Source organism: Brienomyrus brachyistius, chromosome 21 (assembly GCF_023856365.1).
Source record: "Brienomyrus brachyistius isolate T26 chromosome 21, BBRACH_0.4, whole genome shotgun sequence".
NCBI classification, from domain to species: domain Eukaryota; kingdom Metazoa; phylum Chordata; class Actinopteri; order Osteoglossiformes; family Mormyridae; genus Brienomyrus; species Brienomyrus brachyistius.
This window is the reverse complement of record NC_064553.1, coordinates 15,199,829-15,303,912: the sequence shown is the minus strand read 5'-3', so window position 1 is coordinate 15,303,912 and position 104,084 is coordinate 15,199,829. Positions and strand designations below refer to the sequence as shown.

Sequence of the window (104,084 nt, the reverse complement as noted above, 5' to 3'; positions counted from 1 at the left end):
TATGTGCGTTAGTTTGGTTTCCATCCAGCAGGGGTCCTCACAGCACACTGCATCACGTGCTGTTTGAGCCAACTGATATCTTTGTGGAGGGTGTCACGGTAAGGGGACACACCCCCCATACAGCTCGGATTATGGTGGGGGTGCCAGGGGCCTACTTAGCAAGAAAGCAAGAAAACACAACCCTCTCCCCCACACACAGTGTAATTGTGTTCCTGCATCAAACACAGGTTGGCCCCCCCAGCTCATGTGGGGCAGGGGGTCGTTCAGACGCATGGTCATCGTGGCTCCTTTGGGACCCCTCCGGCCAGCTGTGATCCGTCAGACACGCCTCATCTTCCAACGGGGTCAAGTGCTTCCTCTGACCTGCCCCAGTACCAGCTGAAATCTCCCGCCCTCCCCCACACATACAGCCATGACCTGGCAACCCTGAGGTTACAGAAATAGGGCAGATTCGCCCCCCTGAACCCGCATGATTCCCACCTGAGTTGTAGAGCAATGTCTGCAATGACGTCACGTGTGCATCAACCATCACGTGTGTATGTGCACAAGCAATATTTTTATTTATTTACAGAATTAACACTTTTCAAGTGTTACTATTAACATACAGGAGCATATTGGTTTAAACTCAGAAAGACCAGGCTGGCTTGCTGTGTGCTGATTGGACAGTGGGTGGCTGATGTCACAGACAGGAGCTCCACTCACGTTCCTGCTGAACTGAGCCAGTACTTCACAGGCACACTGATACCAGTTCAGTAGGCACACGAGGTCACAGCCCCAAGCAGCACGTCACCCCCATTCCATACGAGCATCCAGGCAAGGGATGAGGAGGCAGGAGGGTTGCAGATTCGCTGAAGTACTGAACTTAGCCACTGTGAACACCATGTGTATGGGAACAGTGCTCGCCAATTAGCTAAGCTCTGTGCCTCCGGCGACCAGCAGGTGGCGCTACCCTGAGAGGGACCTATGGGGTGCCGCAGACCTGACACTGAATTGGAAGCATAGGCTGGGGGGGTCAGTGATGTCAGGTACATGGCGATGACTGACCTTCGTTCTGAAGATTCTACCTCCCGCGCGGCTTTTAGTCACATCCGCCATTTCATTAAACCACAGGAAATGGGACCAACCCAATTCAGAGAGCGTTCACTTCGTGAAGATCTGCGTGGTATTTAAAGTAAATCTGATTCTACAAAGCAGGAACAGAGAAACACAAAGTTTATGTGTCTTTGTCCCCTCCCCACAGGCTGTGGGAGCGTCAAAGTCAGAGATCGGCCGCGTCCTTTTCCAAGGGAGCCCCGAGGTCTGCTGAGGGGGCTGTGAGGGGCGGCGGCTGTGAGGGGCGGCGGCCAAGCGGAAATCCCTGGCAATGTGATTTTTGTTAGTCTTCGTATCAAATCACCGTGCCAGGAACCCTCCTCGCCGCAGCCAGCCTGGTAGCTCCCCCCCTCCACCTTCCAGATGTTCTCCAGCTGCGACCTCCAACCCTGTGAGAGAGGAGAGAGAGAGAGACACTGACTCAGACTGCTAGTGACAGGCGTTTCACACACGCTAATTACTGGCAACGCGTCTGGGTCGACGCCTCCCTCCTGTGAGCCCGGCGTCCGCAGGACACCCTGACACACCCAGCTGCTCTGTACAGCTTTATCTCTGCTAACAAACACATTCTCACCCGCATTCAGCAGTACAAACAGCTTCAGGCCTTAACTATTTAGATCTTTCTATCTAAAGTAAGTCTTTTCATGCAGGTGCCTGAGTGATCATATGTGGCCACACCCACTGATCCAGGAGGTGGACGGAGCACCTGTGGGGGCGTGAGGTACCCAGAACTCAGTGCCAATGTCGTTTAGGTTTTCAGCTTCACATCACTACATCGCACGTCACTCCTGTGGCCAAGAGTGACATCTACACGCTCATCAAAGTTACTTACGTAAGACTCTGACACTGCTGGATGCAGATATATAGATACATTTATACTGTTTTTTGTATTTTTGCCACCGTCTACCTCACATTTTATTTATTGATTTTATATTACACTATTGGAAGGTGCTCCTGTGTCTCACTGCCTTACACCAGTGATTCCCAATCCAGTGCTTGGGGATTGGCACACGGGAGGGAGCAAAAGTGCGGACCGTCTGTAGGTCCCCGAGGACCAGATTGGCAAAAATTCTTGATTCTTGACTGTAGACTTGGCTACTCACTCATAAAACGGCATGAAAATAGGGGCAGGAGTGCGAGAGTGGTGGTGGGTGCGAGGGAGTGCCCCAGGCCCGACAGAGGACAGGTTTGGAGCAGGTTTATGACCCTAGGAAGCTGGCTGCCCTGCACCCCCCACCTGCCAAAGCAAAATTTCCCCCACACTCCAATAAGCCTTCATATAAAAGATCCACCAGTTAAAAAACTGGGGGAGTCAACCCAAACCTCCCAGCCACCCTACCAGCCCCAGCGCACGAGCCCCTTTCCTCTACCCAATACCTGAAAGACTTTCCTTATGTGGGGGGGGCTTTTGAGTTTGAGAGCCCCCATCGAGGACTGATTGCAGTAAAAACAGCTGAGAAATCACTCTGCCATTAACCCACGGCTGGTACATGGTGTTCACTCACCATCATACCCACTGACAAACACCCCAATCTAGTCACCTTTACGTCAAACAAAACTGTACATAAAATATACATCAGCCTATATTATCTGGATTCCCAAATATTATTTATTGTTCTCATGTTAACTGCCTGGTATAACATTAATTTCCGAAGCATAACTCAATTACTGTTAATAGAAAAAAGGACTAGATATCACTAACACCGCGTATCTTGCGAGGGCTGAGCGTCCTCTGCGTAAAAGCGGATGAAGCAGCCCACAGTCTGTACACATCTGTTGTAAAACTTCACTTACTCGCTACCAAATCTCATTACGTCATTTTCTCCCCACCCTCTCAGAGACAAGTGGAAACAGCTGCGGGCTTTAAGATGCCGTCCTTCTTCGGAGGAGCGCGGCGCGTCCCGGTCTGCTCCCCCCGCCAGGCCACACGAAGCTGACGAGAGAGCCACACATCTTGCTGGCAAAATGCACCGACGCCATGTACAGTATAAATCCTGGCTGTTTGATTTCTTTCAACACTGTCCCGTCTGCGCTTCAGGCACCCTCAATTAAAGCCGATCATATTTAAAAATCATATTGTTAAAAACTAAAACGTATTCATACAGTTTTTGGTCTGTAAAAAAAGAGACTGCCCTGTCCCATTGTATTGCTATTCAAAAATAGGTGATTAACTCCCACCAGTTTCTAATAGTTAGTTACTCATATACACATGATGGTCACATAACGTAGGTTACATACGGTCCAATCGGAAGTAAACTGGCAGTGCAAGCATGACACGTGGGATAGTTTAATCGCCTTAATCAAAGCGCCTCCTAGCGGTCAACCTGCCCGCAACAACCTTGCGTGACTGCGCCTGGATGTTCTTCCAACGCTGCAGCAGACTGTAAAGCATTTTACTACTTAGGTCAATCGTGAACAACAAGACTGAGCTAATTGCTTCCCTTCAGTAATATTTTACTTCTCTACAGCCTAGCCTAGAGTGGTTACGGCCTGGGGGGCGGGGGCAAGCTCGCAGCCCTCCAGCCATCCGGTAAGACCCACCTGCTGTCTTTCTAGTCCGGCCGCAAACGGAGGCGCTCTTGTGTGTAGAGCCAAAGCGCACTGACGACCCCACCCAGGTTCGGTAACCCCGCTTCATGTTCCAAATACACCCAATAATAACTAATTATTATTATAACAATAATAATAATAATAATAATAATAATAATAACAGCCCCACCATTAAAGTCTTTTAAAAGCTATGATTATAATGAGCTGTAACCAGCGTCACATCTCAGAAGATTTATACTTGCAAGGGTAGGGGGGAGCGGGGGGTCACCTGTTTTTCACCATAAAAACATCTTTAAACAACAACAGACAAGGGTGAAATTCTTCAGCTGCCCCCTCCCTCCGGATCCTCTGGGGCATTTCCATGGGATCGTGGGTCGCAGGAGCTCCATCTGGAAAGGAGCCACCCTCCGGCATGGTGGAACATTAGAGTACCAGGTGCAGACATTGTGCCAGAACCATGGAGTACTTTTTTATAAAAATGTGTCTAAGGAGCTTTGTGTGCCCGGCATGTTTTCATGTTTGCAGTAGTCCTGCTATCCGCGACTGTCGGCGCGCACGCTTCTGAGAAGGTGCCGGCGCAGATCCATTTACAGCCGAAGCCTCACGGGACGGGTGGATGCCCAGGAGACTTTTTCGTCCGTTTCGCCTGCTTGTAGCCACCAACCAGCCTGGCAGTAAACGGACTCATTCTTTCATCCGTTATTTCGCGTAACGCAAGTTGGAGAGTTGGAACATTTCAATAAATGCCGCTATGCAGTAACTATCTAAAAGTGTCAGAGAAACGAGACTGGGAATTGAAAGACGAGAGATTGGGTTAAAAAGAAGCAGCGGCTGTAGCCCTACTTACCCGATTCTGAATTGGGACCGGATGAGGGTTTACGAGCCAGGCCAGGGAGTTTCAAACAAGCGCCGGCGGTGCGCCCGGGTACCGCAGCCGTGCGCTCCTGGAGTTTACCTCCTCAGCAGGGCGAGTCAGCCCCGCAGTGCGCCCCGGCGATCCGTAAACACAGGGAGAGGGGGAGGGAGGGAAAGAAAGAAAGAGAGAGGGAGGAGATGGAGGAGGGGGAGAGGAGACTTTTAGCTGGTAGTCCCAGGGGAATCACTGTCCATAGGAAGTACTGCGATTACTGGACGCGGCGCTGCTTTCTCTCTCATTTACTCTCTCTGTTTTTTTCTGTCTCATATACTCCGCTGAGACTTTTTTCAGCATAGCAATTGCATTAGCTCTCAGTCAGAGAGCAATGGCTCTAATGCATACCCCCCGCCCCCATGCACGCAACCATACAGGATATTATTTATTTACCTGCTTAAAACACTTGTATCTAAAACAGCACATGCTGGCAGGTTTATGCATTCATAAAAACGTGTCTTAATTTGTCTAAGTAAGTAATGCGTGAGTAATTGCACCGGATCCCCGAAAAGAAGTGATGTCAGTGCCCTGCAGGTTAAATGGCACGTGTTTAACAAATTCCCCTCTGGCCCGATAGCCTAATAAGGAAAGGGACGGATCTGCCAATGCCGAACACTAAGTGGAGAGTAATGTAAAGCTGCGCGCATTTGTAGGGCGCCCAAAGTTAAAAGACCCGGACTGTCTCAGAAATCTAGTGTAAATTCATTACATTATCCACTGTTTCAATGTCTTTCTTGGGTTTTAATCCAAGCAAAGAGTTTGTTGGATGTTTGCTTATCGTTGTGACCATGTTTTTTTTTCACGTGTGGCATCGCTTTGAAATTGTAGATAACACGCTGGCCATATAAGTAAATCACAGTTCCGCTTACAACCATTTAAATGTCATAATAATTGCATTATTACTCATTTGAAGTGTCCGCTATTCACTGTTGTCTCACTATGGTTTATCCAGGAGTACGCTCACGTGATTTGATGGATTATTTTATAAACGTAATATAAATCATCTGCATTTTCGTTCATGGTCACGCTGCAACACAGAAGGAGAAATTGACACATTTTCCCAGCAGTCCCTGGGCAGGCGTCCTCTCCTGTATGCAGGCAATGCGTCTCTTCTCCTTAATGAAGGAAATGACATTATCTCTGTTGTTGATTTGGTAACTGCGCAGGCGCCCCTCCCATTGGAGCACTGGAAGATCAAAACCAGGTCTGGTAGGAGCCAGATCAGTGCGGAGTGAAAATGGCCCAGTTGTCATCTCCCTGCTTCACCCCGAGATTTCAGAGCACAATCGAATTCCTTGTGGTGTTTTCCGTTCCCCTTTCACTCAGTGGTCCAGTTTGCACTCTGTATTTAAGTGAATATAATCTCCTGGGGTCAGTGAGTGCACCTGACTCACTCAGGGGCAGCCAGAGCACCCAGAGACTCCAGCTCCTCAATGACTCCTGCGGATTATGTCAGTTTACAGGTACTGGATACAGTTCAGTACAAGCTGTTTTTAGGGGCTCCTGAAAGGGCTGGGATTCACATTTGAGGAGGTGGGGGTGGTGTTGGATAAGCACCAGCTGCTCCCGACATCTTCTGCTGATGAATCCGTTGAATATCCTCACATGTTGAAGATAAAGAATGCAAGGTTCTCATTGTAGTCATACACATTCCTCCAAATATGGGGCAGTGGTTGTTCTTCGGTTCCCCGGGGGTTTGGGTCTCCCACCCACACTAATGGTGACGTGGCAGCTCCCAGCTGCTGTCTGTGCTGTGGGGTCTGGGGGTAGGGGTGGGGGATTGAACCAAACCACATCAGAGAAGAGAAGAGGCAGACCAGTTAAGGGATCTTGCTTCTTCTGGTTGCGACATGTTGCCATGGCCGTAGATGGCGACAAAGCTTAGGATGACCCGGATCAAGCACTCAAGACCACAACACTGTATGATCAAGATCACATGACTGACACTGTATGACCCAGTCCGTATGACCGAGACTGTGTAATGCAAACCATGTGAGTGACACTGTACAATCAAGAATTTATGACCAAGACTGTACGACCATGACTGTATAACTGAGACTGTACAATCAAGACCTTATGATCAAGACTCTATGATCAAGAGTGTATGACAGAAACTATATGATAAGGAACATATGACTGAAACTGACTGTATTATCATGATTGTATGAGACCGTACAATCAAGGCCCCGTTTAACTAAAGCCAGTCAGGCAGCTTCATCCTGTTTTGTGTTGTTTAAGTTTGGATAGACCATCCTGCTGCGGCCCTGTGCTTTTCCAGGCTGAAGCTCAGCATACCTCGGAGAACATCTCGGCAAACGGGTCTCTAAATGAACTCAGACAATGGACATTAATGCGCTCACTCAGCCACCCCAGACCGCAGCATCAGCCTAATGCATCTGCCTGGCTGGAGACACGCAGCAGAGAGACGCCGGGACTCCCAGGACAACGGCCGTCCTCACCGAGATGGTGGTGGGGGAGGGGGGGGGCTCTATGGCGGTGCACTGAGCCTGTAACGTTCAGTCCTAGTGCAAGTTAGCCCATGGATTCTGTTGCCAGTAAACTCGTTTGCGCTGTCATTTGATCGGAGGGGTTTGTACTCGGCGTCAGGAAATGCGATTACCATAGATACACAAGACGGGAACATCGAGACGCAGGGGCCGCAAAGTGGCGTTCAGGGTAACCGTGGTCCCTATGCCCCTCCACCTCCAGCAGGTGTCTACATGATGCCCCCTAGTGGCCCAGCGCTGAAATGGGAAAGGATATGATGAGGGGCATGCTGGCCTCCCAGACGCATTAACTCAGCATTAATGGGACATCGGCTCTGCATGCCCCCACCCTCCCATTAAGGCCCATCAACATCCACACATCCGCCGTACCACCCCTAGCCAATCACAGGCTGAAACACACCACCTGTATTTCCGGCATGTGACTCCTGTCCAGTCTTGAATGTTTACCCCTGAAAACCTGCAGCCCGTCACTTCATAGCTGTGCTTGCTGGCTGGGACTGAAGATGAAACAAACAGCATGTCTGGTCTGTTAAGGCAGGCTAGTCTCTGACTGTTCCGGAGGCGATTAGGGCTGCACTTTGACGAACCCCAGGGCTACGTCATAATGACATTAAAATGCATAACCCCCTCCATCCGCTGTCATTAGGGTCTCTTTATCTCTTTACTGGTCAGATTATGGACATTTACCTAAATGCATGAGGTTGTATATCCATGACAGAGTGTTGTAAGAACCACAAGGTACCTTATTATGACCGTACTCACTCATCTGTTGTAGGGATTACTTCCGATTACTGTCATCTTAACTGAATAAGCCAACAAGCCTCCATGGGTAATTAATAAAATCTGCAATAACGTCATTATAGCATTATTGTAATTGTGTGGCAATTGTGTAACATTTGTGCCCCCTTCAGGTTCAAAATGGAACTGCAGCATATGGCCACTTGTATGGTGGGGCTGTTATTTGCTGTAGTGCTATGAGCTTGTTAACATTTGTACTGAATTCCTGACAGGCTTGGCCACGAGTCTGTGGACATCATAGTGTGTTACAGTTTTCTACACAATGGAAATAACTACACAACACACTCGGTGCATGTTAAAATCGTTTTATTACAAAAAAATATTTTAGTACCTGGTAATTTTCACCAAACTAGGAGGGTAGAAAGGTTGAGGGTAGATGAGCCAGCTCCCTGAAGGAAAACAGCCTACTATTGTATTCAGATCTGCTCTCCCAGTGCATTATGGGGGAATATGGGTTTTGGCACAAGCCTGATACTGATATATAACACTGTTAGAAAATACGATTTACCCTTCGATAGACGACCCTGAAATGTGGGGTTTCTGAGCTCGGTACAGTGACCCCATATGGATGTCCGGTCAGAAACTCCACGACCAACAAAAGCAGAGAACACAAGTCAATGTTCAACTGACACCTAAGCCAAACTACATGTGAACAAACATGAAACACAAACCAACCGCGATGCGGACATGATGCCATGCTCTAGGTTAGATGGTCTGGAGAGGACATCCAAGAGGATGGGAGCTGGGCAGGAGACCTGGCTTTCTTTGCTTCTAACACTGATTTCTGATTTCACCATGACACACATCAGACCCCCCCCTCCATTAAACCTATGTGCCCCTGGTCAGAGATTTGGTGATCCTTACAATAATGACAAATATAATCCTCACACCTACAATGTCACTGAACGGAGTTAGAAGATTCTTGCACATAACAGTAAAACACATTTATAAAACCTCAGTATGTATAAATTTATCTAAGCGCTTATGGTTACCCCTGATTCTCCACAATCTTCAGTAACGCTATTAAAACAAGCAAATCCGCAGCTGTACCTAAGACTGTCATCGTGTCTTTAGTCACTCGTGGATCAGTCCTTATTACCAACATCTACTTCCCATTAACAAACCTGTTAAATGACATTTAAATTAAAATGAAATACAAATAACTACATAACAAACTACTTCAGTCTGACATGCATCCAGTCCTGCCCAAACAGGTGTGTTGATGTGACATAATTTCCTGTCTATGTGCGCCCTTCGTCAAATAAGATCAGACAGAGGGTGTTTCTCAAAATGTGTACTTAACCATACTTGTGTTCTCGTGTAACGCTTATGCATCATCTTCCACTGCCGAAGACCAGTTCCAATACTAAGAACAAAAGTATAGAGGACGGTAAAAATCTCAGGACAAGACCAATCCCATGATTCATTGCACACCAAGTTCATTCTTGGAAGGCAAGTAAGTAAGATCGCTCTTGCCGAGACCAAGACCAAATACGACGTTTGCATTCTTGGTATTGAGAAGGGTGTCTGGTGAGCGACGTGGCCGAACGACGGCGTGCCATGGGAGAGGGCGGGGCTAGCTGGCAAGTCTCTTTCACAGGGGGCACAACTGTTATTTGATTCGCTCCGAGGGTACGTCCATCTGCCAGTTACCTGTCGCGCCGTGGTGAATGGTATGCTGACCTTATGCTTCCTTTAACAGAAGCTATGGTGTTATGTTTCTCTTGGCCGCTGCTCGGCGGAGGCCTGACAGCCTGTCTGTGCTTCTCTCCGACGGACATTACGACCGTCTCACTGTTGCCGACTGTCAGTCCAAGGCTCAGAATCGCTCTATGGCCACATAACTTCCTTGAGATAAAAAGCCATCTGAAATACCACACAGCACTTAATACTCCCCTTAACGACCGATTCAGGATCAAGTTATGGTCGTCCCCATGACAGTTACTATCAAAGCTGTACAGCTCAGGTCCAGAAAGTAAAAATGCAGACCAAGACTTTGTTCTAACCCACCAGCTGAGTTCTCTGTTACTGTGACTCTTTATGCTCAACTGGTTAGTTGAAACAAAATCTCAGTCCGGATTTTTACTTTCTGCACTTGAACTATCCACCCTTATCAGTCCATATGGGCATCATTTACTTAAAACCACATTCACAGTGCTAGTAAATACAATTAAATAAAACAATTATGCAAATGTTTCATAGCCTAACGTTTTTTTTTTGCAAATCCAGCTACTAATAGTGCCTGTTACAAAAGATCTCCGGCAAGCTGCCATCTTGCAGTTACAGCCAAGTGCAACAGGAGGCGATAGCGATGCTCTCAGAGATTCTTGTCCTTCACCACACCGTTCTGCATATACTTCCTGTAAAACATGTATGGAAACAAGTCAGCCAACAAGCTGTAAGAGAAGCAATCGAAGAAACAGCTCGATGTTTTGGGTCAGGCTGTACCCTTCGTGTGTAATTACCCACAATGCAGCACTCACCCATTTGCGTCCGGCCCACTGACAAACGGCACCTTCCTCGGCTCGCCCTCCTCCTCGTACTCCCTCACATCGCTGAGCTCCTTCATCCTTCCTGTGAGCACCTTCGCCACAAACAGCAGGATGAACTGCGGAGGGGTGAAGACGGGTGTGAGGAGGGCTGGGGGAAGTTACAGGGCGTCCTAACGTACAACACAGCAACTGCTTGGGGAGAGGAGCCTCTATGAGGGGTTCTGAAGCGGTGTCTCATGTTTCAGTCTCAGTGCCCTGATGCCCATCTGCCCACCACCCAGCCATGAGCTATGGAGTTGCAGACTAACTCACCAGGAACCAGTAGATGTTCATTAGAAGCAGCAAGAACAGGAGGAAGTTGAAGAAGAAGTACAAAGGAATGTTGGGGACGGCTTCCAAGCTGGTGATGCAGGTGGCGTAGAGCACTTTGAGTGGGAACCAGTAAAGACGAAACCAGAACCTGTTGGGAGACGTGTCGGGGGGGGGGGGGGTGAGTCTTGGCGGCGACACCAGGGGGTGCCAACCATGCCGGGGGAACTGGGCCCTCACCAACTGAAGCTGAAGCTCACGCATCCCAGGTTGGAGACAACCTCATTGATGAGGTGGCGCCCCCCACCACGGCTCTTGAAGTAGACGTTGAGCTTGGTGAGCTCCAGCTGCACGTCGCTGATGTCATGGAGGAAGAGGACCAGGACACCCACGTTGTGGTACCTGTGGGGCAGGGGGGCCGAAGGTCCTTAAATCACCCTAACAAGAGCTTGGAGCTACACGGGTAACCTGGGATCTGGAAGATCAGTGAGATAAATTGGATCGGCATGAGTAGATAGCTGAGGTCCACAAAGTTAAGATCCAGATCAATTTTGTTTCAACCACCCAGTTCTCTGTGATTTACTGTGATGTTCTCTGTCCCTTTACTTTAATATGTAAAATTTTATATTTAAATGATTGATTGAAACAAAATGTTTATTTTCTGGACCTGAACTATCCACCTCTGTGGATGAGAATATTTTCTGGCCATTTAACTGGGTTAGAGCGCCCCCACCTGAAGGCGTAGGAGAATGCGATGAGTGCCAGCGTGATGAGGTGATGGGCCAGCATGACGATGGAGTCCCGCCTCCAGGCATCCATGTACAGGGTGGCGTATATCGAGTGGCCATAGAAGCTGCCCTGGATCAGGTAGGCGATGGCAATGTCACAGGGCACCCGCATGCCGCTCTGCCAGCCTAGCCAGAACAAGCAAGCCACCAGGGGGAGCAGTCAACAAGGACCTCAACTGTATTCCACCCACAGTAACAGGAATACTCTTATGTAGGTGCTTGACATGAACTTTGTCATTGGATACTTGGAGGCCTCTTTCATACCATGGAAGGCAGATCCGGGGTCCTGGAAGAAGGAGTATCCAGCGAAGAACAGCAGGTAGGCGCTGTAGGACCAGGCCAGTGTGTAGAAGGTCAGCTTCCAGGCACTCTCTGGCATCTTGGCCGCATCTTTGGGCTGCAGGCGAGACCAGCGAGCGAGAGGCTGAATGGGGAAGAAAGAGGGCAATGATGGTCAGAGACACAGTCAGAGAGACAGTCGGACAGACAGGCATTCAGACAGACAGAGATATGGTCAGATAGACGGTCAGGAACTCAGTCAGACAGGCAGTCAGACAATCAAAGACTGTCAGACAGACAGTCAGTCAAGGATATAGTCAGTCAGACATACAGTTAGACAGCCAGTCAGACAGACAGTCAGACAAGCAGTCAGTCAGATGGTCAGCAGCATTTACAGACAGTCAGACAGGCAGTCAGTCAGATGGTCAGGGACACTGACTGACAGTCAGACAGGCAGTCAGTCAGATGGTCAGGGACACTGACTGACAGTCAGACAGGCAGTCAGTCAGATGGTCAGGGACACTGACAGACAGTCAGACAAGCAGTCAGTCAGATGGTCAGCGGCACTGACAGGCAGTCAGACAGATGGTCAGGGACACTGATAGACAGTCAGACAGGCAGTCAGTCAGATGGTCAGGGACACTGACAGACAGTCAGACAAGCAGTCAGTCAGATGGTCAGCGGCACTGACAGTCAGTCAGTCAGATGGTCAGCGGCACTGACAGGCAGTTAGACAGGCAGTCAGTGAGATGGTCACTGGCACTGACAGACAGTCATACAGGCAGTCAGTCAGATGGTCAGGGACACTGACAGACAGTCAGACAAGCAGTCAGTCAGATGGTCAGTGGCACTGACAGGCAGTCAGACAGGCAGTCAGTCAGATGGTCAGCGGCACTGACAGTCAGTCAGTCAGATGGTCAGCGGCAGTGACAGACAGTCAGTCAGTCAGATGGTCAGGGACACTGACTGACAGTCAGACAGGCAGTCAGTCAGATGGTCAGGGACACTGACAGACAGTCAGACAAGCAGTCAGTCAGATGGTCAGCGGCACTGGCAGGCAGTCAGACAGATGGTCAGGGACACTGATAGACAGTCAGACAGGCAGTCAGTCAGATGGTCAGGGACACTGACAAACAGTCAGACAGGCAGTCAGTCAGATGGTCAGGGACACTGACAGACAGTCAGACAAGCAGTCAGTCAGATGGTCAGCGGCACTGACAGGCAGTCAGACAGATGGTCAGGGACACTGATAGACAGTCAGACAGGCAGTCAGTCAGATGGTCAGGGACACTGACAGAGAGTCAGACAAGCAGTCAGTCAGATGGTCAGCGGCACTGACAGTCAGTCAGTCAGATGGTCAGCGGCACTGACAGGCAGTTAGACAGGCAGTCAGTGAGATGGTCACCGGCACTGACAGACAGTCATACAGGCAGTCAGTCAGATGGTCAGGGACACTGACAGACAGTCAGACAAGCAGTCAGTCAGATGGTCAGTGGCACTGACAGGCAGTCAGACAGGCAGTCAGTCAGATGGTAGATGGTCAGCGGCACTGACAGTCAGTCAGTCAGATGGTCAGCCGCAGTGACAGACAGTCAGTCAGTTAGATGGTCAGGAACACTGACAAACAGTCAGACAGGCAGTCAGTCAGATGGTCAGGGACACTGACAGTCAGTCAGTCAGATGGTCAGCGGCACTGACAGGCAGTTAGACAGGCAGTCAGTGAGATGGTCACCGGCACTGACAGACAGTCATACAGGCAGTCAGTCAGATGGTCAGGGACACTGACAGACAGTCAGACAAGCAGTCAGTCAGATGGTCAGTGGCACTGACAGGCAGTCAGACAGGCAGTCAGTCAGATGGTCAGCGGCACTGACAGACAGTCAGTCAGTCAGATGGTCAGGGACACTGACAGACAGTCAAACAAGCAGTCAGTCAGATGGTCAGCGGCACTGACAGACAGTCAGTCAGTCAGATGGTCAGGGACACTGACAGATAGTCAGACAGGCAGTCAGTCAGATGGTCAGCGGCACTGATAGACAGTCAGACAGGCAGTCAGACACACACACACACAGCTGTCCAGGAGCTTGGTGTTTCCCAGTATGACCCAGACAGGCACAACAGATAGAGGAAATTGTGTCCACTCCCCAACACATCCTCATATTACTCAAGAGCAGTCGCTCATTGTGGGCCAGCCGATCAGAGATGGCCACGCCTGCCCCGTGTATCACTCTCACCCTAAACAAATGATCCGGAAATTCGTGGCTGACGGCCCAGCAGGCACAACGGACTCCTCATAAATTTTTATTTTTTCAAAGGTCTCCATGGTAACAGCAGCCTGCGTTGCCATGGTGAGTGTGAGGCATTCTTTCCATGTTTGCTGACTGCACTCAGTCGCTCCTCAGCTTCAGATCATATTCTGTCCCCCCATCCCACCCCCGTGTCTCGCGCAATTTTATAAGGAGGCAGAGTGTTGATTAAAAAAAATACACACAGAGACAACAGACCAAATAAATGCAAAATAAAGCCAATGTGGTGATTTAAATTAAAGTCCAGTGCAGGGTCACTGTATTAATACAGGTTAAATATATCTGTCTGCACAGGTACAGACAAGGCCACCCAACCCCACCCCTGAGTACCACCCCCCAGGTGTGTCAAACAGGAACCATGGCAGAGGATGTCTTGATTGTGGGACTAGGGTTCCTCGCCCAGTCTGAGCCTATTCCTGCTCAGTAGTTTTCCCCACAATAGCCAAGATATTCTGGGATTCTACCTTGTATCTTTTCAGCCATTCACTGGAACATAGGAAGAATTTCAGCTCAACCTTCCATCCAGCTCGTCATGTTTTCTGCACCAGTGGAGGATCTCTGGGTGGGGGAGATCTCAGTGGGATAGAAGGGAGGAAGCAGGCAAGGCCAGCCTGTCAGACCTGACCTCGGATGCCTGAGAGGACAGCGGCAAAGGGCAAGGCTGAATCCCAGCTCACAGCGTGGTCACACAGGCACCAGTGTCCGAAGGAAGAGGGACACAAATCCAGCAGCCGGGAATCATGGGAAACATCAACTGGGACAGATGGCAGCTTGTGACTGATGGTGTATCCTGCGGCGATGTTGTTAACCTTCCCCCCAGGTTTCATACAATGGTCTGCTTGTCCTCTGGGCTGAGCCATGGATTGGGGGGGGGGGGGAGGGGTCCACCCAAGTGGAGATGGGGCTAACTAAGCCCCCAGAATTATTATTACCTGCACCACCATTGTCGTTCTGGTCCTCTGCCCCTTTTGGCTGCCCGGAAATTTGACCCGCAAGCACAGCCCTTTCACAAAGGTACAACAGCCAGTCTCCCTGGCAACCTGGGCCAGCAGCCCAAATTACACTAAATGTAACATAACATGCATTCGTCTACCTAAAAATGTTCATCAGAAATGTGGGTGGACGGGTATAGCTGACCATTTTGTTTCGTGCAGTTATTTTGTGTATGTTCCCCAGCTCCCCCGTAGTGCTGAATACCTGCCACCAAGGGTCCTGGGACATAGAAGAGGAGGAAATCGGTCTGGATTAAACTGCATTTTGGTCCGGACATGAAAATACAGGACAAATCAAATCTCGTATTGGTTTAAAATGGGACACAGCATTTTATTTTTCAACACTGAAAGATCCTGTAAAATATAGGTGGCAACTCTAGGTTTAAATTTTTATTAAACAAGGTTAGCTGAATCCCCTGGGTTTCAGCCTGAGTAAGCAGATGCATTAAAGTGCCCCAGGACAGCCATAAACCACGGAGCCCTGCTCTGGACAAAACAGCAAAATGCCCTTTCTCCAACCAGATGGATCTGTGAAAGGAGTAATGTAGGTCAGGGGCTCTCGTTGGGACGTCCTGCTTCCTTTGCCCCTGAGCTGGCAGTATGGAGTCCATTACATAACCAGGCAGGTCCAAAAAGAAGTGTATTCAAAAGCCAGCCACAGTCAACAACCCCCAGAGAAAATGCCGGAAAACTCAAGCCCACAGGGGCGTTTGTGTAGCAGACACGCTGCTGTACTCTGACGAGGATCCGTAGCTTGCTGTCCATCACCATCACTCTGGTATTGAGACGTGTGACCCCTGGAGTGTAGCGAATGGGGGGGGGGGGGGGGGGGGGGGGAGGAGGAGAGACCCTGATAATAGGAAGGCTGAGGCAGAAGAGATTCCCACACAGGGGGCAGCATGAGGCTAAGTGGGCTAAGGCTGTATGCCTGTAATCAGAAGGTCACTAGTTCAAACCCAGCCTCAGCACGTCTGCAGGTCCTTGAGCAAGGCCCCTAACACCGCCCCCCCCCCATCACCTACCTGGGCGCCACAACAGGTGGCTACCCTTCACAGCCAGCTTATTCTACAAAGAGCAAGTTAGGGGAGGAATAAAGACAATTGCCCCACAGGTATCAATAAAGCATCTATTATTGTTATGATATTCTCCCACCGGACTTGTCACTGGACTCATTTTCCCATGATCCTCTAAGCTATGGAAGGCCTGTGACTGGCGCTAAGACTGTATACAGAGTGCAAACCTATGGCTGCTAGGGAGGGAGAACCAGATAAAAAAAAAATCAAGACTGTCCTCATACGTAGTGACAAACACTGACGACCTGGAGGACTGAGAGAAGAGAACAGATTTAATGGCAATGAGAATGCAGTCAGACACACGGTAACATGACATCTGACTGAGCAGCCTAACCCATCCGGGACGTCTGCCAGTGAGTGCAACCATGTGTCCCGTCCGCAGAATCATTTCGGGTTACCAGAGACCTGGTTGGAAGCCAGAATTATTGATTGGAATAACGATCGCTAGGAGGGGTAACGGTCCCACCCTAAAAACTAGGACTGGGGATGGTGACATTGCTGGCAAAGACTGCTGATTATAGTCACAGAAAATCTAGAACAATAAAAAAAGAAATATAATCAGAAAGAAAAAACAATCAGTAAACGAGTCGATCTGGATTTTGAAAAAGTTAAAAGTTAGACTTTAAAAAGGACATAAGAAGCTGGGTCATAGTCAGCCCCGAATCTCTCAGCAATAAAAACGCCCGCCCGCGCACGCACGCACGCACACACACACACACACACAGAGATGTACCTGGAAGACGTAAGCTGTCATCCCCCCGCGCATCGCCGTCCAGAACACGGTGCACAGAAGAAAGAGAGCCAGCTCAACCCAGGTGATGTGAGCATTGGTCATGAGCGTACTCCGGGACAACTCCCACCCGCAGTCTGTGCAGCCCTTCAGGGCGGCCAGCATGACGGCGTATCCGCGGCTGATGAGCTCCGCATATCCCGGCATGGGCTCCCCCTCACTTAGGAGGATGCGGCCGTCCTCATTATGGCGCTCCATCATGGCTCCAACGCGTTTTCTCAAACGTCCAGTTTACCGCTGTCCTTATTATTATTACAGTGATTATAACGCTGACTAGTATTCGCTCCCTCCAAATCAGAGCCGCCTTTCAGTCTCTTTAAACCTTCAATCTTTGTCCAAGAGATACCAGTTTGTCATCCACGCGCTCCAGCAGCGTCCGCAGGAAAGATGCAGCATCAAACGCGTTTCCGGATAAAATGCACGCAAGGAAAATCCGCACGAGTCATGACGAGAGGCGAAAGCAATTGACTGGGAGACGGTCAGCTCGGATTCACCCGCGGCCAGATGCGTCGCTTCTCATCTCGCATTTTGCGCTCCCCGTAGCCACACACACGTCTCCGGGTTTGCGCCTTAAAATGCGCACCGCCTGCTCTCCCCTCCGGGCCCGATCAGCACCCCCCTGATGTTATATAATACCCACGACAAGGATCCATAGGGGGTAACGCGCTTGGATCTGGGGGCGGGGGATCTGAAATGAAAAACCCGGCGGACGCGTGTTTCTGAGCGTCACGTATGCTCGGTCAGCAGCCGGAGAGCGCAAGCATGGCGACGCATCGCCTGTGGGGTTTATGAAAAGGGTTTTCGCGAAAAAAGAACCGCTTATCGGGGTCCTGGAGTCGCCTGATCGCCTATCGGGGTGAAGCTCAGACAATCTCATCGGGGTGACGTCCGCATGGTCTTATTTTTGAGCCGCTTCCATTTAAAGGGCCAGTCCCGCACTATTGGCGCTTCACTATATAGCGTCTTTCCTGCCCTAGCGGCTTAATCTCAATTTTCTTCCATCAACTCCCATGTCACCCAGCCTGCTATCGCATTAATACGCGTAGAGGATGCGTGTTTGACTGACAGCCCTAAACAGGGTAAAAAAGAAAAGAAACGTCACAGGTTCAAATCGACACCTTTTACAAAGAAACGAGAGAGCAGCGCCATCTGCAGGAGATGAGGTTTTATTTATGTCAAACTGGAATGCTTTACATTATCTACATGACATATAGGGGACTGGAAGGAAAGACGTGAAGTGAAAATAGATCTAAGTTATAAACTATAGCATGTCGCGGTTGCCGGGGATGAAGACCTTTTCCAGGCTGATCCAGCATCCTAAACGCCGGGGGCATACTGCATGGCCAGACGATCGAACTCATTCTCCTGAAAGAGAGAGAGATGGAGCATTTAACTGAGGACATGGTGAGAAACGCAGGAGGCCTGGAAAGAGGATACGGAATATCGCACCTTGATGAAATAGTCCTTAATGAAAGGGTGCATCCTGTGTGCATCCTTCATCTGAGACAAGTAGCGGTTTGTTACCTGCACAAAGAAATCCATCATCATCATCTTCAGCACACAGTAAGAACATTTTTTTGGAAACAAAAATGTTTTTTTTTTTTTTTTTTTTTTTAAAATATAACAACTTTGGACATTTTGAAATGTTAACCCTATAAACAAATTATTTATAGGAAGATTAAAATGGGGGGGGGGGGGGGGGGGGGACTGTAGCTGGCCTCACCTCTGGAACTTTTCCCAGGTGCTGCGTCAAAACGATGAGGTTGATCAGCGTCTCAGGGTGGCTGCTGTCCTGTTACAGCACAGAGGCGACACACAAAGACAGTCAGGACCATCAGATCTGGGGGGGGGGGGGGGGGGGGTAACGTCACCAATTATTTTCTGCCCTAATAGGTTTCACTCAGTGGCAATCAAATGTCAGGGTGTGCTGCATAATGCAAAGGGCATTTATTACCACCTACAGGCTGGCCAGAGGCAGGGTTAGTCCCCAGTGGCCTCACCTTGTCCAGTGCCTCCTGCAGCACCCCCTCGGCCTCCTCCCACTTGTTCTGTGCCATGTGACAAGCTGCCTGACCATTCAACAGGAGCAGCGTCGCCGAGTATTTGTCTGACATTTCTTGGAAGATGTAGTAGGCGTCCTGCAGTTTCTCGCCACCCTATTCCACAGGGAACACAATTTTTTTAAAATCATGTGTTTCCCGCCAAATGAGTGGACCTCCCGTACCCAGGAGGATGCTGGGAGTGTGAGCGACGCTCACCGTGGCCAGGTTGACCCAGGCGGTGGCCAGCTGGGTCAGTGTGGCATCCTCATCCCGTTCCTGCATCTTCTTCAGCTCTTTCCTGCGCAAGAACCCGGCGAAAAGAAAAATAATCAGGGACCGCTGCTGTACCCCCTGAGGACCAGCAGGGGTCTCCAGATGTCAAAATCACAGTTGACATCACTCCCAGAGAAGCAGGGGCTTAAACACTTGACTCTTAATTGCCTCGTTCCTCTAGTTGCAACGTTTAGATAGGAATCATACCTGGCCAGATCCAGCCGATCCAGCTTCAGCAGGACCTGAATAGTCATGCCCATGCTGGGGAGGAGGAAAGAAAGGGTTAAGTACCTGGGTGCTATAGCACAAGGCTAGATTATTGGGTTAGCAAGATAATTTGTCAGATTTAAGGTAGTAAGAGCTAAATGTAAGTGAACGAAGATAATGTCCATTGTAAATCTGACAAGTTAACTTGCTTTGTAATACCTGCACCTGATCTCAAGTAAAGGCCACAGACTGTGGATAAAACAGCCTCTTCTATGACCTGGGGGGGTGTTCCACAAAGCAGGATTTCTTTCTTAGCTGGATAACTTGTTGGATTTAAGGTAGTTAGGGCTAAATGAACTACAAGTGTGTTCACATACGTTTAGCCCAAAAGTTATCCGGCAAAGCAAGAAATCCTGCTTTATGGAACACCCCAAGTAACCTCACCCTCTACAGCCTGGCCCCGCCCCCCACAGTCTGGCCCCGCCCCCACAGTCTGGCCCCGCCCCCAGCTCCTACCACTCCAAGCTGTCGCCCTGGTGCAGAGTGCGTAGTGCCATGTCAGTGTTCATCTCCTGGAAGTATATGGAAGCGGCCATGAGTAGGAAGGTTGTGTTTGCCGCATCCACGCTCTTGGCCATCTTCTTGTCGAGATCGACCACGATGGCATCCCTTTAGAAAGACACGGACATGGTTTTGTTACCAAGGCACTGCACTGTGAGCTGCTCCCTCCACCACTACGACACCTGCTACTCAGTCTGAACTTTCAACACTAAGAGCTCATGATCCACAATAACCTGCCCGCACACATTACATTAAATACGCATCATCCATCCCGCTGACCTCTTGCCCTCGGCAGACAAGTATTCAGCATACATCCGGATAGCCTGCAGCTCGACGGGGGAGCTCGGCTTCACGTCTTCCAGAACGACGCCATACTTCCTCTGAAAAAGAATGAGCGGGATCACAGGGACCTGGAGAAATCTTGACATTTATAAAACATACTGACCCGTTCAACTACCCAATTACTGTTTTATTTTTTGCACACCCCCCATACACGGGTCCTTTCACAGCTAATGATGAACGAGCCAGCCGTTAGCAACACTGATACTCAGACAAACGTTAGAAAAAGGAGATTTATGTAAGCGGTTAACTTGCCTGGGCTATATAAGCTCGATACAGAAACGTGTCTCTTTCGATCTCCTTCTCTGGGCTCGACGGCTGAAAAGAGGTAAGATACGGTACTGTTTACATATTCACATGGCGACTACTGACGCCGGATCGACAGTCAACATCAGTCACAGCGGAGAGAAACCGTGATCTAAAGCGTAAATCAGATGTAAAGCGTATAAAATACGAAACATTAAAGAAAAAATATTATATGTGATAAGCATGACTGAGATTACAGCATGCACATAAAGAGTATCTCGAAATCAGATCGCTGTTATTATTGTATTATACCTTAACTTTCTGTGCTTCATTGATGCATTGCTGATAGCTTCCGATATAATAAGCATTTTTCACGTCGAATAACTCGTCTACTTCTCCCTGCTGCGACGCCATGTTGACAGAATTCGCCGTCTTCCTGACCACGTAGCGTATGTGTCGTAATTTCCGAGCATGCGCATTTACGCTACGGCATCTGCGCACATGCAGCGTGAGGCTGAGGTTTTGTTGCGGGAAAGTGCAGTGTTATATTAATTGAATTTGTTTCAAGTCTAATTAATTATAATCTGCGGACGTGATATGCGTAAGTCGTAATGAAAACGTTTGCACTTATATTAATAAAACACACGGGAGCGTAGTTACTATAAAGATGAAAAATTCTGAATCACACCTCTGTCAATCATTTTCGTCGTTTATTGGTATATCTGTTTGTAGTAAAATTGAAAGATAATATAAACAGTTCCCCTATTATACAATTTCTAGTATGGTGTGCAGCACTCCTCGTGTTTGGCGTTTGAATCGTCGTCCATACGCTGCGAGAAAATGGAAGATAAATAAATGCCCCAAGTTCACAGCTCCACTTGCTGTGGAAACACCCAACCTTCTAAACTTACATTTCTCATCCAATCACTCCAAGTAACACAAATCTACTCTGCCAGTAACCGTTTAATCATCAATAGTGGTTGGCAGGGTTTCAGTGAACAAGACTGCATTTCCTCCCAAACCCAGCACCCCCCCCCCCCCCCAATGCATATTAGCAGCTACAGTCCTAGGAAATCTGCAGCACGTTCCCTCCAACCACAATAATTCTGGTCATTTCAAGTTACACTTGTCCCACGTGATCAGAGCTCGTCGTGTTGTGTTCGGGCGATGATGATCAGTTTGGAGAGCTCAGCGCGAAACTTCCCATCCTTTTGGGTCACTGGAGGGGTATGAGAAGAATATTATATTTATGCAACTCTGCAAATATGTGGATTGGCATACAGTCAATTAGTAAACAGGAGAACAATGTCCACAATATGAATCATGCTTTGGCTTGTATGTGATTTAATCCTGGACCTGTTTACGTTTTGCATTGCAGAATAACATCATAATGCATTGATCCACATAGGCATGCACTTAATGTTCAGTGAGCTAAGTTAGCCCGTAGTCTTTGTCACGCACTAGACTCCCGTCTGTAGAAATTGGAAAGAAGCATCTCATCTGGTATTACAAGCAATGCTGCCGTACCTGCTGACTCTCCAGTAACATACTCCTCTCCTTTCAAAGGTACATCCTTTTGTCCTCCAACACCTGCCTGAGACTTTGAAGAGAGATAATGTTTACAAATGTGCCATAAAAGAGGATCGGAAGCAGGACATAAGCGAAGTGACTTAATTGCAGAGAATTAGCCTCTTAGCCGGCTTGCTGCCAGGGCATAAAAAGCTTAATGAGACCAAAACACAATACTCACAAATGCACTGGCGTACTCGATCTTGGCTCCTTTAACCTCAGCCTTAAACTGGGTGAAAAACAGGTAGGACTTCCCCTGGGGTCTATCAAGACAAGTAAGAGAAACAACTGACAGAATCTTAAAGAAACTGCTGTTTCAATTATTTTTGTTATTATTACTACTCTTAATAACACTTTTATTGATCCCTGCAGGCAAATTATCTTTTTATCTACCCTATCTTGCTCTCCATGACACACATGCAGCTGAGAGCAGGCTTCACAGCGAAGGCCAGCCACCTACAGCAGCACACATGCAGCGTGGGTGTTAAGGGTCTCGCTAAAGGGCCTACGGACATGTGACTATATTGCTGAAGCAAGCTTGAACCTGCAACCTTCTGATCACAGGCACAGAATCTTAGCCCACTGAGCTTCATGCTACAGTCACACTGTTATTTTTTTCACAGTTTACGCACAAATCATAAAGTGAGATTACATACATTTATAACAAATTAAGAGCTGAGTGTGTCCACAACTGGGTCCAAGATGCAGGAGACAAAACACACCAGCACATACCTCCACACAGAGCAGGAAAACAGTTTGTCATCATCACTGAGTCCCACGCTCATTTGCCATTGCTGTAAATAAAATTTAAACAAATTCATTCAAGCGAGGCGTTAACGTCATAGCGGAACGACGCGTCCAATGGCTGCCCTCATCAAGCCGTCCACTGAGCGTTGACAGCGCGTTAGCTTCTGATTGGTTGAAGTCAGAAACGCACTCACCTCATTGGTTCCACCCTGTGATGCGTAGGTGAAAGAACACTCATAGTCTCTCTGCGAAAAAAAGATGCACAAAGCAGGGTTATGGGGCACAGCTTACAAAATCTTCATTCATAAAAGTGCTGACGTGTCAGTTATATAGGTTAAAACCGATAAATAGATAGTTCGCTACGCATTGAATGCTACACCTTTACGAATTTTACTTTACAGCTCTACCTTCCTTACACAACTGGGCTTTTTAAACACAGTTCATAGCTGGTTAGAGAGTTAGGAACATATAGCTACACTACACTGATCGCCCAATTCCGCATGCAAGATCTACCTAAGCTTTTAGCGCTTCTGTGCACGTCACATTGTACACAGGTACAAGCAAGCCTGGTTAAATACATCGATTTAGAATTTGTAATACTTATTATATGCATTTGCTAATTTCTCGTCTCGCCTCCACCGTTACTCACTATTTTTTCCGAGAACGTGTGCACGACTCCTCCCGGTTTTACGTTGAAATCCACTGTTTTAGTTCTTTCCTTGGAAGAAGAGACCAGCACCGCCGTGGACAAGCATATCAGCAAAACTTTAATAGTCGGAAAGCAGGACAGAGAACCAAAGCCGTGGCTGTTGGAAGTAGCCATATTGGAAAGGCGGAACCGCTTGCAAGGGGCGGTCCGTATTTGCCATAATACAAGCTCCCAAAATTATCGGTTCTGACCAAAGACAATTTCTGGCCATCGCCAGAGTTTACGGTTTTCACGATTGCTCTTTTTTATCGGCAACAGAATGCAAAAAAATATACAATCCACCTCCGGAATAACTGACTTTGACCGAAAGATACATTTTGTTGGGGAAAATAATAGAAAACATGGCACATAAAAATATTAAAACTTCCAAAATACTATAATTTAGATTTTTTACTTTTTTTTTTTTTAGATTTTTTTCATTTAGATTTTTTACATTTTGCATATTTAGCACACGCTATTATCCAACAAGTGAGGCAAATAGCACATTACAAAGATACGGCTGGCAAGGAGCCGACTATAGGTATAAGTGCAGCTATAGGCTGATCTTCCAGTGAAATCCTAGGAACAAGTGTAACCAACAACTTCCAACAAAGCAGGAACTTTAAGCTTCCCTTAAATAAAAAAAAAATACAATTTAAGAATCCATTCAAGTTCGTTGTTCCTACGACAGAGAGTGCAAATAAACAGTAAGCAAATTTTTACCACCCAGAAATATCCGAATATATGAACTGAAATTTCTGAATTGTTCATAATCGTGTGCTGTGATGCACTGGAATCCCACCCAGGGAGCCCTTGCTCTGTGTCTGTTTCTTGGGGTAGTTTTACTGTGACTCTGTATTGCATGGATAACTGGTTATAAATGGAGTGCATGCATGGACCAAATATAGACAAGTTTTCAGAAAATGTTACGTACGCACTGTTGAATTTATGTTCACTAAAATAAAACATGCGCGGAAAGCGCGGTACGTAGATAATTATTCATAACGAGGCGCGCTGGGGTTTCCGGTGATTTTCTAGGATGAATTGGACAGCCACCTTAAGTTAAATAAAAATATATGTACGATTAAATCATTAGTTTGCATTCCCTGGCACACTCACACGAAGCATTTTTCTGAAGAGGGCAGAATAGTTTAATTTGGCAGGACTGGAACAGTGTCGATAAGAATGCCTTCGGTCTTTTCAGCCAAACTATCTCGTTCTTAATAATTTCAGCGTCTTTTAAGACCACATATCGATTATTTATTCTAACACAAATTATTAGAATAAAATTGGAACTGTTTTTTTTAACATTTGCGTGAGATGGGGGGGGGGGCATGGACGTCCTGGGGTTAGGTGCGGTCAAGCGAGGGATCCTTAATACACCTGTCGTCCATTAGTAAGGCTCCTTCGCCAACAGCAGTTTTGTTTCGTGTCCCTGTATTGTTGTACTGAACAGTTACCGCTTATCCCAGTTTCTCCGACTTTCTTTCGTATCCAAGGGCATAACTTTGGTTTGAGCATGAGGGGCTGAGGTCTCCAGTCATTGAAGGGGGTCCAGGGGATTATATTGTCTGGTTTAATTGTTTACACTCACCCCCCCCCCCCCCCCCCCCAAAAAAAAAAAAAAAAACGAGATACCCCTCCATCCTCCCATCTGGGTAACGGGCATCTGCTCTGGTCCAGACCGATGCAAGCCTTACAATAAAGAATAATAGCATTTTTTAAATTATTATTATTGCTTTTAAACGTATTTCAATGTCAGAAAGCCGTGTTTTGCCAAGTATGTCTCGGGAGAGCTGTCTTTATTTAATGTAACATTCTCTGGACCTGGCGGGAGGTTGTCTGTCTCTGTTTGTTTGAGACTTGTCTGACATTTTTATCACTTCAGCCATACAGACCCTCTTGTTATCACACATATACACCATTGTGTGACTCTCCCGTGGGTTCAGTCTCTCGCCATTCCTCAATATGGTCCAAACTGTGCTTATCGGCCCGGTGTCCAGGTTCATCTGTAGTTTTGCTATAGGCTTAGGGATTTTTTTCCACGAAAAAATGTGAAATCCTCAAGAAAAACGGGAACTTATATTTCTTAATGGCATGGATTTGGAATGAGCCATTGTGCCGACATGCGTACATCAGCGTATCCGACACAGAAAGGAGGCTGGTTAATGCTTCCGCAGGTTCCAAAAGCAACAAGCTCTAGCGAGTGTCTTTTTCTAATCGCACCCAAAACAGTAAAATAACAGGATCCGACTTGACTATTAAAGTATCCAGGGACTTAAGAGACACCGGGCGGCGCGGTGATCGCCGTTAAGCGGACAGCGCTGCACCGCGTTTAGGAACACAAGGCTACTCTTTCAAACCAGGATTTCCGAGCGCAAACAGGCTAAGCACCACTTTTGTTATGCCCGAGTAAATATTTCTCTCTTTTCTATAAAAAAAATGGGCGACGACAGCAAAATACTGAAAAAGATAACAGGAAAGAAAGAGTAGTGTTTACAAGAAGTTGCCTAATTAATCTTATTTTTGGTTGACGACATTTGGAGTTACCGGGGAAAAGTCCGTATTGCGTAGCCATAAGCGGTAATAATTCAGTATGAAACAGTGCGATTCTTTCACCACAGTTTTTGCTATGTACCTGTAAAGTAATGAGTCACAAATGGTTTTCCCCCCAAAGCGACCAACACAAACAGCTGATGGAGATGAGGATGTTTGTAATCTGAAGTAACCTATTTTACGCACTTCACAGAGTGCAACTATTAAATGTCAGATGAACACCAATTTCACAGTTGACTGGAAAGTAAATGAACCCCATAAAAGTTCTATATTTGCCCTATATAATTTACCATATTAATTGACAGAAGAGAACTGTAAGCCTTCTTTTATAGAGGCAAGGATGATTTAAGTTAATATAAATACGACATTTCCATAGCGCTGGTGTTTATTCAAAGTGAGACACCCCCGGTGTCTGGAGGAGGCCCTTGGGTGTATATACATGCCCCTGGGGTGCTGTGTGTTAAGCCGGGGGCCCATGTGCTGAGGTCAGCTCTCTTTCACTTCCCTGACTAACAGGCGAGCTGTGGAATTTCGCTGCTCTCTGTCATCGCACTGGGGCCACTGTGTCGCGCGTTCAGCCCCCAGAGCAAACACCTAGGGCCGAGCCCAAGGTTGACGGCTTTGCTGCAGGTCCGTCTTACACGGGGGAGATGCGGGGAGGGGTCGTTGTGGCTCTTAGACAAGGCGTGTTATCATTTACCAAGCTGACAGCTGAAACCTTGGATTAACACAGCTGGTATCCAAACGGTTATGGAGGATGAGCCGTTACCAGCTCACCCAGGGGCTCCCTGCGACCCAAGCTGCCCCCTCCCTCCCACTCCCTCTCATTACTTTGTCCTAAAAGTCAGCAGCTAAATTGCACCCATTTTGAATAATTTGTACCGGCAACAGAAGCTCTATTATGTTTAAATGAAAAGGCATTAAACTTCTGCATAGTGAGTCTTGTGGTGAAACGAGCTGATCGTTAGCTTGAGGAGCCGGAGTCAGGCAGGTTTGGGATACCATCGGGATGGGGGGGGCTGAACCTGATTTTAGGTCAGGGTTCCGTTGCTGGGATCCACTGATGATGGCATCCCACCCATCGGGGAGAGACGGGAACGGCCAGTCTTCAGCACAGCTGAGCAAACAGCTGGTCTGACCCATCTGCCATGACGTAGTAGAAATAGCCGGAATAGCCAAAGTTCATCAAGTGTGCAGGGGCAGCGGGGGGGGATCGGGGGTGACCATTCTTATGGCGCGTCTCCCCGGCCAGTGGGCCCGTGGAATTAGTCAGTCGCTAGACTAGATTCCAAATAAACACCTGTAAGTCTTAACTTTGCTTTAGCAGGTAAACAAGGGCTGAGGTTCCTAGACAGACCGGAATAGGGGTGCCCAGGAGCAGGGAGGTGGGGGCTTTTTCCAGACGGCTTCAATAACACGACTGAAGTTAATCTGGCAAACTAGAACCTTCATAGGGTCCAGAGTAAACCTCTGGAAATAAAGAATCCGTTGGTTACAGAAATGCCAGCCCCCGGTATTTGTACGGAGGGTGTGGGCTCTCGATGTTGTGATAACAGTTACAGTCAAGAACCTCCTTGCTGGACTTTATCCCGCAGGTCATGGACTTAAAGCGTATATTTAAAGACAGAATAGGCTCGATGACTTACATAAATCCTATTGGTTGTAATTAAAAAGAATTGTCCATTTGTTCGCGATTTAAAGAGTGGCAGCAGCTGGAGCGTCGCGACACGGTAGCCAAAGACACACTTGCGTCAAGAGACGCGGGGCTGCCCCCCTCGTTAGCGACCGGTGTTTACAGGCGACCGAGAAAGTAGACATTCATGTGTGCTGGGGTTTACGGGGCCTGGGCAAACACAGCAAACCTTCTTAATGTCCTGAAGCTCCAGATTCACAGGATATGTCCGTACAGCTAACAAAGAAGGGAAGTGGAAGGCAAGAATGAACTGGCAACTAACACTAAGTGGTTATTCAGACTAAAAAGTGCCTAAAATCCATGTTATGCTGGTATCTAGTTATGGTTTTTCTAATATGGTCTTAGATGGTCATGTCCCAGCACTTGCTCCTTTTTGATGGTTTAGCTGGCTGGGTAATCAGTTGATCATGCAGGTATGACTAACTACACCAGCTATAATGACAATCATAGGCTGGCATAACTAGCTAAACTGTCATGCAAAAGCATAACTTAAAAGGCAAGGAGGAGCATGCGCTAATTACAGCGCATTGCCACACCCACCACATGACAAAACACCTCAGGGATGAGAACCTGAGCACAGCCATGTGGCGGGTGATACCTCAGCACCACACTAGTCCGAATGGACCAGTGTGAGTTTCTTCTGGTGACTGGAGGGTCAATCCTGCCACCAACAATTTTTTCCTTGTAAGTTGGAGGACCACCTTATAGGGCTGGATGTAGATTAACATCATATGGCATAATGTCTTACCCAGCAGGTTAAGGGCCTTGCTCAAGGGCCCGATAGAGTAAGATTACTCTTGGCATTTATAGGATTCAAACCAGCAACCTTCTGATTGCTGGCACAGCATCACCTTAAGCTGATCAACTATTATAAAGTGGTCAACCAGCTTAACCAGCTTAAGCTAGTCAACTACACTAAATTCACTGGAAGACTATTCTATACTCTAACTACATGCTGTGTAAAGAAGTGCTTTTTCAAATTCATTTTAAAATGTTCTTCAGCTAATTTTCACCTATGGCCACGAGTTCTAGTATTTAAATGAATATTGAAGTAAATATTTGACTGAACAGCATCCAGACCTGTTAGAATCTTATATACTTGGATCATGTCCCCCCTTAGTTTCCTTTGCGCGAGGCTGAACAGATTCAGCTAACGCTAAGTGGAAGCTGACATACATTGGTAGATGGCTAAGTAGAAGCTAAAGCTGAATGGAAGCTAACATTTCATAAAGGCTAAATTAGCCTAGGCACTGTCACTGAGTGGGAGATTCATAATGGAGGCTACGGTAGCAGCTGGGCTAACAGCTACTTTAGGCATTTAAGACAGACAATCTCCCGCTACATCCGGAGACAAATATAGAGCAGATGAAGGCGGCTGATCAGCAGCCCATGGGTGTTCAGGCTGGGTGCTTGTTAACGGGTCCCAATGTTTGGCTAATAGCTTCAGTTTAGCTCACTGTTCATGGGCCAGGAACAGCTTAGCTGCTTAAATGGGGACCACATTCCCAAAGGCTTCCGGCTTGTTTAAGATCATCTTTGGAGCAACACCAGTCCATGAGCCGTGATAAGCAGCTCTGGGTGAAGTCTGTCCCCCATTAAACTAGCATCCCTGTCTCACTGAGCTCTCATTCTATTTTACCAGCCGTTGAGCTGAACAATTCAGATCGGGGGTGTTTACAAAAACGAAAACACATAACATAAGATATGAGTTCACTTTTATATGAAATATAAGAAGAATTATTTTTAATATTTACGTAAAGAAATAAAATGGTGACATAAAACAGATACAGGCTAAATCCCACATCAGGCTGGGACAGGGATCCTTCTGACAGTGTGATTTCAAGTTCTTAAAGGGTAGAGTGTGATAACCCATAAATAAAGACAAACAGTCATGCATACTGAACAGGCAGATCAAAAACACAGAGGAATGCTTCACTGTAATGTCTCACGGTCATAGAGTGGTTTATTCATAGCGAGCAAAAAAAACACATATAACCTACATACTTTCAGGTCCAAAATGCCATGCACAGAAACCACAATAAATAAGCCATATAATCATAAACATAGACAGCTAACAGCTCTGTCGTTCTTCCTCTGTGTCCTTAATGTGAAATCCTGTGGCCGACTGTGACCCGGCTGCCCCAATCCTCAAAGGCTGGCAACAACTCTCATGCCGGGCTCTTAGAACGCTGGAAAGGTTTCTTATACAGTACTAAAGTATAAAATAACATTTAAAAACTGCTGTATTTATCCATGAGGAGCTTCGTTCAGCCATCTTTCTTGATGCCCATCCTTGCGAAAATATGATTGGAAAATCAAAACAGTCCTTTTAACTCCTGTTGGAAAACATGAAAGATTAATGAAAAGAAAATGATGAATATTGAATGGTCAGGAATAACACCCCCGCTCCTCCGCTGAGTGGTTCCTACCCTGTTATCCTGCAGTTGTGGGTCTGGACGTAGGAGCCCGTATAGATGATGTCACACCTCACCACGTTGTTGGAGAAATCTGACTCCAGGACTTGGAAGGTGGGGTTGACGGTTACCTAGCAGGAGACGGCCAGTAGGTCAGTGAGGGGGGAGGCAAGCAGAGAATAAACTCCTCTCTCTGCCCTGAACGGACACGCCGCTGGGTTACCTTCAGGATGTAGCTCCCAGGGGGGACGTCCGTGATGTCTATCCACTGGCAGTCGATGTTGGCATTGTAGGTGTCATAACAACCGGGACTTAGTCCCTGTGCCGATAAAGATGTAGGTGGGTAAAGCTCAACTACATCAAAATGACCACCTGTCTCCTCTTTTAACCAACTGTGAACATTTTTCAGAGGTAATGGACAGGGTGGGTGTAGCTGTTCTGGTCCCCCTACCTGTGTGAGAGGGGCAGGTGTAGCTGCTCTGGTGCCCCTACTTACATCTGAGGGGTGGGCGTAGCTGTTCTGGGCCCCCTACCTGTGTGACAGGGGTAAGTGTAGCTGTTCTGGTCCCCCTACTTACATCTGAGGGGTGGGCGTAGCTGTTTTGATCCCCCTATTTACATCTGAGGGGTGGGTGTAGCTGTTCTGGTCCCCCTACTTACATCTGAGGGGTGGGTGTAGCTGTTCTGGTCCCCCTATTTACATCTGAGGGGTGGGCGTAGCTGTTCTGGTCACCCTACTTACATCTGAGGGGTGGGTGTAGCTGTTCTGGTCCCCCTACTTACATCTGAGGGGTGGGCATAGCTGCTCTGATCCCCCTATTTACATCTGAGGGGTGGGTGTAGCTGTTCTGGTCCCCCTACTTACATCTGAGGGGTGGGTGTAGCTGTTCTGGTCCCCCTATTTACATCTGAGGGGTGGGCGTAGCTGTTCTGACCCCCCTATTTACATCTGAGGGGTGGGTGTAGCTGTTCTGGTCCCCCTATTTACATCTGAGGGGTGGGTGCAGCTGTTCTGGTCCCCCTACTTACATCTGAGAGGTGGGCGTAGCTGTTCTGGTCCCCCTATTTACATGTGAGGGGTGGGTGTAGCTGTTCTGATCCCCCTATTTACATCTGAGGGGTAGGTGTAGCTGTTCTGGTCCCCCTATTTACATCTGAGGGGTGGGTGCAGCTGTTCTGGTCCCCCTACTTACATCTGAGAGGTGGGCGTAGCTGTTCTGGTCCCCCTATTTACATCTGAGGGGTGGGTGCAGCTGTTCTGGTCCCCCTACTTACATCTGAGAGGTGGGCGTAGCTGTTCTGGTCCCCCTATTTACATCTGAGGGGTGGGTGTAGCTGCTCTGATCCCCCTACTTACATCTGAGAGGTGGGCGTAGCTGTTCTGGTCCCCCTATTTACATCTGAGGGGTGGGTGCAGCTGTTCTGGTCCCCCTACTTACATCTGAGAGGTGGGCGTAGCTGTTCTGGTCCCCCTATTTACATCTGAGGGGTGGGTGCAGCTGTTCTGGTCCCCCTACTTACATCTGAGAGGTGGGCGTAGCTGTTCTGGTCCCCCTATTTACATCTGAGGGGTGGGTGCAGCTGTTCTGGTCCCCCTACTTACATCTGAGAGGTGGGCGTAGCTGTTCTGGTCCCCCTACCTACATCTGAGGGGTGGGTGTAGCTGCTCTGATCCCCCTACCTGCGTGTGGGCTGTGCAGGCGTAGCGACGTCGGGTGCCGAGGTCACAAGATGTGTCCTCTAGGCAAAAGCTGGCTTTGTGTCCCTCTGCCACCTTACGGCCAGTGGAGACTTCCAGCAAGTCGTAGTTACTGAAGGCATCCATGCTGTGGTAGTGCCTGGGGTGGGAGGGTCACAGAATTGGAGACAAATGGGGGTGTGTGTCTTACAGTACCCCCCCCCCCCCCCCACTACATCATGCTACCAAGGTGCAGTGGAATCATGGCGATCCGCACCTTACCGAGACGTGTAAAAGAGAGTAGTGTGAGGTCACACACAATGCATACTCACTGGTGGCAGCTGTGCCACTCCCACTGGTGCCTGGGTTTGAACGGCAGGAAGTCAGCCGTGCCCTGATTCTTCACCCTCTGGGGGAACCGCAGCAGCACCCTGTTGCTGATGTCACTCACGCCAGGTCTGTAAGCCGACCTTGGAGGAGGAAAAAATGGAAAAGCACCCATTTGTTTCGCCGAACATGCAGCTTCATTTAAAGCTATTAAAGATTCAGAGAAGGCTGTATGAGAGAGTATGGACCAGAGAGGCTTTGTATAAAAATAAACATATGAAGCGCTCCTTCCCCAGCTAGTATAGGAGCCTGGTGCTCAGAAGCACAAGCGCCTTGAAACTTTTAAGTCATTAATGCAGCGGTTCTTCGTTACCTGGCCAGGCAGTTCTCCTCCGCGGCGCAGCGCAGCGCGTACATCTGCATGCGCTGCACGTAGGTGGACGCCTGTATGTAATAAGGGTCCGGGATGAGGTCCGGGAGTCCTGCAACGGAGAGCGCACTCGGGTCACCATGTGAGCCGCAGGCACGCAGATCGCAGCCATCAATAGGAAGCTGGTTCAGCGTCGCGTCGCCCCTCACCGTGGTGAAAATACCTGGTACCGTAGCCGGAGCCTTGCGGACGCCGTCTGCGGGTCACAGATCTGCCGTTGGACGGGTAGACGTTATAGAAAACTGTGTTTCGATGGATTTTGAACGGATTCCGCGGGTCGTCGCCGGTCATGACCTCCAGGCTTCTCGCTTCCTCGTTCTCCGAGTCTTCTGCGTTGTTTCGTGCGGGACTCCAGGTGGCCGTGTCCCCTTCTCCCTGACTGACTGATCCGCTCCCCGACTGCGGGGCGGAGACGCTGCGGTGAAGGGTGGCGTTACTCCGTCTTCTAGGGACTCCACTTCCAGAGAATTCAGGGTAAACCCCCGAATGGGACCTGTTGGCTGTGCCAGGGGCGCCCGATGGAGAGCGCCGAGCGCCGGGATAACCGACAGCTCCAGATCGAGGAGGGGGTACGGGCTGCTGGTATCTGGCACCAGAAAGGCGTTCACCGGGGGAGATATAGCGCTCACCGTCCCCTCCAAATCCCTCGGGCTCTGGTGAATTTACTCGTACTTGGTTGCGCCCCGGTGCGCCGTATTCAAATGCCCTGGCGGTAGCCGATCGAATCTGAAGCTGTCCGATCGGAGGACGGCCGGCACCTTCCCTTACGGTGCTCAGGTACACCTGAGACCCCCTCTGGCTCTGTTCCGGCGTATGGTACTCGGACCCGGTGCTCACCAGACTGTACACCTGGCCGTTATTCTCCCATTGAATCCTCTGCGTCCACGGTCCCGTACGGCCACGCACCTGGTGCTGTGCGCTGATAAAGTGAACCAAACTTTGCATCACGTAGAATAACAGTTTAGTACTAGCCATCGCTACGAAATGAGTAAGAAATAAATCACCGACCAATAAATGGGTGGTTATTCTGCACGGCGCCGTTGCGAGGGAATGGAAAGTGCGGAGCTGCTCCTGCAATCACGCAGCATGTCCTCATCTAGCACCCGGCAGTGCGTACGGAGCACCCATGACGGTCACTTTTATTATAACCAGTTTGCCCACGCATGCACACAAGGGGGCTGCGTCGGTTGACTCAGGCCCGATTAACCCCGTCGCCGCTGGTGGGCGAGTTGCGCCCATCAGCTTTTGCCTAGTGCATCCCGGTGCGCGTATCACCAAATTCCGTCGCTTATGCCGTAGTATTTTAATAAGTTTTGCCATTTAATTTAGGTTTAAAATATTGTGTTTAAATACACAGAAGATGCATATTGACAAACAAGGACAGATTTACTTTAAAAGTATGATCCTAATTATAAATATTAAAACATAGAAGTATTATTGAAAGCTCAAGAACTGAAGCTTAAATTAACAGACCACAGCAGCATAAACAGTATCAAACATATAAACGTCCCAGTTTACCCTTGATCCCATTTACCAAATATCTACCCGAATCCTTTTCATAAAGTTCAAAGCTTACATAGTAAACTTATATAGGCCTAACACGTTTCTAATATAAGTGGACACAAGGAATTCTATAACTGATTATTATTTTTTGTTAAACGATTTATTGGCGTATCTGGAAAGTATATGCCCCCTGACAAAATGTCACCTTGAGAAATTTCACATATAATTTTACGCATTCAAGCGCCCCTGTCAAGTAGTAGCCCCCCTGAACCTGCCAGGGCATCCTTACCGCAACGACGCCCCTGGATACAAGTGCAAATACGCCTATTAAATAAATCCAGGTAATATCATTATTTGTCCACATGGTGGCAGCACAAACCAATAAGCGCTGGCCCAGTACGAAACGTTTTCTGAATGTCTGATTAACACCCAGAGCGGGAGCCCAGCTAGGTCACAGGGTGAGATGGCATGGGCCACTTATGAAGGACAGTGGCTGTTTACCACGGTACAGAACACAGCGTCCCCCCACACACACTCAGTGTAAGGATTACTCACAGCCCATCAATGTCCGCAATGTCTGTGGTCCAGACGTGGTTTGCAAATAGCATGGGGATCACCGTCTACCGTCTGTCTATATACTGTGTTTTTTTTTTTAAGATGGGAGGCAGATGTGAGTTGAAATCTAAGTTCACCTGCCCCAAGGGTGTCTTACGTGTCTGTGTTCTTAGCAGCACTTGCTCCTTGACAGCTGTATGCTTGCGATGTGCTCTCTGCCTTGCCTGAGGAAACGCAGTTAGCTTGAGGAAACAAGGTCGTCACTTTCATCTCGCAGTAGGGAAAATCACCAACATTAAATTCGCAGAGGGGGCAGAAATTTCCACCGTGCAAGTCGGAGGCACAACATACCCGACCCGAAGGCGAGTCATAGCCGACTGGCTGATAAACAGATTGAATCTGATGAGAAAGGCAGCATCTCTGTGCGTCTCACCAGTCACCAGACTGATGCCTCTCTGGGAATCCGCAAGGCCAACTGCCAGATCCATTGTCATGTACACATTTCAGCAAGAAAAAATTACTTAACAGTGCTGGGACTGAACTGAAAACTGAGCCACTGGCCCCAGGGAGTGTTTTTCACGCAGATATTCTGATTCACAGAGATGCCGACCACCGTGGGAGGTGTCCTCAAGTTTATTCCCACAGAAAAACATGACGCACAAATAGAAACACCCTCTACAGTAGGAGGCATTCATTTAACATGGTTAAAAAAGATTTTGTCGAGAAATATCAGCTAGCTAACCATTATTTACAAAAGGTTAATAAGCAGCAATGTTGATATTGCAGTATACATTGACACTGGAGTCACACACAGCTATTATCAACACCAGAAAAAAACACTTACGAACGCATTCATTCTATATTACCAAATATACAAACATTTCTTTTATTTTTTGGAAGTCCTGCCGGTAACGAACACTCCCCCACCGCAATGTTTACTAACTTCACAGCATTTTACAAGGACGACGGAGGTGTATGTCCTGATTTATCAGTTACGTTGAGCTACAGCAGGAGACAATGATGGCTAGTTTAAAGCACATGACCTGAGCGATGGCATCGCGGTCATGCCTGCGATTCCGGTTCCATCTGAGCCGTGAAGGGGCCACAGGCTCCATGGGATGCTTGTCATTACTAAACCTTAAAGATGTCAGTTATCACAATTGTTTACTATTACAATGGAGAGGACTAAGGACCCACCACGAACCTTTATAGGATAAGCTGAAGAATGGCAGTCTACATGGCTGGAAGACAGTAATCTACAGAAAATGTAACTTTAAACAAAAGAAAACACCCAGCAATGCTTTGCTTTCTTAGGTCATTTGTCCTGAAGCATCACTGAGGTTCTGTCGTAGTGCTCCTTGGGGTGCTGGGGGTGGGAGGGGGGCTCTAGGCTGTAAGAGTATCTCAAAACCTGAGCCATAATGACTGATGAAGTCTAACACCCTCAGCCTGATTTTTCCTTTGCAGGGCTGAACCCCCTCCCTCTTTCTGTGCCCAGGCTTCACCCTGCAATAAATACATTAAAACAAGAACAACAAAAATAACAACAATAAACATCTGTTTTATCGAGTATTTGGATCTAGCCATGTTCTACTGTTTCAAGTTTGATGCCTCAGCCAATCAGCTGTGTCCAATTTGATGCTCCAGCTAATCAGCTGTGTCCAGTTTGATGCCTCAGCCAATCAGCTGTGTCCAATTTGATGCCCCAGCCAATCAGCTGTGTCCAGTTTGATGCCCCAGCCAATCAGCTGTGTCCAATTTGATGTCCCAGCCAATCAGCTGTGTCCACCCTGTCAAAGCTCTTACCTAAAACTCAGCATCACTGGCCTGGCTCCTCGACTATCGGCGCAGGCCTGAAAACACATCACATTTTATCAGTCATAGTCTGAGATTGTCCAAAGCTAATCGAGCAGCCTTATCTGTTAGCAGAATGGGAATACAGCCCCCATAGGCACCATAGACTATCACCTGTCTGGGTGCTCTGAGGACCCTGGCTGGGGCTGACCCGCTCCATCCTGCTCCTGCACCTGCTCCTGTTCTCGCTCCTGTTCCTGCTCCATCCTGAGAGCAGAAAAAATAACTTTGTGAGATTTTGCAAACACAATACCCTTTATCCGTTAATCACTGCAGGGAGCCGTCACGTACCTTTCCGTCTGTGCTTTAAGCCTCTCCTCCTCAAACCTGGGGCAAAGCATGTCAGCAGTGAGAATGTGGCATCGCATCTGACCGACCTCACCTTCAAAAATTACTGTGGACACTGTAACAATATTTGCAATTTTATTCATTTTCATGGATCCAGAGTCGACTTCTCTTCTTAAAATACAGCTAGTTTTGCTTATGTAATCCTTAATTCCCCTAAAGCAGGGCTGTCAAACTGCAGTCCTGGAGGCCCGGAGCCCTGTGTAGCTTAACGCTTTCCCTGTTCCACCACAAATGATTTGACTCAAGAGCTGTCTGGTAATTAGCACACGTAGTTTAATCTGGTGTGATAAGTGAGTGGAAGCCCAAAATTGTGCGGGGCTCTGGCCCTGTAGGACAGCAGTTCGACACCCGTGCCCTAAAGGAAAACGTAGTTTCTTCAGCGCCCATGATTTGTGCTCCAACAGCGGCCTCTAGTGGCTATATACACTTACTGCACCACACACTCCGGGACGTTCACGTGTTCCATTGGTACGATCTGGGCCAGCTCCTCCAAACTGTTTACGTAGCGGATTTTCTCCATGAATTTCACACTGTTCAAAACACAAGTGGTGTCAAGTGGCCACGCGCACTCATATTTCCTCTTATCTTTAAAATCAGGACCCTTTAAATTAACTTTCTATATATAGTTACTAATCAGTGAGCAGGTCTATAAATACACATCTGTGAAGATGATCTTCCATCCTCACCTAATGAATGGCCTGGAGATGGCCAGTACAGTGCGAATAAACCAAGAAGGGTGGGCAATTATCAGAGATTTCAGATTCTTCCTCAACCTGCACAAAAATAAACAGCAAATAAAAATGAATGGATGAAAGACCACCCCTGTACGAACAGTCAGTAGATATTTCAGCCAGTCAGAAGTTCGTACCTCCTGTCAATCATCTGATAGCATTTCTTCAGCCAACCGATGCCTGGCATTTTCCTTCTGGGCGTGGCTCCATTCATGTAGATAATCATGTAGTCCTCAGCCACCAGCAGCTCCAGGCTGCTTACCACATATCTGGGGTTGGGGGGCACGGTTGCTTATCAGGGACAGTTGAGTTCAGTATTCAGCATTCAGTATTCAGCATTCAACATTCAGTATTCAGTATTCAGCATTCAGTATTCAGCATTCAGCTTTCAGTATTCAGCATTCAGTTTTCAGTATTCAACATTCAGTATTCAGCATTCAGTATTCAGTATTCAGCATTCAGTATTCAGCATTCAGTATTCAGTATTCAACATTCAGTATTCAACATTCAGTATTCAGCATTCAGTATTCAGCATTCAGCATTCAGTTTTCAGTATTCAACATTCAGTATTCAGTATTCAGCATTCAGTATTCAACATTCAGTATTCAACATTCAGTATTCAACATTCAGTATTCAGTATTCAGCATTCAGTATTCAGCATTCAGTATTCAGCATTCAGTTTTCAGCATTCAACATTCAGTATTCAGTATTCAACATTCAGTATTCAGTATTCAGTATTCAGCATTCAGTATTCAGTATTCAACATTCAGTATTCAACATTCAGTATTCAACATTCACTATTCAGTTTTCATGCTGTTTCAGATGTTGCACGGTTAACAGTCACTCACAGGAAGAGGTTTTCCATGATGTACTGGTAGTTCGGGCAGCTGCTGTCTGGCAGGTAGCAGGCTGCAAACACGATGATGGCATTCAGCCCCTCGCCGTAGTAACCTATGAGTAGGAGCAGCCCTGCGTGAGGTGATGCGGAGTCAGGAGGCGGGGCCAGTGAGACGAGGGCCGGCGGACTCACCGCCATGTGTCACCACGCGCAGATACGGCCGGATGACCTGCATGTCGATCCGGTGCTCCTGTTCGCCAATGATCACCGTCCGCCACAGGCGCCCATCGGCTCCGCCCTCGCCGCCTGGCCCCGCCCCCTCACAGGGTGTAGCCTTGGCACTGGCCACTGGGGTGTCATCTAAGATATGCGACATCATGTTCCTCATGAGGGAACGGTATTTCCTGACAGGGGCATTTAGCGACGCTTTTTAGACCCCTCCCCTTAACCCCGCGACCTCTGACCTTCCCACTCCAGCTCGTTGCCGCTGGTAACAAACTCAAGGGAGTCTGTCTCATCTGGAGTCTCGATGTCATCCACGTTGATGTCAAGGTCATCGGGCGTACCCAGGAAGTCGTCGGACGGTGGCGAGCCCTCTCCTCGATCTAGTGACAGGCTCATTTCGGGGGCCGCCAACGTGCGGCGTTTCCGATTGGCTGCCGCTCCGGCATCCCCGCCCACATTCAGGAAGGCAGGTGGAGCTAAAGGGGAAAACTGGCCAGGTTAAGCAGTAGCAGGAAGTCTGCAGGCGTAAACTGGGTGTCACTTAGCCAAATCCCAGGTGTTGTGCGCAATAAGCCGCTCAATGGATAACGTCACCGTAAGGATGGACTCCTATTGGCTCAGGAGGGGGTGTGGCACTACTCACATGTTCTCTGCTCGGAGAGCCCATAGGAACAGTCCTCACCATCCTCAGGAAGAGGTCTGCAGGACAGAACAGTTATATACCGCACTCAGCACTCAATAACTGACCCTGGATCAGTTTCACCATCCAGAATTGCATAAGCTATACAAAGCTACGGAGTCCATTCACGTGTCCAGATCAGTTTCACAGACAGTGAGGCGACATGAAAGGGGCGCCCGGCTTCTGTGTAAACCTCCAATGGCCTGTGCTATGCAGAGGGTCACATGACTACTTCATTACCATAAGTGACGTGATGCTGTGTTATGGATTGGGACACATGGCACTTCTTTACACTTAAGCAGAGCGCTTGCTTCCTTCCCTCACTGACGGATTAAAAGCCCTTATCTGCTTATCCCTCTTTTTTTCATCAGATACTGAACATTGGAAAAACTCTTGTGCTCTTGTCCTTTCATTGTCTGCCCTGCTTTCAATGACCTTAAATGGCCTGCAGTGCATTATGGGAAAAAAAGCAAGTTTAATGGCTCCAAATGCAAACACGAATGCACTGACGAAGCAGAAACACAACACAGCTACACAAACACAGCGCGCTCACACCAACATGCCACAAATACACTCATGGGAGCTCTACTGACACAGAAATGTTTTGAGGGCAGAACAAAAAAAAAAAAGATTGGTTCAGAGACTGTACAGGAGGTTGGTCCAAGCAAACAGAGGAGCGGGGAGAGACCAATCAGATGTCTTGATCCCGCCTCTTCTAGTTGCTTGGACCCACCTCCTTTACAATCAGATTGGTTATCTCACTGAACCTCCCACAAGCCACAAATACACTGGTGACAAAACTAAACACCACCGAAACACAAATACCCTAACTCCCTCCCATGCAGTAGGGGGCACACTTGCATGCTGCTCATGGATGTACCTTGGGAAGTCTTCATCCTGCCACTCGTCCTTCACCTCCATGTTTTCCATATGTAGTCTTCACGGTGCCCCCCCCACCCCAGGGGAGAGAGTGGGAACCAAGGCAAGACACGTGCACAAATACCTTTGAAAGGAGAAAGGCAGCCTTTATGCATATTTATCCATCCAAAATGACTTGTGCAGCCAAAATGTCACCACACTGCCCCTATGGTATTTCATGGTATAGGCTCAACACCACATGCAGTTACTGGCAGAGGGGTCATGAGATTCTTTGCAGAGTATGTAAGTAAAAATTTAAAAACAATCGGCGAAATCTTGTCAGGCATCTTGCCAGGCAACCCTGGTCAGAGAAATCAACTTAGGGGACCCTTGCGCTGTTATTTTGGGGGTTGTAGTTTGAAAAGTTTGGGAACCCATGCTCAAAGGTACAATGAAGCCTCACTCAGAGGTATGACAACCATTCAGCAGAATAGTGTTGCTGCTCATCCTTAGCTGTCACGCCCCCTGGTGTCCCGAAAGATTTTCAAGCAAGGACAATTTTAAAAGGAGTTTGCGAATTCAGGTCAGATGTGGCGACATCCGTCACCAGCCAATCAGCGTGTGGGAATCTTCTGCAAAACCTCTCAGTCTAATTCGAGTTAATAGTCAGGCGAGACGGTGCGTTATATTTGCAGGACTGCTTCTCAGAAGCCATGTCCTTTTTCTGGTCTTCGTCAAGGTGACTGAGCGCATAATGCGTTTATCTGAACCTCTGAACCGGAGCGCACCTCGTACCTGAGGTTTGAGAAGTGTTGATACCATGTATCCATGTCTTGCCAGAATCACACGCACCACCTACTCTCACAGTCACGTAATTAGTGTATTTTCAGGTGCATCTATGCCACGGCTCTACTTCTAAACTGCACGAATCACGACAACTACCCTTCTTCCGCTGACTTCACGAAACGAAGCAGTGTCCGAAATTATTCTGTACCCCGTGAGATGGCAACAGTCCGGCTTTATTCCCTGGGCGGAGACGCTTAACGGGATACGAAATGTTACCTAATCTGTACTACGTGCTATAAGTGTGTCACTGCTTTAGCGCCAGGGGAGGACGTGCGGATGGTGGAGGTGCTGTTCCCTAACGTAGTGTTAACGTGGAGAGTTAAAGGGGGACATGGCACTCACCCACGGACCGCTGTATCCTCCCCTGATCGTACCTCTCCTACCGGCTCGGTGGTCTTCAGTGTGCGTGGGACAAAAGATTCATGTCCTGCGTGGCCTGATCCGGGGGAAGGTGTATCCACGGGCTGACAGGTAAACAAAGGCGCCCCTCCTCCCCACCGAAGTCGATGATACCGCGTCCCGCTGCTGCCTGCTATACCCCCATTTCAGTCCCGCCGCTGCTGCGGGACTTGGTCTCCATCAGACATCAGGACTGCGCTTCTCCGTTTGCGGTCCACACAGATCTCACGTCAAATCCCGCCTCCCGGTCCATCGACGACCGCTTTCAGAAACACCAGTCCAGTGAGCCCAGTCGGCCCGCTTAAACCTCGCGGCTTTTTTTGCTTTTTTATCAGCGTCGTGGGTGTAGATCATACCCTTCTCCCCTTAAAGGGGGAGGCGGCATTGCATCCAGTACAAGCGCTCCGATCGACCCGGTTTTTTTTCTTTGCGCAGAGACTCCTGCGCATGTGCTGTTTTCCTACATACACGCGTTTCTTGGTCGTTTCTGTTCCCTGGCAACAGCATCCCAGCCTCTCTCACCCGCTCTCGATCCCCCCATTTCCTTCTCTCTGATGACATCATGCCGACACTCCCTTAAACAGTTGGGCTTGGTCTTCGGTTTCGAACAAGCGCAGATGTAGAGCAGCAGTATCCTTCCCTCTGCGCTTTCTATCCTCTTGAACGCCGACCCACAGAGCGGCATCATCCGGTCGCAAGTCCCCACTACACGCCAAAAGTCCGGATTTAATTCTCATACCTCCTGTTGCCCTAACCTGCGGCGGCGATATATTCCACAGTTATTTTTGGAAGATCTGACATAGGAATCGAGTGATGTCTCCACATGCCTCTTACATATTTAACCAGACGAGTTGGACTGGAAGTTAGTCGGAGCGAGAGTTTCTCCGATGAGATTATATTCTTCTGCCACAGGCATAACATATTGAGAACCGGAGAAAAACTAAATCGTAACAAATTCATTCATTCGCCTTCTACACTGGACAGTCAGGGTGGCTTTGGTGTTTTTTGGGAATACGCGAGCAGGACACGGTAAATGTACGGAACCAGCTGGGTGGCAGTACAAGTAAAATAGAGATAGATAATATGAAAGTGTGCAAATAAATATATAAACATATAAAGGAGAGACAACACGATGTATGGTACAAGCAGCTTTGGGGTGTGTGCAATTAAGCTTTCAGGTTCCAGTGTGCTTCTTGATTCTCACGGATCTTTATTTAGGAGGGCAATAACTAAATAAAGACGCATGCAAAGCACGCTGGAATTTATAATCTATAAGTTTCATTGCACATACCCCAAAAATGTTTTGCTAAGATTACTTATATGTGTACATGTTTATTATTTGCACGTCTTATGTAAATCTTCTATTTCCGTTTCACTTTCTGATATTGTTTTTGCCTCGATTTCATGCCGTCACTTGCACCAAAACAAATCCCTCGTGCTTTTCTGATTCTGTTTCAGAGCTGCGTTTAAATGTGACACGGCAGGTTACCCGAGTTACCATTTAAATGCTTTTCGCATATTGCAGTAGTTTCATGACGAGTAAAATAAAAGCACATTTTCTCATGCGTTACCGCAATACAAAGCGGCACCGCTGTCTGCAATTTCCATTGTGTTTTAAAAGAACTAACTCATTCATCATATATATGATTGTTAAACAAAACGCGAAGAGAAATCAGCATATGCACACTAAACAATGAATGTTAGTTAAACGTTAAAGTTAAATTACAATAAAAAATAAATGGATTATAACAGGGAGAAGGTTGAATTACATTTCGCGTTTTGTTAAACATCTGCATACAAACAGCAGTTTTTCAAAGGATTTTGGAGACATCGGAGCGAACCCGGATTATGGAGCCCGTGTGAACTCGCGGCACATGAGCCGGGGACGCTTGGTCACGTGACAACGCGTCCGCCGCCGCCGCCCCCCTCCTCGCTCGCGCTAGCCCAGCAGACGTCAAGATGGCGGCGAGCAACTACTACGGGTTCGCGCATGGCGCCGGTCCGCAGTACAGGTAAAGGACGCCGCTGCCGCTCGGCTGTGCAGCCTGTCCGGGGGATGCACGGCCCTGACCCGCACAGGACGGCTGGGGGCGTAGCCAGATCACGGCCATTGTCGGGCTCCGGCCGGCCGCAGGGTGGGCTGCGTGTAGAGGCCATTCTGGGGAACGGTTATCAATAATAATAATTATTATGATTGAAATGTCTGAGTTGTCTGCATAGCCCGGGGCCGATGGCAGGTCATCGTGCATGCATGTGCCAACTGCGATACGGCACCATCCTGAAATACCGAGGGGAGAAGAGCAGACCCGTCTGACGGGGTAGCCGGCACCCCGAGATCCGGTCTCCTTGGTTTAAAATCATGCTTGATCTCCTCCGCCGCCTCGCTTCCAGCTCTCCTGGTTAGTTTAGCGCACTGTACGGTAATGATGAAGGCAGGTGGGCTTGCGGGTTTTGCGCATCCGTAGCGGCGGCGTCCCCGCTGCATATGCGGTGTTTTCAGGTGGGAGGGGTTGCCCATTTTAACACTGAAACTTTTCCTGCCGGGCAGCGAACCGGCCGTAGAATAAGCGTCCTTCCCCGGTGGGGCGATTGGCAAGATGGCGGTGATAGGGTACCCCCCCCCCCCCGTCCCCGCCCCCCGTGGATGTGACTCGTCGTGTCACTCACAAACTTTATTTACTTACAGCTCTTTACAGCAAGCACCTTTCTTGGAATGAACCTTATTCACATGCATGTAATGATCCTTTACTGCTCATCCACGCTCCACTCAGATACCAATTAAGCTGTGGGCAAGTTTTAGCTTGCATCCACTAAAGAGCGATGTTGTCCTCATATTCAGCCAGCAGGGGGCATAGTGATTAAGGTCCCCTTCCTGTCACTTTAAATCAATAAAAACAAACTGAGATCTGTCTGCATTCCTGGCCGTATCGTACACGCTAGCAGAGGCTACAGGTGTCACACACAGACTTCAGAGGAACCTGGGTAGAGGAGAGTCATGTCACAGCCTTTAATCCCCCCCCCCCCCCCCCCCCCAGGGGATGCCCGCCACGGCCGAGGCGGAAGGGCGCTCATCCGGACACTTTAGACACAGACATATGCCGGGCTAGCTTGGCTAAATTTAGCATCTGGAGCGCGTCTGTCCCAGGAATTCCGGAGATTTACAGCCTATCAAAGCATCCCTGTTTGTTCAACAGTGTGAGGAAAAGGGTTCGTATACAGAGGTTAAGTGACAAAACAGAGAGTCAGAGTGTGAACGTCCAGCCTGTACAGTTCATGGGCTGGCAGGGTGACCAGGGCCCCTCGCATGCGTCCCCTCCGCTCTATTTATAAACTGGCCACCCCCCCTCCCCGCTTCCCTTGACTGCCCCTCGCTTGCCTAATTAAGCACTTCGTGTGATGATCTAAAGCCGCTAATAAAACTTCACGCAGGGGTAACCCCGGCCTGCCGGCTGCCCCCTCGTCATGCTGTCGTTGCTGGCGCCTGGCTGGTGTACTCGCCCTCCCCGTGGTGCTCCCTGCCCGCCCTGGGCCGCAGTCCTGGGAGCAGTTCGCTCCGGGTCGACTGTGCGGACCTTCGGAGCCCTTCCTCCTGGCATCTCGTTTTTTTCTGCGCCGGTGTTGAATTAATTGGCGGAAAAGCCGTTGGGTGACGTCGCCCCCGATCCCGTCCTTCCCGCTGCAGTGCCCAGCCTCCCGCAGCCTATTCCCACCCCACCACGGGAAGCTACGCCATCCAGCCCGGCCCCAGCGTGGCCCATGCCGTGACCGCCTCCTACGCCCCGGCTACGGTCCAGACTGGGCGCCCCATCGGCTCGGCGGCGTATCCAGGATACCAGATACACCCTGCCCCCGATTATGGCTACGGGGCCCGGCAGCCGGAGTCAGCCTCCCAGCCCACGACAGCGCCACAGACATACCAGGTAAAATGTGCACTGGCCAGCAGGTGGCAGAGTGATTAAGGTGCTGTACCGAACACAAGAAGGTGGGATGATACTAATAGAGTATTTCTCAGAAGTCAGTAAATCGGGATGTTAGTTTGTGTTTTCAGTTTATTTTTATTTTATCTTGTAATTTTTATTCATAATCCCCACCCTTAACAGGTGCTCATTTTCATTCCTGTTTCATTGTTAGCTTTAACAAACGGATTAATATAGAATATTGACGAGTAACACTGATGATTTTTGTATTAAATCCCAGGACAGCTACAGCTATGGCCGAGCGGCTTCAGCGGGAGCCTATGAGAGCAAGCAGTACTACCAGGCGAGCAGCGGTCCAGCGCCCGTCCAGCGCACCGCCGCAGACACCTACTACCAGACAGGTGATCCATCCCTTCGGACTGTTTGTGGGTGTGTCCCTCTGCACGCTTGCCCCTGATTGGCTGTCTCTGCCCCCAGTGGCGAAGAGTGCGTACAGCCAGCCTGCCCCCCAGAGGCAGGTGACGGCACTGAAGCCGGTGGCCCCTGCCAGCTCCGTGGCCGTCAGCTATGGTGTCTACCCCGCCTCCAGCAGCTCCATCTGCTCCTATGCCCCCAGCTCCTCCTATAGCTCCAGCACGGCGCCAGCCTACTCAGGTGAGCCTCAGGGCTGCTCTGGGAGAGGCGCTGTACGCTGTGGGGGCCGGAGCCGGTGACGCGGGGCTCTGTTCTCCTCTGCAGCCGTCAGCTACTCCAGCTACGACCCCAGCTGCTATGCAGCCAGCCCGTCTTACTTCCAGGCCTCCCAGCCTCCGCAGCCGCCCCCCCAGCCCCAGCTGCAGCCCCAGCCCCAGCCCCAACCCCAGCAGCCCCCGGCCCCCAAGCTGCTGAGCGGCTCGTCTTGGAGCAGTGCGGCTGGTGCCATGGCGACAGCCCCCGCGTCCACGGGCAACGCCACTGGCGGCTACAAGAAGCCAACGTTCCACCAGAGCAAGCCGGCCCGGCCTAAGGGCCCCCCCAAACAGCCGCAGCTGCACTACTGCGAGATCTGCAAGATCAGCTGTGCGGGGCCGCAGGTCAGTGCCTGGCTGTGTCTGTGGCCCCTGCCCCGACAGCTGTCCGTGCCTGCGGCCCCCGTCTTGATATATAGCTATATCCTTTCGCAGACGTACCGGGAGCACCTGGAGGGCCAGAAGCACAAGAAGAAGGAATCGGCCCAGCGGGGGGGTCAGCCGAGTGGTGGCCCCCGTGGGGTGCAGACCCAGCTGCTATGTGAACTCTGTGACATCTCCTGCACTGGGGCCGACGCCTATGCCGCCCACATTCGAGGAGCCAAACATCAGAAGGTCCCGCCTCTCCCCCACTCCCTAAGTCATATTGCATCCCCCTCATTGGCTCTCAGTTGTGGCCACACCTTTATAGGCAGCGCCCACCAAGTTCCTCCCAATCAGAGCCTTCCTCCTGGTGCTTCTCTTATTCGTGCCATGTGACGTTTACAGCTCTGCCTCGCAGTTCACCGATCACTGTCCATAAAAAGTGTATAGAAGCTCGGGATTCGAGTAGTGAGCTCACATCTGATGTTCCGTCTCCTACAGGTGGTCAAACTCTACAACAAACTGGGGAAACCCATTCCATCGACAGAACCTGTGCTTGTGAACTCTGCCCCGACCGTAACCACGACAACGTCAGGTAAACCCACGACCCCCACTGTCACTCCCGCCTCCTCAGCATCTCCTGTGACGACGATAGCTCCGCCCCCTAAAGCCGCGTCGGTGACCTCCAACAGGACCCTGCCCACCACCAGGAAGCCTGCTGCTCCCAAAATAACGTTCGTCTGTGAGTCCACGCGCCTCGCCTCCCGTTGTCATGGCGACGGGTCCCGTGTGTGAAGTGGGGACGGATTAGACATCCCTAGAAAAGGGTGGCCTTTATGGTCCACAATGAGGTGCTTTTCTGAGTTAAATGTTTTAATTACAACATTTGGATATTAAAACAGCCAGACAGGTGATTGGTTAGCGAGGTGCCAATAATGTCTGAAATGCTTGTGTGATTCGTCCAAGCCAACGAGCCCGCCCCTGCCGCACCGGTGGCCAAGGGACTGGAAACCAAGACCACGGTGACTCCCAGGCCTGACCCACCAAGCGAGGACGAGGAGGGTGACGGGGCTGGGGTTCCAGGGGACGTGCAGCCCGTGGGGCATGACTACGTGGAGGAGGTAGAGGATGCTGGTTATTGCTGCCATCGATTTACCTTGTTGAGGGTCAGCTGGTGGTGCCCATTATTGATGGTGTTTTTGATTAACTGCGCTTTGAGTGCGACATTAACATAGCTGGTTAATAGTCCATGGCCTCCGCCCTCCCCAAGGTCCGCAATGAGGATGGCAAAGTAATCCGCTTCCACTGCAAGCTGTGTGAGTGCAGCTTCAACGATCCCAATGCTAAGGACATGCACCTGAAGGGCCGCCGACATCGGCTGCAGTACAAGGTGGGCTTCCTCCCAGAATCCCCTACGGTGGGTTGTCAGCAAGTTCGCTAACTGCTAGTGGTATACATGTATGCTAACTGCTAATAGTAGCCACGAGTGCCAACCGCTAACAGTGACTGTGAATGCTAACTGCTAATGCTAGTGGCGAATGCTAACCGCTAACAGTTACAGTGAAACCTTGCAGCTAACGGTGACCACTAATGCTAACCACTAACAGTGACCACTAATGCTAACTGTTAACCGTAACTACTAATGCTAACCGCTAACACTTTCCACAGAAAAAGGTGAATCCTGAGCTGCCCGTCGACATCAAGCCAAGCAACCGGGCACGGAAGCTTCTGGAAGGAAAGTTGAGGAAACAGAAGGCAGCCCTGAAGAGGCAGCATGATGAGGAACAGCGGTGGCACATGGAGATGAGGTGAGAGCTCATTGCCAGCCTGCTGGGGCTCGTCCTGGTCTGCTGAATTGACGGGCACCTTTTCCTACAGCAGGAGGTATGAGGAGGACGTCTACTGGAGGAGAATGGAGGAGGAGCAGCTCTACTGGGAGGAGCAGAGACGTAGGATGGCCCCCCTCCCCCCACTCATGGGACGACCTTGTATGCCTGTACCCCCCCTCCTGGTAAGTACCACTCCGTGATGCCTGGGGCCTGATTGGGGACCGGTTGACCTTAGGTACCCCCCTTTGGCATGGGAGGTGTGCGTGTGTGTGTGGGGGGGGGGGTTAATGCATATTGAACTGTGAACCTCACTCCCCCAGGTGTTTTCGTCCAAGCCGGCACGGCGACCTGACTCCCCCGATGACCGGCACGTCATGGCCAAACATTCCAGCATCTACCCGGTGGAGGAAGAGCTGCAGGCCGTGCAGAAGATCGTCTCGCACTCTGAGCGCGCCCTCAAGCTGGTCTCCGATTCGCTGATGGAGGTTGAGCCCCAGCTGGACGGCGAGAAGGCGTAAGGGTACTCCCCCGAACGGCCAGCAGGTGGCGGAGCGGTTAGAAACCGAGAAGCTTGGTTTAAATTGTTGTTTAAACGGCTGAGCACTGCTGTCCCCCCGCTTCCTGCAGGCCGGAGCCCCCTGTGCGCACACTGAAGGGGGTGATGCGGGTGGGCACCCTGGCCAAAGGCCTGCTGCTACGCGGCGACCGCAACGTGGAGCTCATCCTGCTATCGGCCCACAAGCCCACTGTGAGCCTCCTGAACAAGATTGCTCAGCAGCTTCCCAAGGTGCTGAAGGTGAGCTGCGTGTGACCCGGGCATCATCCGTCTGTGCCGCAGGGCGGGGGGAGCAAGCGGGGCGGGGTGCTACAACTCTGGCTGGAGTATGTTTTCCCAGTGCAGCTCTGAACCCATCCGGAAGCGACATTTTAGCCACTCTTGATTGATACTGGAAGTACTGGTGTGGTTGGGTTTTCCCTCCCCACATCTGCACTGGTTTAATTCCTCTCTTTCTCCAGAGGGTCCCAAGACTGAGACTTCAGGCACATCTGCGCCGTCTGCTTTTATCCCCCATTTGACACTGAACGTTTTGCTTGTTTCACATAATCTCTATAAGACAGTAACTATGTACCGGATCCCAGAATGCATTGCAGTGTTTTTGGGTCTGCCCATTTCAGTGGGCCTCCCCATTTACCGGCGACAAGCCCCCGCCCAGCAGGCAGTAACATGCGGTGTCCTTTCCACCGGCAGACGTTTTGCGAGGAAGTGTATGAGGTGCGGGCTCTCCCCGAGGAAGCCAGCGTGGTGGTTTGTTCCAGCAAGGAGCCCAAAATGCAGGCCACCGTATCGCTCACCTCGCCGCTGATGAGGGAGGAGCTCGGCCCGGCCCCGGGCGCGGACCAGCAGGCGCAGAAAGGTTAGAGAAACCAGCACGCAGCACCCCGCCCTCAGGGTCCGTCCCGCTAAATGCCCCACGCCCCCCCACCGCGAGGTGAATTGGCTTCTTCCAGCATTTCCCGGAAGCTTGGTTTCTAACTGGCCCCATTCACACGGCGCGTAGTTTTCCCATCAGGCATTTGCTGTCTCCTGAAGCGGTGATCTCTGACCTTTCCGTGCCACGGCGACCCGTGTCGCTGGACCGACGCACACCCCCCCACCCCCTCCCGCCCACAGCCGGCACCTGATGGAGGTGACCGTCTTAAAGGGGCGGTGTCGCAATACGCTGTGCCAGTCACGGCTCCTATCCTTGCTGTGTAAATCACTTAAAGGGATCTTTTTGAAGCTTTTATTGAAGGTGAAAAGGCCTCTTGAAAGTGTGGCGGGGGCTGGGGTCTCTCTCCCACATGCCCTGTTGGTGACACGCCCTACGTCGGGTTTAACTGTCACCTTGTCTGTCAGCGAGGCCTGCTGTCGTTCAGCCCCAAACTTTCGAACAGTACGTCTTCCAGTTCTGGGGGAGGGGGGTTGTTTAAAAGTGTCACTCTTGGGGGGGGCAGCTTTAGTATGGATCCTCTCTGTTCCTGCCTCCCAGGTGTGGCGGAGCCGGACCCACAGGACATCCTGGACAGGAGAAGGTGCCTGGAGGGGCTGGCCACTCTCCGTCACGCCAAGTGGTTCCAGGTAGGGGATGCCTGGATGAAGGGGTGGGGGGGGGGGGGGGGTGCTTGTTATGAGCCACGTTCTTGTTTGCTTCTGTCAGGCCTGTGGGGGCAAATCCACTCCTCGTGAGAGTAGAATGTAGGTCCCTGAATGTCTGCTCCTGAGTCCCCCCCCCGTGTGTTCTCCCCTAATCCCTCCCCCTGACTCCTCCCCTCCTTAACCCCTCCCACTGACCCTTCCTCTTCCCTTCCAGACCCCTCTCCTGTCTTTCCCCCAATCTCTTCAGCTGAGCGCTTCAGTAACTCCTCCCCTAGCCCCTCCCTCTGACTCCTCCCCCATTCCCTCCCACTGACTCCTCCCCTAATCCCTCCACTGACTCCTCCCCCAGTCCCTCCCACCGACTCCTCTCCTGGCCCATCTTCCACTCCCTCCCACTGACGTCTCCCCATGACCCGTCCTCGCTGTATTCCAGGCCCGTGCTAACGGCCTGCAGTCTTGTGTGATCGTCATCAGAGTGCTGCAGGACCTCTGCCGGCGTGTGCCAACATGGGGAAAGATGCCCAGCTGGGTAAGAGTCCCCCCATACAGTGTTTGTAGCACTTCTGGATCATTCTGGATCTTTGCTGGGGTGATGCTGATGCCACACCCCCCCACCCCCTTCATAGGCATTGGAGCTGCTGGTAGAGAAAGCCATCAGCAGTGCCCCCGGACCCCTTAGCCCCGGCGAGGCCCTGCGTAGAGTGCTGGAGTGCATGGCGACTGGGATCCTGCTTCCAGGTACGTGGTCAGTCCATTCCTTGGCCTCGAGTGTCTGCTAGGTTTGTAAGCCACCGCGCCACACCTTTCCAGACGGCCCGGGCCTGCTCGACCCCTGTGAGAAGGACCAGACAGATGTGCTGGAGGGCATGACCAACCAGGCCAGGGAGGACATCACGGCCAGCGCCCAGGTATGCCCCTCTGGCCCGCCGGGTCCATCCTCGGTTCGCGCGCGTAGCGCTCGCCGCCTAGCTGACGACGCCTGCTCTGTGCGCGGCAGCACGCCCTGCGTCTGCTCGCCTTCCGGCAGATCCACAAGGTGCTGGGGATGGAGTGTCTGCCGGCCAGCAAGGCGCGGCCTGGGGGCCACACGCGCAAGCGCCGTCTGGATGGCGGCGAGAGCGGCGAGGGTGAGGGCGAGGGCAAGAAGGACAAGAAGGAGGAGGAGGACGAGGACGACGAGGACTCCTGATGGACGCCCTCTGGGACAGCCTCGCCTTCATGAATATCCACCTGTATCGACTCATCGCCGTTTAGCCACGTTAGCATCTCGTAGGGAGGGGGCACAAAGGCCCAGCGGGGGGCTTCTTAACCTCTGCTCCCTTCCTACAGTACTACAGTAACATAATATAGATTCAATGCAGATACCGAGGCTAGCACTGGTTTAGACCTCCCTGAACATCAAGGACGGAGTCATTCCACTGTCGCCATGAATACCGGGGTGCCCTTGCCTGGCAGAATCCGCCCACCGCCCCCCCCCCCCAACCATGGGCCCCCCCGAACCAAGCTTGCGTGCGTCTCTTCTCCGGGGAGGGAGGGGAGTTCATGTGATTAAAGCCAGTCCAAACATGTAGCCATCTGACAGCTGCGGACACAGTGTTTTTATTTTTACTCTTTAATCTATGAGCAGGGTGGGTTGTTAAAGGATGGTCTGGGGGCTTCAGTGCCCCCCCCCCCCCCCCCTTCCCACAGGCCACTGAATGGTGGATTCGCTTATTTGTTTTTATTTTGAAGAAGAGGGGCTTATGAAATAAGTAGGACGTGGATAACGAATCCTAAAAATAATTGTCAAGGGGGGGGGGTCTAAGGAGGTGTGTGTCTCTTCCCTCTTTCTAATGAAGAGGCACCCCTAACCCCCACCCCCCCGACGCAGTTCCGCCCGTGACAGTCAAGTGAAGCTAAGAGGAGGTTGGCGATGTCAACCTGCTGAGTTAAGGTAGTGTCCCTTGTAAAACAGACACTGTGAGAGGTGTGTGTGCGTGACTGGGGGCGAGTGTGTGTCAGTTTTCACATGCTCACGCATACAGCCACACACACACCATGCTGCTGTTCGAGGCGAAGGCTTCCCGTTCGTGAGGGTCCGGGTGTGGTGCTTTAACACCCCTGCCAGCTCGCACCCCCCCCCCCCCCCCGCTGCTGGGGCCCTGTTCTGCAGCTGGCCCCCTGTTCAGAGTGTTACTTTTCATTTTTAACCTCTTGTGGCCAGAGGGTGGGAGGTCAGCTGTTTCGCTGAGCCTAGGAGTGACTTTATGAACTTGTTTCAGCTGCTTTTGTACAAGTCCACCTAATTCTCTCCATTTGGGGGAGGGGGGGCAGATTAATCCTCACACGTGAAATTATCTGGAGGTTTAAGCATTTAGCAGTTTCCCTGTGCCTGTAATGTGATTTTTTTTTTAGATGTGTATTCAATGGTCAGTTATTTTCTTCCTTTGGGTACGGAAGGTGTGAATCAACATTTTTGCAAAGTGCTGTATGTCAGTACCAGACATGGAAGACAGTTAATAAACTGGAAAGTTGGACTAAACTCGCCAACCCGAATGTCATCCTTTTTTAGTGCAAGGTGCCGCTTTTGAGTTTTGCCCGTTTGCCGATGCACCTCTCCGCCTTATCCAGCAGGGGGTGTTGAAGATGCCTTTAGGAAATTGGGGTGGGTATTTAGTTACTGGACCGTAGGTCTGCTGAGAAGAACCTGTAGGATTATGAAGCTTGTGTGTATTATATGTGTTGTGTTATATTTTAATTTTAGGCTAGTCCATTTTGCCAAAATTTCATTGAGTAACTCAAAATCATATTCATTAGTTTGTATGGCCCCCACGTGCTTGTATGCATGTCTGACAACGTTGGGGCTCCTAATGAGACAGCGGATGGTGTCATGGGAGGTCTGTTCCCAGATCTGGACCAGGGCATCAGTGAGCTCCTGCACAGTCTGAGGGGCAACCTGGTGGTGTAATGTCCCAGAGATCATCTATTGGATTTAGATCAGGCAAGCATGGGGACCAGTCAATGGTATCAATTCCTTCATCCTCCTAGAACTGCCTACATACTCTTGCCACATGAGGCCGGGCATTGTCGTGCACCAAGAGGAACCCCGGACCCACTGCACCAGCATAGGGTCTGACATTGGGTTCAAGGATTTCATCCTGATACCTAATGGCAGTCAAGGTGCTGTTGTCTAGCCTGTAGAGGTCTGTGCATCCCTCCATGGATATGCCTCCCCAGACCATCACTGACCCACCACCAAACTGGTCCTGTTGAACAATTTTACGGGCAGCATAATGTTCTCCACGGCTTCTCCAGACCCTTTCACGTCTATCACATGTGCTCAGGGTGAACCTGCTCTCATCTGTGAAAAGCACAGGGTGCCAGTGGCAGACCTGCAAATTCTGGTATTCTATGGCAAATGCCAATCGAGCTCCATGGTGCTGGGCAGTGAGCACAGGGCCCACTAGAGGACGTCAGGCCCTCAGGTCACCCTCATGAAGTCTGTTTCTGATTGTTCTGTTACAGACATTCACACCAGTGGCCTGCTGGAGGTCATGTTGTAGGGCTCTGGCAGTGCTCATCCTGCTCCTCCTTGCACAAAGGAGCAGATACCGGTCCTGCTGATGGGTTAAGGACCTTCTACGGCCCTGTCCAGCTCTCCTTGAGTATCTGCCTGTCTCCTGGAATCTCCTCCATGCCCTTGGGACTGTGCTGGGAGACACAGCAAACCTTCTGGCAAAGGCACGTATTGATGCGCCATCCTGGAGGAGTTGGACTATCTGTGCAACATCATTAGGGTCCAGGTATCGCCTCATGCTAACAGTAGAGACACTGACGGTCGCCAAATGCAAAACTAGTGAAAAACAATCAGAAAAGATGAGGGGAGAATGTCAGTGGCCTCCACCTGTTAATCCATTCCTGTTTTGGGGGTCGTCTCATTGTTACCCCTCTAGGGAACCTGTTGATAATTTCATTAACACCAAAGCAGCTGAAACTGATTAACAACCCCCTCTGCTACTTAACTGGCCAGATCAAAATCCCAGAAGTTTAATAGACTTGATGCTGTACGATTTAAAAATGTTCCTTTAATTTTTTCGAGTAGTGTATTTACAAAGAGGATTTTCCTGTTGTTTGTGGTAATAACATATATTTCTATTCATTTTCTGAACCCGCTTATCTTGTTCAGGGTCGCGGGGGTCCGGAGCTTATCCCAGGAGCTACAAGGTAGTGTTGTAGTACTCAAAACTGGTCTTCAGGCTGTTTTTGTGCGGTCTTGGTCTCGTCTCGGAATTGATTTTATTTTTAGTAGGTCTTGTCTCAGTCTTGGACATAGAGGACTCAAGGTTTTTTCCAAGAGCAGTCAACAACACTCATCAAAACGCCTCAGTATTTACTACAAAGGCGTAATATTCATTCGTTTGTTAACTCTGAGAAGCCAACAAACGCAAAACGATGCGGTTGTGCATGTTGCAGTGTTGTGTGCTAAAATCCATCCATCCATCTCCTACTGCTTTTCCGGGTCAGGAACATCATCTGCAAAAAGCAGAGACCTAATCCTGAGGTCACCAAACCGGACGCCCTCAACGCCCTGGCTGCGCCTAGAAATTCTGTCCATAAAAGTTATGAACAGAATCGGTGACAAAGAGCAGCACTGGCGGAGTCCAACCCTCACCGGGAACGAGTCCGACTTACTGCCGACAATGCGGACCAAGCTCTGACACTGGTCGTACAGGGACCGAACAGCCCTTTTAAGGTAGTCCAGCACCCCATACTCCCGGAACACCTCCCACAGGACTCCCCGAGGGACATGGTCTAATGCCTTCTTTCTTCAAGTCCACAAAGCACATGTGGACTGGTTGGGCAAACTCCCACTCACCCTCCAGGACCCTGCCGAGAGTATAGAGCTGGTCCACACTGCTCCTCCTGAATCCGAGGTTCGACTATCCGATGGACCCTCCTTTCTAGCACCCCTGAATAGACCTTACCAGGGGGGCTGAGGAGTGTGATCCCCCTATAGTTGCAACAAACCCTCCGGTTCCCCTTCTTGAAGAGGGGGACCACCACCCCTGTCTGCCAATCCAGAGGCACCCCCCCCCCCCCCCCCCCCCGATGTCCATGTGATGCTGCAGATACGTGTCAACCAGGACATTTCAGAGTAGTCCTGTGTGCAATGAGACATATATTTTCCACGAAAAAGCACCCCCAACAATCCATAAAGCATTGATATTATTTACACAGGACAGAAAACAAAGCACACATTCGCTTTCGCAATGATCCACGCAAAAACTCTATGCTTAAATCAGTCATTATATGGCATTATACATACCTTCATAATGCACTATGATATATTCATAAAGTATTACAAACAACAGCTATAACTTTATAAAAAGGAATAACACATCATAGTCATGTGTATTATGCATTATGAATGCTCTGTGAAGATGTAATCTATAATACACTATAAATACCTTCATAATGCATCACATAGCATCCTTAATTGTTATACTGACCATTATTATGCATTATAAAGGTATTGGTAAATGAAGTTTCATTCTCAAGTTTCAATTTTCCAGTCATAACTTACATAATCGGGAAAACGACAGTGATAAACATCAGCATTGGACTCTAAAATCGTCTGCTATGTATGTGTTTATTCAGTGGATCATAAACGAAATAATGCTTTTCTATGTAAAGGAAAAATGTCCATGGTTCAAATTACACTGTGACACAAATATTAGGCTATACTGCCTAGCCCCAAGATGGTGCCTGTGCTCCACATTTTATAATGTGTTTGGTACTCTTTCTGATCTTGACTTGGTCTAGCCCTGCCCTAGTCTTGGTCTTGTCTCTGTCTTAATACACTCTGGTCTTGGTTATGACTTGGTCTCGGTTTAGGTGATCTTGACCACATCACTATTACAGGCACAAGGCAAGGAACTACCCAGGATGGGGCACCACCCCATTGCAGGGCACACTTACACACCAATTACTCACCCACATACACACACACACACACACACGTACACACACCTATGGGCAATTTGGTAACTCTGATTAGCCTCAGCATGTTTTTTGACTGTGGGAGGAAATGGGAATTCCCAGTGGAAACCCCACAATGAGACTGGGAAACTATGCAAACTCCACGCACATGGAACCGTGGCGAAGACTTGAGCCCTGGTCCCAGAGGCATGTGGCGACAGTGCTAACCACTGCACCACCATGCCCCCCCACCCCAGCATATATTTCTTTAATACTACATTTTGTATATACGTTTTTTGGTTAATAGTTCAAATAAGTGTTCTTAAATGTTTCCCATACTGCTGGAAGCAGCCGCTCTCCCGCTATGCGCACACTATCTATATTTATTGGGCACATTTCAAGTGTGTGGTCCTGGACCCCAGCGCAGGTGGGGTATCTAAGTTGGGAATGAACCGGGATTATGGGCTGGTGGCTCTTGTATCTATAGCAACGTCCCTATGAACACTGATTCTGGGGTAGGGCGGATTACTGCGCCTTAAGCCGCTTGTCACCCTGCACTGCCACCTGGGACGCCGCGGGCTCTGCTCTCTGCTGGAGGAAAGCATATGTCGATCAGAGCTTGTTCAGTCTTAAAGAGCGTGCTGGCAAACACTGTACTGCGTGTTTGTTAAATAGTGATACTCACTTAAAGTCGGGTTAATCGAATCCCATTTCAGTTCGAGTCTGGTCTATATAAGAGCGTGGGAAATCAAAATGATTGGTTCAGAGAGATAACCAATCATTGAGATTCAGAGTTTACGGGACCAAGACATCTGATTGGTTAGTTCTGCCTCCTCTAGTTGTTTTAATCAACCTCTTCTACAATCTATTGCTTATCTCTCTGAACCAATCATTTTTCCCTCTACACTGAAAACACTTTTGTGTAAGAAAAAGTCCAGCGGGGGAAATGTTGTTATGCGCCGCGTGACTGCAGGTAGATTTTAATATTTCCGCCATAAAATTGAATGAAACTTTGTGGGGCTATTTGTCGGAGAAAAGCATTCTCAAGTTGAAAGGGGATAGATATTATGCTTTGTTACAAAGATAAGAACAAATTAATTGAGTGCCGCAATACCCATGCATAGGTTTCGCATAGGTCTACTTAATTTTCAGGGCTTCCTATGTTGGGCGGGACTGATTAGCAGAGTGAGGGAGATTACGTGTATTTATGTGTGTGTGTGTGTGTGTGTGTGTGTGTGTGTGTGTGTGTGTGTGTGTGTGTGTGTGTGTGTGTGTGTGTGTGTGTGTGTGTGTGTGTGTGTGTATGGGGGGGGGAATGGTTAATCCAAGATTACAAATGGAGTAACAGATATCCTGTCGCTTCGAACGCTAATTGCCCCGCTACGTCCAAAGGGACAGGGGACTTAAACCGTAAATATTGAATGTTATGGTCGTTGTAAGTAAGGAATTACTGTGCTACTGATGAACGATTTACACACTGGGACTCACACACGGCGTTTAGTTTTCAATCCATCCGCTATTTGTTTGGATTTACCCAATTCCTTAAAACTCCTAATTGGATAACCAGCAATATTAAAGAGAATAATGATATTTGAAAAATACAGATGGGCATATTAAATAAACAGCGGACTCGTCTTACTGACAGCGAATACGACACAGCGGTCTTCACAAACTCGATCTGAAACTCCTTGAAAGCATACAAATGTCTACAAAAGACTGAAATACGATAAGAAGCCCATTCATGTTATTTGTTATTTGTATGTAAAATTTCAATTCTCAATATCTCGTTAAAGTCTGATTATTCAGATGTGTGATTGTATACGGAGGTTTTGATGGTGCCTGAAGTCCTGCGTTGTGGTCGGAGTTTTTAATGTCTCAGTATCCATCTGTGCTCCAATGACACCTTGGCTGTGCTGCTGGACGTGACCTTATTCCCCTTGAATAAAGCAGACGGCTATTTCCCAACAAATAAGCAGACGTTATCATACGGGGTATTAAAAGGCTTGTTAGTACATTATTCAATGCTTATCTTGTGATACGTTTGTCTAACTGATTCAGTAACAGGAATAAAGCTAAACAAAATGTCTCATAAAATCGACACATTATGTTTTTGAGTATTACCTGCCTTTCAGAGGTAACTTTGTGGTTACATTTCACCATTTATCTGATAGTTTTATCCAAAACAACACGTACTAGTGGAAGTGTACTGTAACAATTTATCCATGTTTGTTGGGATTTGAACCCACAACCTTTGCACCGGTAGCACAATCGCTTGGAGCTGTACTTTAGGCCATCTTCTAGTCCCATCAGAAGCCCCGCCCTTGTGGCCATGACGACCCCTAAGTGACGGCTTCCTGTGAGCTTGGGCCAAGGTGAGAGCAATTGGCTGCTTCAAAGTAGCCACTAATGAGTTAAGCCTCTGATCCATTCTTACTGCCCGTGTGCTAACACCAATACCCACATCGTCTCACCTCACTGGACGGCGGTGACAGGCCCCCCCCCCTCCCCCGGGCACTTGCGGACGCGAGGCTCTCTGCTCCCTCTTTATTCTCTCCTCACGTACCTTTCCTGGGGTCCCCCCACACGCACAGCACCCATAGCCTGACCCGCCATGGCATTCTTCATGAAGCAGATGATGGCAGACAAGCTGAAGAACATGGGCACCGGCAGTGGCGACGACGAGTCCAAGGGGGGCTCCGATGGCAAGGAGACACCACAGTCCAAGGGCATGTCCCGCGAGGAGTTTGAGGAGTACCAGAGGCAGCTGGTGGAGGAGAAGTGAGTCCGGGGCTCCGTTAGCATGGTGGGTGGGGGGGTTGACAAGAGGGGGCTCACCACAGGTCCTTTAAAAAATCTTTACATCCTGGTAGGATATTTTTTGGGAGTTCAGGTGTGCCCCCATCAGGGTGTCCTCATTGTTCAGTCAGAGTCTTTTAGGTCCAAAACTCTCGTCAGGTGCTCATTGTCTCTTTTCAACACGCCTTTTCTCACTGAATTGACCTTTGACCTTACATCCGGGTCACATGACAAAGGTAGGCGCGATCTAGGGAAGGAAATCCTGTTTATAGTCAAAAGAAACTTTTAGTTTAACTGCGGAGGCCCACAAGCTCAGCCTTTCGCACTTGCCAGTGGTACATGGCGAGATTCGCGTCACCGGGTTTCACTGCGTCTGGGCTGGGTTTGACATGCCCCCCCCCCCCCCCCCCCCTCCATGCTTACACCGCAGGACTCCAATGAAGGACAACACAAGGTTAAAGTAGGGTGTGGGTCGAGGACCAGGTGCTGTAACAAGATTACCCGGGGGCGCCCCCCCAAGGTCAGCTGATCAGGAGCTTCAACAGGAGGAGAGCCAGGGCTCACTGTATCACCTGCTTACATAACCCCCAGTGAGGGAATTAAGTGAGGATTGGGGTCAGGACCAAGCAGCTGGGATCTGTGGATAAGCCACATCCCCGCTGCACTCGAATGACCCATTCGGAATGCGTCTGGTTGCTAAGGGCTACTCACTGCTACTCACTGCTACTCACTGCACCTCAGAGCCCCTGCATCCTAATGTTCCCTCTCTCCTCCCATCTCACTCAAACGGAGCCCGGAGAGCTCCTGTCTCTCATGTTATCCGCCTCAGGAAGGCGCTATATAAAGAACAGGGTGCACTCAACCCAAAATTCTGCGTCTTTGAAATCAGGGCACATCTTTAATATTGCTGACGGTGGGTAATTGTCAGTTGTCCAGTCATTTACATATTTCTAAACACGGGGCCAGATTTTGCAGTCTTGAGTCAGGATGTGAGTGAAGACAGAAAGTGAATGTGTGTAACTCAGAAGGGATGCAGAGCCTTGGCTGGCTGTTCGATATATTGCAGTTTTCATGACGTCTTTGTATAACATGGCTCTGGAATGTTCTGGTGTATTTTGACACTGCTATGTGTCCTTTCCTGTGCTGTAACCAGGGTTGGAACTTAAGAATTTTCAACTGGAGTTGACTGGAGAGTCAACTGGACTAGTTTAGTATAAAATGTAGGCTGACATGTGCTGTAACTATGAGGTAATCAGGGGCATGTGTTCTGCTGTTGAATTGATATTTCTAGCAGGTGATAATCATGTATGATTTTAATGCTCCCAGTGCATCCAGGTATGTTCTAATCTCTGATACCCACTGGGCCAAGTGTTTGGATTTTCACCGTCCTCTTATTTACTGTCCTGACAAAAATGGAGTGTAGTGTGTATGAGTGATGCAGGCATTGATGACATCAGCATGGAGGAGGATGATGATTGGAGCCCCATGAGAAGGCCAACCCACTTTGGGGTTAGTGCCTGGCTTCTGCCACAAACCCTGATGCCTGTTTGCCATTTATAAGTTCAGGTCCGGGTTTTACTGAAGCTCGGTGGGGGGGGTAACATAGCCTGTCTGTTCTGCAGGATCCAGCGCGATAAGGATTTTGCCATGAAGAAAGCAGAGAGAGCCAACCTGCGTGTCCAGCTGAGGGACAAATACCGGCTTCCGGAAGTACGCAGCCCCGCCCCCTGACCTCTGACCTCCTCAGCCCCTAGCCTCCCCTCCCTGTCACTGGCTTTGCTAAATGACTAAAAGCGGTTGGGTGTCACCTGATGACCCTACCTGTGTAATCTCTGTGTCTGAGTGACTGACGTCTCCCTCGCTGTTACACACTGCCAGAGTGCACAAGACGACGCTACCATGCAGATGGCTGGAGGAGAGGTCTACCTCCCCGAGGAGCTAGCAAAGATGGTGGAGGAGGATGAGGAGCAAGAGGAGGCCAACGACTCCCTGCTGGGAAAGATCCAGAACCTGGATCTGGACTTTGAGTCCATCAAGAGCAAAGCCCAGACGACTATAACGGAAGTGAAGCAGGCCGCGGAGGAGAAGTGTGCCCTCATGTGAACCACGGCAGTCTCTGGCCACATCACTTCCTTTGTCACTAATGTATATAACCCACTGTTTTTACCCATGATGCATATCTTGTAAAATGGACTCTAGTAACTGAATGCACCGCGACCCTGCCTGCAGTTCTGTAAAATGACCTTCTCTCCAAAAACATTTTTCGGTCTGTGAATGTCCTGGCAGGGCTCACCCCATATTAAAAAGAATTTGCATAATGAAAAGCTAGACCCTAAGAATGGGGCTATTGAATTAAGGCTAAATGCCTAATTAATTAAAATAAGTTTCATTACCTTTAGTATTCGATTAAAGTGATGCACAACAAAGCCAAAGCTGAAGGAGCATCAAGGCCCAGTCAGATATTGCTGTACATATGTGTATATGTAAATAAATTCCTACACTAGATTTATATTTCAAAAATGTTGTTTAGGCATCGCTGTATGAGTGTATCGGGTTTGGTTTAGCTTTGAAGGTTTGATGCATTAAAGGGAAGCTATTTAGATATCCAGCGTCTCTGGGGTCTGAATGCGTGTTGTGGGATTCTGATGGAGACGGGAATGAGGTCCACTTCCCTCTGTCCCCTCCCAACAGAGGAGATGAGGTCAGATGGACCCAAGGGGCTCCAATGGACACCAGAACATTACAGAGCCACTGTTTATTGCAGGGGAGGGGCTTAGGGCAAAGACTCGTCAGTTGTGAGTCTGATCCTAGTTTCCCTGTAAATATCCCTGTTTAATCGTTCCAGGCTGTTCTATAATTCAGTTAGAGAAATTAAAGAAAGTCATCAGCCAGGGGGAGGTGGTGGTGGTGAGGGGAGTATGAGGTATGGACCTGTGACCGTGTGGTCCCTGGAGGTTACTCCCTGTGCGGCTGAGTGCTCCTTCTGCTCCTCCGCGCCTCAAGTCGCTGACTCAGAAACAGATTAATGAAAGAACTGCAGTATCTTTACCTTGATAGAAATGCACCTAGAAGAGCTGTGCCCTGCTTATAAACTCCGCCTCTTCCTATGGTGTCTCGCCCAATCAGCACAGGTGTAACATTTCTATAGTAAAGGGTTATTACATCTTTGACTGGTGTTGCTTGTGTGAACGTTACCTTATTGCTATGGACTCAAATAGTAGGCAACAGAGGAGTGAATTGGAGGGTACGTGAAGGCTGTGAGGGATTGGTCATATCATCGAGAGGGGATTGGCTGGCGGAGGTTTGATTGATAGGAATGGCTACTAATCAGCAGATTAGGTGTCAAAATACATCATCAGTTCCTAGGAATTCATCTTCTTTAATGAAGTTAAGAGCATGTGGTTAAGTATTAAAGGAAAAGTCATTTCACATTTCTGAGGGAGAACAAAACTAGCATAGAAAATTTCTTTCTTTTTCCATGTCTTTCGTGGGACAGGACAACTTGAATCCTGGAGCAGTAAAAGCAAAATCTTCACACTTCACTTATGGTGCAAGCACCATAATGTGATTTACACTCATATGCTGTTATGGCTTGAATTTCATAATCAAGGTTGAGGGCTCAAATCTTGTGAGCTCACAGCTGGGAAAGGGCACATCGCACATCACTAGGGAAACCCCAATATACCAGGAAAACCACCGTAAACCAGGAAGACCACAAAATACCAAGAAGACCACCATAAACCAGGAAGAACACAAAATACCAAGAAGACCACCATAAACCAGGAAGACCACCATATACCAGGAAAACTACCATATTATCAGGAAGACCACCATATTATCAGGAAGACCACCATAAACCAGGAAGACCACAAAATACCAGGAAAAGCACCATAAACCAGGAAGACCACAAAATACCAGGAAGACCACCATATTATCAGGAAGACCACCATATACCAAGAAGACCACCAAGGTGTAGACAGGTTACTGTTACTTTTCAGGAAGGAACATAATGCCTGATGATACAGACCTCAGGCCCCGTTGGGTGGCTGTGTTTTTCTGCATGGCTAGTTGGAGCTGAGTGGGAACCACCGCTAAGCTCACTGGCAGCTCACTGAAAATGAACGTGCTATGATTTCTCATGGCCAGCAGGTGGCGGTGTGGTTAAGGAGCTGAAATGCAGTTTTTTGAAGTATGGAGAGGAAACATTATCAAGGAAGCCTGTCTTCAGGGTTCAGGTGACAGAGTGGTCACATGGGGGGGGGTCAGCTGCTTCGCTACTCCTTCATACCCCCCAGCAGTCACCGTGCCTTGAAGCTCTGTCCGCCTCGTTCCTGGTAGGATCTAAGACAGCTTAAACTGTCATCTTATAGGGATCATATAATCAGCTTGGCTACACTGTACCCGCTTAACCAATTAGCATTCAATTAAGCTAATGAGCAAAGAGGCAAAGATGTACAGCCTTAATATATTAACGTGATAAAATGATTATTCCCCCCCCCCCCCCCCACACACACACACACACACAAACACACACTTTACGATCACGACTTCACAATTTGCCAGATTTCACAGGTTGCTACTTCAGGTGAGTAGTTCAGACTCATTTTATTTCAACACCTTTATATAAAGACGAGATCAGAAACCCAAAATACCTGCAGGAGGTAGTTAATGTCTCTGTGTACAGTTTGTTCTGGCAAATAGTGTCACATTAAGTACTGCAATGACTGTAATATTAAACACAATACAAAAGTTTTAAATAATTCACTTTTCATTAGGTTTTGACATTCAGCACTTAAATGCAACAAACAGCCAAACATTTAAGTTCGTATCCATGCTGGGGCATATTTAGTGATTTCAGAAATTTGTTTAACTTGATCTCTTTCAAAGTCGCAAGTTCGCCATATTTTTTAAAAAGCAAAGTTTGGCCAAATGATTAAAAATTGATTATAAAACTCCTGAAATAGTGATTAATTTAAGAAAAGCAGAAAGTAACCCATCTGTCTTCTGAAAGCACTTATCACGCTCAGGGTTGCAGGAGCACAAGGCAGGGAATGACCCAGGATGGGGCACCAACGCACATGGACAACTTCAATTAGTCTCAGCATGTTTTTGGACTGTGGGGTGGGGGTGGGGGGCACTGGAGCACTCCACACACACACAGAACCCTGGTGGAGACTCAAGCCCACACTCTAGAAGTATGTGTCTACAATGCTAACCACTGCGCCACCAGGCCACCCTGAAGTAACAACCCTCTTAGGTTATTTTGCTCTTGTAATGTTTTATCTCTAAAAATGATTTATATGGATATAAGTGAATATAAGGGGCAGCATGGTGGTGCAGTGGTTAACAACTGGGACCTGCGTTCAAGTCGCTGGGGATTCCGTGTGTGTTGTCTGCTCTCCCCATGTCAGTGTGGGGTTTCCTCTAAGTATTCTGGTTTCTTCCCACTGTCCGTCACCACACTGAAGCTAACTGGAGTTACCAAATTGCCCATGTGTGAGTGTGACCTGTATTGGGTTGGTCCTTGGTTGTTCCCTGCCTTACACCCATAGGCTCCAGTCCCCCTGAGACCCTGAATAAGATGGGTGGTTTCAGGAAGTGGATGATCAATTAGACCTTAATACATTTCTTCAGTGCATAAATTCTGTACGTCTACAGAATTTTTTTTAAATACAAAGACCTGTTATGATTTTCGGTAAAGATAGAGCAATTTAACGTGTTTTAATATAAGTTTAAAATGACTGCAGTCAGCGTCACAATTAATTTGATGCATTATCCAATTAAGACTCGTGTCGAAATTGGCACTGCGCATTAAAATGCAAGACTGTCAGCTGTACACTTTTTAATATCATTTGCTAAAAAACTAAACTTTCATAAATTAGGCCTAAACCTTTTATTTTCCCGTTTGTATCTGTCATTTATGTTGCAAACCATTTCCCACAAGCTTTAAATATGAAAATATAAATGAAGTCAGTTTCAGATAGTGGATTAATAATAATTTTACATAGAAACGAGTTCTTCCTCCCTTTTTCTAATATATTTCCATAAAAGTTTTTCCCCCCTAACAAGGGTAATGAGAGGATTAACAAAATACTCCAGAAGAACTTCTTTGTTTTTAAGACAATGGATGTTTGAAAGAGTCCGCGAGCTGCCTCATTAGATGCGCCCCCCCTCGGCGGAGACCGTCGGCTTCTTTTAGAGCAATTACTGACCCCGACAGCAGCCGTCAGTCATCCTTAGGGGGGAGGACTCCCGCTAATGAAGCGGTCTAATCCTTCCCGTTTATTTACATCCCAAACCACGTCCCTGGCGTCTGCACAGCTAGCAAAGCAACTTAAAGGAGAAATTAAATCACGTGATGACTCTTTCCTGACATCATCGTCGGTATTTTTATTATTATGCAACTTTGCTACAGATTTTTTTAATAGCCAAGTCCCGGTGACATGGAATCGGAGTGCGGGACTTTAACGGGCGCACCAGTGAGACTTATGGCACATCGTCTTAAAGAAGACCTTATGGAACTGGAATTTCAAGAAGAGGGTCTTATGGGACGGTATTTTAGGGGCAGCGTTTTAGGAGCGCATCCTAAGGAAACAGGTGGCACGTTCACTGTCACTCGCGCATAAAGGTACGTATAGGCCTACAATGTTTTGTTGTATGTTTTCTCTTGGTTATGGAATAGCAAAATTAAAATGAAAACGTATTAAATCCGGTGTAGAAATGACACACGATATTTGTACTGAAGGTGTTACGATTTCCTGACCGTTTCTGTGATGCCTGACCCTGTTCTTTTACTGCCAAATTAGCGGCGGTACCCAGGAGCAAACATGTGCTTTCCCTAAACGAAAGAAAGAAAACTATTAATAAATGCTACCAAATGAAAAGTCGTCCAAGAAAAACATTTAAGCAATCGAAAAAAAATGAGAAGTAATTCAGCATAGCTTGCAATTCATAGCCTATATACGTACATATGACTAATACATAGGCCTATGTAAAGTTTAATATATAAAAGCTCTAATACTTTTATTGTGTATTTCATTAAAACAACGAACCAAATAAAGGAGGTGGAAACAAAATTGAACAACGGAACTGGAAGATGCATCCATTTGCTCTTAACCATTAATAATAATAATAATAATAATAATAATAATAATAATAATAATAATTATAATAATAATATACGTTGGCTCAGTGGGTATACTGTGAGAAAATAGGGGTACAGCCCTGGTTTTGTTCTCCTAGATTCCCCAAAATGGTACAGCATGGTACATTTACCTGCAGCTAAGGTACAATTGGCAGACCCTTGAGGGTACAGCCCCTTAAGTAGGCCTAGGTACAAATTGGTACTTTTTTTCTGACATTGAGGCACTGCTACCTACCCCCTCCGTAAGTAGAGTCTTCTCTCATCTTCCCTCTGTGTCTACAGTCTCCCCCAGAGACTGGATGAAAGTAGTCTCAAGTTTAACTTTATTTTTTATTTTTTTCCATTCTGTAAAATCAAGCTTAAAATCAAAATCAGCTAGAGTGGTTGAAATGAAGTAAAAAATCCTGTTTGGTCACTTGAAGAGGGATTTAACCAATTAGCCGTGCAAACAGTCATATTACGCCTCTTTAATGATCTTACTAGGTTTTATATCCAGTAATACATTTTTAGTAGAAAATGGTTTAGACTGGCGTTTTAGGAGTATGTTAAAATAAGCAAATCTTTTTGAATAAAGTAATGATATAAAAGAAAAATAGAATTAAGGCACATGCCAGTAAGCCGAACGAAAAACAACAAATCTTGTTGTTTCACAGTAACTTTACAAATGAGATTCTTGAAATATGTTATTGTTTGTCGTGAGAAGCGTTTTCCTTTTTCGTCGTTGTTTGTCCCTTCGATAGCTATTGTAATAATGATAAACCTACGAATATTCCCGCATGTAGAGTGTGATAAATAGCAGCAATTCGAGATGACGAATGGCCAGCTAGATATTCCAGTATTTTAAAACTATAAGAAAAATTTGAAAAAGTTTTACTGGAAAATTGGCACGGGCCGAAGTCGAAGGGGAAATTTGTCTGTATAACCTGGGGAATCAGACTGAAATTTGCTTTAACGCCATCTGCCATCGCAGCGAAAAGCGAGGAATCCCCCCAAACTATCGATTTCCGCGCCCCTCTTCCGCTGTCCTCCCACTTACTTCTTGTACCGATAAACTCCCGATTTTCCGCATCCGGACAATTTTTTGCCTTATTCGTATTTCGGCGAAATTGTACTATTTTTGATAACCTCATGTCGTCCGGTATGTATGTACCGTATGGAAACCAACTGTGTTTACACACGTTGCGCAAGATATATGACAAATTACGCCTGTAATGGCAGCAATAATCTTGTGTTACGGTGAATGTTTTCGTAAAGGCTCATTGTAAAGAAAAACCATGTGTTATGTACTCTTTTATATTTAATTTAACATGCTAGTTTGATGTGCTTTCCATTAAGGAACCGACACTGCGGTGAAGTACGTAATCTGTTTTTTTCAGTTCCTCCACAAGGATCCCTGTGGCTGCCTGAATACAAACTACCTGGCGATCATTTGCATGTTTTTGTCACCGGACACCATGAGCGTGGTGGATGACAGTTATCTTTCTCCGGACGCTGTCCATGAGATGTCCAAAGGAGGGGTGCTAGCTGGAGGCAGCCATGTCCACAGCATCAATGTCATCCTGGGCTTCAATAAAGAGCAGGACTCAGCTGTCCACCCGACCAGCTCCACTGTACCACACAAAATGGAGCGGGAGAGCTTAGTTTACCTGGGGCAGCAGGGACGCCTCCACGCGTATGAACACCTGTCCATGCTGGACTGCAGTTCGGAACAGCCTTTGCTCCACGGTGAGTCTCGCTTGTTTTAAATGCCTGTGACTTCAGAGCTCGATTCAGGTTATACAGAACTTTCTGAGGTTCACAAGTATAGGTGACAGCAGTGAGACAGGAGCTGTGGACAGACTGATTAGAAGGTAAAAGAGCACAGGAACATGGGCAAAATAATGGGGGCATGGTTGGTGGCGGGGGGGGGGAGGGGGGGGGGGTTGTAACCCAATAATCCAAACCAGCCCATACAACCCTCTGGAGCCCCATAAGTGGATGGAGACACTTAACTCTCCCCCCCAATATTCAACCCAAAGTTATGCTCTTGTATATGGATGGTCTCTTTGAAGCATACACCTTACCCTTGTACAACTGTGCCCTCATGCCCTCATGGGTACCGATTAAGTATCTGGACCAATGAGAGCAAAGATAAAGGGTCAAATCCCCAATGTGATCCTGAAATGCTGATTAACCTGATCTTAAAAGACTTTCCGACTGTTTGCTGGGCGTGGATTTAAATATTGACCAACTGAGTAATAGAGGTTAAAAATACAATTCTGACCTGATGCTTGTTGGTTCAAGTCCCAAAAAGGGCACTACTGTTGGACCCTAGAGGAGGGAAGCTGAGTGCATTTAGCCCGTTGTACCAAGGGTAATCAGGCACGGTTACTGAGCAACAGACATGAAATTCTAACTGTCGTGGTGTTTAGACATCACTCCATAAAACAAATAATTTTGCTGCTCTGAGTCATATAAATAGAGCTCAAATCCTTACAGTAGACATTGATTTTAAGTCATTTTGTGTATTCTGAGTGAAATCCCATGTAGTAATGTAATATTAGGTGATACGTTGATAGAGATTGAATGTCAGAGCTCTTTGGCTTGGGAGGAAAATGGCTGTACAGACCCAGGAGCAGAATGTTTTCAGACAAAGAGACCAGCGTCAGCCTGTCCAAGGCGCCCTGGAGTGTCTTGGCCCCTTAGCGGATAGCCACTGACCCGGCCTGACCTCTGTCTTAGTGCTGATGTCACAATGGTCACGGCAACGCGTCAGACTGGCTCCGTTAATCAGAGGGGTGAGTCCTCCGGATCCACTCAGGCTGGTACTGTCAGCTTACCGGATTAGCTGGGAAAAGGCCCTTGGTCTGAGGATGGACCTACAGCTGAGCCACCGGAACAGCTTTGCCGTAGTTGTTTGTCAGGCTCGGTGTTCAGCCTCAGCTGGTGTCCGACTGACAAGCAGACGCTTGTTGTACTGAGGTGGCTTCGTTGTCTTTGGGGGCCCACTCAAAAATCCCCCCCCCAGATGTTTCAAAGATTAAATAGCTATAAAGTCTGAATATCTGCTGGTTAGTGGAATATGCTGCTTCAGCATCTCCTAAATGAGTAAAGTATTATTTAATATTTAATGTAGTGACTATTTGTGACCAGCAGGGGGCTGCCAAACCTCAGGGGCCTCGCAAAAATGTGTGGTTTGAGAGCTGATACACACCGCCGCTGGCGTGGTTCTTTATAAACCTTTATAGCTACTGTGAACCAGAAGATCCTGCATGATATCTCAGCAGATCCTTCTAGACTTCGCTGTTTGATTTCTCACCACCTCCGTTATGACCCTACGATCTTGCTGCCTCTGATCACCCCCCAGATGGAGGATCGTTCCCCAGCAAGGCTGTGACCGAGACGGGCGGGGCAGAGGCGAGCGACGGGAAGTCTCCGGGGCCGGCGGAGGATGAGAAGCCCAAGAAGAAGCACAGAAGGAACCGCACCACCTTCAGCACCTACCAGCTGCACGAGCTGGAGAGGGCCTTCGAGAGGTCCCACTACCCCGACGTCTACAGCCGCGAGGAGCTGGCCATGAAGGTCAGCCTGCCGGAGGTGCGCGTGCAGGTGGGTCGCAGCCGTGGACCAGCAGGCCTTTGCCAGCGTTATCACAGCTCAGCAAGAGCTCCCGTCTCCTTATGGGGATCTGGGCCGGTGACCTTTTGAGTTTGCAGTGGACTTGGTTCTTTGAATGAACCTTAACGTGACGTGGTGCCACTTCTCTTCCCCAGGTGTGGTTCCAGAACCGACGAGCCAAGTGGAGGCGTCAAGAGAAGATGGATGCCGGCGCGGTGAAGCTGGCCGACACGCCTGTGCTGTCCTTCAGCCGCCCCCCCATGGCCCCTGCCTCCCTGCCATTGGACCCCTGGCTGAGTTCGCCCCTTTCGGGGGGGTCCACGATACATACCATTCCCGGGATGGTGGGCCAACCCCAGGACCTGCAGCTGACCCACCCCACTCACGGATTCCTGGGCAGCCCCCCACCAACTATGGGGCAAGGCCTGCAGGCCGAGGCCCCGCCCCCTTACCAGTGTGCTGGGGCCTTCGGAGACAGGCTCCCCCTAGAGGACGCAGAGCAGTGGAGCTCCAGCGTCGCCTCGCTACGGATGAAGGCCCTGGAGCACATCCAGTCCATGGACAGGAGCTGGCAGCCCATGTGACCCTCAGACTCCGAACCAGCCTCGACTGTCTCCATGGTGGGACGAGGCACATTTCTGGGCTGATTGTGCTGTTCCCGGCTTGTCACACAGATGTAAACGAGTGACACCGGGTCAGTTATGTGTTTGGTGACAGGGGACACTAAGTGTAGTAGGTCACTTCTGACCAGGATGTTTGTTTAGAACATAATGACTGTTTTTCTACAGCCACTCGTTTTGGCTTTTTCGGGTGACTGGAGATTTTAAATGAGTATTTTTAAATGTATTTTGCAAGACCTGTTCTGTTTAAATATAAACATATTGTGGAAGTTAAAAGACATGAGTGATAAACCTGTGAGGTTCTGCTTCTTTATTAATCAATACTATGGTCATCGGGAATGACGTCACCAAACGCCTCGCGAAAAGGGAAAGGCGCCCAACTGCGAACTCGAACACTTTGACGGCTTTTGCCGCTTCAGCTAGGCAGCTTTCAGAATCTTTTCAGAATCCTTCCTGATTGTTTTGACTTAATTCCTACCGACCATTCCGACATTTTTCGCATGTGAAGGTAACATTTTAACTTTCTCATTGCCTTCCTCTTCTTTTTGGTTATCTTAAGGCAACCTCTTTGCACAAATGAAGGCGAAACATACGTTTTATATTACAAATCACAGAGTAAAGGCATATAAATCATATAAGCATATTAAGCATACACTTATTAATAACAGGATACATTTCCTTTATAAGATTAAGCTTTTTAATTTTGTTCAAACGACGTGTACACCACCTTTGAGGGGAGTCTGCTCCCATACATGCGCATGTACAATGTGGTTATTTTAAAAACATACGGTACAGTGTAAAAATCTTAGGCAGTTAAAGAAAATATCTAATGTTATGTATCTGTGTAGTAAATGTATATTTGTTCAAATTAAACTCAATATTAGAAGATATGCAAATTAACAGTAACTAATAAAAACTAACAAGAAATTTTCCTGTTCTCCAAAAAGTTACTGACATCTTCGATGGATAGACGAATGCCGCTGCAGTTCCCAAACCTCTCCTCAGGGGGACCCCAGATATTCCATGTATCTATTTAATTTCACCACCAGCTCACTTAATTAATTAGCCTAATTAGCTAAACATCTCAGTGTGGTACTGATTAGCCAAACAAGGTGTCCAAGTGCTCCAATCAAAAAATACATGAGCGTCTTGCATGGTTTTACCGCAAATACTGGGGTGACATTAGGGGAGGTTCTGAAATGGCTGAGCTGCTAAGTTTGACAGACATGATATCATAGTTTTACACCAAGATGAACATTATTTAAACATAATTTTCATTGCCTACGACTTTTGCACAGTACTGTACTTACATAACTGTTTTTACTACTTACATGTTTGCACGTGCAAAGACGTGTCACCTGAATTATTCATGTCACCTTTAATCAGAAGTGGCTTTAATGAAGAACTCCGGTCATCATCATCTTCAGCGGGGGACACTGACAATCAGAATAATGCATCTTAAAAGATTTTACCCTCCCCCCTACTCTTGGTCAAGGTGTCTGTCTTCACGAAAAGACCAGCTGGGACCAAAGATGACTACTATTGCAGTAATCACAGTGGTCTTGGGAGTGGGGTCATGTTCCACAGTGTATTTTACTAAAATTGCCAAAAATACATACAAATTCTTAAAAATACATTACTGTAGTTTTGCTGTCCCTCTGATCTGCCAAACAATCCCAAAATGCACCTGGGTGCCTCTAATCCTGTGCGCCGAGTCACCAGGACACCAAGATGGCGTCCCGTCTGCCGGCTGCTAATTTGGGTGGAAGCGCAAACATCTTAACCCCGCCAAGACGAGATTAGCCCCAAACCCTAAAGCGTTTGACTGACAGTCGTCCTGGGATTCCCTGAGTCTCTTTCAGGTCAACTCCCCACAGACGAGCAGTTCTGGGCTTTAACAGCACCCCGTTCCGGTTGGAGAGGAGGAGCATCCCGGTGCCTCAGCACAGCGGGTTAAGGAACAGGTTGTGGGTTCATCTGAAGGCACGGCAGCAAAATTCCTTTATTAGATATTTTGAGAGAGAGTGTGATTAATGACAGATACACATGTGGACAGGAACACAGAAGGACACAAAGAGGCTTGCTCTCACACTCCTCCGGTCTTGCTAGGAGTCGTCCAAGCGGTAGTAGGAGGGGGTCCAGGGAAGGGGCAGCTGAATTGTTCCTAACAGCACCGCAGGTCCACATCACCTCTGCAGTGGGTGCTGCATCAACAAATGAACTGTAGGGGATGTAGTCAGGGTTGGGGGGCAAGATGAGAAGCAGAAGAACAGACTGGTATTTGTATAAGGAGAGACTAAGCAGAGCCCTGCATTAGCCCCAGTGTTACCAACTCTCATACAGCTGGTGTGACGCTCATGGTTTCACACTCATGCAAGAAATCTTGCGGTTAATCTGTTTTATTCCATTATAATCCTAACATTAGCTACATCAAAAGTGTCAGGGTGGTATGCAAACACTGAAGATTATTTACAAGGTAATAAAACTGTTACATACATGTAAATGTGGGTGAAGACTTGACTTGAAATTAAAATCTCACGCCAGCCAGCTGACCGAAGTTGACAACCCTGCATAGCCCTGTCCCAGAATTCCCTGAGAAACACACTTAACAGGGACCCTTGCACATGTAGAATATAAAATGTGCAAGTGTGAATCGTGTAAAAGTCTGAATGTGATTTCTAAAAACTATGTACCTTGAGAAAGTCCTTCATATAATGTGAGGAAATGGATTTATAATTATGCTCTAATTGTAAAATATTTTTGTTAGCCATGTCCCCCCTCAATACCCCAAGTGGGGCCCAGGCTGGAGAAGAGGGAGAGGCCTTCAGTGGTGGACATAATAAGGGGAAGGAGCTGAATTAATTGGGTTTGATTAAGAAAGTTTTTCAGAAACAATAAGGCTTTTCTCATGATATAATCAAAGGTGAATGGGGGATGGAAGGAGGTGGAGAGGGCAAGGAGGCTAAATGCTTCTACACAATCTTTTTCGTTATTTATTTACACACAAAACTTCCATCCCTCACTGTAATTACCAGAGGGCGTCTGCGTGTCCTCCCATCCGACAGGGGGCGCCGCGACGCGCCAGCGCGGCCTTTGCCACTCTTAGCATTCGGCTAACACATAGCATGTGTAGCATGTAAGTGTAGCTTCCCGCCGTGTCGTCCACCAAGTGAATTTGCCTTCTTCCAGTTTAGTCGGCGATTCAACTCCGAAAGTCCGTGGTGTTTTGACGAAGTACCCGGTCGAAGCGAGCTCTGTTTGGGCGGTGGAGATGGCGACGCCTCCCGAAGGTCGGTGCTGACGGTTTGCTAATGGTGCATAATGGCGAGCGTTAGCCGTTTAGCTAACATGTTGTATTAAATCCAAGCAGGCTACCCATTTGGTTGCGTTAAGAAATGGGTTTACTCTAAAATAACCCCCTCAGTCTGACAGGGGTCCCGTTTCTAGGGTTTAGATATCTGTACCTTTAAACCCTAACTTCCCGTTAGCGCCGCTTCGTTTCATCCCCCCAGTGATTATCACCGGTAAACCTAGTTAACATTAAAACATTAGTCAAATCAACCGTAACCCGCAACCCCGTTTAACTATCAAGCAGAAGAACCACTAGCATTTATGCAACAGGATCTATCCAAAAAAGAGCGCCTTTAAAAGGCGTGTCAGATCGGAACCGGAATGGATGGAATTTAAGAGGTATTTCAGATTAAATAATTCGTTTATCTTAATATTTAAAGTTGTGATAGATCTGCCAATAATACCTAGCTTAGTGCCAGTACCACCAGTTTCTAGAATGCATTTTGTTCACCTGTATGGGATGGATGCAGTGTGGATCTATAAGTGAAGTGATTTATTTAAACGTGATATTAAGTGGTTGAAAACACCTTGTGGACCATGTGTGATAACTTATATTTACATTAATAAAATAATCTTGTTTTTTTCCCTCAGATCAGGAGCTGAGGAATGTGATTGACAAGCTGGCCCAGTTTGTGGCCCGAAATGGCCCCGAGTTCGAGAAGATGACGATGGAGAAGCAGAAGGAGAACCCCAAGTTTTCCTTCCTGTTTGGGGGTGACTTCTTTGGATACTACAAGTACAAGCTGGCCGTGGAACAGCAGCAGCGTACGTAGGGGGACGGGTGTTGGGGCAGGACTTATTCCTCTATCATTTCTGGAGCTGGGTGTCAAGGGCCTTAGTGGTAGTTAGAAGATATGCTGACAGTCTGACTGTCTTCCACCCCACAGTGCTTTGTAAACAGCCCGGGCAAGATGGCCCAGATGCCCCTCCCCCAATGAACACACTGCCTCCGCCCCCTGTCCCAGCCCCGCCCATGGCCACACCCTCTGTGGACGAGCTCATCCAGCAGAGCCAGTGGAACCTGCAGCATCAGGAGCAGCACCTGCAGAACCTCAGACAGGTGAGCGGTGGGCGATGATGGCGGTGGGCAATGATGGCGGTGGGCGATGATCTTGCTGGGTGAGCGGACGCCTCTAGCTCTGACCTGACGGCGTGTGTGGCCTCTGGTCCCCAGGAGCAGGTGACGGCTGCCGTCGCCCTGGCCCTAGAGCAACAGACCCAGAAGCTGCAGCACGAGACGCAACTGGACGTATCCGAGTTTGACGGCCTGCTGCAGCCAATCATCGACACCTGCACCAAGGACGCTATCTCGGTGCGTCGCTCGTCCCCGTCCCCTGTCCTCTGTCGGCGCTGGCTCTTTTATTGCAGTCTGATGACCCTCTGTCGTCCCCTGCAGGCTGGCAAGAACTGGATGTTCAGCAATGCCAAGTCCCCACAGCACTGCGAGCTGATGGCCGGGCACCTGCGCAACCGTGTGACTGCCAGCGGTGCCCCCTTCCAGCTGCGCCTGCATCTGATTTACCTCATCAACGACGTTCTGCATCACTGGTTAGTGCCGGGGAGGATCACGGGGGGGGGGGGGGAGAGACCCCCTGGAGCCTTGGTAACAATGTGGCATCTGCCCTTTTGGCTGTAGTCAGAGGAAGCAACAGAGAGACCTGCTGGCGGCTCTGCAGAAGGTGGTCGTGCCCATCTACTGCACCAGCTTCCTCGCTGTGGAGGAGGACAAGCAGCAGAAGATCGCTCGGGTAACCTTCGGCTGGTCGCCGCTGGGGTCTGGGTGTGTGCGTGTGCTCCGTTGTGCTCTAAACTCACCTTCTCTGTTCTAAATCCTGTAGTTGCTGCAGCTTTGGGAGAAGAACGGCTACTTTGATGAGACAACCATCCAGCAGTTGCAGAGCCCTGCCTTGGGGCTGGGCCAGTATCAGGTGAGGCTGTGTGTGTGTGTGTGTGTGTGTGTGTGTGTGTGTGTGTGACCTCTGCCTATATTTAACACGCTTTCCCAGTCTGACGTAAGATGGTTCTGCATCTGCTCTCAGCTGGCTGAGTCTGACCGTGTGTGCGATCTGGGCTCGGCTATCCTCCCTGGCAGGCCTCATTAATCACAGAGTACGCGGCCGTGGTTCAGCCCGTGCAGACGGCTTTCCAGCAGCAGATCCAGGCCCTGCAGGCGCAGCACCAGGAGCTGGTGACCAGCCTGAGGCAGTCGCCGGCCCCAGCACAGACGCAGCCGCAGCCGCAGCCCAGCCCAGTCCCGGCGCCCGTGGTGCAGGCCCCCGCGGGGGAGAGGGAAGCCCCAGCCCCCACTACGCAGCACGGTACAGGAATCGGGCCGCCGCTTTCAACTTCTGCATGCCTGCTTAGGGAGTTATTTAATGCAGTGCGTGGTTTCTGTGTCGACGAAGCAGATGGGGCTCCTTGCTGATCCAGCAGGTGGTGCAGTGGTTTTGCATGTGAAATGTAGCAGGCCCTGCTGCTGTGCTTTTAACCCAGATCGTGGAGTATGTTTTGTGTATGTTTTGTATAAAATGTGAGCAGCAGCATCGAAATTTAACAGGAAGTCGCGCGCGGTTTGTTCAGTGCTCGGTGGGGTTCAGTGTCCTGGCAGAGCTGCTGAGTGGCTCCTGTTCCGTCTAGAGTTTAGTTTGTGGCTAGAATGTGTATTATCCTTGGGGTTGCGTGCAGGAGAGGTGAAAGGTGACTACGAGGTTAGCCGGAACCCTCTGCCTGCGACGGCCCCACCCCGTGAACCCGGAGACCCCATCCCTGCCCCCAAACCCGGCTGGTTCGACCCTCAGCGCAACTTGTCCGCCTGGCCCCAGCAGCAGCCGGTAGGTGCCAGCTGTAATTGGACTGGCATACCTCATGGCCGTATTCCGTGACGAGCCACAAGGGGGAGCTGTCATAAAGACAAGGCTTTGTACTCATACAAATGTCTGCTTTGAACTTGCAGCCCCCCTTTGACCCCACACAGCCCCCACCTCCGTGCCCCCCCTGGGCTGGCCACGAGGCGCCGTGGAGTGAGCAGCGGAACCCCAACTGGGGTGGCCAACGTGAGAACGCCCCCTGGAGCGAGCAGCGGGAAAACGCCCCCTGGGCCGGGCAGCCGGAGCCGCCGCCACCCCCGCCCACGTGGAGCGGGCAGCGGGAGGCGCCGTGGAGCGGGCAGCCCGAGCGTCCGCCGTGGGGCCAGAGGGAACCCCCCTTCCGGATGCAGCGGCCTCCGCCTTTCCGAGGCCCGCCCCCACCCTTCAACCAGCCCCCGCCTCCCCACGACTTTGGCCGCTTCCCGCCCCGCTTTATGCAGGACGACTTGCCCCCCCGACACCACTTTGAGCCTCCGCCCTACCCGCCCCCTGGCTTCGAGTACCAGCAGGGCGACTTCCCCTCAGGTGATCCTGCGCTCCTGTCTCTCAGCCCCCTGCCCCCCCCAGTCCCGGTTGTCTCTTACCCACTGACAGGAGTGTGTGTCTGTCCTCCAGACATAGGCCCTCCTCCCCACCCCCCTCCCAGCCACAGGATCCCACCCCCTGGCATGACAGAGCCCCCTCCCTGGGGGGGGAGCCAGCACCCGGAGTTCGGACCCCCACCACCGCGCGGCTTTAACGGCCAGGCCCCCCACAGTCGGCGTCAGGCCCCCGCCCACGTCAGCCAGGATGACCCCAGCCTGGTGCCCAACGTGCCCTACTTTGACCTGCCGGCTGGGCTCATGGCTCCACTGATCAAGGTGAGTGAGGGGTATGCCCCCCCCCACCGCGCACCTGCCTGTCCTGCATCCCACCCTCCCCCACCTACTCCCGCCAGACCCTGATGTCTCTCTTCCTCACTCTGACAAGTTGGAGGACCATGACTACAAGCCTCTGGACCCCAAGGACATCCGACTGCCGCCCCCCATGCCCCCCAGCGATAGGCTGTTGGCAGCTGTGGAGGCCTTTTACAGCCCCCCCTCGCACGAGCGGCCCAGAAACAGGTAGGCGGCGCTGCTGCGTTAATGGTGGGCTGTGGCTTTGGAGGGTCTTTTGCTGATGTGTGTATCCCCCCACCCCCAGCGAGGGCTGGGAGCAGAACGGGCTCTACGAGTTCTTCCGGGCCAAGATGCGAGCGAGGAGGAAGCGGGCTCAGGAGGACCGTAGCAGGTGGGCCGCTCTCTGATTGGTAGAGTGGGCTAGGTGGACAGGCCTCTGCCTGGCAGCCACCTCACCCATCTCTGTGTGCCCCCCCCCACCCTAGTGCACGCGGCAGCCGCTCCCGCAGCCGGGGAAGGTCGTCCTCGCGTTCCTCGTCCAGGTCTAAGTCCCGTTCCCGGTCCCGCTCACGCTCCTACTCACGGTCCCGCTCACGGTCTCGGTCCAGGTAAGGCTGATTAATCCTCTGGGGTCTAGGGGTAGGGAACATACTTTCACTGACTGGGGCATGGTCACACATTTCATTCAATATCATAAACTTAATTCATGGCAAATTATTTCTTATATTTGTTTTGGCATTAAACACATCTTAGTTTTAATGTATATTATAGATTTATGTGACGTTTGTAATTTGACATCAAAGTATAGACATTGAAAAATGCAGTTTGGAACACTTGCAGAAACATTATAAAAGTACATAGTAAGCAATGGTGGCAGTTTGATTTGATCCCAGATATCTGATTACCAAAGTCTTGGCTACATGAAGGTGACTAAATGGTATAGTTGCAACATTCAGTTGGAGAAATAAATAAGAAAAAACGAACTCATGTCACTATTTCTGGTCTCCTTCCATTGAATATGTAGGAGCTCTCATGTGTATGAATGAGCCATTCACACCTGGGCACATCCCCCCCCCTTTATGGTGCTGATGGGGATGTATCTGGGTCGCGTTTCACCGTTGCGTTGTTCATCAAATTACTATGTGAATGTGATTTGAATACGCGGAATCAGATGAGGGTGGCACTACACGCCCCCGATGCAGGTAAAACAAAGTAAGGTGACATGGTTTACTTTTTTACAGATTTAAGCTAATTTTAAAAACTTTAATACTTCTGACAATTAACGTTTTGAAAGAAGACAGATTACGGAATTACTGTTTCTTTCATGTTTCTACAATACGATTTCAGCGAGTTATGAATTTAATTACACAAGAAAGATACGCGACATCACCTTTGTACCAGAGGGTTAAGTCAAGCTGGTACAGAACCTGGTTGAAGAACCTCCCTTTGTCACCCATCAGGAGCGGCTCCCGCTCATCCCGCTCCAGGTCCCGCTCCCGATCCCGCTCTCGCTCCCGCTCCAGATCCGGCTCTCCCAGTAGGAGGCGCCGGGCCAGGTCCCGCACTGCCTCCCCTCCGTAAGTCTCTCGGGCCGCCTGGCGGGTGGGGGGGTGTTTTGTGCAGCCACGGGGGTGCGTGACGGGTGCCGGCGTTGTCCGCTTGGCAGGTCCACATCTGGATTGGGCTCTACTTCAGAGCAGAGGCTGGGAGAGGAGAACAAGGGTCACCGGATGCTGAGGAAGATGGGTAAGTCCCGAAGGCGGGGGGGTGCCCCAAGCCATTGGATGGACGGAGCTCATTGGTTTTGCCCCACAGGGTGGAGCGGCTCGGGGGGGCTCGGGGTCAAGGAGCAGGGCATTCGAGACCCCGTGAAGGAGGGTGACGTTCGGGACAAGTGGGACCAGTACAAGGGAGTGGGTGTATCGCTGGATGACCCCTATGAGAACTACCGGCGCAACAAGAGTCACACCTTCATCGCACGCATGATGGCCAGGGAGGACGGTAACCTCACCCATTTCCTTTCCACCCTCTTTTACCCCCACTCTCTCCTCGCTTTTTTTCATCCATTTTCATTCCCTGTCTTTGTTATCCGTCACCCTGACAGTGAATCGGGATCCCCAGCAGTCCTCAGCCCCCCAGTGATGGCGATGGAGCCTCCTGCAGGCCTGACTGACCTTCTCAGCATCTGGCAGGCTCCCCAGTCCTGGTCATCTTCAGTCTGTACAGTTAGATCAGTGTTTCCCAATCCCGTCCTCTGGGACCCGCAGACAGTCCACGGTTTTGGAGCATATGGACTGTTTGCAGGTTGGCGAGGAAGCACTAAGTAGATAGTTTGTAATAGTCTTTTTAAAATGACCGAATGGTGTAAATGCCCCCCCCCCCCCGCTCAAGGATCAGTAGCCATGCTGACGTGGTGCTGAGTGGTAAACAGTCAGACCCAAGGGCAGATACAAGGCAGCTTTGTTGTCCTGCTCATTTGTGCAGCGAGTCTGTCTCCTCACTCAGCGTTTCTCTCGCTGGTCGCTGTTGCTGGAAGCTTAATGTCCCTGTTTTTTTATGTAAAGAATTCAGCTTTGATGTGCTATGAGATATCAGTGCAGTAATGAGCCCCAGTGACTTTACATTTTTTGTCCCATATCCTGTTTAGAGCAGTTAGGCCTTTTGTTTGCACCGAGATAACTCCATGTACGCAGCGATGTACTTGAATAAATATGATTCTCGATCTCACTTGTCTTTCCCATACACTGACTTGCAGTAACCACACCTTATCACCAGGGGTGGTAAGTCTTCAATCCTAGAGATGGGGGGGGGGGGGGGGGGTCAGGAAGAAGGAGGAAGTGTGCTGGAGACGCATGTGTATGGTGTGTCTGCTATGTGTGACAGCCTGATTGGCGCTTGATGTTGACAGACGGTCAGCCCCCGCATATACTTTCTGCTGAGCAGACTGGGATCCTCTCAGTAACTATGTAATACTTTAAAAAATACTTCTACAAATAAACGACACAAGTGTAACAAGCCACACTACCCTCTCCCTTTTCAAAGCACGCTTATCTCGTCACCTTTGCTGTAGTGTAATAACGCTATAGTGTTTAATTTGGGAGGCAGTTACCTGGAGTGATGGATTGCCTTCGCACACAGTACAGTTAGACCTGGCACTCCAGCGTAAACAAAGGATCCATCGGGATAAACTGAGGACCAGGGAAGTAAATGTAATTAACACGATAATTCAGCGGAGTTTGTTTATTATGCGTGACATTTTACTGTTTATGATTTGTCAGTAAATGTGTTAAACCGCCGTCCCCTATTGTCTACCATGCGTCCTTCGGTTTGTCTCGAATAATCCACGGTGGACTTGGGAGGGGGGGGAGAAAAGAGCAAACACGATGCACAAATAAGTAGACTTACAGCACATAACAAGAGCTTACGATAAGACTCGAACAACAATTTGTTGTGTAACATTCATCTGTCAAAAACGGCGTCTGGGTCTTGGGGAGATAACCGCTTCCGAGGTCCGTGCTCTCCCCGCCGATCCAGGATCAGTGCCGATCGGACTACTACTCCGCCCAGCGCCTCGACCCGGCCACTTCCTACGGCTAACTCGTGGTCTCCTTTCATTGGCTGACGGCTTGTCCAATCAGCGGCGGCCATCTGTTCACCGATATAGCTGAGGATCCCCTCATGCAGCGCAATTAGCGGCAGATCCGTAAGCTGCTTCCCGGTGCTTCATCTCCGCCATGCGCTTCCTCGGCCTCCTCCCGGTCTTCGCGGCCCTGGCTGCCGTCAACGCTACCGTGTACTTTAAAGAGCAGTTTCTAGACGGAGGTAAGGCTGCTTTAGCGTTTCCCCAAATTCCAGATCCCTGGTTGATCGGTTTGTCACGGTAACGGTATTACAATCATCATTTTCGCATGACGGTCCTGCTTGAGTTAGTGTGATCATATAAAGTATTGAATTTGTTTTGTTTTGCTTTAAGGTCACTTCTTTTTCCATTGTTAGTAAAGTAATTTCGTTGCAAGTGAAAAGCATGACTTATAGCCGCTTGTAAAATGGGTGGGTCACACCCCACTCTCTCCCATACACGATATATGTTTTTTTTTAGAATACGGTTTAATATTAACACAAAGCGTTGGAGCATTATGAGTACCATCGCGTTATGCCGCTGAGAAGACAATTTGCGTTTTCTCTTTGGTTTCACTTTTACTCACTCGTCGATCCGTGGCGGAGAAACGTGCAGTAAAGTGTTATGTGCATGAGATGAATTCTGAGTATCGCTTCCAAAGTAGGAAAATGAACCAGTTACCTGTGATATTGCGTGAGAGATTCTGTTCTGATTTACGTTTCCTCGATTAAAATCCGCACCGGTTTCCCCCCTGGTGGCTTTGGGTCTCTGCTGAACTCCTTTTCCCTTGTAGATGAGTGGAAGAACCGCTGGGTGGAATCCAAACACAAGTCTGACTACGGAAAGTGGATCCTGACAGCCGGAAAGTTCTATGGAGATGCTGAGAAGGACAAAGGTTAGGGGTCTACCCCTCCTCCCCCCATTTTAACTTTGTTTGCTGTGCTGTGGAATCGCAACCAGATTGAATTTTGTTTACTCATTGTCAAAAATGGCACTGCTGCATAGTAACCAGAATCTGTTAGTTCTGTATGATCAATAACATCAAGATTAAGTTTCATAAGAAGGTCTGAAGAAACGGGAACAGAGATAAAGGGAGCTTGTTTAATGTGTCACGTGTCTCTTCCATGTTCTCTGGGCATCGCGCTAAAATGTACGTTCATTTTCTGCTCTAGGACGAGGCTCAGTACCTCAGGTCTAGAGCTCTGTCCTTAGAACAGACATGAGCGATGGTATGGATCGGTTCCGAGACCGTGACCCAGGCTGTGTCTATCGCCCCCTGCAGGCCTTCAGACTAGCCAGGATGCCCGATTCTATGCCGTTTCATCCCGGTTCGAGCCCTTCAGCAACCAGGACAAGACCTTGGTGATCCAGTTTACCGTCAAACATGAGCAGAAGATTGACTGCGGTGGGGGCTACGTCAAGGTGTTCCCGGCGGACCTGGACCAGGCAAACATGCACGGAGAGTCCCAGTATAACATCATGTTCGGTGTGTGAGGCCAAGTGCGCGACGTATTCACACTTCTGAGTGCCGACACTGAGGACTAACCTCCATAACACTGCCTGTCTGCACAGGACCTGATATCTGTGGTTACAGCACCAAGAAGGTCCATGTCATCTTCAACTACAAAGGCAAAAACCATCTCATCAAGAAGGAGATCAAGTGCAAGGTGAGCTGAGGAAGTACTAAACCCCCCCCCCCCAGGGTCCCAGAACATCTCTTGCTGTGTCCTGGTACTGGTCTAACGCATGCTTGTTCTGCTGTTTCCAGGACGACGAGCTGACCCACCTCTACACACTGATCCTACGGCCAGACCAGACCTATGAGGTGAAGATTGACAACGAGAAGGTGGAGTCAGGCACCCTGGAGGAAGACTGGGACTTTTTACCGCCAAAGATGATCAAGGACCCCGAGGCCAAGAAGCCAGAAGACTGGGACGATCGTGCCAAGATCGATGACCCTGAGGACACTAAGCCAGAGGTGTGTGTGTGTGTTTTTTTTTTTTTTTTTTTTTTTAAAGTCCCGCCCCCTGAGCCTCTGAATGGCTGCATGACCTGTCAGCTGATTGACAGCTCAGTCTAGATGAGTGATTGGTTGATCGCTCCCTGTATCAGCCTTGTTTCATTGAGTTGTACTTTTCTGCTCACTGGGGTGAGGAGTTGCTACAGGTGTTTGTCCAGCCAGCCACAGTCTGGTCCTGATTCAGATGATGCGTGAATTTGTTTTTCTTAAATTTGCAAGTGCCTTTGCCTTATCTCTGCTGCACTGCCAACTAAGCTAGTGTGTTGTCCTGTAGGACTGGGATAAGCCAGAGAATATTCCAGACCCCGATGCCAAGAAACCCAACGACTGGGACGAGGACATGGATGGAGAGTGGGAGCCCCCGATGGTTCCCAACCCGGAATATAAAGTGCGTACAGGCTTTCCTTCATGTGCCGTCTGGGTTCCACAAGTGCCAGGCCACCTGTGACGTGATGAAGACTTCGAACCTATAAAATTCTATAAAACACACTTCTGCCATTTCAGGGGGAATGGAAACCGAAGCAGATCGAGAACCCCAACTACAAAGGCGTGTGGGTGCACCCAGAGATCGAGAACCCCGAGTACACACCGGACTCTGCCATCTACAAGTATGACAGTATCGGTGTCCTGGGCCTGGACCTCTGGCAGGTGGGTTTTGCAGCCAGTGGCATGTGGACTGGTCAGTGACCAGGGCTTTTGGGGGGGCGGCCCGGTTTTATTGCTCGCTTGTCTGCCATTTCTAGGTGAAGAGCGGCAGCATCTTCGACAACATCCTCATCACCGATGACGAGAAAACGGCTGCGGAATTCGGGAAGGAGACGTGGGGCATCACCAAGGTGAGCCGGGATTGAGGGCTGCGTCCTGGGATGACTCGGAAAGATGACTGTCACCCCTGTGGGTCACCACCTGTCGGATTCTGCCAAACAGGACCCGGAAAAGAAGATGAGGGATGAGCAGGAGGAGGCCAAACGCAAGGAGGATGAGGAGAAGAACAAAGAGCAGGACACGGAGGACGGGGAGGAGGACGAGGAGGATGAGAGCGACGACGAAGAGGAGGAAACCCCCAGTCCTACAGAAGAGGAAGAGGAGGATGTGGCATCCAAAGATGAGCTCTGAGGGGCGGGCCTACAAGCTGTTGTGGGTGGGGCCTGTATGGGTCCATCCAATCAGCAATGCCATTTGGACTTGAGCTGTTGATACTTTTTATTTGCAGGAAAGGGGTTACTGGTGAAGGCAGGGTTTTTGAATGTTGTGAGTGTGCAAGTGGGGTTAAGGCCATGCTGGGGGTAATATGGAGCTAATTCCTCAGCAAACTCCCCCTCACATGGTCTCTGCACGCCCCGTGTGTGCGTGCGAGTGCGTTTTTTGTGTTCTGTTTATTTTTAAAGATTTTTTTTTTCCCCTTTGATTGTACCTGTCTTGATTGGGCTAATTGAATAATTGAGTGTGTTTAGAATGAAAACACAGTTTTTTTTGGTTGATATTAAAACTTATTCTTTAAGTAGCTCTATTGTCATTATCCCTAATTGCAGAGACCCACTGCTTGACTTTTCTACACGGCGGAGGATGCTCACTACTTGCCCTGTGAGTGTGTGTATGTGGTGGCCGTTTTGATACATTACCATGGAGCGCTTATCTAATGCAGTTTCCCAACCCAGTCTTCAGGGAACCCCGGACAGTCCACCTTTTTTGCTCCCTCCCAGCCAATCAGGAACACCGAATACCTGGTACAGGTGTGCTGGGAGCTGAGAGGAAGCAAAAACGTGGACTGTCCGGGGTTCCCCCGAGGACTGGGTTGGGGAAACTGCTCTAATGTGCCCCAAAACCTTCTGTCCACCCATCTTCCAGTTGCACATCTTGGGTAGTACAGCAGGGTCCCATGACACCTTACAGCCTGTGCTCCAGCTGAGCAGTTGTGGTGGTTTTTTCTTTGTTTTAATTAGGATTTAATGCAATATAAGGTACTGTACTTAATCCGTATCATTTTTCTTTACAAGTCACCATTTACAAGCATAAAGCGGTGATCCGCAGTGTTGAGCGCCATCTGGCGGCCGGTTAGCCGAGACAGCTCTGATTTGCGGGGGGACGTTAGTGTGCGTGTTGGCGACCTGCCCGAAGGGGGCGCTCCTGCTCCCTGGACGCCGCGCCTCTGTACGCGGTCGTACAAAGACTGGCAACTGCTTTCAGTATAAATCCCTTAATTAGGTTGTAGCGCAGACTGCAGTACCACTGAAAATTAATTTACAGTATCTACAGTAGCTTTTTTTTTACTCCTGGTTCTGCCGACGCATTGCGTATGCAGGTCTTCGTTCTATTCCTACCTCAGATCGGGCTAAAAAGACGCGTCCGCAGCCTGCGGTGTTCAGATTATTAACGCATGCTAAATCCACCCAAAGTAATAGATTAAGGGCTGTCCCATTTTCACAAGTTTCACCTTGATTTTGCCCCAGTGGAATTCTCATAGAGGTTACTGTTTCGAATCTTTGCCCCTGATCGTAATGGGCGCAGTGTCAGGATATAAAATATGGATGTAAGTGACGAACGTAGACGGTACAGTATGGGATCATTTCCCCCAGCCCTGGGATGTGTGCATGGAAGGACCTGATTTGTCGGAAGTCTTAAATAACGCTTTATTATTATCACTACGAAGACGTTCTTTTAATGAACTGAGGTTTTTTTGGATGCGAACATTAGTCACATGCTCTTTTTTTTATATGCTACGTTTCAGAATAATCAAAGATGATTTTGTGAAGCTTTCCGGTTTACGCTTTTTTTAAAATTATTTTAGTTTGTGTGAATCGATGTCCTTTTAACTGAATTCGAAGTTTTATTTGTAACATCTGGAATAAAGCAAATCATTGTACAAAAACATCCCCACCAGATGGCGACCTAGTGCTGAAAGTAAATAAAAACCTCGATTTTATTTTCTCACTAAAATGGGAAACTGCACAAACTCCCCGGTATCGTAATTTTATATTTATTTTCGTAAGTACCATAAAAATAACGATTATGATTTTAATAGGAATCATGAGCGCCGGCTATGTTTCAGTACAAATAAAATTAGATAAAGAATTCTTTTTAAATTAGACGTATAACCCAAATTGAGCACTGGTATGAAAAACAGGGCACACAGCCGCGGTCCTGTCTGCAAAGGGGTCGGGTCTTTGAATCAGTGCGCCCTGCGGATAATCGGACAGCTGGGTGCGCGTCCCCGCAGCGCGTCCCCGCAGCGGCAGGAAACATGGCGGCGCTCCCGTCTCTGGCACAGGTATGTTCTATCTGAATGATGTTTAGCACGCTTTTGACTGCCTGATGAATGTTATTTGAAGGAAAAGCTGATGATTGAGGCGTACGGGCTCGTCTGAGCTTGTGCCGGGTTGGGTGTCCCTGTTGGGTTCGGTTGTCCTATTCAGCTGTCACCAAGCTGACACGGAACGGTCCTGTTAAAATCAGAGCCCGGCTTTGCCTAGCGCGCACTCTGCTCTCCTGTCCATGTCCCGGTCCGGCACATGTCCAGTGATAAATGATATCGATTCGCACTTGCAGATCCGCATAGCCGGTCAGGTCTTTAATGGGGAACTGCTGTTTTAATTGAAATGTCGCCTGTGTGTTTTCATAAAAAAAAATCTTAAATCATGCAGCTGACATCGTCTTTGTCGCTTTTTATCTGTGTTTTCCGGCTGGCTTTTTAAACCTTTAAATGTTTTTTGATATCTTCCTTATAATTGTACCACGTGTGACAAGATGTCCCGTGTTTTTCTTTATGTCTGGTAAGATATGCGGAAGATTTACCCTAACATCCTTAAGTATGTGTAGGTGACAGGTTCTATTAATAGACTATGATACAATAAATGTATTAAGGATTTAACCGAAGCCTAATGCTGCTTGGTTTAGTTTTATGTTAAAGTTGTTAGTGTCAGTTTCTTAAAGTCCTTGGTGATCAATGTGCAGTGATATCCTGGGGCTAGTTTAGGATAATTTGGGAAACTTGCCGGTCTGGCTGATGTAGTGGTGTAATCCCATGAGAGCTGATCGTCTTTCTGTTAACCATTAGTAAGTGAAACCGACCAAAGCAGGCGTGTCCCTTGCCCCTGTGGTGTCGTCACCCTGTTAAGCTGTCTAAGAGGGACTTCCAGGAAGGGCCGCCTGCACGCAGACCCACAGAGGGAAGTGCGATTAGGACAGGGTTGGCCTCATCTGGCTCGTCGTCCGGATGGTCCATCCTGGAAATTCAACCTCTGAAACAACAGGCAGAAATTCCCATACAGGCTGAACATCTCTGTCAACAGCTGAGGGAGTCAGGAAGTCTCGCTCATAGCAGACCGCCGTGGGGCCCACAAATGAGAGGGTCCTAGCTTAGCCCTGCCTCGCGCTCTCAGCCACGGGCCAACCTCATTGCGGCTTTGTTTACCTAAAGCGGCCTTCCATACCACACGCCCCTCCTTTGTGTTTGCAAGGCTGAATGTTTGCATGGCATCTGTGTGACGCTCTTCCTAACATGGTGAGTGTGTTTCTGTCCCTGCAGCTGTCCGGTGGAAACCCCATATATGAGAACTTCTACAGACAGGTACTGACAATGAAGTTGCCAACCTGCCTGTGTGTGTTTGTGTGTGTGTGGGAACATGCTGTCCTACTTGGGGGGGGGGGTCACATTGTAAAGACGTCCTGGCTGTAGTTTGGAAGTTTAAGTTTATTTTTTATAAATGGAAACTTGTAGTCGGCTTTCATGTTTCTATGGGGTAGGTTGGGATGATGTATCGCTTCATATAGGGTGGGCCTGTACAGGTGCAGGGTGGGGTAGATAGTACACTTCACTGACTCATAATTTGACCTCTATCACTCATGGTGTCAAGCCACAATACCGAGCGCTGGATACTGCCAGCCTTGCCCTGATACTGAATAATCCAATGAAAAACATGTTAAGTGTTATTGTGGGTGAAGCTGGCTCTGTGTGGGTGCACTTTGTCTCCCTCTGCAGGTCGATCCCAGAAGTACAGGTAGGGTGGGAGCCAGTGAGGCTGCACTATTCCTGAAAAAGTCAAAGCTTCCTGACCGTACTCTGGGCCAGGTGCGTGAGAGCATGTGTGTCTGGGACGCTGAGGTGTGTGACTGCATGTGTGACTGGAATGTAAGATAACCGACATGCAACTTCTGATCTTCAGATATGGGAGCTGGCAGACTCCAATGGAAATGGCTTCCTGGACAAGCAGGTGCAGCCAGCCGCCATCGCATAGCCCCCATCTCGACATGGCCGGGGGGCTCATTCTCATTTGCTGCTCTCGTGTCTTTGCAGGGCTTCCTGGTAGCTCTGAGGCTTGTGGGTCGAGCCCAGAATGGACAGGAAATCAGCCTCACTGGCCTCGAGCTCCCGGGACCCCCGCCTACGTTTGTGAGTGCCGAAGTACAGTGTGGCTGACGTTTCAGTAACGTTTGAGTAATATCTGAGTAATGTTTGAGTAACGTAGGAGTGATGTTTCTTCACTTGAAGTGTTCTGTTTGCAGACTGACACAGGCAGTCCGATTCTGAGCAGCATGTCCTTGGGCGACACCCACTGGGCCGTGAAGGTGAGGAGCCCGACGTTGCTGACCGTGGCGGAGGAGTTACCGTGCCGGAGGAGTGACCGAGGCGTGCACCTGGCTCTGCCCCCAGAATACAGGGCACTTCCTTGTTAAGTTCTGGGTGGCCCGTGGACCAGTGAAAAAACGCTCTGTCTGTCACTGTCCCCGCAGCCGGAGGAGAGGGAGACCTTCAGTGACATTTTCGAGAGCCTGTCCCCAGTAAACGGACTTCTGTCCGGCACGAAAGCAAAACCAGTGCTGATGAAGTCCAACCTGCCTATGGAAGTGCTGGGAAAGGTGAGTCTGTGTCCGGCTGCATCCAGCTGCATCTAGCTGTGTCCGTCTGCATCCAGCTGCATTCCAGTGCGTCTCGCTGCCCTGTAAATGCCCCCCCCCCACTTCCCCATGATCCACAGGTGTGGGATCTCAGCGACATTGATAAAGACGGAAGCCTGGACAGAGAGGAGTTTGCTGTGGTGAGTTCTGGCGGTTCTGGAATCATCCCCGGTGCTGTACCTGTCACTGCTGACCCCCCTCCCCCCCCAGGCAATGTACCTGGTGTACCGCAGCCTGGAGCACGAGCCCATCCCCCCGAGTCTCCCCTCCGCCCTCATCCCACCCTCCAAGAGGAAAAAGGTCGGCTGCACATTCCCCGGCTCCGTGTGTGTCCTGCCGTCTACGCCCCCCCCAGCCAGGGACAGCCTGCACTCCACCCCCACCCACACCAGCCTGGTCTCGGTTCCCAGTAGCCCCTCTCCCAGGCCCTCACTCGAGCCACAGGTGCGTGGGCTGCGTTTCCATGGTAACATGCGAATGCCTTAGAGTGTTAGCTTAGCGTCTCTGAGCCAGGTGTGCCTTCAAGGTGGGACTGCTGGTTGTCTTGCGGATTGTGGTTCCAGGGCGAGCCGGATGCTTCCCCGAGATCCGCACGCAGTTTCTGGAATGCTGAGATCCGGCCTGGTCGCATTCCTGTCGATTCATTCCTGTTTTCCTCTTTGAAAATCATATTCTGGTTTTTCCTGATCGTTCGGTTCTCCCTGCGTCTTCACCTTAGCCCTCCATATCCTGGGTAGTGCCGGCGGCAGACAGGGGGCGCTATGACGACATCTTCCAGAAGACAGACTTGGATATGGACGGCCTGGTCGGTGGCCATGAAGTGAAAGAGATCTTCATTAATTCCGGGCTTTCTCAAAACCTGCTGGCCCACATCTGGTAAGCGGAGGGAGGGGCACTCACTAGGGTGTGTGGTCTGACCCGATCCGGCCCGGTGCAGGATGCAGCATCTAACCACTGGTCTTATAAACCAAAATGCTCCTTTTTGAGGTTCTCAGAGAGACCATGTCAAACAGAAATGCAGGATTCCTGTAAATATGTGGAAGCTTTATCATTTTTAAGGATGGTGCAGGTTTGGGTAGAAAGACCATAAAGGGTACCCCCCCCCCTGCCCCCCCCCCCCAGGTCCCTGGCTGACACCAGACAGGTGGGGAAGCTGACCAAGGAGCAGTTCTCTCTGGCCATGTACCTCATCAACCAAAAGGTCTTCAAAGGGCTGGACCCCCCGCAGGCCCTCACCCCCGACATGCTGCCCCCCTCGGAGAGGGCTGCCCCGGAGGCTGTGAGTACCCTGAGCGGCTGGTCTGCTGAACTGGATTGTGGGAAATGGCTGGCAGCTACCTCTGGGGGCTTGGTGGTGAATGACAGTGTAAGTCGTCCTCAATCTCTGGTGAAGAATGAAAGGAAGAAACCGCGTATGGACTCATGTAGAGATGTAGCTACCCTTCGATCCCAGGTCCAGGGCTCGGGTTCGAGTGAAACAATCAGTTCAGCATTATAGCTCCTGAACTGAACCATATTTGGGTTACTGTGTTAAACAAGTTATGAATCAGTTTAGGTTTCATGTGATTTCAGCTGTTCCATTCACTCCAGCCATTAGGCTAATTAGCGAACCTGTAATTAATGAAGAAGACTGTGGAATAAATCCAATTGTGTGACTGGAATTACAGGGACTCTGCTGTGACTCGCCACCCGGCCGCCCTTAGGAGATTCAGGACTGAGATTACAGGAACTCTGCTGTGACTCGCCACCTGGCTGCCCTTAGGAGATCAGGACTGAGATTACAGGGACTCTGCTGTGACTCGCCACCCGGCCGCCCTTAGGAGATTCAGGACTGAGATTACAGGAACTCTGCTGTGACTCGCCACCTGACTGCCCTTAGGAGATCAGGACTGAGATTACAGGGACTCTGCTGTGACTCGCCACCCGGCCGCCCTTAGGAGATTCAGGACTGACATTACAGGGACTCTGCTGTGACTCGCCACCTGACCGCCCCTAGGAGATTCAGGACTGAGATTACAGGGACTCTGCTGTGACTCGCCACCTGACCGCCCCTAGGAGATTCAGGACTGAGATTACAGGGACTCTGCTGTGACTTGCCACCTGACTGCCCTTAGGAGATTCAGGACTGACATTACAGGGACTCTGCTGTGACTCACCACCTGACCGCCCTTAGGAGATTCAGGACTGACATTACAGGGACTCTGCTGTGATTCGCTACCTGGCCGCCCCTAGGAGATCAGGACTGAGATTACAGGGACTCTGCTGTGACTCGCCACCCAGGTGGTCTTAACCTCCTCTCTGGAGTAGCCTCTCTCCCCCTCTCTCCTCCAGCCCTCTCTCTTCCTCCCTTCCTGTCTCACTCTCTCCCCTTTTCTCTTCCTCTTTCTGCCTTCGTCTTTCCCCTTCTCCTTATGTCTTTCCCTCCCACTCTTTCTTTCCTCTCTTCTTCTCCCTCTCTCTCTCCAAATGTCTTTCCTCTATCCCTCTCTCCCTCTCTCCCCCTCTCTTCCTCTCCCTCTCCCCCCTTCCCTTTGGTCTCACACTCTTTCTCCCCACAATGTCCATCACACCTCTCACTGCAGACGCTGCTCTATCTTCTGTTTCTCTCTTCCAGAGCCTTTTGGGGTTCCTGCCCCACATGGGGTCAGACGCAACACGCCTGTCAGAAATGCAGCATGTGAGTAACTCTTCTGCCCCCTGCTGGTCTTGTGTTGTGCTTGTGCCCTGATTCTCTTTCATCGCCAGCCTGTGGGTCTGTCATGTTTTGTGCGTTCAGATGTCAATGCTGCCCCCTGTTGGTAGCACCACTTAATATAATTTAGGTTAATAAACACTATGATAATGAACATGTCAACAACATGCAAACAGATGACCCGTAGCTTTTGGTTCAGGCACCATTTCTCCACCCCCCCCCCAGGAAAGATTGGACTCAGAGGGGCTGGTTGAGCTCACTGGGATCAAAGATCTGGATGATGTGAGCCTGGAGATTGCTGAGCTGCAGAGGTGAGCTGGCAGTGGGAGAGACTACTTATTGTATTTGTCTGCTGATCTGCTGTACCATCTCTGTCCACCAGGGGTGAAACATGAATGTTAGGTATATCTTATAGTGCATAAGAACGTGTCTGTTATCTGGCTGTGGTGACTTGTGTGGATTTAATCTTTATATTGAATGAATAAAAGGACCCTGTCAGGTTTTAGACCTAGTGGACAGGAAGCCATACAGGCCGACAGGCATCAGAGGGCGCTGTGCTGATATGTCATTTCTGCGGTTTATGTAGGTGATTCTGATCAATTCCGAATTCAGGATCATAAAAACCAGAGTGTGTTTTGTTCCTGTTTCTGCTCAGGGAGAAATCTCTGCTGGAGAAGGAGGTCAGGGAGAAGGAGGAGGCCATCAGGCACAAATCAAGTGAGGTGCAGGTGAGGGAGTCAACGTAGGGGTGCGGCTCGGGGTTCAGATGCTGTGCCTGTGACAGGAAGATTGTTGGTTCGAATCCCGACGTCAGGAGCATCATTTTGCTATTTATCCAATTTTCTATATGCTTTTTATAAGCTTCCTGTTTGATCCTGGGTCCCTTGGAAGGTGATCTGCATCCTTAACCGCTGCGGCACCTATCATCCGACCTGATAAACAGCAGCCCCTTCTCTCGCACCCTGCCCACCATGACAGGAGATGCAGAGGGACCTGGAGCGGGAGGCCAGCGGCCTGCAGCAGCTGGAGGCACAGAAGCAGGATGCACAGGAGCGGCTGCAGGAGATGGACCAGCAGAGGGCAAAGCTGGAATCCATGCTGGCCGATGTGCGGCTCAAGTGCCGGGAGGAATCCCACACGGTGCGTCCCTGCCGTGCCCGTCTGCCTCTGGGGGCTCCGACATACAGCAGACAGTCCCTAACGGCCAGGTGCACTCGCAGGTGACCTCTCTGCAGAGCCAGATCCAGTCACAGGAGGCGGACATTCAGAGCCAGGAGGTGGAGCTAGGAGAGGCCAGGGCGGAGCTGGGGCGCTTACAGCACGAGGAGACTCAGCTGGAGCAGAGCGTGCGTGCCGGCAGGACGCGGCTGGATGCTGTCACAAGGTCCCTCAAGGCCACACAGGAGGAGATCAGCCAGGTGGGGGGGGGTGTGGAGGGGTGCTTACAAGGGGGCGTGGCCCTGTTTCTAAAGAGGCTGGACTTCTTAATTTGATTGACGGTTAGGCTGACCAATCAGGTGCCAGTGGGATGTTCCGGTTGTGGTTCTGCCCCCGCAGGCTCGCAGTAAGCTGTCCCAAATCCAGGCCAGTCAGGAGGAGGTGAAGAGGACCATCGAGGAGTACGGCAGCATCCTAATCGGAACCGGCTCAATCAACCTGACCGACGCCTTTCCGCCAGGAGATGCTCTGGTGAGGAATCATGGGACTGAGCTGAACCCTCGGTAGCATCACGTTACTCTTGGCTCCATGACACCGACCCTGGAGACAGATTCATACCGTGATGGGATTCACTGCTTTTGCTCCTAGCAGGAGCCTTTAAGGACAAAGGCCTCCCTGTTCCCGGCGCCGTCCCCAGAGCTGACCTCTGACCCCTTCCCGACGGAGGACCCCTTCAGATCAGACCCCTTCAAAGGTACTCCTAACCTGACGCAGTGGGGTTGCCAACGGCCTTGCTGGCCCAGTTGGGTTACAAATTTTGTGCGGTGGGGGGGGGTTTATCTCAGGGAGAGCTGAGGCAGGAGATCTGGGGGGTCTACACTCACACTGCCGTTCGCCGTTCGCACAACTGCCAACAAGATGGCATCTCTGAGTATGGGCCGGTATTGGGGGTATAAGCCACACCTCCATTCAGAAGCCCTACCCATACTCACACTGCAGCGATGCCCCGCCCCTCTATGCAGAAGTCCCGCCCCTTCCTCACTGAAGCCCCGCCTTCAAACTGACCCCCTTACCCTTGCTCCTTACAGACACGTTTTCCGGTGACCCTTTCAAAGGCAGCGACCCCTTCAAGACATCCTCATCCGATGGCTTTTTCGAGAGGGACCTCTTCTCACCATCTGCGTCATTTGGCCCCTCCTCCAGGGTAACCGAGCTGTGAGATTGCATCCAAATTTGTAAGGACCTCTTTGTGAGAAGTTAAACCCCCCCACCACTCTCTCTCTCAGGCTGCCTCCGTTGGGCCCAAACCAAACACTTCAGGTAAGCTGGTCCAGAAGGTTCTGGGGAAGGCCTGGATCCCGGGGGGGTTGCTCTTAACAGCTCTCCCTCATGACCCACAGTGATACGGAGTGTGCAGTTTGGTTGCGGTGAGCAGTGTGTGTCACTACACCCCCCCCACCCTGTCATTGACAGTAACACACTTCCCTATTTCCTGCACACACTGACACCCCCTTCCTGTTCCCTACTAGTGAAAAACGTGCAGGCAGAAGAGACCATCTGATTCCCTCCCCACACTGATCAGCCCTGTGCATCTGTGTCATTCCATGTGATTAGGGCCCTCCTGCTTACTCAACGCCCCCCCCCCACAGTTAGCATTCCCCTCCCGCTCCCCAGCACCTGATCCTGGGTCCTTGCGTTTCACACCCTCGCCACGTGTCCCTCGTTCTCTTCCAGACCTCTTCAGCAGCAGCGACTTCGCCGACTTCAGTCACATGACAAAGGTGGGGGAGCTCTGATCATGTGACTGTCACAGAAGGGGCCTCCTTGGATCCTGCCCCCTTAAGGCTGTAGGTGTGGTTGGGCTCCAAGGTCTCACGCTGCCTTGTTTTACCCCTCAGGGCCTGGTTGACGACCCCTTGGCCCGGAGGCAGCACAGCCCGGCAAGGACGGGGCCCCCCCGGCCTGCCCCCCCCAGTGGTGAGCTGCCATCGGGGGGCAGTCAGATGTTGAGACCCCCCCCCACGGTTGAGATGTGCAACCTTTCCCACGGGTTTGCTAGATACTATAAACAGGAAGGGCGTGTGAGCTGAGATAAGCCACGATCTCTGTGCCGCGTGTGTGTGGCTGCGTGTGTCCGTGCGGTCAGAGGTAGGCCAGCACCCCTGCACACCCTGTGGCACCGCTCTGCTCGTGGGTGACGGGGCCAAAAGCAGAAGTGGTACCGACTCAGCTGGCTTCCCGTCCAAGCCGCGTGTTCAGAGGCCGTTCTTGTCAGTGTCACTGCCCATGTGCAGGCAGGAGCGACTGTCTGCTGTGAGAGTGTGTGTGTGTGTCAGATGATGATTGTGTCTGACATGATTCTGAGTCAATTATTAGCACAGTTGTGTAGCCTCCTGTGAGGGGGGTGGGAGATGTCTGCCCCCCCAGCTCTCATGAGGGGCTCTCTGCTCTGTGTATACTCATGCTGCGTTCATGCCATCTGTCGCCTTGACGGCACGAGCAGCTTGCCCCCGCCAGTGGGGGAGCCGCTTGTGGCCGCTGGCACTGTGATTGCACTGCGGTTAGCGCCCTGACAAGCCGCCGCCCTTTCTCAGGCTGCGCTGGGAGCCCGCTCACCCCTGCGTGACCCCCGCACCTCCCACGGGGCACTCGCTTCGCTCTCTACCCCACAAAGTTATTTGCAAAGACCAAGAATAAAATGTGTAGAGATGTGCTTGTGTCCCTGATGTTAAAAAAGGAGTCCTGGTGGGGGGGGGGGGTGTGTTTACTCTGCTCTCTGAATCTCTGTATCGCATCTCTGCGGTTCGATGCTATGCTGCATCCTCATTCTAATGAATCTATATTAGTCCCATCCGTTAAACTGGCCCTTCATTAGGTCAGGGTTGTGTGTGTGTGTGTGTGTGTGTGTGTGTGTATACCTTACCTTATGGGGACACAATGTCCCCACAATGTGATGAATACCCATTTTTTTCTCCCTTATGGGGACCAGAAAACTCAATTAAAATAAAAAAAAACTGAATTTAATACAAATCTGTGATTGCAATGAAAAAACAAAAAATGTAAGAAGTCTTGTATTTTGTTTGGTTACTTATGGTTATGGTTAGGGCTGGGTGGGGGTTAAGGTTGTCATAGTTAGCGTTAGCATTTTTCCCACAGAAACGAAAGAGGCGGTCCTCATAAAGATATGTGTACCCGACATGTGTACATGTGTGTGTCTGTGTGTGTGCATGTGTGTGCTTGGGCGTGTCAGTGCGTAACACTCTCTCTGTCTGTCTTCCTCTGCAGCAGCCTGGAAGTGAGGTCAGGCTGGAGTAGTCAGGCTCTGGAGGTCCCTCTTCTCCACCCCCTGCCCCCCCCCCCCCCCCCCAAACTCCCACCCCACCACGACAGTCTGAGGCACACATTCACACACTGCAAACTGGGAGAAGACAAAGAGACAGTGAGGATGCTGCTGGGAGTACATTGGTCTCGAGCCGCAACTGACATAGGAAGATAACTGCACAGACGCTGTGCTCGGCTTGTATGACGGACACCAGGGCGGCGCTCTCTCTCACCTCCTTTCTCTTTGCACACGGAATGGATTGGGGGGCTCTTGAGGTCCCTGCTCTGTCTCTAATCTCATGTGCTGACCTTCTGGTGGTGCTGTGGTGGGTGTCGGAGCTGCCCTAAGCTCCTGAGCGGTTGACTGCTCTGACTGTAATGGAGAGACTTCTGCCCTCCTGCCCCCCTCAGCCCCGGATGGATAGAAAAAAAAGAGTTTCCTCAACTGTTCTGCTGTGGTTTCGCACTTTTACATTCAGGCATTTTAGACTTGATTTGATCCTCTGTCACTCCCTCCCCCGGTTCAGTTAATGTACCCCATTAAAAGGTACAACAGCTGTTCACTACTCGGGATTCAGACTTGCGGGTGTCTGTCTCTAAGAAAGTAAAGACCTCACACCTTATCCTCCTCCACCAGCCGTAATGCTAGATGACCTAAAATGATCTTCCTTTCTGTGAGTGATTGGGGGGGGGGTTCTCTTACTCAGCCTGTCCGATGCTGGGGGGGGGGGGGCGGGGTGCTCTAGCCTCCCTCTGCCTCTTCAGGGATCCCGTCACATGGGTTTGGTAACAATATGCAAGCGCTGTAGTGTTTGTTTACACGACTCGTCGTATGGATGTAGTTTCATGTTTATGCATAACTGATGCATGGTATGTTAGTCCAAGAATTAAAGATGTGCATCATGTAGGACACTGTAAAAAAAAAAGGTAAATTTTTTTCCCTGGGATTTAAGAGAATGATTTGTTTCTTAATATTAGTGATGTGAAATTGGAGGTAAGCTGTACGTGTTTGTGATGAATCAGAGGTGTGATTTGTGCGTGGGGCTGGTGTCAAACTGCAAACTGGGTGTGTTTTTATGAAACTGATGGGAGACGCTGCCTCAGATATGCACGGTAGTAATTGGATGTTTTCAGGCCTTTTCCACACAGCCTCTGTGAGGATGTTTTCCCCACTTAAACCACTGGATCATCTGGACACGTTGAATTTACCTGTTAGCTGTGCGTCTGGGCAACAAGGACTAGACCCTGTGATGTCCCATTATTCCTTGCTGCTGTAGGAACCCCGCCCACTTTGCATCCTTGAGATGCAGGTGAATCTTAGGTGTGATCTGATGGGTTTTTATTAATTACTCCAAATGAGCTGGACTCCTACACTCCATGAAGGGAAACAGTTTTGTTTAGAAAAGGAAACTGGAATAAACTTTTTTTTTCAGCAAATGCCCTAATTATATCTTGAATATTTGTACGTCTTGGTGTGTCTCTTTGAAATTGCGAAAAGTGATTCCAGTATAGTTAGATGCTAGACTGACATACATACCGGGTACTTGCTGCAGTAGAGGAGTAATGTGGAGTACTCACTGTGGTAGAGGAGTTGTATGGGGTATTCACTGTAGTAGAGCAGGTATATGGAGTACTCACTGTGGTAAGGGAAGTACTCTGTAGTACAGGAAGCACATAGGGTACTTGCTGAGGTAGAGGAGATATATGGGGTACTCACTTTTGTAGAGGAGGTACATGGGGTACTCACTTTTGTAGAGGAGATATATGGGGTACTCACTTTTGTAGAGGAGGTACATGGGGTACTCACTTTTGTAGAGGAGGTACATGGGGTACTCACTTTTGTAGAGGAGGTACATGGGGTACTCACTTTTGTAGAGGAGGTACATGGGGTACTCACTTTCGTAGAGGAGGTACATGGGGTACTCACTTTCGTAGAGGAGGTACATGGGGTACTCACTTTCGTAGAGGAGGTACATGGGGTACTCACTTTCGTAGAGGAGGTATATGGGGTACTCACTGTAGTAAGGGAAGTACTCTGTAGTAGAGGAGGCACATAGGGTACTTGCTGAGATAGAGGAGATATACAGTCAGGTCCATAAATATTGGGACATCGACACAATTCTAATCTTTTTGGCTCTATACACCACCTCAATGGATTTGAAATGGAATGAACAAGATGTGCTTTAACTGCAGACTTTCAGCTTTAATTTGAGGGTATTTACATACAAATCAGGTGAACGGTGTAGGAATTACGGCAGTTTGTATATCTGCTACCCACTTTTTAAGGGACCAAAAGTAATGGGACAAATTAACAATCATAAATCAAACTTTCGCTTTTTAGTACTTGGTTGCAAATCCTTTGCAGTCAATTACAGCCTGAAGTCCGGAATGCACAGACATCATCAAACGCTGGGTTACATCCCTAGTGATGCTCTGCCAGGCCTCTAATGCAACTGTCTTCTGTTCCTGCTTGTTCTTGGGGCATTTCCCCTTCAGTTTTGTCTTTAGCAAGTGAAATACACGCTCAATCGGATTCAGGTCAGGTGATTGACTTGGCCATTGCATAACATTCTACTTCTTTGCCTTAAAAAACTCTTTGGTTGCTTTCGCAGTATGCTTCAGGTCATTGTCCATCTGCACTATGAAGCACCGTCCAATGAGTTCTGAAGCATTTGGCTGGATATGAGCAGATAATATTGCCCGAAACACTTCAGAATTCATCCTGCTGCTTTTGTCAGCAGGCACATCATCAATAAATACAAGGGAACCAGTTCCAGTGGCAGCCATACATGCCCACGCCATGACACTACCACCACCATACTTCACTGATGATGTGGTATGTTTTGGATCATGAGCAGTTCCTTTCCTTCTCCATACTCTTCTCTTCCCATCACTCTGGTACAAGTTGATCTTTGTCTCATCTGTCCATAGGATGTTGTTCCAGAACTGTAAAGGCTTTTTTAGATGTTGTTTGGCAAACTCTAATCTGGCCTTCCTGTTTTTGAGGCTCACCAATGGTTTACATCTTTAGTTGAACCCTCTGTATTCACTCTGGTGAAGTCTTCTCTTGATTGTTGACCTTGACACACATACACCTACTTCCTGGAAAGTGTTCTTGATCTGGCCAACTGTTCTGAAGGGGTTTTTCTTCACCAGGGAAAGATTTCTTCGGTCATCCACCACAGTTGTTTTCCGTGGTCTTGCAACTCTTTTGATGTTGCTGAGCTCACCGGTGCGATCTTTCTTTTTAAGAATGTTCCAAACAGTTGATTTGGCTGCACCTAATGTATTTGCTATCTCTCTGATGGGTTTGTTTTTATTTTTCAGCCTAATGATGGCTTGCTTCACTGATAGTGACAGCTCTTTGCATCTCATATTGAGAGTTGACAGCAACGGATTCCAAATGCAAATAGCACACTTGAAATGAACTCTAGACCTTTTATCTGCTCCTTGTAAATTAGATAATGAGGGAATGACACACACTTGGCCATGGAACAGCTGAGCAGCCAATTGTCCCATTACTTTTGGTCCCTTAAAAAGTGGGTGGCAGATATACAAACTGCTGTAAATAAAAATTCGTTTCATTTCAAATCCATTGTGGTAGTGTATAGAGCCAAAAAGATTAGAATTGTGTCGATGTCCCAATATTTATGGACCTGACTGTATGGGGTACTCACTATCATAGAGGAGGTACATGGGGTACTCACTTTCGTAGAGGAGGTACATGGGGTACTCACTATCGTAGAGGAGGTATATGGGGTACTCACTATCGTAGAGGAGGTATATGGGGTACTCACTTTCATAGAGGAGGTTTATGGGGTACTCACTATTGTAGAGGAGGTATATGGGGTACTCACTTTCGTAGAGGAGATATATGGGGTACTCACTATCGTAGAGGAGGTATATGGGGTACTCACTTTCATAGAGGAGATATATGGGGTACTCACTATTGTAGAGGAGGTATATGGGGTACTCACTTTCGTAGAGGAGATATATGGGGTACTCACTATCGTAGAGGAGGTATATGGGGTACTCGCTGTGGTAGAAGAGTTAAAAAAATGTAATCACTGTAATAGAGTCAAATTGAACATTGCAGTTGAGGAATAATATGGGGTACTTGCTGGGGTAGAGTAGCTATACGGAGTACTTGCTATCATAGATAAATGAAATGACATACGCACTCCAGCAGAGGGAGCCCTGGCTCTAGTTTTCCTGCAGTGCTGGGAATGAGAATCCCAAAGCAGCAGGGTGGCTACTTGGGAAATGAAAGCTCAGCAGGGTCAGAGGGGTGGAGTCATCCTCCATGTCTGGCCGCTGAGCGAAACTCTATTCTGCTTACTGGTCATTTACCAGTCACTCTAGTTTCCCAGCCCCCAGGGACGGCTGCAGGATGACCACGGCTCTGCGGTCTGACTGAAGAAGACTTCATTGAGGGGGGAGGTGAAATTGCAGGGTTCTTATGCATGTCCTTAAAGATCAATTACTGGCTGAAACTGAGGTGTTGAATGACAGTAAATAGGTGAGGATGAAAGTGACCCTTTACCCAGGAGCTAGGATTTCAGGTCAGGATTCATTCATTCATTCATTATCGCTTGAAGTACTGGCCTGGTGTGGAGCAATAATGTACAGTACCCGACCGGTATCATCTCGTGTAACTACAAGCTGATTGCATTCCATAACCCCCTCTCCCGCCCCCTCAATTCATAAGGGACACTGTAATGTGCGTTTGTCCCCTTAACACATTATATTAATATTCATATATCTAAAGTTTTTTAATTACTGACTATTGACGCGGAGTCCCCACGCTAAACCGACCGCTGTGATTTTGGGGAAAGGGGAGAGTCAGTCTAAGAAATGCGGCGGACTCGTGGTGCGGACGGGTGGGGGGGGGGGAGTCTCAACTGGCTAACTCTGTGGGTACGTATGAAGAGACAGCAAATTAAAGAGTGTAGCGATTCACCGCAGGCAGATCATCGATAAATAACCTCCACGAGAGAGTAGTGCAATTGTGCCAAATCCTCCACAATACCAAGAAACGTCAAGCCAGTAGTGAAAGTGACAACAATTTTTCCCCGACCGGTCATTGCGCAAGATTGACACCGATATATTATCTGCGTGTTTATACTTGTATATTTGTGTTTGGCGCTGTCTGCGCCTGCTGAGCTCCTGGAGCTCCGTACCAGTCCGGCCCCCAACACCTGTTAGTCAAATTCACTTACTATAGAAGCAAAGGCGAGGTGGAAAAAGTGAAATTAGAGGTTTGATTTCCCCCCCCCCACTTGACTAGATGGCCTATTAATAGCAACGTGTACGTATTTCTTGTTTTCTGGCAGCGTGCTGCTCGGCGATGCGGTGAATCTCCTCAGCCCAACTGAGGACGCGTTTTATTCCCAAGGCGCCGGAGCTGGCGGATCGGGGTGCTTTCATGGGAATCACTACGCCGATGAGCTACTTTTCAGGGTTAGGGAGAGCCGTTAAACCGCATGCTTTATGTGAATGCAGGCGCTGTCCAAACTTAAGGCCATATGCTTAGACAGTTTAATGGTGTTCTAAACGTAGCTAAACGTATCAGTGAACAGGTTTGTATTGTGGCACTGTGACGTTGTGGAGCCTTTCTACCTGTTTAGAAATGTTTTAACTTAAGTTTGGTTTTAGGGTTTTATTTCCGAACCCGTTTCCCGGCTTTGGTGTTAATATTAAGGAGGATTGTTCCTCACGAAGGAAGGAACCCAGTAAAAGTCACGATTCCTTTCATCCGTCCGTGCGCCATCCCCGAAGCCCGGCTTCTTTGCTGCAGATCGCCGTAACCCCGGGTCCAGACGGTTCTAAAAGCGACCTCTGTAATTATGTAAATGTAATGTTTGTATTTATAGGCTGCGGTCGCGTGCTACTGGCAGCGTCGCTCGCACAGCTGGGATACATCGGAGCGTACATTATAATGAGGACCCGGGGTGGGTGCGTGGGGGGGGGGGGGGGGGGGGGAGAGAGAGAGCAGCTTAAAGGCGCTTTTATGGTCTGGGGTTTCAAAGCATAGTGAGACCACGGCGCACCTCGCACGGGAGAGGTCTTTACTTTCAGGTAGGGGGGGAAAAAAAACACTCTGCAGGTTCACCCTCTGTCAATTGTTTAATATTTACAATAAATACACTATATACAGTATCCAAAGTATGTACACAACATTTCAGGAATTTTAAAAAATATTTTATAAGTCATATATTCCTGCACCGATAGTGTAAATTGGGACTAAATATAGACAGGTATCAATACATATTTACCAACGTTAAGTCCTGACTTAAGAAGAAGACGCCGGTGTCTTCGGCTTCCTAGATAAACAAACGGGAAGCCCGGATTAAAGCACAAAGGCAGTTGCTGGAGTTTGTCGACATCTCGGTCCTCAGCCCTAACATACCATTATTGATAGGAAAGGCACTACGGTGAAGTCTGCTAAAATTGTTACTACGGAGATTAGGACCAGCCTGTTAGTTTGATGTTTGCCCCAGAACAAACACTATATAATCAATTTACAGTATTTAAGATGTATTCTAAACGTAGTACCCGCTACAGTATTTTTAAAAAATACAAATGTTTATTTACTTAAAAAAGACATTAAATGGAAGGGATTGTCCTTCGATATCCAGTATCTTCCCTGCACTGACTGACTTGCGCACAGTCTCTATAGGGCAGTGGCACCTCACATGTGCCGCTTCATATGAAGGGCCAGGTGGTCGGATCGGGAGAAAGCCCGCTCGCATAGGTGGCACTGGAAGGGCCGGTGGCCCGTGTGCTTGCGGAAGTGGCGGGTCAGCTCGTCCGAGCGGGCAAACTTCCATCCGCATCCCTCCCAGCTGCAGTGGTATGGTTTCTCACCTGCAAATCAGAGAGCCCTCATTTAAGTATACATCCTACAGATCACGACGGACCAGTGCGTTAAATGAATGGATGAAATAAATCGCCCATTTGAACCCGATTTCTGGCTGAGATGCAGCAGAGTTTATTTACCTGTGTGGGTCCGGTGGTGCGCCTTCAAGTGTGAACTCTTCGTGTAGGTTTTCCCGCAACCGGCGAACGTGCAGGTGTGAGCCGCGGTCCGCTTCCTCGGCCACGATCGGCGCCCCCTCTTCGGCTTCGGGTCCATCAGCTCCAGCGGGGACGACGGTGGAGTGAGCAGCATTCTGGGAGCCGCGGACTGCACGCAGAGGCCGTCGTCGTACAAGCCGAACTGGTGCGCAGTCTGGAAGGCGAGCGGCATCGCATGCGGGGGCTGCGGGTGCGCGTGGGGGAATCCCGCGGTTGAGTGGTAGCTCTGAGGGAAGCCCATGGTGCTGCGCCTCTGGTTCTGACACCTAGAGCTCATGTGGTCGTCCGGGCTGAGCGGAGGGGTTATACTGCCGGCCGTCTGTGGTGAGTTGGCCAGTCTGGGCTGCTCCACCGACATGCTGCAAGCAGCGCTGCCCTCCTGTTTGATCTTGGGGCAGGTCTGAGGCACCATGCCCATCACCGGTCCGTAGTCCTCCATAGGAGGCTCCACTTTCAGTCCGTCAAAGTCCTGCCTCGGGAAGGCGTGGTGGTTGATGTAAAACCTGCCCTGGACGACAGGGCCGTTTGACACGCAGTAACCGCTGCCAGCATCGGATCTCATAAGTTCCTCCATGAGGGTGGAAGAGTAGGGCGGAGGGGGGCCGCTGAGTTCGGGCACGGTGTA

At 49.3% G+C, this 104,084-nt stretch overlaps 12 protein-coding genes and 2 long non-coding RNA genes across 27 annotated transcripts in view; 7 read left to right on the top strand and 7 right to left on the bottom strand.

The window, feature by feature from the left end:
• Positions 1-1,207: 1,207 nt before the first annotated feature.
• Positions 1,208-5,154, bottom strand: LOC125716781 (uncharacterized). The gene is made up of 4 exons (XR_007384401.1): positions 4,946-5,154; positions 4,490-4,586; positions 2,887-3,025; positions 1,208-1,481 (listed from the first exon to the last, which is right to left on the bottom strand). It is a non-coding gene; the product is annotated as an uncharacterized LOC125716781 (long non-coding RNA).
• On the top strand, positions 3,427-4,475 carry LOC125716782 (uncharacterized). Its single transcript, XR_007384402.1, has 4 exons — positions 3,427-3,475; positions 3,561-3,710; positions 3,949-4,077; positions 4,168-4,475. It is a non-coding gene; the product is annotated as an uncharacterized LOC125716782 (long non-coding RNA).
• Positions 5,155-8,146: 2,992 nt separating the features above from the next.
• LOC125716699 (ceramide synthase 1-like) lies at positions 8,147-17,882 on the bottom strand. 4 transcript variants are annotated; one of them, XM_048989307.1, is made up of 8 exons: positions 16,830-17,882; positions 15,169-15,243; positions 11,711-11,870; positions 11,392-11,572; positions 10,899-11,060; positions 10,662-10,809; positions 10,341-10,465; positions 8,147-10,217 (listed from the first exon to the last, which is right to left on the bottom strand). In XM_048989307.1, exons 1-8 carry the CDS (start codon positions 17,085-17,087, stop codon positions 10,175-10,177), a joined length of 1,152 nt encoding a protein of 383 aa, XP_048845264.1. In that variant the 5' UTR covers positions 17,088-17,882; the 3' UTR covers positions 8,147-10,174. The 4 variants fall into 4 exon arrangements, with proteins under 4 accessions (XP_048845264.1, XP_048845267.1, XP_048845266.1 ...); XM_048989310.1 differs by having other exon boundaries at positions 14,496-15,820; positions 16,830-16,944; XM_048989309.1 differs by having other exon boundaries at positions 15,169-15,820; positions 16,830-16,944.
• Positions 17,883-18,036: 154 nt separating this feature from the next.
• Positions 18,037-21,026, bottom strand: cope (COPI coat complex subunit epsilon). Its single transcript, XM_048989311.1, has 10 exons — positions 20,867-21,026; positions 20,564-20,626; positions 20,249-20,349; positions 19,925-20,077; positions 19,409-19,462; positions 19,145-19,226; positions 18,887-19,042; positions 18,610-18,678; positions 18,336-18,410; positions 18,037-18,251 (listed from the first exon to the last, which is right to left on the bottom strand). The coding sequence occupies exons 1-10, from the start codon at positions 20,966-20,968 to the stop codon at positions 18,204-18,206; spliced, it is 903 nt and encodes a 300-aa protein (XP_048845268.1). The 5' UTR covers positions 20,969-21,026; the 3' UTR covers positions 18,037-18,203.
• Positions 21,027-21,247: 221 nt separating this feature from the next.
• On the bottom strand, positions 21,248-23,710 carry mydgf (myeloid-derived growth factor). The gene is made up of 6 exons (XM_048989312.1): positions 23,520-23,710; positions 23,065-23,115; positions 22,856-22,917; positions 22,305-22,386; positions 22,082-22,154; positions 21,248-21,773 (listed from the first exon to the last, which is right to left on the bottom strand). Exons 1-6 carry the CDS (start codon positions 23,691-23,693, stop codon positions 21,694-21,696), a joined length of 522 nt encoding a protein of 173 aa, XP_048845269.1. The 5' UTR covers positions 23,694-23,710; the 3' UTR covers positions 21,248-21,693.
• Positions 23,711-29,610: 5,900 nt separating this feature from the next.
• Positions 29,611-33,751, bottom strand: LOC125717093 (protein-lysine 6-oxidase-like). The gene is made up of 7 exons (XM_048990065.1): positions 32,806-33,751; positions 32,600-32,708; positions 32,232-32,369; positions 31,903-32,059; positions 30,445-30,540; positions 30,237-30,352; positions 29,611-30,143 (listed from the first exon to the last, which is right to left on the bottom strand). Exons 1-7 carry the CDS (start codon positions 33,629-33,631, stop codon positions 30,137-30,139), a joined length of 1,449 nt encoding a protein of 482 aa, XP_048846022.1. The 5' UTR covers positions 33,632-33,751; the 3' UTR covers positions 29,611-30,136.
• Positions 33,752-35,331: 1,580 nt separating this feature from the next.
• On the bottom strand, positions 35,332-41,946 carry LOC125717094 (caytaxin-like). Its single transcript, XM_048990066.1, has 13 exons — positions 41,436-41,946; positions 40,270-40,392; positions 39,354-39,409; positions 38,950-39,186; positions 38,678-38,845; positions 38,496-38,598; positions 37,785-37,916; positions 37,603-37,689; positions 37,348-37,446; positions 36,860-36,895; positions 36,683-36,775; positions 36,521-36,567; positions 35,332-36,220 (listed from the first exon to the last, which is right to left on the bottom strand). The coding sequence occupies exons 2-12, from the start codon at positions 40,317-40,319 to the stop codon at positions 36,534-36,536; spliced, it is 1,095 nt and encodes a 364-aa protein (XP_048846023.1). The 5' UTR covers positions 40,320-40,392; positions 41,436-41,946; the 3' UTR covers positions 35,332-36,220; positions 36,521-36,533.
• A 1,478-nt stretch (positions 41,947-43,424) lies between these two features.
• On the top strand, positions 43,425-52,987 carry zfr2 (zinc finger RNA binding protein 2). 2 transcript variants are annotated; one of them, XM_048989913.1, is made up of 19 exons: positions 43,425-43,504; positions 45,175-45,412; positions 45,690-45,810; positions 45,887-46,063; positions 46,148-46,482; positions 46,573-46,752; positions 47,002-47,242; positions 47,467-47,621; positions 47,771-47,890; positions 48,169-48,308; positions 48,382-48,511; positions 48,650-48,843; positions 48,957-49,125; positions 49,579-49,744; positions 50,360-50,448; positions 50,900-50,995; positions 51,093-51,204; positions 51,277-51,374; positions 51,464-52,987. In XM_048989913.1, the coding sequence occupies exons 1-19, from the start codon at positions 43,452-43,454 to the stop codon at positions 51,653-51,655; spliced, it is 3,006 nt and encodes a 1,001-aa protein (XP_048845870.1). In that variant the 5' UTR covers positions 43,425-43,451; the 3' UTR covers positions 51,656-52,987. The 2 variants fall into 2 exon arrangements, with proteins under 2 accessions (XP_048845870.1, XP_048845869.1); XM_048989912.1 differs by having other exon boundaries at positions 48,379-48,511.
• A 4,290-nt stretch (positions 52,988-57,277) lies between these two features.
• On the top strand, positions 57,278-61,766 carry cplx4c (complexin 4c). 4 transcript variants are annotated; one of them, XM_048989511.1, is made up of 5 exons: positions 57,317-57,397; positions 58,688-58,796; positions 59,057-59,202; positions 60,843-60,930; positions 61,099-61,766. In XM_048989511.1, the coding sequence occupies exons 3-5, from the start codon at positions 59,057-59,059 to the stop codon at positions 61,321-61,323; spliced, it is 459 nt and encodes a 152-aa protein (XP_048845468.1). In that variant the 5' UTR covers positions 57,317-57,397; positions 58,688-58,796; the 3' UTR covers positions 61,324-61,766. The 4 variants fall into 4 exon arrangements, with proteins under 4 accessions (XP_048845466.1, XP_048845468.1, XP_048845465.1 ...); XM_048989508.1 differs by having other exon boundaries at positions 59,016-59,202; XM_048989509.1 differs by lacking the exon at positions 58,688-58,796 and having other exon boundaries at positions 57,278-57,397; positions 59,016-59,202.
• Positions 61,767-67,328: 5,562 nt separating this feature from the next.
• Positions 67,329-70,840, top strand: rx1 (retinal homeobox gene 1). Its single transcript, XM_048989446.1, has 4 exons — positions 67,329-67,502; positions 67,741-68,089; positions 69,711-69,952; positions 70,117-70,840. Exons 2-4 carry the CDS (start codon positions 67,798-67,800, stop codon positions 70,543-70,545), a joined length of 963 nt encoding a protein of 320 aa, XP_048845403.1. The 5' UTR covers positions 67,329-67,502; positions 67,741-67,797; the 3' UTR covers positions 70,546-70,840.
• Positions 70,841-73,680: 2,840 nt separating this feature from the next.
• On the top strand, positions 73,681-80,404 carry LOC125716594 (calcium homeostasis endoplasmic reticulum protein). 4 transcript variants are annotated; one of them, XM_048989061.1, is made up of 18 exons: positions 73,683-73,871; positions 74,524-74,697; positions 74,820-74,992; positions 75,107-75,244; positions 75,329-75,480; positions 75,569-75,680; positions 75,771-75,860; positions 76,025-76,250; positions 76,618-76,763; positions 76,907-77,324; positions 77,415-77,659; positions 77,769-77,902; positions 77,982-78,068; positions 78,163-78,285; positions 79,138-79,254; positions 79,344-79,423; positions 79,493-79,678; positions 79,782-80,404. In XM_048989061.1, exons 1-18 carry the CDS (start codon positions 73,853-73,855, stop codon positions 79,817-79,819), a joined length of 2,658 nt encoding a protein of 885 aa, XP_048845018.1. In that variant the 5' UTR covers positions 73,683-73,852; the 3' UTR covers positions 79,820-80,404. The 4 variants fall into 4 exon arrangements, with proteins under 4 accessions (XP_048845016.1, XP_048845015.1, XP_048845018.1 ...); XM_048989060.1 differs by having other exon boundaries at positions 76,886-77,324; XM_048989059.1 differs by having other exon boundaries at positions 73,681-73,871; positions 74,898-74,992; positions 76,886-77,659.
• Positions 80,405-81,337: 933 nt separating this feature from the next.
• On the top strand, positions 81,338-84,820 carry calr3b (calreticulin 3b). The gene is made up of 9 exons (XM_048989057.1): positions 81,338-81,499; positions 82,090-82,191; positions 82,579-82,782; positions 82,869-82,963; positions 83,065-83,274; positions 83,591-83,704; positions 83,821-83,964; positions 84,060-84,152; positions 84,244-84,820. Exons 1-9 carry the CDS (start codon positions 81,412-81,414, stop codon positions 84,430-84,432), a joined length of 1,239 nt encoding a protein of 412 aa, XP_048845014.1. The 5' UTR covers positions 81,338-81,411; the 3' UTR covers positions 84,433-84,820.
• Positions 84,821-84,941: 121 nt separating this feature from the next.
• Positions 84,942-96,407, top strand: LOC125716592 (epidermal growth factor receptor substrate 15-like 1). Of its 4 annotated transcripts, none has more exons than XM_048989054.1 (23): positions 84,942-86,584; positions 87,842-87,883; positions 88,295-88,384; positions 88,479-88,526; positions 88,610-88,705; positions 88,819-88,881; positions 89,047-89,172; positions 89,292-89,351; positions 89,422-89,655; positions 89,930-90,087; positions 90,334-90,490; positions 91,826-91,888; positions 92,129-92,214; positions 92,559-92,631; positions 92,882-93,043; positions 93,124-93,321; positions 93,461-93,592; positions 93,710-93,815; positions 94,150-94,265; positions 94,348-94,381; positions 94,796-94,842; positions 94,960-95,038; positions 96,347-96,407. In XM_048989054.1, exons 1-23 carry the CDS (start codon positions 86,558-86,560, stop codon positions 96,358-96,360), a joined length of 2,211 nt encoding a protein of 736 aa, XP_048845011.1. In that variant the 5' UTR covers positions 84,942-86,557; the 3' UTR covers positions 96,361-96,407. The 4 variants fall into 4 exon arrangements, with proteins under 4 accessions (XP_048845011.1, XP_048845012.1, XP_048845010.1 ...); XM_048989055.1 differs by having other exon boundaries at positions 96,350-96,360; XM_048989053.1 differs by lacking the exon at positions 96,347-96,407 and having other exon boundaries at positions 93,713-93,815; positions 94,960-96,323.
• A 6,082-nt stretch (positions 96,408-102,489) lies between these two features.
• LOC125716942 (Krueppel-like factor 2) overlaps positions 102,490-104,084 on the bottom strand; it is a 2,516-nt gene continuing 921 nt past the window's right edge. The window contains exons 2-3 of the mRNA XM_048989806.1: positions 103,382-104,084; positions 102,490-103,249 (exon numbers count right to left, since the gene is read on the bottom strand). The exon at positions 103,382-104,084 is cut by the window's right edge and continues 228 nt beyond it. Of these exons, the coding sequence (XP_048845763.1) occupies positions 103,074-103,249; positions 103,382-104,084 (879 nt within the window). The 3' untranslated portion in view covers positions 102,490-103,073. The remainder of the gene's footprint in view (positions 103,250-103,381) is intronic.

Excerpts from the sequence above, each read along its gene's own strand:
- LOC125716699 (XM_048989307.1), bottom strand. The coding sequence starts at position 17,087 with ATGATGGAGCGCCATAATGAGGACGGCCGCATCCTCCTAAGTGAGGGG. Across the intron at positions 15,244-16,829 it reads TGACAGCTTACGTCTTCCAG|GACCCTTGGTGGCAGGTATT; the intron begins GTACATCTCTGT and ends TCTATGTCCCAG. Across the intron at positions 11,061-11,391 it reads GCATTCTCCTACGCCTTCAG|GTACCACAACGTGGGTGTCC; the intron begins GTGGGGGCGCTC and ends CCTGCCCCACAG.
- cope (XM_048989311.1), bottom strand. The coding sequence starts at position 20,968 with ATGGCGTCGCAGCAGGGAGAAGTAGACGAGTTATTCGACGTGAAAAAT. Across the intron at positions 20,350-20,563 it reads ATCGAGCTTATATAGCCCAG|AGGAAGTATGGCGTCGTTCT; the intron begins GCAAGTTAACCG and ends ATTCTTTTTCAG. Across the intron at positions 19,227-19,408 it reads GATCGGCTGGATCTGGCCAG|GAAAGAGCTGAAGAAGATGC; the intron begins GTATGATTCCTA and ends GTTCTTGCGCAG.
- mydgf (XM_048989312.1), bottom strand. The coding sequence starts at position 23,693 with ATGGCTACTTCCAACAGCCACGGCTTTGGTTCTCTGTCCTGCTTTCCG. Across the intron at positions 22,155-22,304 it reads TCGAGTACGCCAGTGCATTT|TCTCAGGCAGGTGTTGGAGG; the intron begins GTGAGTATTGTG and ends CTCTCTTCAAAG. Across the intron at positions 21,774-22,081 it reads TGTTACTGGAGAGTCAGCAG|TGACCCAAAAGGATGGGAAG; the intron begins GTACGGCAGCAT and ends ATACCCCTCCAG.
- LOC125717093 (XM_048990065.1), bottom strand. The coding sequence starts at position 33,631 with ATGGCTAGTACTAAACTGTTATTCTACGTGATGCAAAGTTTGGTTCAC. Across the intron at positions 30,541-31,902 it reads CCTGCACAGCCCACACGCAG|GGACTAAGTCCCGGTTGTTA; the intron begins GTAGGGGGATCA and ends TTATCGGCACAG. Across the intron at positions 30,353-30,444 it reads CTGGGAGCTACATCCTGAAG|GTAACCGTCAACCCCACCTT; the intron begins GTAACCCAGCGG and ends GTCTCCTGCTAG.
- LOC125717094 (XM_048990066.1), bottom strand. The coding sequence starts at position 40,319 with ATGGAAAACATGGAGGTGAAGGACGAGTGGCAGGATGAAGACTTCCCA. Across the intron at positions 37,447-37,602 it reads ATCTCCAGGCCATTCATTAG|TGTGAAATTCATGGAGAAAA; the intron begins GTGAGGATGGAA and ends TGTTTTGAACAG. Across the intron at positions 36,896-37,347 it reads GTCCCGGAGTGTGTGGTGCA|GTTTGAGGAGGAGAGGCTTA; the intron begins GTAAGTGTATAT and ends GCTTTGCCCCAG.
- zfr2 (XM_048989912.1), top strand. The coding sequence starts at position 43,452 with ATGGCGGCGAGCAACTACTACGGGTTCGCGCATGGCGCCGGTCCGCAG. Across the intron at positions 45,413-45,689 it reads CAGCGCCACAGACATACCAG|GACAGCTACAGCTATGGCCG; the intron begins GTAAAATGTGCA and ends ATTAAATCCCAG. Across the intron at positions 45,811-45,886 it reads AGACACCTACTACCAGACAG|TGGCGAAGAGTGCGTACAGC; the intron begins GTGATCCATCCC and ends CTCTGCCCCCAG.
- cplx4c (XM_048989509.1), top strand. The coding sequence starts at position 59,036 with ATGGCATTCTTCATGAAGCAGATGATGGCAGACAAGCTGAAGAACATG. Across the intron at positions 59,203-60,842 it reads AGGCAGCTGGTGGAGGAGAA|GATCCAGCGCGATAAGGATT; the intron begins GTGAGTCCGGGG and ends TCTGTTCTGCAG. Across the intron at positions 60,931-61,098 it reads ACAAATACCGGCTTCCGGAA|AGTGCACAAGACGACGCTAC; the intron begins GTACGCAGCCCC and ends ACACACTGCCAG.
- rx1 (XM_048989446.1), top strand. The coding sequence starts at position 67,798 with ATGTTTTTGTCACCGGACACCATGAGCGTGGTGGATGACAGTTATCTT. Across the intron at positions 68,090-69,710 it reads GGAACAGCCTTTGCTCCACG|ATGGAGGATCGTTCCCCAGC; the intron begins GTGAGTCTCGCT and ends ATCACCCCCCAG. Across the intron at positions 69,953-70,116 it reads TGCCGGAGGTGCGCGTGCAG|GTGTGGTTCCAGAACCGACG; the intron begins GTGGGTCGCAGC and ends TCTCTTCCCCAG.
- LOC125716594 (XM_048989058.1), top strand. Across the intron at positions 75,481-75,568 it reads AACGACGTTCTGCATCACTG|TCAGAGGAAGCAACAGAGAG; the intron begins GTTAGTGCCGGG and ends TTTTGGCTGTAG. Across the intron at positions 76,764-76,885 it reads CCTGGCCCCAGCAGCAGCCG|CCCCCCTTTGACCCCACACA; the intron begins GTAGGTGCCAGC and ends TTGAACTTGCAG.
- calr3b (XM_048989057.1), top strand. The coding sequence starts at position 81,412 with ATGCGCTTCCTCGGCCTCCTCCCGGTCTTCGCGGCCCTGGCTGCCGTC. Across the intron at positions 81,500-82,089 it reads AGAGCAGTTTCTAGACGGAG|ATGAGTGGAAGAACCGCTGG; the intron begins GTAAGGCTGCTT and ends TTTCCCTTGTAG. Across the intron at positions 83,965-84,059 it reads TGGGCCTGGACCTCTGGCAG|GTGAAGAGCGGCAGCATCTT; the intron begins GTGGGTTTTGCA and ends TGCCATTTCTAG.
- LOC125716592 (XM_048989052.1), top strand. The coding sequence starts at position 86,558 with ATGGCGGCGCTCCCGTCTCTGGCACAG. Across the intron at positions 93,816-94,149 it reads CAGATCAGACCCCTTCAAAG|ACACGTTTTCCGGTGACCCT; the intron begins GTACTCCTAACC and ends TGCTCCTTACAG. Across the intron at positions 94,843-94,959 it reads ACTTCAGTCACATGACAAAG|GGCCTGGTTGACGACCCCTT; the intron begins GTGGGGGAGCTC and ends TTTACCCCTCAG.